The 132,048-nt window shown below is 42.9% G+C and overlaps 11 protein-coding genes and 1 long non-coding RNA gene across 15 annotated transcripts; 2 read left to right on the forward strand and 10 right to left on the reverse strand.

Annotated features, from left to right (window-relative positions):
• Nucleotides 1–28,245: 28,245 nt before the first annotated feature.
• hoxa1a (homeobox A1a) lies at nucleotides 28,246–29,694 on the reverse strand. The gene is made up of 2 exons (XM_073463356.1): nucleotides 29,088–29,694; nucleotides 28,246–28,628 (listed from the first exon to the last, which is right to left on the reverse strand). The coding sequence occupies exons 1-2, from the start codon at nucleotides 29,686–29,688 to the stop codon at nucleotides 28,246–28,248; spliced, it is 984 nt and encodes a 327-aa protein (XP_073319457.1). The 5' UTR covers nucleotides 29,689–29,694.
• Nucleotides 29,695–34,384: 4,690 nt separating this feature from the next.
• On the reverse strand, nucleotides 34,385–36,806 carry LOC140993635 (homeobox protein Hox-A2a). Its single transcript, XM_073463134.1, has 2 exons — nucleotides 36,038–36,806; nucleotides 34,385–35,455 (listed from the first exon to the last, which is right to left on the reverse strand). The coding sequence occupies exons 1-2, from the start codon at nucleotides 36,402–36,404 to the stop codon at nucleotides 34,731–34,733; spliced, it is 1,092 nt and encodes a 363-aa protein (XP_073319235.1). The 5' UTR covers nucleotides 36,405–36,806; the 3' UTR covers nucleotides 34,385–34,730.
• A 2,969-nt stretch (nucleotides 36,807–39,775) lies between these two features.
• hoxa3a (homeobox A3a) lies at nucleotides 39,776–58,880 on the reverse strand. Of its 3 annotated transcripts, XM_073463146.1 has the most exons (4): nucleotides 58,702–58,880; nucleotides 48,541–48,601; nucleotides 44,189–44,768; nucleotides 39,776–41,552 (listed from the first exon to the last, which is right to left on the reverse strand). In XM_073463146.1, exons 3-4 carry the CDS (start codon nucleotides 44,649–44,651, stop codon nucleotides 40,768–40,770), a joined length of 1,248 nt encoding a protein of 415 aa, XP_073319247.1. In that variant the 5' UTR covers nucleotides 44,652–44,768; nucleotides 48,541–48,601; nucleotides 58,702–58,880; the 3' UTR covers nucleotides 39,776–40,767. The 3 variants fall into 3 exon arrangements, with proteins under 3 accessions (XP_073319247.1, XP_073319248.1, XP_073319249.1); XM_073463147.1 differs by lacking the exons at nucleotides 48,541–48,601; nucleotides 58,702–58,880 and adding an exon at nucleotides 46,700–46,763; XM_073463148.1 differs by lacking the exons at nucleotides 48,541–48,601; nucleotides 58,702–58,880 and having other exon boundaries at nucleotides 44,189–44,783.
• Nucleotides 51,414–52,201, forward strand: LOC140994004 (uncharacterized). The gene is made up of 2 exons (XR_012178700.1): nucleotides 51,414–51,741; nucleotides 51,886–52,201. It is a non-coding gene; the product is annotated as an uncharacterized lncRNA (long non-coding RNA).
• hoxa4a (homeobox A4a) lies at nucleotides 55,203–57,277 on the reverse strand. Its single transcript, XM_073463157.1, has 2 exons — nucleotides 56,851–57,277; nucleotides 55,203–56,313 (listed from the first exon to the last, which is right to left on the reverse strand). The coding sequence occupies exons 1-2, from the start codon at nucleotides 57,266–57,268 to the stop codon at nucleotides 55,979–55,981; spliced, it is 753 nt and encodes a 250-aa protein (XP_073319258.1). The 5' UTR covers nucleotides 57,269–57,277; the 3' UTR covers nucleotides 55,203–55,978.
• Nucleotides 58,881–64,959: 6,079 nt separating the features above from the next.
• On the reverse strand, nucleotides 64,960–67,507 carry hoxa5a (homeobox A5a). Its single transcript, XM_073463226.1, has 2 exons — nucleotides 66,819–67,507; nucleotides 64,960–66,160 (listed from the first exon to the last, which is right to left on the reverse strand). Exons 1-2 carry the CDS (start codon nucleotides 67,414–67,416, stop codon nucleotides 65,910–65,912), a joined length of 849 nt encoding a protein of 282 aa, XP_073319327.1. The 5' UTR covers nucleotides 67,417–67,507; the 3' UTR covers nucleotides 64,960–65,909.
• A 5,334-nt stretch (nucleotides 67,508–72,841) lies between these two features.
• On the reverse strand, nucleotides 72,842–74,390 carry LOC140993879 (homeobox protein Hox-A7). Its single transcript, XM_073463434.1, has 2 exons — nucleotides 74,024–74,390; nucleotides 72,842–73,158 (listed from the first exon to the last, which is right to left on the reverse strand). Exons 1-2 carry the CDS (start codon nucleotides 74,388–74,390, stop codon nucleotides 72,842–72,844), a joined length of 684 nt encoding a protein of 227 aa, XP_073319535.1.
• A 4,223-nt stretch (nucleotides 74,391–78,613) lies between these two features.
• Nucleotides 78,614–79,824, reverse strand: hoxa9a (homeobox A9a). The gene is made up of 2 exons (XM_073463412.1): nucleotides 79,220–79,824; nucleotides 78,614–78,855 (listed from the first exon to the last, which is right to left on the reverse strand). The coding sequence occupies exons 1-2, from the start codon at nucleotides 79,773–79,775 to the stop codon at nucleotides 78,614–78,616; spliced, it is 798 nt and encodes a 265-aa protein (XP_073319513.1). The 5' UTR covers nucleotides 79,776–79,824.
• Nucleotides 79,825–84,021: 4,197 nt separating this feature from the next.
• Nucleotides 84,022–86,413, reverse strand: LOC140993742 (homeobox protein Hox-A10-like). The gene is given in 3 exon segments (XM_073463268.1): nucleotides 84,022–84,539; nucleotides 85,581–86,290; nucleotides 86,292–86,413. Coding segments are annotated over 3 exon segments (1,092 nt in total). The 5' UTR covers nucleotides 86,399–86,413; the 3' UTR covers nucleotides 84,022–84,264.
• Nucleotides 86,414–92,310: 5,897 nt separating this feature from the next.
• hoxa11a (homeobox A11a) lies at nucleotides 92,311–93,987 on the reverse strand. The gene is made up of 2 exons (XM_073463269.1): nucleotides 93,321–93,987; nucleotides 92,311–92,543 (listed from the first exon to the last, which is right to left on the reverse strand). The coding sequence occupies exons 1-2, from the start codon at nucleotides 93,985–93,987 to the stop codon at nucleotides 92,311–92,313; spliced, it is 900 nt and encodes a 299-aa protein (XP_073319370.1).
• A 10,453-nt stretch (nucleotides 93,988–104,440) lies between these two features.
• hoxa13a (homeobox A13a) lies at nucleotides 104,441–105,854 on the reverse strand. The gene is made up of 2 exons (XM_073463393.1): nucleotides 105,194–105,854; nucleotides 104,441–104,688 (listed from the first exon to the last, which is right to left on the reverse strand). Exons 1-2 carry the CDS (start codon nucleotides 105,852–105,854, stop codon nucleotides 104,441–104,443), a joined length of 909 nt encoding a protein of 302 aa, XP_073319494.1.
• Nucleotides 105,855–115,171: 9,317 nt separating this feature from the next.
• Nucleotides 115,172–117,627, forward strand: evx1 (even-skipped homeobox 1). Of its 2 annotated transcripts, none has more exons than XM_073463609.1 (3): nucleotides 115,172–115,535; nucleotides 116,432–116,670; nucleotides 117,100–117,627. In XM_073463609.1, the coding sequence occupies exons 1-3, from the start codon at nucleotides 115,172–115,174 to the stop codon at nucleotides 117,625–117,627; spliced, it is 1,131 nt and encodes a 376-aa protein (XP_073319710.1). The 2 variants fall into 2 exon arrangements, with proteins under 2 accessions (XP_073319710.1, XP_073319711.1); XM_073463610.1 differs by having other exon boundaries at nucleotides 116,525–116,670.
• Nucleotides 117,628–132,048: the final 14,421 nt, after the last annotated feature.

Genomic DNA, 132,048 nt, shown 5'->3' on the forward strand with positions numbered 1-132,048 from the left:
TTAAATTACTGTTTGCTTCATCAATATTCTGATGCTTATTATTCTCCATATTGCATACTTTTTTTCCATTTTTGCTCTTACAATAACAGGACTAACAATTATTTATATAAAACATGATGTGCACACAAAGTATACATGCAGAGAACTACAGAAGTGTTTAACAAATGGACCCTCATTAAAAAAAATTACAATTAAACTTAGCTCAAGCTGCTGTTGCACAAGTCCTCGTTAAAAAGAAAAAATCATAAATACAAATCCAGTTTTTTTAGTTGATGGTACCGTATACAAGGCACAAAAGGGCAGTCGCTTGGCCTCAAAGTTGCTTGCTTGTAGGATTAAGGGCTGCTTTGTGCCTCGGGGACCTGATTCACATGACCTTAACAGGCAGGTGGAGGGGGCTAAAGATCCTTTTAGATGCTGAAAATGGAGTACAGAGGAGGCTTTTGGTTTACAGAAAAGAATGTGTGAGTGTGTGTGCAGGTTTTGTATGTGCATGAGGGAGTTGAGATACATTTCGAGCGGAGCAGAATCAGATTAGGGGAAAGGGTTAGTATGGCTGGTTTATATAAAAGAAGGAATGGAGGGGTCATAGCTTGTGGGAAAGTGGAAAAAATGGCAAGGCTAAAGGTGATAAGATCAAAACAGCAAGGCTTTGGTTAATTCAAAGCTGTGGGTTGCACAGAATTGCTCGAAAAGGAAAGGTTAGGGGAGAGGAGCAAGATGAGGGAGTGCAGAGGTGGGGAGTGCGTAGTGGTAAAGACAAGATATACGGCTGTGCTGGAGGTGGGGGAGAGGGGGAATACAGTGGGAGGGTTGGGCTAAGATAAAACAGGAAATAGAGGAGTACAAGGGAGGCAAGGCTGGTGAGGAAAAGGTAAGGTGTGTGTTGTTGGAGGCGAGAGAAGGGCAGAAGGTAATGGAGTGCTGGAGAGGACGTGAGGGGAAGGCAGGGGGTACTTGGGTGCATGTGTGGGTGGGTGTATAGGGGTGCAGGCTGTATGGGGGTACGCTGGAGCAGGGCAGTGGGGCGAGGGGGGTGTGTCAGTACAGATGCTCTGTGACCGGGTGTCACAACTCGGGCCAGGAAGCTGAATCCGACGATTAATCACCGGGCCCCTCCGCTTGTAATCAAACGGGCTCTGGCCATGATGTATGAGCCATGTCACAATTACTGACTCACACTCGCAGGCTCGCGCACGCACACACTGCACTCAGAGTTCATCATGTGCACACATGCATTCACACATGAGGATGAATACGCACGCACGCACACGGTACGCTGAACAACCTCTGGCGACTCGCTAGGATTATGGCTGTCTTCCAAGAGGCCACTGGGGCAGACTTCAAAGACACAAACATAAACATCCTACAAAGCCAACACATTATAATCTTAGTCAGCAACACGGGGGTAACAGAGGAGAGAATGTCAGCGCGGGGAAAGACAAGATGAGAAAAAAGAGAGTGGAAGAAATAGAAAGTGAGTCAGTGGGAGTTCAAGACTAATGAGGAAGACAGATATACTGAATAATGGGAGTAGAAGAAAGACAGATGAAAAGATTGGAGAAGTAAGGAAGACTGGAAGTAGGAGTGAGGGCGAGAGAGGCTGCAAATGAACGAATCAGGGAAGAGATAATGAGAGAGAGAGAGAGAGAGAGAGAGAGAGAGAGAGAGGAGGAAGTGAGGCCTGAGGAGGGGATGAAGAGGTGAATCCGTAGGGATGGGGGGTAAAGCTCTTGGTCAGCGGTTTCCACGGCGATGGTGGACAGGCCAGCTGACAGGATGAATAATTTAGGACGAGGTGTGGACATCGATCCCACAATGCACTTCTGCCTGACCACATTGTCCCAAGCACATATTCTCAGACACACACACACACACACACACACACACTAATACACACACACACACAAATCATCCTCAGTAGTCCCTCAGATCAGAGCTGACCTCTATCAAGCCGACATCCAGACAAATGATTACTCTCACATGTCCGAAAACTTTGATTTATTTAAAAAAAAAAAAAAAAAGATTTGGATGAAAAATGTTTAAATCATTAAATCAAAAAGAAAAAGAAGATGAAGATATTTTTTGCTTGCGCACACTCACTCACACACACATGCACCATCTATTTTTTGGGCCCGTGCTGACAGACGCTGCTGGCTGCTGGCTTTCAGTAGCCTCCTCTGCTTAAAGTCCTTCCTGTTTGGTCCACTGACTTCCTGTCTACTGCAACCTGATACTTCCTGGTTGAGTCAGATGTCTTTGACCCCACCGGCCTGCCGTCCAAACCAAACACAGCCACTTCCCCCCTCCTCTCTCCTGTAGGAAAGACAAAACGAAGGGAACAGGGAGCAAATTTCGGATACTTCGTTTACTCTCTCCGAGAAAATCTGCACAATCAAATGGCTATTATCAATATTTTATTAGTTTATTACGTTGCCGAGCTTGATATTAAACATTGGATATGATGAACATCCACTTAAGTTTGCAGTCTTACATTTTTTTTAGTAACATTCCCTCAGCCTCTGGCACAACACAGGACCATTTTTAACCCCGTAGAACAATGTTTCTCCCAAATCTCTCCGGCTTTGCAGGCACCTCTCCTCTTCATTCATCACACAGCCTGAACGAGTGACCGGGGAATGACCTCGCTTGCACGCAGACACACACGCTGTAAACACACACAAGCTCACGCACACACAAATCCACAAACACGGTATCAACTCACACAAAAGCACGATTCATTTATCACAAACGATGGATACCTTGGAACACATGCTCGAACACTCGTGTGCCTACACACACACACACACACACACACACACACACACACCTAAATGCACGCACACTCACACATAGCGGTTCCTATCACATCCGTTACAGATGGGTTCTCCTCCTCCTCAGTCCTAAATGAATATAAATATGTCTGTTTGACATCATTCATCTGCCAGAGAGGAGCACATTTACCACGTCCAGCCAAAAGAGGCAGTGTTACTCTCTGCTCTGCTGGGGAGGGATGCATATGGAAAAGGGAAGCTGAGGAGAAAACAGAATGGGAGCAGGGATGAAAAGACTTGCAGAGATAAGGAGGATTCAAGGGCATCTAAAAAGGGTGGTGCAAAGCAGTAAATTTGGCTAAATATACTTGGTAAAGTTTCTTTTTCTTTTTTTCACAGACTGCACACAGGCATGCAGAAAGGCAAACAATACTCCCCCTCTTTTTAAATACGTTTTATTCTGCTGCTGTCGCCCCCTAATCAAATCCGATCCTATCTCTCCCCTCTTGACAGGTTGCATTCACAATAAAGCATTTGAAAGCCCATTAGCTCCACTTTCCAGCGCCGCAAAGCCAACAGCAATCTGATATCATCAGTAACAGTCCGCGAGAAGATGACGGCCAGACGACAAGTGAGATGTGGACGGACTGAAGGAGCTGAGAGGAGGAAGAGATATCGGTGATGGGAACAAATTGAAACAAAATGGCGGGTGATGTGCCGCCGGGAGATGCTTAGGGAGATGTCATACGGGCCAGTGGCGAGAATTTACAAAAGAAGGCATATCATCATGTGGTGTCTTAGATAATGATCGTCGGGAATTGAAAATGAAAGTATTGCACCTGTTGAGAGCTGTTTACACGTGTGAAGATGTTTCAGGTCATGGAAAGAGTTATCATCTGATAACCATTAAAGTTCACCACATATGACCTGTGTCCTCTTTATAATGTAGTGTTTGCGACGCCCTGAGGGAGGCGACAGTGGTTTCAAAGTGAGCCGGCTCCTGCTGCAATCTGTGCTCCATATGTCATTAAGCCCATTAGGGAAACACTAGGTTAACATTACAGAGAGTAGCAGCCGACATAAAAGCGGCGTCTCACTTTGTCTCCCTTCCTCGCTTTTTCTGGCTGCCTGTATTAACAAGCCATTGTCTTTTTCTCACCACTACGCTTTCTGAACTGCATCCTCCATTTCCTCGCCTTGAGTCATTTCTCTTTCACTCAGAGCTTTTTATGCTTCTCCCTGTTTCACCTACACTGGGCCGACAACCCGCCACTGGGGGCGGTAGAAGAAAAGATGTCGGCTTTTAGGAAAGCTTAGGCTGTCAGCGTGGAGTAATGACAGCCCATGTTAATGTCCTTCCTCTTGCATTAGCTAGGTCCCGTCACTATAAATGTGTATGATATTTTGAAAAGACACATTACAAGTGTGTTATGACAGAGGCAAACTTCAGAGGAGAGACGTTTAGATCTTGTCTTGGTTTCGTCGAAAATGACCAATCACAGTGTTCCTCTCCAGGAAAGCAGGAAACCAATGTTCACCTAGAGGTCAGGTGGAGGTCAGCGTGGACTGTCATGCCTCTGCTCAACTCCCCCTCCTCGCCTCCCTCCTCCTCCTCCTCCTTCCCCATTCCTGTGACAAAGAGAGCCAGTTTGGTTGCCAGGGAAACAGGCTTTTTCCGTGGCGATGTTGAAACACGTGGGAAGGGCAGGGCGGCTTTGTTTCGCCCCCGTGATGAAGGATTCTCCCCATGCATGTTTAATCGCCAGACTTATGGTCCCAAACCCAACAGCCGAGCCCATCCACCACAGCCTGATTATGTTCAATGGAGCTTCTGACACCGTCATTTTGCCAGTTTTATCACGCTGCGCAGCTCCCACCGCGGGCACCTTAGCTATTGTTGCACGGGGTTGCTGATGAGTACAGCTGAGACCACAGATAGTCAGACCAAACAGTGGAAGGCACACATGTGTCTCTGTAGCAGTAACTGAAACACGCCTGGACAAATAAACACACTTTACCGAAACATACATAAGACCCAGCACACAATCCTTTTTGTCTTTTCTCGTATCTCAGCACCCACCCACCACTGTTTGGCTTAGCACAGTGGGGGAAAAAATGGCTGATCACCATGGCAACGGTGTGTGCCGTTCTGCTACAGCTGTGATGTATGTGGTGACACTTTTGACCCTCTGGTGAACTCTGTAATGCAGGAGCTGTGCAGAGTCCGGATAGACCCTGGCTGCCCTGCCTATCCTGCCACTATAGTGGACCATATAGGCGCACTGTTAGCTTTATATGACCAGGGAGCCATGACAACAGATTCTCTGACACAGACAGGATCAGAGCTGCATACCTTAGTCATGGAAACAAAATAAAAATCTCAACAATGTCTTCGTCAGCACTAGTTTGCTGTGACAACAGGAATACCTGGGATTACAGGGATTATGTGTTTTGTAACGAGTGTACATGCTTTAATTCTTCGTTGGCTTTGTAGACTGGATTTTAATCACCCGTAGTAACATAATGCATCAAATTGCAAATCATTGGACAATCTTAATCACCTTTACCAGTCAGTGTGAACATTTCAAAGTGTTCTCTTATATAAAATGTCCGTTACAGTAGCAGAGAGGCGTCAAATGTTGATGTCAGATACAGACGGATATCTGCCACATGTCTTCACATTCATCTGCCTCGGAGCCTAAGAGGATTCAAGGTTTGTTTGGCCCTGACATGTTTGTTTCCGACTCCTCTCTCAGTTATGTATGTTCTTTATTGTCACACAACACTTCTTCAGAACCTCTGTTGGCATGCCATTTCCACTGACATTTATAAATCATACACACTGTCTCATACATAGAAAGGGTCAAACACACACAGCACCACAGATGCTTTTCCTGCAGTGATGCACTTACACACATTAGGAAACACAGCTTTTGTTGTGTGATGAGACAGAAAAGTCACGCATGCCCGTCTCTCTGCCACCATCATCTGCACACACAAACACGTGCCAGTGCAAAAACACAACACGCCAAAAACAAGCTAGTGCAATACTAATGCACTTGTCTCCTCCTGTCTACTTGGTATTGCAGAAATGTAGCACCACTTCCGTGTTCAACCACTAGGAGTGCTGCAGCTTTGCACAAAACCAGCGCTCCCAAATCACCCACAGCTGCTGCTGCCTCACACTGAGCCGCTGTGGAGCAGAAGAAGGGGAGCTGACACCCAGTAAACGCAGACAAGCGGACACCTTCTAAATCACTCACATTGGCTTTTTTTTATTAAGAATAAATTGGTTCCACATGGCACCAGACGCAGACCGAGCATATATAATCTGGGACTGTACAGATAAAGTGGCTGTGCTAACACCAAAAATATGTTCACAAAGAAAAAGTGCTGCTCCTAAAATAAATTACATTCTCAGTGGCTTTAGAAGACGACAGTCACAAAGAGAAAAGAAAGAATAATGCGTCTTCAGTTGCAACACAGAGCACTGCGTAAGCTTTTATAATTTTGTTACACTCACATAACGTTCTCTTATGTAAACCGCCTCATTAAATGCCAAGAAAATGTTTTCTTTTGCTCCGGCAAGTGCAGAGGGAGGCATATTCCACCTTTTCAACAAAAAAGTGAAACAAAACAAAAACAAGAAGGACATTCCATGTCCTGTTGCAGCTACTCGGTCCTGTTTGTCTAGGTCACAGTCTAGGTAGGTCATGACCCTCTGAGATACAAGATACAGTCAGACCTGCCATACCACTGAGAAGTCAACCTGCAGGTCTGGAGAGAGCAACAGAGGGAAAGAGAAGAAAAGTTGTATGAAATTTAAAATCATGTTTATGCACTTGCAGTAAATGAGGTTTAGATATCTTTGCATAGTCTGAGAACATCCACACTTGTATCTACCCAACTGTACATAATCTACTTATGCATGTGTTAAAGGATATTGCTGTTTTTGTCAACAAAAACTTCAAACATATGTTTTCTTGCTTGGCCATTGGTACAATAACTTATGACACTTTACTCAAGAATGTGGCGATATTGCTTATGTAACGTGAGGGTTCAGTGTGTGGTGGTTTGAGCACTCTTAATGATAAGAAAGAGCAGAATGAAGACGGATAATTTCCTTATGCAGCACTTTACTTTCTGTCCGCACTTCAGCTTTACAACCACAACAACAGCAACACTTCCTTGTTCTCACTCACAGGTGACTGAACCAACCAATCAGAAGCTAGAAGGACTTAACTGAGGTAAATGTACGGTAGCACAAAAGGTACATTAAACACATTATCGTAGCTGTGTTATCTGCGCTAGTGAAAAGATTTAAACATGAAAATATGTAAATAATAACTGTAAAAATAAATAAGTAAAAAGTTACTTGTGTAAACATTAACACATTTTTTAATAAATTAACTCAAGGATGAATTAAATATAAATAAACTTAACTTCTAAACGGGGGCAAATTGGTGACTTTAGGCTATTTAAGTAAAACTGATTTGATGAGTTGTCAAACTTTTTATCACTTTTTAAAAGAATTCTCTCATTTTAGCACCTCCTATAACACTGTGTGACTCAAGGAATCTTTGTCTGGATCTTATTTGCATATCTCAAGAACTGTTTATCCGATCCACTTCCCACTTGCAGGTTTGTTGCTGAGGATCCAAGGAAGTGCAGTGTCGGATTTGGTGCCATATGGACACGCAACACATTCAATATTGATACATTTTAACCATTCATGGCTCTGCAGACTGAAGCTGGGCTCACACATGATCCCTCTCAGGTGATCCCATGGGGAAGCAGACGTAAAGGAAATGGAGATTAGCGTGTTGCAAGAACTTGCTTTAGTAACGCGTTGCAGTGAGCAAAACACAAATGCAGAGGGTTAAACAAGTCTGGGTGAGTAGGGAGACGTGGTCAACACAGGTTTCCTATTCACCGAAAACTGGAGGTGAGATTTTAAGTTTCTGTCAACAGTAGTATGCTAGCTAACGTTAGCCTCAAGGGCTAGAACCATTGCTTGGCAGCGCCGTCAGCTGCTCCAGCGCTCTCATCGGTTGTTGTTGTCTGGCTAATAATCATTTGATACAGTCTGTGTCAAACTGAATGTTTTGAACGGGCACTGCAATAGTCATAAACAAATTTCCGGCTTTACTGCAGTTCTGCATGTGGTTCACGTGAGCCGCGTTGCTCACATGGTCTGTGTGGCTGCTTTTACCTGTTAACATGGGTGTCAAAATGAAAAACAAGATTAATGCATAATGCATTAATGCATAATGCAACTAGACCACCAACATTTTGCTCTGAAATTTGGGTACGGTATGCTAGCAGTGGCTAACGTGGCATTAAGCAGAGGTGAGGAGCGGGCTACAGAGGTCTGGTAAGCTTACGTTTAGCTAACAAATGTGTTATCTTCAGCCACATCCAACACAAGTGCAACTCTTTTCACATATGCAGTTGTTCTCCCCAAACCTGGAAACAGACTCTGTTTTGCAAAATCTGTGGAGTTTGCTTTCAAACAGCTCCCGTCAAACTTAATTTGAGGAGAAAATTAAGACAAACTGTGAAATCATGACCCAAACCGACATTTTGGTATAACTTTAAAGGACGTCACTTACTGTAGTTCTGTGCATACAGTTTTCCTGTGCGAAGGGAGAATTTTGTTGACATAATGGGTGAGCTCACTTTGGGTTTTACCTCCAAGTAAACTGGTTTTGACAGTTTTTCTAAAGTGCTGGCTTGTTAACAACTTGTCTGAACAATTAAGTTTCTTGCCCCATCAGATTTTGGATGTCACTGTGCTCCTATATCTCAACACTTACTTTGGCGAGCACAGTTTTATAACAACCAATAAAAATTCTAAAAATCACCTTTTAAATTATCACTTAATTTCTGCTTGTGTGCACCTATCTGTACGTACATGGCCCTGCCAATCACGGTCATCACGTTTGGGGACAGTCCCCTCCACCCGTCCACCCCTCCCTGTTGCTGTCCCTGCCTGTGGTCCTGCCACTGATGTTGAGCGGGTGACCTTTTCTCTCAGCTAATCCACACCAAAAAGCCCTAATTACTGCTGCCGCTCCACCAACCTCCCCTGGCCCAATAATCAATACAGCCGATTGGCCGGCGGATCACCCCGTCAGACACCAGCGCTTTACATATGACTCAGTGTATGTGTGTGTGTGTGTGTGTGTGTGTGTGTGTGTGTGTGAGGGATGTAGTGATATTTTTTTGATGGGAAGCTGCAAAACAGCAAAAAATAAAAACTATAAAGGATTAATAAAAATAAAATAAGAAAAAGGAACACCGCAGAAGCAACAGAGAGATGAACAGGATGGCTGCAAAGTAGCACATACACACGCTTGCACACACACACACATTCCTCCCTCCAGCCTGAATGTTGTGACACCAGTTGACCTTATTGAGCTGCTGTTCTGTAAAGAGTCCCTGATTAGAATATCTTCCCTTTAACCTTTAGCAAAGTGACGCGCCTCCCGAAAGCAAAGAAATAAGCCATCGGTTTATGCAGAGAGGTAAATGTATTCTGGCGTTATTTCATTAAGCTGTGGCATTTCACTAAACGTCCTGATTGCATTGGTTAAAATGTCGCTTTTCAACAATGATACATGTTACTCTTTTCTTTTTTTTTTGGAACATGCAGGTGTGCGCTTCTGGAGACACATGACGAGCTGACAGTCTAGAATGTACGCTGCCCAGAGCACTCATGCCTTTATCGCTACATTTTCTCACCTGTACCTGTGTGTATGGGACGCATCTGTGTGTGCAAAAAACGCCGGAGGACATTCGAGGAGTGACAAAAGGGCCAGACACAATGCTATCAGACAGAAAAAGGAAGTTTAATTTTAGATGCATGAACAGAGTCATATCTGTTAAAAGAAGGAGGCGATCTCTCTCTCCACTCCTTGTCTTCTCTTTCTTTCTCCTCCTGTCACTCCTGCTGACAGTCTTTGATTGTATTAGACAAGTTAATGAAAAGCAACACTGAAGAAGCGACTGGCAGCCTGCACCTGCCAAAGTGTATGTCTGTGTGCGCATACCTGCCAGTGCCTATGTCTGGCTGTCTTGTGTCCTCAGGCATGCCAGCCAGCCAGTCAACACGATGATGAGACAGTAAGAGAGTGATGAGAAGCTTGTCCATACCTTCGGGGCGAGGTCCGTTCTGCAGACGTGAAGTGGTTATGAATATAAACTATTCCCACATATATGCGGTTAGAAAGCTGAAGGGGAAAAATACTTAAATAAAAACATTTACTGTATTTTGAGACCCATTATCATAAGTCCAAGTGACAATATTTAATGTATTGTGTGTGATACTTGCTGAATTACATGCAGTGTGTCAAAACTTTGCAAACCAGTCCATCAAAAATGTTAAACTATGTGAGCTTCTGATAGAGCTGCGGGTACATTACATATCATTAGCTAATGGTCTTATTCAGCAAATTGAATTCACACAGGCTGCCTCAAAGGGATCTTACACATGAGCAGCCACAGTAATGCAAAGTAGATGGCTTCAATGTATATGTGTGCATGAATACCCTTAAGAAATAAGTCCTAAGTTCTGTGAAAGAAGAATTAAGCCCGTAATGGATGATTTTGCAGCTCACGATTCATGTCCAATGCCAAAGTTCAGTGCCAGTGCAGGAAGTACTGTGAATGTGGAGAGCAGCTGTGCGATGAGCATGTAAGAAATCTGACTTCCATGCAGGAGACTGGAGTTTATGGCCCATTACTAGACCTGCAATCTATTTTTTTGTAATCTTTCCCTAACCATGACCATGTATTATATTTGCCAAAATTCTAACCATGCCTTAACTATTGTTTATTTGCCACGGTGAAAATATTTAAGAAAGCAAAACATGTTGAAAATGTTGACAATGGATGCAAAAAAACCCAACTTTGTTATAGGGTTGCATGGCGTGGTCTACTGCACAGTAGTTTGAGGACCAGAATGAGTCACCTGAAAACTCATGGGCGTATGATGTCAAGTGGATACAGTGTTAGAGGCATGGCCACTATCATTCACCTATGAAAGCTGCTCAGTGGCACAAGAAGCCGAAAACGTTCGACTTCTTGGATATAAAATGACCCGTATCTTCCACTTTGTGCGGCCCATAGAGCGTGCACACTACAGACTACAGAATGGGGATAAATGCGGATTTGCAGCTCTTCTAGACTTTCCAAATGTTATTGGACACAATGGATCAAATCTGATTGTGAAATGAGTCATTCCACAGGGGTTCTGATGCTCTAAATTATTGTGACAATAATTGTGACAGCCATCCACCATCACAATATTGTCACTCATCAGACAAATCTTTACTTCAGAAAGAAAATGTATTTAACAATAGCAGCTATTTTTTTTGTTGGTTTTGTGGTTCATGAAAAGGTTATTATTCTATGTACCACTTTGCTACATGTAATCTCTGAAGATGTGTCTTTCTTCAGTGCAGACAAACAATTCTTATCTATCTCAATAACTATAGCCACATTTGTTCATCCATCACCAGAGGTTGATGAGGTGAAACAATCACTGTAACCTGCGGTCAGCTGTGGTTAATCTATCAGCTCTGGCTGGCGACCAGGTCAGAAGGAGTCAATAACTTATAAGTATCTCCTGTTATGACATTGTATATCATAATCTAAACGTATGTTGACATGTAAACATAGTTTCTCTGATGTGTAGCTGTAATTCTCTGTAATACAGTGTGCTTTAATTAGGAAAGAGTCGTGGATTATGAAATGGGAAGCTCAGTCCCTCCAATTTAATGGTAGGTATCAAGTCTACAATGCAATTCACAAGCAATAATAGGTATATTATATTAATGTAATGGATGCACCGAAAGATGGAAATGAGTACCATGTATGTGTTAAAGCTGCAATAAATAAATGTTTTACTGTCCCGAAGAACAAAATGACCATAATAAGTCTGTGCAGGTTAATAGAACCAATAGCAGTGACTCAACAATTGTTCTCTAGATACAAATTTCTGTCTAACATAGCATAGTTTCAATTAGACGATGTTACAGGTCAATTTCAACGTATTGGCATTAAGACGGAAACTCAATTTTTAGGAACATTGTGGCTCCCTCGCTTTGTAAGATTGCATAGTACAACAGTCCTGGAACTTGAAATAAAGATGCTCAGCAGTAGTACAGATCGGAAACTTTCTTCCACAGTCATGGTCATAGCCTTTGCCTAAAGTAGACGTCTTTGTCTAGTGGTGTCCACATTTTCAGGACAGTCTAAAAATGTAAGACCCAGAACGTAAAAACTCCTCTTAAACTCAAATGGTCTAAATGTTCCTGTCAGAACTGCAGCACACTTTAGGCTGTATGCCAACAACCTGTGTGCATATATGTGCACGTGTATGTTTCAGAGTGTGAATGTGAGCACATGATGGTGGACTGAAGACATGCAGCCCCACAGAGAGCTGCCCCAGTCAGCCCGGCCTGCTGAGTGAAACCCTGTGGTAATGTTTAGCTTAAGGGGTGAAAAAGAAGGTGAGTGGGGGGAAAGGAAGGAGGGAAGGACGAGAGGATGACAGGGTTGGGGTTCTGTGGGTAGACAGAGAGCGAGGAGAGCGGAGAGAGTTTGAAGGAAGGGAGGGATGGGTCACGGAGGAGTGACGGGGAGAGAGAGGGAAGGAAGGATGAAAGGTCGGAGCGGGACGGAGCGCAGGAGAGGTCCCGCTTGGTCTTGTCAGTCAGTCGTCTCTCTCTGACACCTGAACCTCCGCTGACCGGGTCGTGACTGCCTCTCTGGCTCAGGAGATATCACTAGGGGGGCTGACCTTTGACCTCTCACCTCCTCATCGCCAACACAGCCCCGCCTTCTCAACCACCCCCTTACTCGCTTCCCCGCCTTGATTTCTTTTCAGCTCTTTCTTATCCAACTCTTCGCTAGCAGTTTGGTAATCCAAAGCTCTAAGAACATTGTGTGGCTGAATCGTCAGTAACCGTACGACAACGTCACACTTTTGTTTCTATTGTTCAGTTTGATTCTGTCTTTTAAATTGAACACAAAAAACTTTCCAGTAAAATATTTAACAAAAATTGTAATCAATGGATTTTTTTTTTAGTTGATAAAATCATAGCACAAGAGCAAAGAGTGAAGCTTCTTTATACTCTTTTTCCGCTTGCCCGTATATTGCTTTCCACTCTTTCATTGATATTGCGGATATGTCTAAATATATGGAGATTTGATATCAACACAAAAACAGACATCATTATGGATGAGTCCTACTCCTCCTCCTGCATGCTCTACCCAAGTGCCACCCCTCCTAAACCAAACAGATTATCCCCAGTAGGTGGGAATGCATCTAACATGGACAAACTCCTGATGTGTGCTACATGCAGTGTTGGGCAGTAACACATTACTCAGTAATATATTACTGTAATATTCTTACTTTTGCCAGTAACGAGTAGTGGAAAGGATTACAATTTCAAAATCAGCAATAGTATTACAGTTACTGTATTAATTAAAGCTGCGTTACTGCGTCGCCAAAATGCGATTTGTATGATGATGTATATGTGCGGCAGGTCAGAGCAGGTCATGTCGCTTTATTAGCCAAAAAGCTGAACAAAGGATGGAGGATGAGGGAGAGAAGTATGACTCATGAGTCATACTGAGTTTGTCTCAGTCAAACATGCAATGAACACTGTGGTCTTTTGCAAACTTTGGCAAGCAGCAAAACGCTTCAACCGTGAAAAATAATTACCCTGTGGAGTTATTGGGAACTTGGGAAGTGCTATGGCGCAATGCTATTCCGTGACTGCTGCTTAGGTAACATTAGTCCCACATTGCCAGACTTAAATACACTGGAGAAAGATCAGGCTGCACCAATTCTCATTCTGTCATAGGGGAAAAAACTCTCAGGCTTGTTCGTATTTCTGTAAACCAATCACAATCATCTTGGGTGGCGCAAAGCACAGGATGCAGCGGTGTCCCTGCAAAATAGTGTTGGGTGCAACTTGTTTTGCACATGGGGTGGCAACCCCTGATATTAAAATGGCCAAAACAAAAGAAAATGTACCAGCTGCTATCTTGTTTAGGTTCCTACAACAATCAGGTTAGGTTTCAGCTAACTTGCCATTTTCAGTGTGTAGCTTGCTAGTACAGAGAGAGTTATTGTTGCTTCCCTTAAAGACATGGATTTTTGAAAAAGGGTAGATGCAGAAAGCTGAAGGGAGGAGATCATCAGCTAACATCAATGTAAACAATGAACGATCAGCTTTGTTCTTTGCATTATTCTTTGAAGAAGAAAATGCACTCAGTTCATTGCTAGATCTTGAAGATGCACAGCTATGGCAGGATGAGGTTAATATTCTAAAGTAAAATGACTTCAAAGATAAAATGTGAAGACACATTTTGACACATTAAACACACGTACACCAATTATACTGCCTGCACTGACCTCCTGTTCCAATGTGCAGTGAGCTCCAGAGACCTTACACAGTTTGAAAGGCAGCTTACACAGTTAGGACAACACACACACAAAGATGCACACACACATATATCCCTGGAGAGTCGGGCCTAATCCCGGGTTTACATTGTTAGGACAACAGGGATAATCCTGCTAACAGGGTGTTTATCTAGAAACTGCAACCGCTGAATACCCAACACACACAGTATTGACCCAGAGAGAAAAATAGCAAGCGGGTGAGAAAGCAAAGACAGAGAGGGAGAGAGTGTAAGACAACCAAGAAAGGTGAATAAAGAAAAGAGAAAAGTCAGCAGGAAATAAGAAGAAGTGAGTCAAACGCTGAACTGGAGGAAGCAGACAGAGAGAGAGAGAGAGAAAGGGGGGAGAGAGATGGAGGAAATGGGGGTTGGAAGAAGGAAGAAGAAGGTCTGTGCTGTCAGGTATGCAGATGAGAGTGTGATGGCATCAATGCAGGAGTGGACACAGCCAGTCCCTCAGGACCACACACACCAGCCAGGACACACACACTCCAAATGGCACACCAAATAGCATATAAGCCTCCATTAGAGATAGAAAACACGGACGCAACAACAGAACAAGCGTCAATACAATAAGATAACAGGGGTCGAGATAGAGACTTCCTATGGTCAAACACATATATGAACTCATTTAAATTAAAGTGATAATCTGTGAAAGCATTTCAAAGGCACCAACCTCACATGACCCTGAACAAGATAAGAAGATCTAGAAAATTAATGGACAGACGTATGGACCCTGCTGGAGTATCTCTTAAATCAAGTAATGCGCCGAGTCCAGTGACATCTTCCGTTTGGATTTAATGTAATGATACTTTTGTTTGTTTGGCTATGATCCCCATAATTGCTCATGCTTACGACTAAATTTTTCTTACCCCTCTGGTGTCAGTGGTAGAAAGTATTAAACATAAGAGATTAGTACTCTAGCATGAGTCACTCCCAATCCAAGAACCTACTCTCACTCCAGGAACTTTTATTGCACAAATGAATGCAGTTTTATTGGAAGAATAGCTCAGCTCCTGAAGTCGCTCCCTAATTACTAACATCAGCACAAGGGTTTCTGTGGGGAGTGCTGTAACAGCTACATGTAGCTAATGAAAGTGTAAGTAGCAGTGTTGTGAGACACTGTCAGATCTTTATGAGTGTGACTGGTTTTGACTGTTGACTGAAACTGATGCTGATTGTGTGTAGGGACTTAATTTTAGCCACTTCTGAACTGAATTATGAAGTAGAACTAAATAGGACAACAACCAAATCTTTTCACCTTGTTGTTAGCTAACATAGCTCCAATAAATGCTTTCTTTATTTCATGACGCTGCCATGGATTTATAAAGAAGAATGGCGCCAGAGGAGTGTGTTGCTTGTGACCAGATCTCCCTGATTACTGTACAAAAATATAACTTTTAAATTTATTTTGGGTGATTTGGGATTTGGATTTGGGTGATACTGGGTCATGTGTTTAACAAAGAAAACATTTGCTGGTTGTTCTACTGATGCCTTCGGGTTGCTCTGCCTTGATAGCCAGACAGCTTTACTTGTTGCTAAAGTAACTGATAATAAACAAACTGATAACCAGCAGCTTCTCAATATGACGTCCAGACCGATGCCGTGCGCAGCCCCTGAGAACGACAACAGAGGCCTCCTACAGTACCGAGGTGATTTATGGATTTTCCTGGCGGACAGATACCGATATCTTTGTGGCTAAAATAAGAGCTAACTGCTGCTAAATGTAGCTATCTGACGTTAGCTTGGTGAGCTGTCCTTGCTGACTCAGCCCCGGGTTGCCAGGAGCCAAACCTGGCACAAACCACCTCAGTTTTGTATTCACTTCATCAAATTGGCTTCTCTGAAACTTTGCTGTTCCGGCCCAGCCGTGTTAACTGGGAGCTGAGTGTCCGGGCAGAGTCAACGTCTGCAACTTGGCGGTTAAGGGGTAGGCCGTAAGGTACATTGGCTGCTGCCTGTTTTTACAGGAAACAAGTAACTATGCCGAAGCAAATAGCACTCGAGTTAGTCGTAGCATGTCGGGGTTACAGCAGGAGATACCAAGCGACTGGTCAGCATGGGCTGCCTACAAGCTTCTGATACTGGTGGATTGTTGGTCAGAATGAAGACAACATGAAGTAAGTAGATGAACGCTCACCCCTCTGCTCGCTGTATGCCATAAACTTAAACAGAATAGTATTGTAGAAGGAATTAAAAAGAGTTTGAGTTTGACTAGAGGCAGAGAAAATGGCTTTTCCTGCTCAAATAATGAGAGTAGGCCATGTTTGCCTGAATGCAAGTAACGTTCAGCCACTAATGACATCGAAATGGCTCTTTAATAACAAGTTCAAATGGATCCAAATGAGTTCTTGAAATTTAACTGATCACTGACACAAAAGACACACACTGCACCACACATTCATGCGTACACACTAACCATCTATACTTTTCCCTACAGGGGCTCGAACTTCAGTGGCTAACTGCCACTCCACTCTCTAATGCTGCCTGTCGCAGTATTGCGCTGTGTGGCGTTAAACTTCTGTTGGGGGAGGTAAGGCAGGCAGGGGGGATATTGGCAGAACAGCGGCAAGCTTTAGCATGCATGTCAGGGCCAGGGGACGCTCCCTGAGCCAAATGCCAGTCTATAGATCGCAGAGGGGACTAAAGATCACATCATCGTCCACCCGGACACGGGTGACACCGGACAGCAGACGTGGGAGAGAGGGAGGACCGAATGATCCCTGCCAGGACGAGCCGTTATAGACAGCCGCTGTCATTACAGGGCAAACATGCACCCGTACGAGTGCACAACCGCACACACACACACACAGGGAACAACACACACACGTACACGAGCCGTGACGACGAGGTTATAGACAAGCGCTGTCATTAGAAGAGTCTCTGCGGAGCTCAAATGATAACGAGCGAGGGGGAGTGAGAGGAGGGAGGTGTTGACGAGGGTGACTGTCCAGCTGTCTGCAGGTGAGCATGTGGTGTTGGAGAGGTCAGCTCACTTTAACACACAACCCTGATACAATGGACACATAGTACAAACTCAAAGCACATGTGTCTCTTTCACTGGTCTAGCTAAAGAATATTTTGATTTCCAGGGATTTTGTCAGTTTTTCTCCAGTATCAGGACCAGACAACCTTGGATTTAAGTCTGTAGCTGGAGTTTGAAGGTGTGTTAAGCTTAGCCTGGGTTAATTCAATTTATTGATATCTATCGGGTCGAGCAGCTCCTCCCAAAAACAGGAGAAAACAGGGATAAATCTCTCTAACAACTGAGACTACACATCATAAATTCTCTAATATTGGTTTCTTCAATCAGAGTATGAAAATGATGTATTGAATTCTGAATTATTACTGTTGTTAGGAGGAAATGAAAAATAGCAAATCAAATGTTCATGTTTCAAAATGGGACCTTGCAGGCAATCAGCTGACTTTGGAAAAAACTTTCAATACAATGCATTTGAATACAACACCCCTCTGATAGTATGTCAGCAAAACTCTGTAAAAATGTTTTATATCAAAAGGACATGAAAGACTTTCAACAACACACACTGAGTAAAATATAGTGAACAGTCAGAGCTTCGTATTTGCTGTAGTAGACACAGTTGCTTGGTGAAAGTGGAAATGGGTGAGAAAACCTTGTGCTTTGATCAGTTTCAATGCTACTTGACACAGACCCCTTAAGCCTTTAAGCCTTACCCTTAAGCACAAAGTAAGAACAAGATTCAGATTCAGTGGTGACAGATCACAGAAGCTGCCTTCAACAGGGTATTATCAACATTTTGTGCAGGTCTTGCCTCTGTCATCAGATTAACACTGTTAATATACACAATATGCCTTCCTATGTCAGGTACAACTCATACATAAACATTCTCAACCAGCTTAGAACTGCTGATCCAGTACAGGTTTCTGTTTCAGTTTCACGTTTCGCTTGCCTAGGTGTAAAATGTACACGCATGTATGACGTTGGACCTTCACCTAGGAGACTAGGGTTCATGTACTGTGTGAAACCAAAAGTCAACACTGACTTTTTTTAAATTACTTGCATAAATTAACTTACGTAACATACCTAACATACCACATAATCTCTTACATAACTAACATACTTGTTTTAACACAAATCACAAGCTTTTCCTAAACCTAATCAACTAGTTTTGTTGCCTAAACCTAACCAAAAGTGTTTCATCGCAAGCCTTATTTTGAAACTTTTAACCACAAATTGTATATTTATTATTGCTGCCTTGACTGCGGAATAAGAATGTATGCTTTTCACGCATGTGTGAAGCAAAACATTACACTGACATGGTAGACCACGGTCAAAGCGGGAGGCCTCATCACTTTAACAACATATGTGCTGCATTGAGAAAAGATATCATAACATTATTAAAGATAACTTTAATTAACAAAAACAGAAGCTTCCAGTGTGTCATGTAGTTTGATGGTCAGAGCATGTTTTTCTTGCAAATATAAGAAGCTGCATAAGATGGGTTTTATGATGACTGTATAGCTTTAAGGTGCTTTTGGAAAATGAATAACAGTGCAGAAACATGACTTGAATGCAAAAAGCAACCAAAACCTATAGGAAGACTTGCACTTTCACAGCTTCCTGGTTTACATAGGTTGATGTTTTCTGATGGCCACTGCTGCTCTGTCAGCGTCTCAACTCCTACAGTGTTATAAGAAGCTTTTATCTTGTATGTTTACACAGCCGTAAATATACAGTATCTTGCTGATTTTTCTCAGAATCAATTTGTCTCGCTAAAGCTTACTGTTCCGAGGGCTGGAGATTCAAATCTAGACTGCTTCTTGCCTAAAGGCAACAGGCAGCCTATCAGTGCATAGTTTCACTCTGCCTCTCAGACTCCCACAGTGTGATGCGCCTCGGGGCGTGTACAAACGAGAGGCTTAGAGTTACACCAAGCCTTACATCTGTCACTGAAACATCTCTGTCATTCTTTACAATAACAAGCTGCTGCATTAGCACTGACTGTTTTCACATCCATGCTGGCTTTACAGCTGTGTGTGTGTAATTTCTGGCATCAAGACACTAATAAAGTGCACTGAAGCAGTCAAGTAATTGGGATCAGTAAACTTGACTTTGCTTCTAAATGGTGCTGCTCATCTAATGGCTTTTGAGATATGTCCATTTCAAATTAGTGCTGTCAACATCAGGAATGCTCTAACATCTCAGGACTCAATCAAAAGACTTGAAAAAGAAGAAATCTACCGTATCACATTTCACTGAAAACTGTCTAAATATCTTAAATTTCGTGACCTGGTCTAATAACTGCTGTCAGTAACCATCAAAGAGGTTGAGCGCTCCATTTTGTGTCAGTTAACGCACAAATTGCTCCCTAATCCCTCCCATATTGTGCTTCCAGTGGTCTTCTGTCACAACGCACGTGAGCAACATTTCTCTTCTTATGTGGAGGACTGACAGGTAGGGTTCTCAGGTGAAACAGTGTCAGTTGAGCTCAAACGTCCTGACAATCGCTGCAAGTGGCCCCGGGCGGAGTCCAACGCTCACACATCTCCAAACTCTCCCTGACATGGAGACGTTTAATCTGAGGTGCTGAAACCTCCCTTCTGCCCTGCAGTTGTGTGTGAAAGTACCGACTGTGGTTGTGTGTTTCTCTCTGTGATATGTTAGCAATTATATCCTTGAGGCCGTTTTAACACGTGCTACTTCACCTGTCTGGTTATTCATGAGACCAAAGGCTCAGGGCTTTGATATCAAAGACTTGGCTCAGGCTGTACTTATTGACAAGTACTCAGGAAAGGCTGCTGGCTGTGCTGCTGGCTGTGCAGTTCAGGGTTTGGGATTATGTTTTAGCTTTGTGTGTTAATCTTACATCTTTGGCTGAATAAGAGAATTACAACAAGCATAACAAAAGCTACAACAGAGTATGAAAAACCACAAAGTGACTGCCTTGTTTTCGTTTTTGGCTTGACACGAAAAGTAAAAAAAAAAGAAATGTGTATATTATTGTGATTCACTGAGACAAATTACAGGATATAGAAAAAATAGTTGGATTTTTTTTTTGCCAAAGACAATTATTTTACACCTGCTAACTATTATACCCAATAATACAACCCGGGAGTTCACTATTTGTGTTCTAGGTTGACATGTGACATGTAAACAGGCCACCTGCATGCCTTGCATACCGTGGATCACTATAGGCAAGTAGTGTAAGAGAACAGAGTTTGGAAGTCCATAATTAAATTACAATTGTAACACTCAGTTACTTCCCCAATTTTGTGATCAACTTGTTTGATGTCTTAACTAATTTGATGGTCGGTTGTGGGATGTGTTAGCTTAGTGCAGAGTCAGGAAGGTGGTTAGTTTCTACAAAAAGAGGAGAAATGCAAATCCCAAAAACAAAAAAAGTTGTTTTATTTAAATGGTGTGTCTTCTTAGATGCTAGTCAGCGACCGTTAGCTAAGCCAACATTCAGTTGGTTAGCCCTATCCTTGGTTAGCCTATAGAACCAGACATCTTCTGATTGTCAGCTTTCTTTTTCTTGTGATTGCGCTGAGTACATCAGATATAGGATTGATATTAGATTAAGCTCGATTGAATTAAAGGGGAATGTTGTGCCATGGCTGAGGTGTGCACTCTGCTGAATATCAATCAGGTTGGTGTTTTAAGCCGTATGTCAGCCATTATTATACAGAAGACTTTTATTGTTATGATTACTGAATTCAGCTGTCAAAGAGAAAATGGTATAAATCGATTCAAAGTGCTTTTAAGTGTAAAATGAATTTCTTTTTTATGTCTGCTGAGACATCCAACCCTTTGTATTTGTAGATAAATCGCCCTCACATTGTTGTGGTGGTGCCATCTGTTTCCCTGCAAATCGAGGAACCACAACTATGTATTCTTCTAAATTAATTGTAGAAAATAGACATTTATTAGCATATGGTGTTTTAAGGCTGTGATTTGTGGAAAACATTGTGATTTTAAAGTTGTTGCACAGATATATTGATGGAAAACTAACCTGGAATTGGTTTTGTAACAATTTTAACATTTTTGTGGTGAAAACACACCTCATGCCTTTAAAAAAGTCCACATGTAGATAAAACACAGGTCTCCTGAACCCTTTAAATACTGCACAGTTTTGTTTTACAATCCAAATACTACTGACTCAAAAGCCTGAAAATCTTTTTTGGGCCTCTTGCTAACCTATTAATCCAGTTTATCCTCCTCTCTGGTTGATGCTATTAATGGAAAATGATAAAGATCAACTGGACGTGTTTCAGTTTCTTGATAAAGGATTCAGATTTTTACTGTTTGTTGCAGAATTTCCAAAAACTGCATTCAGTGTCTCTGATCCAGCTCTGTCTTATTCGTGTATAGCTATTCTAATCTACTCAGCTTTTAGCCAGGATGTTCCTAAGTGGTTATTCCTGTCTGAGGAGTATGTGTGTGTGTGTGTGTGTGTGTGTGTGTGCACGTGCGCGCGAGAGAGAGAGACTAGGATGAACAGCCTGTCTGTCAGGTGTTGGTACTCACATTAGTCATGTAAAAAACAAAGGATTCTGGGAAGCAACAATGGCCAAAACAAAGAGCATCCAGACTCCTCTCAGTGTCACCCGATCTCTTGTGTGTGTGTGTGTGTGTGTGTGTGTGTGTGTGTGTGTGTGTGTGTGTGTGTGTGTGCGTGGGTGGGTGGGTAGATAAGTGTGTGTGGGTGTCTATGTGTGTGTGGTTGGGGGGGGGAGGCTTTCTATAGGGGGTGAGGGCGCCTCATTGGCTGCCATGCTGGGGTCAAGCTGAGGTCAGGACATGTGTGATGGATGGACCTGTGTCTCTAGACCGCGGCTCTTCTCCCACTCCTCTCTCCTCCTCTGGGCCTCAGACTTGCTACGGTGGTCTGGCTGTGCTCTCGTCTGTTCGCATGTCTTTGTGTCTTTCCAGAGTAGGACTGCTTCTACAGAGAGAAGGAGCTTAAAGAAAACTGCAGACAACTCTTTGAGGTGAGTTCTGCTGTGGACGTACAGTCGGCCTCTAACCTACCACCCTAACCTCTGCCTTTCCTCGCTCGAAACACCGCCACACTTTACTGCTTCATCACATATATGCAGCCACTAACCACATGATGTCATCTCTCCTCTCCTTCCCCTCCTTTTCTTCCTCCATCATACTGTCAATCCTCTATCGGCTGTGTCCCTTTATCGGCACATGGAGATGCACATCTGTCGATGGAGGAATTCATTTTGGCTGCCAATCACAACAGGGGAGTGGTCAATGAGCGCAGACGTGCCAATACCTCGACGACCCTGATGACTGACTTCTGTCTGTCTGCCTCTCTCGGTCTCTCTGGGCTGCCAGCACTTTCTGTGTCTGTCTCACTCTCTCTGTTTTGATTTTTATTGCATGTCCAAACTGTGTGTGTTAGAGTACCATAGCTGACCATAAACAAACCACACCTAGGATCTGTGTGTAAAAGTACAGACCGTTCAGTGCAGGTGTCACTGCAAGCACATCCCTGCACCTCTCACATTCATAATGTCCCAGTACACCAAGAATTTCTCTATTACAACAGAGAAGTGAGCCTGAACCTCAAAAGCTTTGGTCAATAAGGTTTGATGGCAACGCCAAATGGAAATATTCTATAGGTGCTACAATGACCGGGGCCTTCTTTTATAAAGCATTCCAGTTTGCTCCCTTCTCTCTTTCTTTTTTGGTAATACACTCAGAACTTTATGATCCTTTCTACTATATTTTTCCGTGCACACACACATTTTTCACACCTAAGCATCCAAGAAACATGAGAAAATGAAATCAACAAGGTGAGAATTCAGAGGCAGAGGCACCAGTTTGACACCCCAGAGAGACATTTTTAAAACGTATTTCCTCTCTGTCTGCCTGCTTTTTGTGTGTGTGGGTGTGTGTGTTTGCATATGTGCATGCATGTAAAAACTTGTCATATCCTCTTGCGCCTGTATTTGTTTCCAAACAAACTAAGTAAAAATATCTTGTATATGTCACTGCATTCCTGTGTGTGTTTAAAGTGAGTGTGGTTTTGCAGTAAATACCTGTACACTCTCAGGTGGCAGCCTTAGAGACTTCTTGTCAACTCTGCATCTCTATATGTCCACTGATAGCTGTTGGAAAAAACACAGGCTTCACTGCGTAAAGTTTTAGTGTAAAGTCTTTGTCATTTAGTCACAGACAAGAACCTTTAGCTTTTAAAGATGCACTTTGTAGTTTTGGAGAAGAAATTCTAATCAGAAGCGTGATGATGATTCATTGACTGATTTTTTCATACCGAAACAAACTAAATAAACAAACTCTCTTTGATTTCATGCCCAAATAAACTGAATAAACAAACTGACTGCGAAGGACAAAGCAAGTTGATTTTGTTTAACTTTGTAGCTAGAAAGGTGGCAGGGTCCGCCAAATATAAACAAACAGTGTTTTCGTGGACCTTATTTTCATCTGAGAAAAGCTTGTTGATTCAGTTATGGATACAAATAAATATTTCTCAGCTTGTGTTATTACTTCATTGATATTGTAAATAGAACATTTGTGAGTTTGAATTTATTTTCCAAAACTACATAGTGCCCCTTTAACTAATTGCAACACCTTGTTAAGACTGTTTCCCTCACAGCATGGGATTCAGGTCGAGAGTATAAAGAGTTGAGGAGGTGAAATGGTCCCTTACACATCATCCTAAAAGGAAGTGCTACATTAAGATGTTATTATTAGTTATTTTTTAATTTAGTACTAGAATAGGAACCCATCATAAATATCCACGTGGAAGAGAAAAACGTAAAGATATGATGTAAAGAAATAGTCGGTTAAGGAGAGAATCTTATTTCTTTGTAATTAGTGTGATGCTTTGAAATGCTTCTAAATGTCAACCTTCATTTATACATTTATACATCGAAGAATATTTAAGAAATTAAAATTTAAACAAAACTTACTTTAGAATAAAAAAATCTTTTTTAGCCGAAACATATTTTCTTTTTGTGTTTTCTTTTTGATGTGTTTTACACATCTTTCTTTCTAAATGAGGTTATTTCTTGTCATTATAGTAGCTAACATCCAACATTATTTTTGTTAAATGTAATATATATATATCTTATGTTTCAGCTCGAATCTGCATTTGATTTCGATATTTAAACAGCTCAACACTTTGAAGTTTATGTGAAGTATTTGCATTAATGATATTTTAAATTTTTTGGTTGTGTGAAGTTTCAGAATAAGAATTTTCGGCGCGTATTTCCCCTAAAATTTCAAATTAAAATTAAAATGTAGATTAATAAATTTGATTCACAGACTGTGTGACCAGCCTGAAAATTCTCCCCGTTGCCAGTGCTGTTATAAGAGCTCATAGAATAAGTTCATTTGACCCATCAAAGTTAAAAAGTCATTTTTCTTAAGCTGTGTTCTGATCACTTCCATGGCACAAATGTGTGTTTGGCACAGGGCGCACGTCTATAATAGGCCGCATCAAGGACGCGCAAATGAACCCTGTGTTAATTTCTGCGTCACCTCCTTAAAGTCAGGAGCTTTAAACATCTTTTCCTCCTTTCACAAAGCCTTAATGGTTTTCGTCAAACATCTGTCATCGTCCATGTGTTTATCTGAAGGCCCTAATGGGAACCATCAGCCGCGCGGGGCCACATTGTGGAGGTCGGGCCGGAGAAAAACGTCCTGACTTTACGAGGCTGAGCTTCATTTTAAACATTCAGCGACGAGTCTGAAGGAGTTTGGGTCAAACAGGCCGTCGGAGCTGGACTGTGACTGTGTTGTTGAGGTGCTTGTTTGCGCAGTGTGGTCTGTAAACTGTTGTTTAGGTGTGGGTGCTGCTGTGACAACAAACTGTGACCGAGGATTGACCCCTTGTCTCTTTTGAGGATCAGCTGCGTTTCTAATCCACTCTGTGTGGCTGCTGCAGAGCGCAGAGGCCTGAGAAGAAAAGAACCGGAGAGTTTAGACTTTTTAAAAGTGCAGTTCGTAGAAGGGATTTATCTCCAGAAAAACAGTGATAGAATTTAATTTCACTCATTTTTTTTTATACCTAATAACAATCAAATGAGATTATAACTTTTTCAAATGTGTCAGACAACAACAACTTTCTCCCTCTTCCCACTCTCTACTATGACTCTACTAAGTTTACATTAATTAACAATCTAAATTCTCATCTGGTTTGGACACACACACACAGGAAAATTAATAAATTCAATTAAAATATGCGGCCAAATGAGTAGTATGTGCCAAAATGTTGTCGGTCCCTGTTGAACAGAGGTGGATTAGTAATTGCGGGCAAATAGAAGGACGCCAGATGTGTATATTTAGAGGGAGTGAGATTCATATTTTATCGAGGTCATAAACTTAATCAAAATGACTTTTATAACACTCATTGTGATCCATAAATATGCAGATTCGGGCAGTGAAATAAATATTTTTTATAAATCCAGTAATAATCTAAAATCTTGGTAGGTCTAAAAGATGATGAGAAATCATTTGTCAAGAAACATTTTTACGAGTTCTTGTTATGAAATAAGTTGTTTTAATTTGAACAAAATGTTTGTTTTTTTTAATTTACACCCTTTTTCTGACTGTTAAGTCAATCTAATGGCAGCATTATAAAATATGTGTTGTTCGAAATAATGATGGAGTAATAATGAAAACCATGAAAGAATTCAGTTATTTTGACAGCCTTGTAAATTTAATCCTTGTGGTTTCATCGGCCTGTCCCTCTGAACTCTCAACATCCCTGATATATATCTTGTTGAACATATTTTAAAATGTTCAACAAAATAGATAAGTATAATATTAAGGTTAATTCAGATACTTTTTCTTTATGCCTTATAACACTAATCTCCTATTAAAATGATTGAATTTATTACATTAACATTAATTTAAATTGCTACCAGTCTCTAGTTGAAAAAAAGATATTATATTTAATTATCTGCTAAAACAAAAGTAGTTTGTCAGACAGATAAATCAAATAAACATCCTCCTGATGGTTTTTCTTTCCTTCCTTCAGCCCATTCTCATTCACGTTGGCCTATCGACCACAAACACGCCCTTGATCAACAGGTCTGTGCGCACCATTCACTATTTATACCGAAACAGCTCCTCCAACAACAAACCAGGGCGTCTGCAGATACCAAACTAACCTTCACAGGTTTCAGACAGAACCTCCACTGTCTCCTGAATGTAGAAAACACCTGACACAACAATATCTAATATCCGAAAAGAATATACTAGGTGATATGAATAACCACACGACTTACTCTCCTTGTCCATGTTTGCTGTTGCTGAATGAGACCGAGCAGCAGCCTCAGCAGGTCTCCACAGCTCCAATAGAGCAGCTCGTGCAGGTGGATCCAAGGTAAAGGTGAACGTCGCTCATTAATCATGGCTCTTCTGGCGGTTTTTGCCCTTTTATGGTAAGATGGACTCGCAGGCTGCACACCAGGAATTAAAACAGTGAGAGAATCAGGAAGGCCCTTCTCTGAGTGTGGGAATTTGACAGAGGATATAGGCCACCTTGAAAAATTGTAGGTGAAATAAAACTAAACAAAACTTCAACTTTAGAGTCCAGTTTAGACACATTTGTTTTATCTGACAGATAAATATTAATACATATCAATCCACTTCTAATTTTAGTTAATTTTAAAGAAGAGATGGTCCTTATTCTTTTGAATTTACCAAATCTACCAATCAGGCGTAATTATAAGAGAACCTGATATAATGGCTCTTGCTGAATCAGAACTTTGACATGCAGTGCTGCAAGTTTTCACTGTCCGTCGTGTCATCAGGTGGGGATGATGACACCTCCATGCGACTTGGGGGAACCGCGGAGTTAACAGTGACAGCGCCAGTGAGGCCCCATCCTTGTCGATAGCCTAACCTCGATGTTTTAATCAATAGAGTTGCTTTTTTGTCCCCTCAATAAGCCGAGAGCTCGATAAGGTTGTCATCACAAATGACGCTGACGTCCGCGCTCTCATCTCCTCCGTGGATAAACATGCCTTTATTATGCCAATAACTCTTTACCCCAGGGATGGGAGCGCGCACGGCCGCATACATTGAGAGACTCTGCCACATGCGGCTTCTCAAACGATGGGGAAACGGACAGAGCTTCCTATCATGTCTGTAGGGCTTAAAATAAGATGTCTGATAGGCGGATTTAAGATTTAAGATTTGCTTTGAAATCAACCAATTCTGTCTCTCTCAAGACTTCCCTTCAACAATGACACAGAGGAATAGGTTTTTGAAGCAGTAAACGCAATTTAATACACATGATTGACCCGTAAACGTCTCTCTGGACAAAACATCTTGTATGTGGATTAAATAGAGAACAGATAAAAGCCTGGAACATACAACGACCGGCTCCCCAACTGATAAAACTCAGCGCCCCGCTAATAATACATGAAAGCATTACGCATCATGCAAACCTCACACAAAAGACATTCAGACAGTCGCGACACACAAACACACACAGGCCTCAAACACAGAGGTGACAGTGATTAAGGAGTTACTATAACAATGCACTCTATAACGATTAATAAACGAGGTCGTCTCGTTGATTGTGTGATGCCTAATTGACGACATCCAGTGCAATCAGCCTGACCGTAGCCATGACACACATCTTTGGCACATTTGAGGTATTTGTTTGTGTGTGCAGCTCTTTGGCTTTACATTGGCACATTCAGCAGCTCAGGTCAGGAGCAGGTGTAAAGAAGGTATTGGATATCTTGTGCGCCATCATGGCGCAGCGCGTACTTAACGCCAAAAGAAAGTGGACACATTTTAAACCATGGCCTACATTTGTCAACATTCTTGTGAACACAACACACAATATAAAACAAATCTATAACTCAGAAATTGTCCATGTTATGTCCAAAGCCCCAAATAGTGCATTAACTCATCTCAAATGTCCACATCCATCAACCAGGACTTTGGCTTCGATACACTGGGTAGGAACGTCGATATATACAGGCCGCCTGTGGCCCAAAGAGGTAAAGAGGCAGTAGGTTCTTAGTTGGAGGAGTAAGGATCAGCCCCCGTGGAAGACACCGTGGAGGATGTGGGTGACGGAGTAGATGGAGCTGAGACAGACTTCTCTGAGTCTGCATCGTCCATTTTCTCTTGAATCCTCTCCCCCGGGTCTGAGGAGGATGAAGCCTTGGCCGGCAGCAGCCCTTCTTTCTCCCTCTTCTTCTGCTTCATCCTCCGGTTCTGGAACCAGATTTTCACCTGAGTCTCATTCAGCTGCAGCGCGGCCGCGATCTCAACGCGCCGCGCACGGGTCAGGTACTTGTTGAAGTGGAACTCCTTTTCCAGCTCCGTCAGCTGCTTGGTGGTGAAGTTGGTCCGGACCGTGTTGGGCTGACCCCCGTAACCGTATTCCCCGGACCTACCTGAAGACAGAGAAACAAATCACAGTGAACTTCCAGAACAGTTATCACACATGTTCTCTGCTCACACGAGTTATGAGAAAATTACTTGTGCCTGGAAGCAACTTTTACGCATGAAGAAGCAACTTTTATGCAGCAGTCAATTCGTGTCATCTACTTTGAAACATGCTGTAATACATGTGTCTGAGGTTTACAGTTAAAGATTCTATCTGCTACTGTATACATTATAATACGCCCCAGCCTTCAGTTTAACAAACTATAAGAGTGGCACAATCAGACAGGAAGTGTCAAATTTCATGCGTAAAATTGATCTGAACAACTTGGCTTTAAATGTGTTTACATTCCTGTGTTTCCTACCCAGAAGACATCTACCAACATTGACTTTAAAGATCACTTATGAGCCAGTGTTGTTCACAGACATGTCACCCTGTGCCGTTGCCATAGCCACCACTTGGCACCCACCTGTTTTTGGTGGGTTCCTCTTGACTTTCATCCAGTCGAAGGTCTGTGCAGAAGACGCGCCCTCAGACAGAGGTGAACAGCAAGCCTCCAGGTGCGCCGCGTGCAGTGGTGACAGCGGGTTTGAGCACCCAGGAAACGCCTGCTCGTGCCCGCCGCCGTAAGCAGGGTGGGCATACTGAAGTTGACCCAGGGGGGCGGCGCTGTAACCTTGGCGATGCTGTGGCACCATGGAGGAGGAAATGTTACCCGAGTACATCAGAGGGCCGCACTGAGGGAATCCCGCTGAGGAGTCTACTTCCTGGTTGAGCGCGTAATGGTTATACGTCGTACAGAAACTTTGGGGTCCATAGCTGGAGCTGCAGGCCGGATGGGCCCCATAGGTGAGACCCAGCGAGCTCGCAGTAGACGGGTATGACCCCGGCTGGTGAGGGATGCCGTCAGGGGAAGCCCTGCTCGCCATGAAGCGGTCATCCGCACCGCAGTTGTTGACTGTAACCGCGCAGGACTGGAAAGTTGTAATCCCGTGGTCCGAATGAAAAGCCCTGACAGAGCACGAACCACCTTCACCGCTCATCACCGAGTAGTCTAAGAAGCTGCTCATTGTAGCATTGTTCTGCGGGGGCCGAGGGACCGTCCACTCTGCAGACACCCTCTGATCTCTCCCTCTCTCCCCTCTTTACCCTGAGTGACCGTGCCAACCTTTACCTATACTCAGTCCTCATCAGAGGAGGGAGGGGGGCGCACGGGCCGATATCAATGAACGGGTGCTGTCACGTGGGCCCGGGTCAGCCAGTGAGGCACTTGTCCTTATCCCCTTAGCTGGTGACAGATTGGTGTTTGAGTGGCTATTTAAATTCCAGGCGCTCGTCGATCAAGGTGACGCGCGTCGCCACTAATGTATTGGCCGAGCAAACAATGAGCTGGGAGGCAGACGGCGGCGGACAGCACCGGGGTCGCATGACGAGCGGGGGAATGTCAAACACGGCGTCTTCTAACCCCACGCTGTGCGCTCTCCAGCCCGAGGAAAAGATTAACGCTTCACCCTATGCAACCTCTCCACGAGGACGACCCAGCACCCTGACCTCAGGTACGGTATTTTTGGAATAGGTGTGCGTGCGTGTATGTGTTCGTGCGCGCGCGGTTGTGTGCTCTCATTGCGTGTCTGTCTTCGCCCGCGCATAACTGCCGTGATGTCATATATATAATGGTGTCATTCCCTCCTGGATGGATGGATGGTTCAGTGTGTTAATGTGTGTGTGCGCCACCGCCACAGGCTATAGAGGGCTATCAGTGTCCCATTCCAATGCGAAGTGTTTCACGCTTTAACACTGCGAGGGATCTGCTCAGCAAATATTGTCACAGTGTGACAGAGAGGGAGAGGCAGGAAGGGTTCACTCCTGACACAAGCAGAAAGTACTCCAGTTCAGTCGGAGCGAGCTGTTTCTTTATAACTTTGTTTCCCATCAAGGTCGCATTAGAAATGTTTGGCTGCTTCTCGGTGCTCGCTGGGAGGTCACAGGTGATGCAACGACAAGACAACACATTAAACATGAATCTGATGCGTTATTAATTTTTTCTCTCCCGGGGTCATAAGGTCTGCTATCTACTCTGATTTCACTCCCACATGTATTCATTATGCATGTATAGTGATCAAATGATCTGATAATGCGCGGCCCGTCGCGGAGCTAATGCGCCCGTATAGCCCGAGGTGCGAGTGTGGGCTGATTATCCTGTTAAGTTCATCAAATAAAGCTGTTGGAGAAATTAATGGCCACGGAAAGCTGCGCTGAAAAAAAGAAAAAAAGAGGGGAAAAAAGGAGGGGGGAGTGTGGGTGGGAGAGCTGCGGTATGGCGTTAGAGGAGAGTGCGGGGCCAACCTCTCACTGAGGAAGGAAAAGAAAGGGGAGGGGAGGAGGAAAGGAGGGAAGGAGGGAGGGAGGGAGGAAGAGAGGGTCACATGGAGGGATGAGCGCCCCCATTGGCCGTATGTGGCCAAATACCCATAGTGCACTTCACTGTGTTTATAAATGTATAGATAGAAAGTATCAAAATTATACATATATCTACATGTATGTACTGTATATTATGTGTCAACTGATTATCAGTCTGGCTGATTATCAGCATTTGTATCCAATTGCCAATAAAATACATTGATTAACTCAGTACCTTGACTCTGATGCAGCATGCAATCTCCAAAGTACTAACAAGAGTGATCAAATGAATGTAATGGAGTTAAAGTACTATATTTGTGGTATAAAGTAGCAGAAAATGGAGGTACTTAAGTAAAGTACCTCAAAATTATACTTTATGTATAGTTCTCAAGTAAATGTACTTAGTTGCATTCCATTACTGATAGATACATAGAGGTGAATATGGATTATATGGAAGTATATGTACATGTTTGAACATACTATGGGTCAACTGATAATCAGCCTGGCCGATTATCGGTTCCAATATTCAGCATTTTATCCACTCATCTGAGAGCTGCTTTGACATTTTCAGATTAAGAGTTTACAAAGACAACCTTTGTTAGGTGTAACCAACAGTGTGTAAGTGATTTAACGCCACCTCAACCAGCTGCATTATTAATATGCTGCCTCATGTTACTGGTAATGTTAAATCTGATAACTTAAGATGTGAGGAGCAAATCCAACACTGAAGGAGGCATTCTTCTGCCTCATGATTACTTCTGATACTTTCATGTTGTTGCTAATACTTAGACTTCTTTGGACTGTTCTGACACTGTGATACTGTCACTTTTACTCAGTGATAGAATGTAACTAAGTCCTCAGTGAAGTAACTACTTAAATACAATCTTTGAGGTACTTGTACTTTACTGGAATATTTCCATTTCCTGCTTCTTTATTCTTCCACTCCACACTGTAAATTGTAAAAGTTGACTTTACTTTCAAAGAGTCAGGAAACCGATTACCTCAGAATTAGAGAAGTAAAATAGACTATTAAGTTCAAGTTGTACGAGCTGAAAAGCTTTCACAACTTAAAAAAACATTAGTCTACTTTACTTGGTAATTTTAAGGTTATCGGTTTTGTTATTACCTTGTCAGATTTTACAGTGCGCTACACTTTGGAGGTAAAATATGTTGTACTTTTTACTTTTACTTTAGTTACTAGTTACTTTGCAGATTGCAGGGTGCGTCAGAGCCAAAGTAGTGCATTTTTAAATTAATTCATTTTATGTGCAATTGGATAATAATAATTTTAAAAAAACACACTGATTCTGATAATCAGACAAAATACTGAATATCAGATCCTACACTTGTTTATATATGTATTATTTACTTTTACTTGTACTTACAACTAGTCAGCACATTGAATATCAGATGTAAGGCTTTTATTTGAGTAGGCCTACTATTCCTTTGGTTGACTTTCACTTTCACCAAAGTGAGACTTTAACACAATATCTTTACTTTTACTAAAGTGTCACTTTGCACAGCACTGCTTTTACTTCATTAAAGGATCTGCGCCACTTCCTTCATTCATGTTAGGTTTAGGTGTAAATAAGACATGTAGCCTGCTAATATTGACAATAAAATCCAAAACGTCATCTAATTCAAGTTGATGGAATCTTGTAGAAAGTGAAGAGGTGATGAAAACTTCCCACCAGTGAAAAAAGCGCAGTGGGGTCAATACTACCCCCTCTCAGCCCCTCCTCTCTGCTCTCTTTCTTCCCAGCTGCCTCTGCAACAGTACACTGAACTGAGTGGGCGCAGCGGATCATTGCCTCGCCTGCCTGTGGAAACTCAGCCAGGCCTCGGAGCTTTCAGGGCTCTTTGTGTGAACACATGTGCGCAGAAAGGGCGCGCTGTCTCGGAATTATTTGGTTATCGTGGCCGTGTGGTTAGTCACCAGCCGCTGGAGTGTGGGAGTGCAGAGGATCTGGCCCCCCTCCCTAAACGCACACTGCTCACATTGACACACACACACACTCTAGTTAACCAGTAGGCTAATATTCAGCCAGTCGATGGGGCTGCTTATGGCTTCCAGATTATTCGATAAACCGCCGCTGAACTCTCGAGCTTATGAATTTCGAGTGCGCAGACGAGTTTGCGGATCGATCCGTCGCAACCGGTGGTTGTTGTCGCTGCTCCTGCACACAAAGCTGCTGCAGTGGAGCGACCATATTGAGTCCCGCTGTGAATGAGCTAATAACTGATTCCCATAAGTCAACTCAAGTGCAATACAATAGAGCAAGACCATTCATAATCCCCATATTGACCTCCAGCACTTTGCTCCAATAAAATCCACCTCAAAACGCACAAACCCCCCTTGATAAAATAAGCTAAATATTGCACAGCGATCCTCTCTGCAGCTATTTTTAGTAAATGTATGTTTGATGAGTCTGCTTTGAGTTTAGGCTACTTTTATAACACGCGAGGAAAAAGAGTGCAGCCTCACAACCCGAGCAGGCAGGCAACTACTGCGAGCAGCCGCTGTCGCCGAGCCAGAGCCAGAGTCGTGTTTAAACAAGCTATAAAAATGAATTATTACCAAACGCATGCAGAGACTCAGCCCCCTTTTAGCCCAGGAATTGGGGAGTCCCGTATGAAAATGTAAGTGGGGTTTTATTTGTGCACATTACGCTACAATTGGTCTCCTTAATGTCCGTCTCATTCATGCCACGGAGTGATTTATGAGCTCCTGAAGGCAAACATGGCTCGGGTGTTTGCCTGCAACATGCACACAATGTTAAGAGCCCCTGTCATGGCAGGATCCGTGCGGGCGTTATTTGCTTTTGCTCGGCAAAAGTATGAAGTTTGAAGGTGAGAATAAAAATAATCTGCGTTAGGGGTTTGTGCAGGCAGCACGAAATGGTGCTCACATGTGGGTGTAACTCTAAGAAAACAAAGTATTTTCAGCAAAACAAATTCAAATATGTAGCGTTAGTAATTTTGTTAATTATCTGTGAATTTGCAGAAATTTAAAAGTCATTTTGACTAAATTAAAAAGTTTTGTCGCTCAAGTTTTTTAATAAGGTAATAAACTCACTTTATAAAAGGGCGGACTTCTTCTGTGTCAGTAAACTGCTTCAATAAATAGACATAAATTATGTTGAAATTAAATCCTACAATATCAGTAAAATCCAAACATGTGTGTGCCTTCACAGCTCCACGCGGATCGGACTATTTATATTCATTGCCAACCTGTTGTTAAATTTGCATAACGTCTCTATCTTTCAGTGCCCTACTTCTTTTTATTTTGCATATTTTCAACATGAATAATTCAGGAAGGAAAAAAAATATATAAATAGATTTAAAAAACGACTCCAAACACCAGGGAAACAGGATTGTAGCAAGTTAATTGTATTCTAACAAAAATATCCAAGACATTGGAAGCTATACAAAAATAAAAATGACCAGGTTCCATAGGCCTAATATTGTATAATTATTCACACACACACTCATAATTTCCATTCCAGGAGATCAATTTGTTACGGTAATTACAAGCTGGAGCAGAGCTATTTCAGTGATTTCATTTCATCCTTACCTTGCGTTAATCGTCAAGTCAAATATCAACAGAATAAATGTGCCGAATATACAAATAACATCAGAGTTAATAGCATCGTTGCCTGATATTTATTGTCCCAAAAAAAAGAGAGAGAAAGGTTACTGTGATTGATTTCAGTTAATAGTTCAGATGCTGCAGATCGATTGTAGTTAGAGACTCCGAGAAAAAATAGAAACTGTCCGTAGAAATGTCCACGGGGCTGTCCAGAGACTCTGACAAGCTCGGCGAGGCTGCGTCGGAGAGCTGCAGGCAGGAATCCGAGGAGAAAGGTTGGAAATCGTGTATAGAAACATCCAGGGCCGGGGGACTGTCGCCATTGTCCGGGCCAGATGCCGAGCCTGGGCCCATTGTTGACATGCAGCCCGGAACAGTGGGTGACGGGTTGGGAAAATGTTTCAGATTTTTGTCATTGCTGTTCAGCGGCGCAGCAGCAAAGCCCATGGCCTCGCCATTGTGGAGCTGCTGTGTGGAGCTGAGCGAGTTGTTCTGAAAGGAGCAGGTATCTCTCTCCAGCAGGGCCCCGCTCCGCTCGTACAGGGGGGCCTCGTCCTCCTCGTCGCTCTGGATGCCGTCCTCGGCTCCCGGCCCTTTCCCCTCCCCGTTGTGGTTCTCCTTGCTCTGGGTCTGCCGCTTGTGCTTCATGCGCCGGTTCTGGAACCAGACTTTGACCTGTCTCTCGGTCAGATCCAGCAGGGCCGCTATTTCCACCCTCCTCGGCCGGCACAGATACTTGTTGAAGTGGAACTCCTTCTCCAGCTCCAGCAGCTGTGTGTTGGTGTACGCTGTCCTCAGCCGACGGGAGCCCCCTCCTCCCCCGGCGCTCTCCACAATCTCAGGCGAGCCTGGAAAATAAGCAGCACGGTAGCGTGGGATTAAAACGCAGGACACAACAGTTACATAACCCCGCAGCCCGTGAATGTATGGCCACTGGAGAGAGGCTGCAGCAAAATGGCCGCTGGAGCTACTGACCCAGCGCTTATAGCCTGTACTAAACCTTTTATCACGAGAATCATGACAGCAGAAAGATACTCATCAGATTGTTTTACACTTTAAATAACGTCCAGCGTGAAGCAAACACAGTGCACTATAAAAGCAGCGAGGTCCAGCCTGGTGTGGGATACTAATGAATGCTCCAGCTGCCCTCCTCGGCAACGGCACTCCATCACTCTTCATTACTGTCACACATCAAAACTCTGCTACGGCTCGGGGAATAAATCATCTTACATCACCAAACTTTACCCAAACTTTTTTTTTTCTTTTGCTTCTGGCTTCATACACAAGCACAGCAAAGCAATAACCATAAATCTATCAGAATAAATCCTCTCCAGCTTTCTCTTTTCCTTAGAGGAAAGGCCCCAGCTCTGAGCTCCAATTTTAGCAACAGATAGTAAACACTTCAGCAGTAAGTGTTTTAAATCACCCACCTTTCGGAGAGAAGCACACAGGTCCATTGGAGATGGCGGTGGTGGCGGTGGAGGTCGGCAGGTGGTTCCTCTTGGAGGCTTTCTTCTCCCGCATCCAGGGGTACTCCGGGGGTAAGGAGGCTGTGGGCAGCGGGCTGCATCCGTCGGGGCTGTGTCTGGGCCGGCCGTGGCGCGGATGGCTGCCCGGATTCAGGCTGGGAATGGTCTGCTCAAAGGGAGGAGGAATCAGTGTCGGGCGTGAAAGCGTCGAGCTCTTGATTGATGAACTTTGAAATGAATCAGCGACAGGGGGGAAAGATGTCAGGCACTCAGCAAGCGACGGCTGACTATTGATAAAACCGCTCTCTCGCTCGAATTCGTAATTCATCTCCGCTCCCTGAGAGCCGAGGAAAAGTTTGCACGCGTGATTTTATAAATGTTGCGGCTCAGCGAGGACGAGGAAGAAAAAATCATTAAAAAAAATCTCCTGGTGGTGTTTTTTCTATTTCACTGATTACGGCCGTGTGGGGACCGAGCTACTATTAAACTATTGAATTCATGGAGACAAGGTTGAAATTGGACCGAATTGCCTGTCACATGATTACCTCTGCCCAATGACAATTTGGGGTTTAATCAAAAGAAGCCACTGTCTGCCTGATTGATCCAAAAACTCAGACGAAGAACGCCTCGCTCAGCCGGGGCACGACTGTTTTTATTTACATCTTTGTCCGCTCAGTTTATCCTCCTCTTGGCCCCTCCAGTCCAGTCCACTAAGCTACAAAATGTGTGTTTTTAAGAATGGCTGACGCTCACTATTACAGGGAAGGAGCCCAGCCATAGGGCGCGCGGATTCGTGCACTCCTCTTTCTCGTATTGTTTGAGGATGTCAGTCGAGAACGCCCCCCACCACACAGACACACACACACACAGACACACACGCAGACACACACACATTTTTCACGCCAGTAGCTATTCATATAGGCAAAAAAAAACATACCTCAAAAAACTGATATTGAGACTTCTGGACAGAATCAACCCCAACAATCCAGCCTTGCTCAGCGAGTGTTGACTCCACAGTAGATGTGATTCTTCAAAGATACATAATAATGACATATGCAGTGCATCCATTGACATGTGTTGCAATAAAAAGACCATCCATTAAGTTAATACTGACGGATATGACACGTTAGGACCATTTCATCCCATAACAGCTGTGTGACATGTACAAGATTTATGGCGTCCAGAAACTTGTAAACAGAGGCATGCGCGCTCACAAACATTGTTTTATTTATTGGCTATTTATGTGACCTTTATAGAGATATTAAAGCTGATATTAAAGATGTTTCGTTTATTCCACTAAAGGTCGATTTTATGAGGAGGTCATGCGCGCCCATGTGCGTAAACATACCCACAAACACTTGCTTAAACACAGAGACACTCTTTCTTTTGTGATTTCTAGTCGTCATATTTTTCTGCCATTATTTTAAATATCATCCTAATATTTAGAAAGGTTTCATCCCCATGTTAGGAGTGATTTAGAACCAGGGTTTAGCCACAAACGCGCCTCGCTGTACATCCTGCATCAGTTCTACCTGAGATTGCAATGAAGCAAACACCAACACGTCCACAATCGACCATTTACAACGAATCCATTTGCAGCGTTATTATGTAGATGGAATTGTTATTGAATGGCTCTCCTCTCCGCAGTATTGCAGCGGTTTTTTTCACAGCCCTTCCAGAATCATCTGCGAAAGCCACATTCTGGATGTTTTTCGTCAGGCACTACATGTTGTATTTTCATTCAAAAAAGAAAAAGGAAAATTATGGCTTTGTGAGTGAAGAGAGAGGGAGAGAGAGAGAGGAGGAAAAGAGTAGAAGTGGTAAGGCCTCTCTCAGTTTGTTGCTTATATACCAAACAAAGAGTCCTGGAAGCCTGCGCGCGATCAATCTTACTCGCCAAAAGGTCTGACAGCTCGGTGCCCTCACAACACATTTAAGGCTTCTAACTCTCCCCCGGATCAAATGCAGCCAGGAAGCGGCGAGAAACACTGGCCACTCAGATTAGAACCAGTTTCTGCTCGCAGTTATAGCCGGGCTGTCGCTGGAGGGATGTTTTAGAAGATAAATAAGAAGCCAGCTTCAAGATGCGACCATTTCCTTTTGTGAGGAGGAGGAGGGCATGCCCATCGGTGAGTATAGGGCGAAGCAGCCTCTCCACCTGGCTTTTATGTTTGAATTGAGAATGCAATGTACACACAGCGTCCACGTATTGGGTCGTTTTTAGGTGGACATGCAGGTTTTGTGAGGGGAGCAGACCTACTGGTGAAGGACAGAGTTGCTAGGGGAAGAGATGGATGGCTTTTTTGGAATTACGCACAGGCTTTGTGTGCGAGGAAAGGAGTGGGTGGCGGCATTTAGTGGAGCCCAGCCTGTCCTACACACTTGTCTTTACAGCAGGATTGATTTAGGAGCACTTTCCCACGGATGGTATATGCAACGAGAGAAATACAAATCTTCTGTTTCAGTTAAAACGTTATTTATGCGCTACCTGTGTTATGGGCGCATATGGGTCAAATCAGTGTCTTGCTGTGCGTGCGTGTGCGCGTGTATCTCTCAGTGTTGGATGCAGAAATACTCAGTGCATCAGCTTTTTTTTTTTTTTTTTTTTTTTTACTGTGACACACCATGGTTCAATTGTTCTAGGCTTCCCTGCTAACCATATGTCAGGGCTACTAATGTTCATGCCCTCTTATATCAATCAGATCAGGCTGAAAATGATTTCTTGGTATAAATTCAGTGAGAAGAAATAAAAGCACAGATGCACAAAGGCATAACAAAACATAAAGAGTAAACATGAAACAAAAAGGTTCAGATAATATGAGGAGAAATGTAGAAAAGCGTTGAGAATGCTGGAAAAAAATCTCTGCATGTCTTCCTGGAATAAATTGTTAGCTCCATGTTGCATGTGTTGTATGTTGTTTTTTTAAAATCAAGCAATGATAAGAAATTAATGCAAACAATTAAAATAATTTAGAATTCTACCAAAATGGATAATCATTTCTATGCAGGCCCTTCATTTGAACAGGACGCACACACAGAAACACACTGCCTTCTTTTCGGCTTTCCACAACCATCCACATAACCGAGCTGGCATCTGCAAATCTGCAGAATAATGACACAAATAAGCCCCGTTACGATCCCAGCTCAGCCTGTATCCCTCCCTGACCGCATTTTGACTGACTGAACATATCGAGGAATTATTTTTCAAACGATTTCTCATTTAGCTTGTTGTCTTCTTGCAGAATCTCCATGAAGGACCCGGGTGACATTTTTTTTTATTATTATGGATGTACCCACGCAGATGAGAGGAGGGGAGGAAGGCCACCCGAGAGTTTTACTTCACGTCGAATCAGGAGGAAGGGAAGAAAAAAAATCTAGTGTTTATTCAATATTTGACCCTATCTGGGGCCATTTTCTTTTTTTAAAATTTTATATTAAATATGGCCTCTGGTTTCACATCATTTTGTGTAAGATTTACCAATTTCATGAATGCTTTATTTTGTTTAGCTACTTGACATTTTATTATTAACCTTCTCTTGTATTTCCAATTGTCAATTGTTTAAAAATGTGTTTGTATATTTTGTATGATCACCCCTACAATTCTGCACCGTCATGGAATATATGACAACAATAATAAAACGGAATAAATGCAAAACTAGAAATATATTTTGACATTTTTATTCAAGAAATTGTCCCGGGTTTAATTTCCGATGTGTCCAAATTAAAACTACGAGGTTTTGCTGCGTTTATATTTTCAATTCTTTTTATTTATTTCTTCGAACTGGAGCAGCATGGAATGTGTGACATCAAAAAAGAAAAAAAAAATGATGATGTCTGTTTTTTTTTATTTCTTCAATAAAGAAACTGCTAACGTGTGTCCTTCTTTCCACCCTTATTGCATGACTGATTGATTTTACATTCACTGAGAAAAAAAAAAGAAAAACACCTCCTCGAAGAAGTAAAAATGGAAACATAGCTTGTGAGAGCAACGTGCTGCTGCTGCTGCTGCTGAGGAGCTGCATGTATGGGCAAGAAAATGGCCGAGACGCTTATTTTCCACCAAACCTTCTCCCCACACAAAGATCGCAGAGGTGTCAAATAATACTAAAGGACTCTTTTATCTTTACACCGAACAAAATAAATAACATCAGAAAGTCCAATAGAACAACACAAGCAAGGGAGGCTGCTGTGTAAGCTCATGACCCTTGTTTCTGAAAATGTATTCCCCTCATAAATCCCAACTCGTGGCTCTTCTTGAAGGATCCTTTCACAAGTGCAACAAAATGCAATAAAAACAAAACAACAACAATTCTTCAACTGCGGATAAATAAAAGACGGACAAATTCACATTAAAATGAATAACATATGTTCATAATACCCTGTTTGAGTTTCAATTAAAAACAAGATTTAACAAAAAAAAAGATTAAATAGGCCTATGCATATACTGTGCCCCCCTCCCTCCCGCTCTACAGCCCAGATAAATGTCTTTGTGAGACAATGACACGAGCAAATAGAGAAAAAATTCAAGCAAGTCGTGATTATTTATCCTACGCTACTTCACACATCAAACTATAGAGAACATAAACAAAGGCAGAGAGAAGGTGGAAGCCGTGAGGAGGCGCGGAAACAAAGCAGTAATGTGTCTGGAGGTGGGTAAGACAATGGGCGGAGTGATCCGGGCTGCGCCACCGCTACAGATGAGTCAGTTTGGGCGCTTCCTGGATTCTTCCCTGAGAGTAGTGCGGCGTTAGGTCTGTGTACGTCGGTGTCGGATCACACACTCCGTGATGCTGACTGTTGCCCATTGTGATTGCTCCATTGTAGTCCATGTTTGTGGACGGCGGGTGCGGGAGGTGGGTCAGACCGAAAACGGAGGTCCCAGAATTGGGCATTGAGTCGATGTAACCTCCGCCGACATAAACAGGGCTGCCCTGCATATGCGTCCCGTAGTTGCCATTGCCTTGGAGAGGATGCGCGTCATACTCGGGCGTGGCCGAGTCGGTCCCGGGATACCTCTTCTGGGAGGGCGGGCAGTTGTTGAGGGAGCTGTTCAACGGAGGGGGATATGACGTGGCCATACCATATGCGTTTTGATGAGGTTTATTGTAAGACGTCGGCGACTGGGAGTCATAAGGTACACTGTTTACAAGAGAATGCATAGAGTTGAGGTATCCTCCGCCTCCACCGGAGGCCGGGCCCACAGGACTCCGAGGGGACTGTCCGCCAGGGGAAGGCATCATCCCGACGCCTTTCTGATCCTTCTTGTATTTCATCCTGCGGTTCTGGAACCAGATCTTGATCTGTCTCTCTGTGAGGTTGAGCAGGTTGGCCATCTCCACCCTCCGGGGTCTGCAGAGGTACCGGTTAAAGTGGAACTCCTTCTCCAGCTCCACTAGCTGTGCGCTGGTGTAAGCTGTCCGGGCCCTCTTCGATGCTGCTGACCCCGGAGGACTCTTGTCTCCGGGGCAACTCTCCACTGTCAGGGAGGAGGAGAGGAGGGTGTCAATCAGTAATCCATTACAGACACACACACACACACACACAGAGAGAGAGAGAGAGAGAGAGAGAGAGGTACAGAGGCAGAGACAGGAGAGTGAGAGTGAAACCCTGTGACAACAGCTGATAACAGAACTTTAAACCATCAAGAGGGGGTGGGGGTGGCGAGCAAACAGTTTACTAGATAAATATGTCCTGCTTCACTACTTAAATAGGGATTTTATCATCGACTCGTTCCCTCTCCCCCCTCTTAATGTACGCGCATGCACGTGCGCGCGTCCTGTTGCAAACATCACAACATTTTGATAAATCTGCTCCCATCTGCAAAGCACAGGGGTTATCATGAGGGCTCCATAAGACAATTAACAATCAATGTATGGACACTGCGCCTGTGCGCACGCTACACTGACTGCAAAGTGGGAAAAATATAAGTGGAGAATAGTAGGTCAATATCTGATAGGGAACCAGGTAACCTCAGATTTCCTACTAAAACATTTTGACCCTCATCTCCCCCCGTAGTCACAGAGTAGCACACGCGTAATGCAAACACAAGCATTATGTATTCCTCAGGGTGCATAAAGCAGCTCGCTTTGCCCTCAGTGATAAGCCTCCCCCCTTTTCTAAGAGGCTGGAGCTTGGCTGCAGAATAGCAAGGTGTTGGTCTACTTACCGCTATGGCAGGCGGCCAACACTTAATAAATTTCACTACCTGTCGCCCAAACGCTGGAGCAAAAGGAATGCAGCATGACATAACCTGACCCATTAGGTTATTACAGAGATGAAAGAGGAGTTAACACGAGGAGTAGGAGGAAGGCCCGTGTATGTAGGGCAGAGCCTTGTGATAACGATTATTATTGTGTGATTATTAATCCATGTTTGGAAGACTAGTTAGTTTGATGTATAAAGAAGATAGGGAAACACGTGTTTTAAGTGCAGGGTTATTGTGCATAAAACGTGCGTAAAAGGCTTTTCATAAAACCTTAACGTGTTGTTAGAATTAATGAAAACACCTTCCCAAACATAAATCACAATAAAGCGAGACACACTGCTTTGCATTTAAAACTCTTCCTGCAGAAGACTACACATAACTTAATTAGTAAATTACCCAAAGATTAAAAAATGAGAGCGCCTTGGGAAGGCAAGCATCTCTGAATTTTAAGATTAGAGTGTTTATTTACACAGAGCCAAACACAGAACCCCACCCTGACCCACAAAGTTTTCCTTTAATCAGAAAAGCAAGATCTGGCTTGCGTCTGTGCGTAAAGCGTGCGTAAAAGGGCAGCAGGCGCCATCAGCTCTGACTGTAGACGACTACCCATAACCTAATGAGAAAATTACTCTTTAATTTACAAATGCATCATTTTTAAGTTAACTGTATGCAAAGAAACACCCCAAACACAAATTCCGCACCGTGACCTACTGAGTTTCTTCACTTGAAACAGCAGGATTTGGCTTGCGTACGTGCGTAAAACGTGCGTAAAAGGGTTTCCATACATTTTAGCATATCAACGTGTAATTAAACACAAATAAAGACATCCTCCAAACAAAATTAGAATTAGAAAATCATCCACCTAATTTTCAACAAAAAAAGGTAATTTGAAGAGGAGCAAGAGGACCCACCAGGTTTTCCTCCCATCAAAACTGCAGGATCTGGCTGTGCGTAAAACGAGCCTAAAATATTATCACTTTTGTCAAAACACCTTAAAAACATAAATCAAACTGAAGCCACACATCTTTTGCATTGTCATTTCTCACTGTCGAATACTACTATACTTTCATTGAAATATCACCCTGAAAAATTTCAAAATAATACAGTCATGGGAAGATCTCTGAAATTTTAGTTTGGCTCTCTGTAAATAAACACCCTCCCCAAACACAACCCCCCACCCCACTCTGACCCACCAAGTTTCCCTCTAATCAGAACAGCAGGACAAACTGAAACAACTGTTGTGTGCGTGTTTGTTTGTTGTCTCTACGGGAACATTGTGTGATCAGTGGAGATGCATGTTTACAGTAGGGACAGGTCAGCTGCGGGGCACAGGGACAGCAAATGGTGGGATCTGCTTCTAATGTTGAGCCACATAATTCTCCTACAGTCTACAACCTCATAGTAGATTTTTAGTTTACAATGTTTGAAGTGTCATTTCTGAGAATTTTCATGAAGATGTGACTTGATTTGGATACAATAAAGGTTACACTTGAACATATACTCTGCCTGCGTCATTTTTTAAATTATAAATATATATATATTTGGCTGCAGTTCCTGAATAACTTCAGGCTCCCCCAGAGGAAACAATATGCACAAATAATGTAATATAATACCACAAACCACTGACTCAAATTAAAGAGTACTTGACCCTGACAAGGAAAAAAAACTGAACTTTATAACCTTCACAGGGGTATTTGTCCGGTTTAGGTTCGCCCCCTCCCTCTCTGCCTCACCTCTTACCATACCACCCCTCATGTATTGTGTCCTCCCTCAACAAAACTTATGTAAGTTTCTGGTCAGAGGCTATCGCTTTGTGTGTGTGTGTGTGTGTGTGTGTGTGTGCGTGTGCGTGTGTGCGTGTGAGTGAGTGAGTGTGTGTCAGCAGCAGCAGCAGCAGTGTTTAGTACCTGAACTGGAGCTACTGGCGGGTTTCTGCTTGGTGTTCTGACGGGATTCCTTCATCCAGGGGAAGATGTGTTTGCCGCGAGCAGCAGAGGTCGGGGAGCCGTTCTTGGCACTGGGCTGGCTGGACCCGTTGCTTGTGTTTTGGCTGATAGCACCGGGGGATTGCGAGGGAGGGGGTGGGCCTGACACCGGCACCTGCGGTTGATTGCTTTCGGGATGAACCTTAGACTGCGCCGCCTGAATGGCTGTGGTCCTGTCGCAGCTCTCCGCCATCTCCCCCGGCTTCTGCAGAGCCACGGAGCCGTCAGGAGACTGCAGGGAGCAGGCAGGTCGATGGTACTCACTTTCCACATGAGAGGCCCGGGGATATTGGACCTGATTGGCATCATAACTGAAGCCATTTGCGCTTTGATATGGGTAGCCACTGTAAATTGCGGAGCTGTCGTAGTAGGTTGCCTTTTGCATCTCGCCGTTTCCCAATATTTATTTCAGAAACTGACAGGGTCTTGACACCCTTGTAGAATAACATTGGCACCCCGTGGTCACGTGACGCCTCTCCGCCAATGGCCTCCTCGGGTGAACCTAGGGTTACAAGAAGCACTGTGAGGAGAAGAAATGGTGGCGATCCATCTTACTTTTCAATACAGGCCTGACACTGGAGACTATGGAAGCAAGATAGGGCCAACAGTTCTGTAGACTATTACCGTTTACCTTATGGCTTACACAGGGCACAAAGGCACGCACTAACCTTGTATTACCATCTGTGCCAAACCGCATAAAAAAAACAACCTTTTCAAAAGCTTTTCACATTTCCAAATACATTTTAGGAGCTAACAAGCAGACGCGTGACATTTTAGACCTCTGGGTCTTTAAACAATGAAACTAAATATAAGAAAAGAAAATGCGGTTAGGTTTCCTAGAGAAGCGTGCTATAGGAGAGGCTTATTAGCGGGTTACCACACAGGAAAATAATGTTTCTGTTACATTGTTATTTTACCAACAGGCCTGTCAACACTGTATCTAATTTCCTCTGTAGCTGGTGGGAATATGTCGTGTATCCCACAAAACTCTTAACCCATTTTTGTTTCTTCAAAAATAATCTCCCTTCACTAACAGGATAGAGCCCAGTGCGCTGTGCCTCCCCGGCCACCTGCGTAAAGCATAAACAACCGCATTCTCTTCTTTTTCTTTTGCATGCTGCAAGATGAATGGGGAGGGCCACGAGGAAACCTGAAAAACCGGGCGGGCGTCCGTGCATCTCTATGACCACGGTGTGAACTTTTCCTCGCAGGCCCATAATAATGACTGCTGTCGGTGCTGTCTGCGCGGCGGCGCGGCGCGGTGATATATGGGAGGTCAGCGGGCCGGGACGGCCTGCTCGGAATGAGCGGCCCGGTGAGCAGCCAAAGCCCGGTACTACTCAGGCGTACAGAAACCTGGGATGGCACAGCGAGAGCCTGCGCCATAATTCACGCAGGTAACCACGGGGGTCAGCCTCGAAGAGATTATTGGGGAAGCTATAAAGCATAATAGACACACGGGTCATCTTTTATAATGTGGTAATGAAATAGTGGAATATTTAATGAGGGCTCCTTGTAGTTAAAGCACTGCCAGTAGAGCCAGCAAAGCATAATAATAACAACAACAACAATAATAATAATAATAATAATAATAATAATAATAATTAGCATAAGCTTTAAATAAGAATAAAAAATACAAAACAATCTATAAATTGTCCTCGCGCCCTGTTCATTTGCTTCTACAATCACGCGCTTCTATTGTCTGCACCACATTTAATCACTACAGTCGGACCAATGAAGGGAGCGGATGATTTAGAGACTAAATAAAAACACTTTTATAGAAACTTTTTTAAAGAATCTAAATAATTTGATTTCAACCCTAACTTCTCAATTCTGACTGCTTAATCTAAAAGGCCCTGGTGTCACAGTACAAAGTGACCCCAGTAATAACCATTTTATCACTGGAGGCTGCACTGAAATGATCACCTATTTATTCCACAATCCATAGGTAAATCATAGTCCCGGAGCAGACACATTACTACGTAAATACATTTCCATTAAATGAGCACAAAGAAATGGAAATGAAAATGTCGAGCAGCTCTGGCTTTGTGCAGCCGTGCATAACAAGAAGCAAATCAGTCGAAAATGAGCCCTGAGCTTGCCCTCAACGCAGCTCAACCGCAGAATGAAAGAAGGTGTCTTCACTATATCTGCACTCACGATGACCTGGAAAAGATATCAGAAAGCTTTGTGGTCTATATCTCCAGGCGAGCCACTGCGATAGTCATAAATGGCAGAGAAAGAGAGACAAATGACAGACTGGAGCTCCTCTAACGCGGCGCAGCCTGCTCCACGTTAGAGAAATCTGGCTGCCTGACTCTGTTGTGTGAACTCTTCCTGAACCGAGATCTAAGTCATACGGTGATAAATCACCGCGCGACACACAAACTCCGCCATTTACAACCGAGGGGAGCCTATTTCTGGCCTGCTTACCTTATCCTCTGACGACGAATGCAGAGCACCGAGCGATATTTTCTCATTCAGCGACGAAATCGATCAAAGCAGTAATCCAGAGGAAAAAAGTTTAAAGGCAGGGCTGACTGTGTGAAGCAGCAGCAGGAGCAGCGGCAGACTGCGCCCTGCCATACAGCAGGCATTAGCAGCCACAACAAAAAAAAGAAAAGGGAAGAGCCGTAGAGAAACCCCTTTCCTTTCTTCCTTTTCTTTTTTTCCCCCTACTCGACGTGGATGGGTAAACCGAGATTACGAAAGCAGGCGTGAGCAGTCGGGTCAGCGAGATAAGACTTATCTGGTCTCAGGATTGAATTTAACGTCATGCTATAGAGCAAATGCCAGGGCTTCATAGCAATATTAAAGGCAGCCAAGGCAATGCTGGACTATGTGATCCTTCACCAGTACCATGCAGACACCAGTGAACTGCCCCGAACCAGAGCGTCACCATAGACAAAAAAAATTATGCAAATTAAGTAGCGCCTTGGAAAGCCAGTTCAAATCAAGTGGCTGCTTCTCCTCCTCCTCCCCCAACCAAATGAGGCAGCGCGTCTAGAAAAAATAACGCAGCGTTGGAAATAGCAACGCGAGGCCATCCTTTAAGAGTTTTAAAATCTGTTTTGTTATTATTTACTCCTGCAGTGGGAATTATGAGCCCGGTGGATGAGATGTTGGAGTGAGAGGGAGAATACAAAGGGATAATCAGCCGCTGAGCATGCTGCATTTCCATTTCCACGGGACATAAAGGGCTTCTATGCACGGGCTTAATCATTAACCCGCATTTTTTTGCACATGAGCCTCAATCTTTTGGCACAAGGACGCGCAATTCGTTTTCATCCCAGCGCCAAGGTATTCCACGTGCCTGCACGGGTTCCTCCATGAGAAAATACAACACCATATTTGTTTTTTTTAAGAGACTAGAAAACACATCAACTTCACATCAAAGCCGTAGTTCGGTGTATATCAAGGGAAAAACCCCACCGGGAGCAGGGTGTGAGAAAATGGGGAGAAGTTTCATCACCAAAAGGCGAAGCGGAGGACATGCAGCGAGGAGCAGGGGAGAGGAGAGCCGGCAGCTGGGGGGAATCCCTCTGGCTTCTGCAGCCAAAAGAGAGAATGGGAAAAATAGATTTATGTCCTCTCGAGCTGTAAACACGTCCACAGCTGCAGCTTCTGGGACAGAATTCAATGACACAATTTTTTTAAAAGGTGGAGCACACGGCCGGCGTGGGAGGGTGAGTGGGACAAAAATTCACGCGTGAGGATTTTTTTTAGCTAACTCTGCTTTTTTCTTTTCCAAACCAGAATAGTCTCCTTGTATAATTATTTACTTCTTTGTGTTAAAACGCTGATTCGTCTCTCTCTTGAATTCGGCCCTGTGCGGAGGGTTAAATGTCAGTGAAGGTGGTGTTGGTGCGTAAAAAAAAAAGAAGCCTTAAAACAATGCGAGGAGAAAACAAATCTGAAATGTTGCTAAAAGAAAAAAACATTTTTTTAAACTTCAGTGCAGCAAACTGTAGCAGCTACAAGCAGATGGCTTTCACAGAAAGTAGTTTTTGAAAGGAGCGAGGCACCGCTCCAAGAGCTGCGATTCCCCTCGTCACTTTTATAGTGACAAATTACACCACAAAGACAAGTGGAGGAGAAGGAATTATTGCTCTCGGGCTGGTCGTATTGCTGCTACGAGGAAATGTACAAGCCATAAGCTGCTGCTTCTTCCCTGCGAGTGCTTTGGTGGGCGTGTGTGGTACTTATTAGAAATTGAATAAGGATATCACCATCAAGCGTTCATAACACAAATCAATAAAGATATATGGACTTACCGGAGGCAGTTCAAGGTGTCTCGGAGACCGTGCGATGGCCTGAATTCACTCGGCTGGATTTCTGCAACGAGGAATACATGTTTTTAATTTCTCAGAGGAACATGCAACCTTTTAATGTTTCCTGTAAAATATATGAGTTTGTTGGTTAGTGGAATTTATTTTCCAGGCGCTCCTTGCATGGCTAGAATAATCAGTCTTTTGTTATTGTGCGTAATTGTGCAGGCCTTTTTATAAGATGGCGCTAAATAGAAAAACCTGGCAAATAGGTTAACTCCAATCTAGAATGTTTCGATTAAAGTATTTTCAAGATGGTTATTTAGGTCAAATTTTTAGATTTAACAGCAGGCTTCAAGTCTTTGTGGTAACGTATTAATATCGTTACAGCTTCACGCGAGACATAAAACGTAGATTCCTTTAAACATTTTGCAGCAAAATGTCAACCAAAAATAGGAATACTAATATTTTAAACACAAGACCATCAGACAATAATAAACAAACAGCAGAAATAAAAGCCAAAGTGTGAAGATTCTTCTCAAAAACAATAACAAAAACATGATATCCAAATATTCCTCTCCATCGGCCTAAAATCACTAACAACATAAAAACAGGCCTATGTAAATATCCTGTTTGTTCTCTCCCTGCTGCATTTTCTCCACACACGGATCGAACAGTCATTAGCTCTCGCGCACCATCTTCCCCAAGTCCCCGCGCCCATAAATCAAGCAGGAGCGCCGTGACCTCACCGCGGCCGCGCGGGTCCTGGATGGCACTCCGTCTTCCATTATATCCTCGTTTCCCTGGCGGAGCGACACAACCCCGCCGCTTTCCCCCCTGCTTTATATGGAGCCCATCTTTGATGTATCATTTACGCACAAAAATAAGAGAAACGTAAATACACGAGGTGTTTTTTTGTTGCACCTCGGAGCGGCCGCGCGCTCTGTTTGGGTTGTTTTTTTTTTCCTGGAAGGCGATATTTAAATGGCCGCTTTATTTACAAACGGTTGCGCGGGCCTGTTTATCCAAATGTCTGCTCGTGTTATTAAAATGTGATTGAAAGAGAAATATTTCACTCTCAGCTGCTCCATTCTGAGTTCTCACTGAAACTAATAACAGCTTTGATATGATGCTCAGCCTGGGAAGCATAAAATGGCACAATGGCTGAGTCCTAATGACCCAGATTGATCCTTAAATGCTAACCTACATGTGTTGTGTGTGGATTCTGTTGGCCTGTTTATGTATCGCTTGATTAGCGGTGATAAATATGAAATATTGTCCTTTAAGTGAATATCGATAGCTTCTTTGCTACCTGTCTGTTTCCTCGCCCTGCAAAAAAAAACCCAGGACCCCCTTTTTACTGACCTCTGGCTCGCGCAGCAATAACTCACGACAGTAATGAACAATCGGCGGAAATACCTCAAAATAAAATCCATCCTCCCAAAGCTCGCGCTCTGACTCTGTCCGCGTGGAAAAACATATCCGTCCGTGACAGCAGTATAATACATCCACAAACCCGGGATCGTCTCTCTGTCAGCCTGCCTCTGCTTTTCTTTTGCTCCCCTCGATAAACACAAACTACAAAGCCCGGACTCCCCTCACGGAAAGTGGGGGTAACCCGCATATAATCAGCATCATATGGCCAGACCAGGGCTCCGGTTTTCTTCCCCGTGCCATAACATCGCGCTAGTATTATGCGCCCTGCTCACGTGACGCAACGTCAACTTAAATCCCTTTTATTTGAGCCCGTGAATCATTAATGGAGGCAGTCATTGCCCCTGAGGAGAAACGGATCAGTTTGGAGGGAGAAAAAAGAGGGCTATGTGACACTGCAATGTATCTGGCAGAGGAGCAAGTCTCTCGCAGAGAAGCAGCTTTTCCACGTGTCGCCCATTCAGAGCGAAAGGCTGCTCTGTCAGTTTTAAAGTGCCATATATTTGGAGCCTGTTAGCGGCTGAAAGAGCTAATCCTGCCCTTATTATGCTGACTTTCAAGTGCAGCTCCGAGCCCGAGCAAGAAGCTGAATGTTTTGCACTGCGGCGTGATAATTCGCACTATGTGAGATGGAGAGGGCTTTCCCTACAAAACACCATTTAAGGCTGGCATAATGATTCCACATCACTCTCCTTTCTCTTTCACAAACCAGCCAGGGCTACACAGAGCTCTACTCAATATCGCCCCCCCGTCCTCAGGTCCCACAGTTTAGCTGTAGCACCACTTAGTCAGACTCTGGATCTCCATCAGCAAAAGCCTGCATGCTGTTGGCCAAATTGAGAGGAAAAAAGTCACACATTTACCTGTCCTACATAAGGAGGCTGTGCGTCCTGGTGGTCGAGAGGGGTGCTTGTCAGTCAGTGAGCGGAAAGTGGAGGTGAGGGAACCAAAGAGTGGCTGCTCGACCCCGCTGATCACTACATGGACCCCCATTCGACCTACAAGCGCTTACGCGTTTCCTATGACCAGCTGAGTAAAATTACAGGTTTGTGCACGGGGAGAGTGTTTGAGAGGGGGGGTGAGGAGGAGGGTAAAGGCGCCAACTAACCCATAATCCTGCTTTAGTTTGCCTAAACCTCTATTAAAATTAATGAATTCACATCCAAATGGTGAGACATCAGCCACTCCAGGTAGCTTTATTGCCAAAGTCCCACAGCCCGGAAGAGCTTCTCTCATCTCGGCACCGTTTGGCGCTTGTTTTCCGTCAACACCGAGCAGCGGGCGTGGAAAAATCCCCACCACAACTATTAATCATTCGGGGCGGACATAGACAGCATCCCACTCCCACACCACCAGCCTTTGTCCTCTCAAGCTACAAGTTGAGCGGTAAACTTTTTGAAGACAGGGGCAGAAGCAGAGCAGCTCTTATTAATTCACCTTCAACACTTGTTAAACTGAAGACAAGAGGAGGAATGTTAATGAGCAGGGCTGAACATGACGTTTTGCGCGCAGGTTTTCGTGAAAATTAGACTATTTCTCTTTTGTTAAAAAACAAACAAAACAGATGTGTGTAAATATTTTGCTCTTTTTTAATTTTCTTCAGTTACAGATGTGGAGCTGTCACCGGGATTTTATGGCTCGACATGACCGTGCACTAGAAGCTATAGTCCCTCGTCGCCTTTCGCCACCGCACCTGAACTCTTCCCTGACCCGGGCAGAGGCACAGAGAGAGTCGAGTGAGGAGTTATTTTGGAAAGCAAAGGCCCTCAGCTGGTAGCCTACTTTTACACTTTTTGTTGCACCTTTTTTTTCTTTTCTTTTTTTTTTTTTTACAAACTCTCCCTTGGCTAAAAAGTTATAGTTGATTGATTATATTTTAAATCTCAACAGTTTTTGCATTAAACAAATGTTTCACAGTTATGTACACAAATCAGGGCTCCTTATCGCTGTCAGCGAGGAGGAGTTAGAGAAGCAGACCTCTGGATGTTGGCCAGACGGCGGTCCATATCTTCCCACAATGTTGACACTCGGAGCTCTTAACAGCCAGGCTTGGGTTACCGATACACTCAGCCGAAGATAACTCTTTCTGCGAGGTTTACACCGGCCAACATCAAGGCTAATGCGAGAATCAACGCTTCAGCTGACTTGGAGCCATCTCTCATGGAGGCAGACGGACGAGGACGGCGTTGGTTGTTTGCGTTAAAGGTGGTTGTAATAAAGCTATTTGAATGTTCTTGTTGAACTTGCTGGCTCTTTATTACGACAGTTACCAGATCATACATGTTGTATTATATTATATTACATTGCTTCTGTGCAACAGCTCAGTTACATTGGGGAGGTAAGATAAAAACAGCCTAATAACACTGCTGCTGCTAAAATAATACTAATAATAATAATAATAATAATAATAATAATAATAATAATAATAATAATAGACACATTGTTGCATAATGACTTTGTTAATGTTTAACTTGAGTTTAAATAGACCATTGTGCCCCCCTCTCATTGAAAAGCTCTTTGAAGCAACAGATAAGCTGTTTGCACTGTTGCTGCTATTTAATTTCACTTTCTCTCATTTGTATATCGCCAGAATAAATGTTGGCAGTGTGCTTTTCTGCAAAACCACAGATAAGTTAAGACTTTACGCTTCTTAATGTTGCAACTTTACGTTTCTTTAGGTTAGATTTCCAGCGTTACTCCTGACACAACGCTGGATATATTCAGCAGTGAAACGAACCTACTCATTAAGTTGGAAAAATAGTCAAAATAGTCAAAATTCATACAAACAGCAGCTGTCTTTGAGATCATACAGTATTTTTGGAGGTTAACTTTCCAAACATGGAGGCAGAGTCTTGTTTCTGTATCTTATTCTTCATATCAGCTTTAAGTGACTGTGTTTCCTCATACCCCCCAAAAAAGTTTCCTACACTACATTTCCACCTCTGCAGACACATGTTTAATATCTAGTCATTTTACACACATTTGCAGAATTATTTAGCCTGATAAAACATATTTTAGCACAGTGAAGGGTGAATTTTATCATCCTAATTTGTCTGGTTTGCAGATTTAAGAAGTTATGAAAAACTACGCCTGCTGTCTTGCGTCATATTAACTTGAAGTCCTAATAAGATATAAGCTTCAAATATCGTTTATACATAATGTTTAAGCAACTGTTACATATTATATCATGTGATAAATGTATTATTGTAAAGTAATTTTAGAAAAAATTGCAATCAAATTCAGAAATTAGATTTCTAGGTTTTACAACAGGCAAAGTGCGATATTAATAAAGCTCAGGCGCTCTACAGCCACGTAGAGCTGGACAAGATAAGATTATATCACAATTTCCATGAATACGCGCCACAAGATCTTAACGCAAACTCCACATCCGGGATATTTTACACAGATTTTTTTTAAGATCTCCAAAAAATTTAAGACAAGAAACATCCAGATCTACTCACAGGTCATGACGGTCTGTGTCCAGCGGACAGAGTTCTGTCAGGGGAGAAGAGATCTGACTCGCACCCTGCAGAGGATCACTTCAAAATGAAAATAAGGCAGATTTTCAGATCTATTTCTGACCCCGGGGCATTCATTATTCAACAAGTCACGTGAACGGGCGAATTAAAATTTCAGTACATTGGAAGTGACCTCTATTCGCGAATCAAATGACTTGACATCTGTAATTTAACTAGTTGGACTTCTTGGAGTCTGCGCAAAACCGGTGCCAATCAGCCTCAACGCCATCTTCTGCACGGCTTCCATGTCTGCAGCGAGTGCTGCACAGACGGCTGCATGGCGCCTGCGAAGAGGGTTTCAACATTTCTGCAGGATTATTTTTTTCTCATGCAAACGAATTTGCCAATAAATGTGAATGAAATATGCAACAAAACGGACGAACAAGGATTTAAAACTTAATGCATAAAATGTGCGTAGATTCTGTCTTCTGTTGAAATTTTGCTGGATGTCAGTTTTATTTAATTTACGATTAAATGCATTGCAAACCCATTCATTATGATTATTATTGGCATATCCATTGGGCATAACCATCAGTGCCAAAACATACTGAACATCATATTAAATTATATGCACAATACCAGCATGTTTCAGCTCATATCTGCCCTCTCTACTCGGTCTGACAGCGGTGTTTCTGTGATGAATTGCAGAGGATCTGTCTCTAGGAATAATTTTGGGAAAATTCATGGCTCAGATTCACACCTAAACACCGTTTTTGTTTCCGCGCCGTCGCTGGGTAAATCTTAAAAATGGGAAGAAAAAGCTCGCGGAGGTCTCAGCGCTGATGTATGATCTGAACACTGTGTGTGTCGAAAGGTCAGGGGTCAGAAGAAGTGCTCTGAGGCGGTGATTGGCCAGAGCCGATCGTGTCCCCTGGTTGAACTCTCTATTGTTTGGATGTAGCAGGTAGTGACCAACACTCACACCCTGGTGCACTGAGGTTGGCTGCAGATCTCCTCATAATGGCGAGTGAGAACAATATGTGTGGCCGGATACATTTAACAATTCGGGGTTGGTTTGATTCCCGTGTCAGGAGCAAAGCCTGCAACACTTGAGCAGCTGATATCTGCCTCCCTAATATGAGCCACAGCTCGTCTTTATCCGCGAAAATACGCATGACGTTCATGCGCATTTTACGGATTAGAATTTCAGCCAGTTGAGCATTAAACGACTTGATGGAATCAGACATATAAACGCGTTTCAGGCTATTTGTTGGATACGGAACATACTTCACTTTGAATTGGTTACACATATGAAACACCTGGAAATGTTGGAACCGTTTCAATCTCTGTAAATCTAACTTTAAGGGAAACTTTACGCACTAGTTAACCCTCTCTGCAAATAACATTAAATATGGTACATTTAGTTTTATTCTCACTGATAAAATTAAAACGACATATAAGATATTATTCAAGTGTGGTGGAGTAAATTATCCAATGCTCGGACGCACGATCACCATTTTACGCACGCATCTCCAAACACTGGATAACAGATTTAAATGTTTTAAATTAAAGAAATCAAAAAAATAAATGAAATCAAATAGCATAAAAATACATTTTTTGAGTTTGACTTTACAATCCCCAATTTAGGAATCTATTTAAAAAATAGAGGCACATAAATGCATTTGGCACGTCAATACGCGCGGCTTCAAATAATACATTTTACGCACAAACCAAATCCATACTTGCGATGACAAAACATCCAAAGCCGAGTCAGCCTTATAAGTGAAGTACATATTTATTTCACAAGGACAGATTGAGCCTAGGCTAGCCTACATCACAACGGTCACTACTGAGACAACACATACAAATATTCACAGTTTAGAACACAGCACAACATGGGACGGACTAGCACAAATAAAACTAGACCTCATACGACACCGACGAACAGAATTCTACTTGACGAAAAAACCCTTTTGCTTATTTGTGCCTTCATTATGATTTTGCCTATGTACATTTAAATGTGAAAGTCACCTGGACTACATTCAACAGTAAACCAACCCACTCAAACACACAAACTACACTGTTACTCTGACTGATGCCTTACCTCTATAACAGCCGTCTAACAGGCATCTAGAGTCTCGCTAAATATCTTTCAAGTATATTAGAGCTTTCCATGAGCAATAATAGAAAAAAAATAAACAATAATCAAAGAGAACATAGAAAAATGAGTTCAAACTTACTTTTAACCTCACTCAATTTTAAACTGTAATGATACATTTTTGATCCAAGTCCTACGTTTGAATGTGCGTTATCCTTCTTTCATAATAATAAACAAATATATAAACACTTCAGTTGCCACCGTGGCAATTAAAGGTGAATTTCAAGCTTATATGAGGAGGGCGAGCGGAGAGGGAGAGGGTACAAAGGACGTGACAGGGGCCCAATGGCAGAGGGAACACCATGTGTGTAAAATACTGAGAATCGGTCCATCAAATTCCACTTGTGTTATTTGCCATCTCAGTCTGGATTGGGGTTTTTGTGGGGTTCAAGCACTATAGACCTGCGGTGCACGGCGTGGGGACAAGCTGCTGGCCTGTTTTGATCTGCTGCTGCTGCTGCTGGGCCCCCGAGGCTGAGGACGAGGCCGAGCTGGACGAGCGGATCTTGGTGTTGGGAAGCTTGTGCTCCTTCTTCCACTTCATCCTCCGGTTCTGAAACCAGATCTTGACCTGGCGCTCGGACAGACACATGGTGTGCGCAATCTCCACCCGCCTGCGCCGGGTCAGGTACCGGTTGAAGTGGAACTCCTTCTCCAGCTCCAGAGCCTGCTGGCGGGTGTAGGCAGTGCGGGACCTCTTGGGCACTCCTCCATTGTAACCGGGACTGACTGGAGGGGGGGAGAGAAGAGCCATACACAGGCAAAGCAAGCAGGTGTTACAGGGTGATAGCGGTTTTATTCCAAAGCTATTTAGTCCGTCCACTGGACACATTACATGCGAAAAAAAATCTATAAAACATGTCTGGGTTTGGTGGGAAATCACAGCCGCCCTGTTTATTTTACTATCTGCCCTGTTTCAGTTTACGGACATGACCTTAATGTGGAGATGCCGAGTGTACAAGCACTCGCATCCAGGGACAGATCAAGCTTAGAAATGATTAACAAAAACAGCGGGGTTGGATATTACAGTTTGGCTCGGCTCCAGTGGTGGAGGTAGTTTGGGTTAAAAAGCAACAAAGGCACATGGCCCCGACAGACGAACACAGGCAATAAAATTTACGAGGGTCCTTAATTACCGACCCTGCTGCTCGATAGTCGTAAATTGCTGTTGTAAGGGCTGCTACTAGTGCTGCCTCAATGGGCTCGCGTGTGTTCCAGTGGCTGTTTTCTCACTGGTTCTGCTGTTTAACCGTGACGATAACTCACCGTTGCTAACGTGGACCTTTTTCATCCAAGGATAGACCACCGGCTCCTTGCCCTTCGCTACGCCGGGATAAACCTCACCGGCGAGGCTGCAGTCTTTGCTGGCATTTGCCCCTGCGCCACCGTCTGGGGCCGCGGTGAGGCGAGGACCGTGGCTCTGTGGAACCGGCTGCGGCTGTGCGTGGTGTCCTTCGCCGAAATCATCGAGTCCGGTGGCGGGGACGTTACCGTAATCGTAGCCCGATTCTGTGTAGTTTGACCTCGGATAGGATGGCTCGTTGTGATGGGGGAAGCCCGTATCTTTTGGCCGCTCGTAGTAATCACCAGGGTTGGGGATGTATCCGCTCTGCTGATATTCGTCGCATGGAGGAAAGGACGGCTCGATATAGTTGGAGTTTATCAAGTAGGAACTCATGGTCATTAATTTGTGAAGTGCAACAATACTAATTTTTATCGCGCTGTCGTTTTTCTGATCTCCACAAAACCCTCCTACTCCCTGTCAAATGTACAAAGTTGCCTGGTCACGTGTGAAGCGCCACCAATCACCGCGTGTCCTGTGGGCATCATGTAAACAGGAACCAATGGAAAGCATGGCACTGGTACCACCAACACTGCTCGCGCTGGCTTACGTTGGTGTTTTCCTTATTAAATCACAGTATATAAAGCAAAACCAATCAACTAACTTGTTTACTGCGCGGGGCCAAAGTTATGTGGGTGAGGCTTTTCCTGCATGTGGGAAGAGGGAAAAAAATCCATCTCCTCTGATACAGAAAGTGGAAATTCAAGCCCTGAGAAAATAAAGGTTATCACAGACAAAAGGCTGTTTCTGATAGGGAGGAGAGTGTGTGTGTATGTGTGTGTGCGTGCGTGTGTGTTGTTGTTGTTGGAGTTGAAAATGTGTTAAATCTTAATGAAGAGGTGAACAGAGACAGAAAGCACACGCCAGCACGAGAATGCAAATCTTAATGTTTGGTGTGAGGCTATTCAAATGAGCGAAAGAGAAAACAGCGTTGGTGCACAGGCGTCCTGACGAGCCGCTGCTCTGTCTGCGGACATACAAGCCTCACAGACATGTGCATCAGAAAAACAAAATCAGCTTTTCATACCCGTTTGTGACACACACAAGCAGCAGAACACGCTCACCTCTCACGTTGCACAACATAAGACCCTGCTTCATTTTTCCTCTAATATTCCCAGAACATATCAATAATTTCAGCCATTTTTTCCTCTCTGTTTGTCCTTTAATACCACACGAAACTCATCTGGCTCAGACCGCACGGCCATCACATATTATCACATGTAAACCATCCTAACACTGAACACACACATGCAGGACAGAAATCTTGCTTTATAGCCAAAACAAAGCGTGAGTATTTGCAGGAAGAGATGCCAGAATTTCTCTGCACAACCTCACATCCAGCACAACTTTCCAATTCTGATGACATTTTGAAACGCCTGTTTTTTTAAATATAAAAAACCTTCTCCACAAAACAATTTGCCAACATTTTTGTACAAATCTGCAAAATGTTAAAGGAATCTCTCATGCGCCTCCTGCAGTAACACTGCACTGTCAACCAGCAAGGCTCAGAATATAATATTGTCATGTGTTGCAACAGTAGGAAAAGAGTATTAGAAGTTTAAAGATGGAAATATTCCAAGATAGAACAACAGCAATAATAATAACAAAAATAACCACGACTATAATTATAACCATAGCTTTTAATTGTGTTATTTTAGGGAAATAAATTCAGGATAATCTGTTCAGACTCATATACATTTAAATATAATAATAAAAAATTATAAAAAATGTTGAGACTTCATGTTTATAAGGTAGAAAAAATATCAGTGTCTTACCGTGCTCCTCGCCACCAGCCATCACGTCCAGCTCGTGTTCCCCCTCCATGTCCGAGGTGCCACACTGTACCCGCGTCCCTGGAAGATGCAGCAGCTCTTCACAAAGCTCATCCACACTGTCCACGTCAACAAGGCCTCTGCATGGAGAAACAAGAGGCCAAACTTCGGAAATATTGAAAGCTTTCTTTTCTCTCCTTTTTTTTTCTTTTCCTTTCTCCCTGGTCGCCCCCCTTTTTTTTTCTTTTCTTTTCTTTTCTATTCGCTCCTCTAAACAGAGATAACTTCTGCCTGACCCCCGAGTGACACCGTTTCCATTTTGTTTCTGATTAATCTTGCCCATTGACAGTCTTTGTTAAACAACAAGGCGTGCCCCTTCTTTCCAAAGAGGCGACATTTTCATATCTGTTAGACGCAGTGACCTGGGGTTCACCCCGGACTTGGACTTCAGTTTTGCAGGGGTCCGTTTCAGCTATGGGGAGCTTGAGGAGGGGGGGGGGGGAGCACTTAGCGTGGGTCAGCACCCAGGAAGGTCCCAAAGGATTTATAAAAATGTGCAAAAGAGCCTCCAACTATCTTTAGAGTAAGATTTGTGGAAGAAGGGGATCTAGAACTACACAGAGAGCAACATTTCTTTTTTCTCCATTATTAAACCTCTAGTTTTTACCTCTAGGTGAATTCTTCTGGGGGTTTTTTTTTCAGGCCACCTCAAAAGATTTTCTTCCATGATAGCACACTGTTGCAGTGAGGCAGAGCTGGTACTATCTTGTGTATCCAACAGGCTTCCTCGCACCTTAACTCATTGTAAATGGCAGCTGATGTTACTTTCCTCCATATATCCACTGTATCCGTGCGGCCAGGAGACCACCTGAGAGGCTATATGTCAACATAATGTCAGCGGTAAGACGACTTCACCTGATATCTAAATTTACAGTCTGCTGCCAGTCTATTATATATATGTCCTGTATAAATATGGGCCAGATCAGCTCGGCTATTATCCACTTACTCCAAGTTACCCTTGCGTGAATAACGGCTATCTGTTTTTACAGGTCACTCTACTTGTTGATATGGACCACTTTTTCTTTCTTTCTTCCTTTTTTCTCGCTGTGAAGAACTTTATTGAAGCGTCTGATTATCACGAAGCCTCAAGAATCCGATTCAGAGCAGCAAAAGAGGCATTTTAGATAACAGCCCTGGTAATACCTCCGTTATCTACCCGGGCCCTGCAAGGTGCTGCTGTGTGTCTGAATGCAATAAAGCGTCTGGAAATCACACAAAAATTTAAGAGGATGATGATCATCCAATTGACCATTGTATTTTTTAGGAACAGTCTTGCTTCCACTTTACACTATCTCAGTAATTTCCCGTCATATTTAAAGCGCCATTCTCCTCCTAATGTGTGAACAGGACCCGTTACAGCCTCGCGTTGGAGATTTTTATTTTAGGACAAAAAATAAGAAGAGCCAGATCACGGTGTTCCCTTTCAGAGCATATACTGTGAAGTGAAGGTCTATTTAACCATTATACATCATGCTGACAGTTTACTGTAAATTTAGATTATCAGAGAAGTGCTGTGACGATGGTGACAGATTGCAGATGGCTCTCACAAGGTCTCCTGTCTATACCGGAGCCCTGACGGCCGGAATAAAAAATCCTCCCTGCATTCAAGATGTGCCAAGAATCCGGGCTAGAAAACACCTTTCATACCTTTATGGAAATATTATGATAAAGGTAAACATTCATAATATTTTTTGTGCCTTTTTATTCAAAGTGTGTCATCAGTTGGTCTTTACAGGAGAGATAAAGGCGACAGATCGGACAGATCTTATCTACAGCTGCAAACTTAGATTATAGACCAATAACAGAATGACATTCAAGCTTTCAGCGATGGTTAAAAGAGGCGAATAAAAGCAGATTCATCCTTTGGAAAGTAGGTGGACAACTTCCTTAACCCTCCACAAGTAAAGAGGCTGTGATTCAGAGTACTGGAGCAGAATATTTTAGACAAAGACACAACTAATGTTCACAAGAATGAAGCTGAAGTCAGTCACAGATAGATGTCAGGAGGTTAAATAAGTTGGGATGTGCACTTTAAGGTGAGATCATGTTTGAATTAAACACATGAATTGATGCTTGATGTTGAAAATGGAAACTGTGCGTGAAATAATAACATTTAGCTGCAGCCGCCATTGAGGAACTTTTATTTTGAAATTCAATAAATTCAAAAGTGTGAAAGAACAAACGTGGTTTGTCGTCTTTTCTGCATTTTACTGAACATTACTGAGACGTGTCATAACGTGTGCGGTTCACAAAGAGCAACAAAATCTATTACGTCGCGCGCCGTGTGTGTTGTGTTTCTACAAATGTGTTCAATTTCCACAAAATAAAAGTGTGCTGCTTATGAAAATGTATCAGATTAAATGTTTTGTGTTTTAATTTCGTGTCAAGATGAAAATAAAAAGTTGATGAAATCGAAACGTGCCTGATTTTACTGGTTATTTTTATCAGAGGGATCCCCATGTGATGAGTTTTTCTTATTCTGATTTAAATGTGAATTTAAATTGTTCTTTTTTATTATTTTTTTAAACAGAAATGTTTTATAATTTTGTGTTTTGTGCTGTCGATTACATACAGTAAGTTACGTGATTCAGGCGAGACCCAGATTAACACTTTTTAAGCAATATAAATATAAATTATTTTGTTTTGGGGGGGTTCCTATTTGGGGGTTTCTCCTCACTTATTTCTTTTATTTTCCATTCGGCCTTTACGCCCACAACCAACGGCTCAACATAGCCCGCTTTAAAACATTTTTTTTTTTAAATGCTGCGTTCACTGTCTAAAAAGGCCCAAAATAAAATACACGTATGGCCAACAAAAAGAAAAAGATTTTAAAACTTTTTCTCCGAGGGTCACAAAAACATCTGTCCCGTTTCTGCTTTTCTTAAAAGGCTTCTATTCAGCTGATCAGGAAGAGAGGGGCTAAATGTTTTTTAAGGGGTCCGGGGGCTCAATTTGGGGGGCTGTGGGCCTTCCCATTACCCTGTGACCGGGTCGAGAGTATCAATCCTCAAAATGCAAATTCTGCCCTCGTCTCTAAACATATCAAATGCAATTTATTCAAAGGAAATTCACCAATCAACCGCCCTAATAAAACGCCAGCCACTCAATCTTGTTGCTGGGGACGGGTGGGGGGTCCCCTCCCCCGGTCCCAAACGCGGGGTCACCGCGCTTTCAGGGTTCACCTGGAGTGCACCGTGCAACATATGTAATTCAAAGCTATTCTGTCTTTTGTGTGGAGAGTCAAGATCGCTATTATAAGGCTGGCATCGAGCTCCGAGTGAACAGATGACGGAGACTTGCTCAGCGCGTAAACTTTTGACCCCAATTTTTCCTCCTCTTCTGCAGCTATCTCCCTCTCATCTGTCCCAGCCCGGTGAGATATCTGGCCCTCTTGAAACGAAAAAATTGATTTGAACAATGTGTATCTCTCTTGCCATCACGATGATCATTTTCCCAAATTTCATAATTAGAGAAGATGCCAGCGCAAAGACCTAAAATGCGATTGTGGCTTTATGATGTTTCCAACGAGGGAGTGAAAAGATAAATCCGATCGGCTTCCACTCAAGACTAATAGGGCTGTAAAATATGCAAATCATTCATTAGCGTTATAGAGCAAGCAAAGCAGCCAAAAGTCTTTGTTGGAGGCAACACTTGAAGTCATACTCCCCCTTTCTCTCCCTCTCTCACCCTCTCTCTCTGCACTGGTCTTTTCCTCCGGTGCAGGATGTTACCACCGGCTCCGTGTCCCCTCGGTAAATTCATTTATACGCATTATGCTTATAGGCAACGCCAAGCAAACGTGTCATTAACGTGAAGGCGTGTGTGTGTGTTTGTGTGTGTAGATGTGCGAGCGGTCTCCCTCTCTCTATGCAGCAGGGTGACAGTGAACTTGGCCTAAAGCGAGCTCTGCTGGTGGCTCTGAGAGGATGCAGATTTATCTTGGTGCTGTGGCTGACCTCCAGATGAACCTACAGCGCTCCTCTCTCTCTCTCTGTGTCTCTATGTCTCTCTCTCTCTCTCTCTGCCTGGCAGTATGCCGCACATGGGGCCCTGTCGACATTTCTCCTTTTGAATTATAGGCAGGGGTTTTAATTTCCAAATAGCCGCACTCTCGGTGCGTCCTGGTGTATTTTCTGTGCGCCTAAAATCAAAGTGGAAAGAGCGCAAATGTGTATTTTGTTAAAGCGGCAGCGTCTTTGCGTAACAATGAGCTAAATGTGTTGAGCAATAAAGGGAGGGATGTAGGCGGTGTGGTTTGGATCATTCTGGTGAATAATCTAGAAAATGTTGAATTTCTGTGCGATAAAAAAAGAGGAAAATAATTCCAGGTTTCACAGGTGACCGCTCAAGCGCTACCGGAAAATGATTTAATAAGTTATTTAAAGTTTAACACCGATTAAATGCGCTTATCTGTTTGAGAGAACGCTTCAGAAATAGCCTGTAATAGTTTTTGGCATTGTGGCGGAGGCCTCTGCTCCTAAAAATACAAACTTGGCACTAAATTTGTCGTGGGTGGCGGACAAGTAACGCAACTTCTGCAAACCCGCCCAGGCAACAACTTTAATGAAGCTTCCTGCTTGTTTTTCTGCCAAAAACTCACAAGACTCAAATAATAATATCAGATTTTTCCCCGCCCTGTGATGTTCTCGTGCATATTCGGCCTGGAAGAATTAAATTAGAAACAGGCGCATCGAGTCAAACACACCTTAATTGGGGAAAAAAGGAGAGAAAATGTGAAGGCCACGCGCCCCAAAAATATGCGAGAAACGATTTAATTTTTTCCCATTTTCACTCCTCGTTTTGTGGCTTCAGGGTCCACTGCCTGGTGGCCGGATCGGACAAGAGGTCACCACGAAGCGAGAGTGACTTTTCGAGAGGTCATCTGAACTTTTCAACCCCAAACACAAAACGACGTGGCAGACACAAAACGGAATTCCTTTCCAAAAGCCTCCCTGCTGCTGTTTGTTCCCATGTTGTGTTTACTTGACACTGTTTACAGCCTGTCCTGAATACGTGGTGACGACCAACATGTTGATCGCTCAGAAAAAAGGAAAGAAAAGAATAAAAGAAAACTTTTTCTTCCATGAACAACTTGTACAAAAAGTCTCCATCACGTAAAGAATCAAATCAAACCTGGCTTGCTGTGAATCTGCAGGCCTGCGTTAAAGCGTTAACTTTATCAAGGCAATCTACACACTCCACACTTCACACACACACACAGACACACACACACACACCCCTTTGGAAACTTTCTGGCTCACGGTCTGTGAATTCTCCAATGCAATAAAGCGACAACAACACGAAGTTTGAGGGGGTGGAAATGGACACAGAGATAATTATCCAACATGTAAAAATGGATTATGAGTTACACCACAGATGGAGGGAAACAAGTTACACGGGGAAGGAAGCAATTAAATAGCCATGAGCCGGACCCAACCCTGCGCAACATCTGCCGAGACCAGTATTCAGCGCTGCACCACTGACAAATTAGTGTAATGGTCTAATAGGGACGGATAGAGGGAGCGAATACAATAATAAGACTGTTTAACACAGGCTGGCTGTTCTCGGGCTACCGGATAGTCTGCAGAAACTTACCCAGAGACGCGGTCCTCATCCTGGAGAGCGTCCGGTCCATACTGAGGCACACTGAGCAAAAGAGACGCTCTGTACCGGTCAAGTAACACTTACAGCCTGCACAGGGAGAGTCAGACGAAGCCTCGCCGTCAGTGCGATTATATGTTATGTGCAATATACTGTCAACTCCCCAAAACCATAAAACTTACTTTAATGGCTACCACGTGACCGTTTATGGCCAGTGAGCCTATCTGGCCGCGCTCCGGATGATTTTTACGATCTAATTCATAGACAAAACCCCCCATTCATTTAGCACCCAAATGTCAGAAAGCCAGAATCGACCCTAATAAAGTTTACAGCTTGAAAAGTCGAGCTGATTCTCCGGGAATAGCCCAGGAGCCTGTGCGCAAAGGGGACGCTCGGCCCCTGGAGCCGATTAGGACCCCAAAAAAGCCCCCCAGCTCCACAGCAAGGTGAGTAAAACACACAGCTTTCATTCAGGGGGACCTGTTGAATTGAAGATTTAACATGAGGAAACTCTGACACGAGGATTTTTTAGACAGCTAACTGCGACTCTTGCAAAAGAATCTGGAATATTTTTACAAAGAAAGTACACTCACTGAAAAGTTGCCGTTCCAGTAGAAAGTTTATTATAATGGCCATCATCATCATCATCATCATTATTATTATTATCATTATTATAGTATATTCTTGACTTCCAGTCTTTGAAAAACATTTACAAAAAGCTAAATCACGATGGAGTTATACACATAGGCGATGGAGTTTACTGTGGGAGCCTCCACATAAAAACAGCGAGAGGAAACAAAGACAAAAAGCACGTTTTGTTTTTTTTGCTAAGGTGATTGCGCCCAAACAGAAGCTCCTGCAACATAAAAAAAACAAACAAAAAAACAAAGATGCTAGGCACAGCTACTGTACATACAAGACTGAGTCCGCACCTCTGCCCATACATGTGTTCACAACGCACACAATAACCACACAAGGCTTTTTTTTTTTTTTACTGCTGGCTCTACTTTTTGGAAGCAAGTTATCTGACAAGTTGGTACAATGACACCAAACAAATAAATACATACATATACAGTACATACATAGAAAAACGAGGGCTTGAACACAAAGGCAGCTCGACCTCCACCCTTTATTTAACAGGCTGTTGGTGTTCGGAGTGCATCACACAACTTTTACTGGATTTATTTGCGGTAGGTAGCGTTTCAAGCTTTGACGCTTTTATTTTGTTTTGTTTTTTTTTCGTCTGAACAAGAAATAATTTAAACAAACATTTATTTTGTTTCCTTTTTCCTCTAAATCTAGACAGAACTGTACAATATGCTTCTTCTTTTTCTTTTTTTTTACTCACATAAGCATTACCACGGTGGAAAATAAAAAGGAAAATAATATTAAGGAGTATAATGGGGACGGGAGTTGGACATACAGTGGGCTCAGGTGGGGGTGTCCCCTCGTCCCCGCACACAGCACCGTTCACAAAGTCTCTGCGCTCTTTTTGGAAACAGGAGGAGAAGTTGATATGACAATCTTTGTTTTAATTTTCATAGTGGATATCAAGGCCTGTAGCCTCCCCCGCCTGCTGCCGCCATGTTCATGCTCTTCAGCTTGTTGTCCTTCTTCCACTTCATCCTGCGGTTCTGAAACCAGATTTTGATCTGTCTCTCTGAGAGGCAGAGGGCATGGGCGATCTCGATCCGCCGCCTGCGGGTCAGGTACCGGTTGAAGTGGAACTCCTTCTCCAGCTCCAGGGTCTGGTACCGGGTGTACGCAGTCCTGGCCCTCTTCCCCTCTGGTCCTGCCAAATCTTGTACAGAAAAAGACGATGTAGATGTTAAAAATGCGTAAAAACTTCTCCTTTTTTTACTACATTTCGTGCAAATGTTTAATGTTTTCAATACAGTTCCTGTAGGTAAACGCCTGGTGTAGAAGTAAACAGAGTTTAGCTTTTCATTAGTAAGTTTTAAAGAACACATGAGCCTTAAATGCAACACAACATCTTTAAAAAACAACATGTACCAGAGTCAGACACACACCTTTTCAACTGCACCTTGCGGAAAGGAATTAATGCAGCAAAAGGACGTAAAATTGCGGATATCTGAGCACAAAATACAGAATAATAAACAAAAAACGCACATATTCTGTTTATACATTCAATACATTTCATCTAACTTAAACCTCATGTGTCATGTTATTAAATTAGCCCGTACCTGCTCTGTGTTGACACGAGTGAAAAGCAACAATACACCAAACAGGTGAGAGGCGCATATGGCGCCACATGCCCCTTTGGGAAGTAAATATATTTGTGCTTTTTAAACAGTCATATAACCCAGTTTGGAGCCGTGTTTCTTAACGTCATAAAGTCCCTAAATAAGATATAAACATGATCACACCTTCACCAAACAACAACACAGCGCCAGGTCTCTAAGATCAATACAAGACCAATAAAAATAAAACAACTTTACCATGATTTATGTGTAGTTTCCTCATCCACGGGTATATCTGAGGCTGTGTCGAGTCGGTGACATTTTGAGGAGTTGTTGGTGCGCTTCCCGCAGGCTTCTCCTCCTCGAGGGGGGAAGCTTTGGACACACAGTCCCGGCTGAGCAGCAGCGTGCCTCCGTTCGAGCTCGAGCACGGGGTTGAGCACGGGGTCGTTAGAGAGTTTTTCACGGCTCGGTGTTGGGACTGAGTCTCGGTGACCGGGGACGAGTTGGCGACCGAGGAGCACGGTAGTGGGTCAGGTGGTGCTGGAGATAGAGACGCTGTCCCGGTGCTGTTGGCGGACTGGTTGTACCTGACCGGCTCCACCGAGGGTGTTGTCGCCGCTGAGTGACTCGGGGAGTAGCCCCGCGTCCGCTCGTTGCCCACAAAGTGTCCGGTACCTTCCCGTCCGACTGTTAGGTCCATCCCGTTGTAGCCATAGCCGTACCTGCTGGAATGCATGGTTGTTGAGTCTCTGTATTGCTCGTTTCCCGAACTATGGTCTCCATAATTATGTAACTGGAAGTCCGCGCCATTGGGATAGCGACCGCAGAATGAGTTCACAAAATAGGAGCTCATTTGTTGACAATTCCACCGTTTGCTCGTTGCAGGTATTGTTGTTGTTTTTATTGTTTAGGGAGGTAAAATAGCATAAACCTGTGTGCGTGATTTGTGGCTCTTAAGCTTTAGCGCGTCCTATAGCACCCTTGCACAATTTATGATGAATTATGGAAATGAGTGGGACATGGACTTGATTCTCTCTTACGTAGGCACCCAAATATGGGGTACGGCGGAGAATCACGTGCTTTTGTTGACCAGTCGTAAATCCTGCTTGGTGACCTCCAGAGGTAAACTCGTGCACAGAGGAAATACTGGGTGGGATGTAACGGGGGCGCGCCTCCATGCGCTCGTGGCTCGGGCGAGCTCAGAGCCGGGGCTCGGCTGTTTTGGATTGTCGTGGTGCGCCATCCTCTGGCTCATGAGGCGCACTGCCCGTCTGCGGCGCTTTCCGAGGCGTGGGCTCCACACGGGGTCACTCGGAGGTTAACGAGCATTGCGGCAAAAACCAACGGGCTCCTAAACAATACAACAAGTGACACGCTGAGAGTGCAATCTCTGCGAGGAGAGTGTACAGAAATAATTCGATCAGGATCTGTTGTGCATGTTATGATAGGCGATGAGCGCAAATAGTCCGCGCAGTTAATAGAATAAAAGCCCATTCAAAGCAGGCGATGTGTTTTTTTTCCACACTTTTTTTCCTCTTTATAATCATAAAACAAGTGGAGAAGCACTCATGTGGGGGAAAGACTGAAGAATAAATGTTTTGGAGATAAAGACAAAACACCAAACCCCACATTTGTCGAATAACATGACAAAGAGTGACATTCAAGGCCTGCCAGTTGTGCCACATTGAGAATTAATAACTTTAAATATAGGCTGTATATGAAGACGCGTAAATACACGTTACTGTCTGTTGTGGGCTGCTTAAAATTGAACGATTCCAAACAATAAGCCCTCGGATGATGTTATAAGCTTTCTTTATGTGACGCGACTTTATTACGCGCTCCTTTAAAGGCGAGTCATCGTTCATTTGGACTTTTAAGCAGTCAATGTCTTATCAAAATGCTGTTTTTGTTATTTTCAAGTTCGTGACATATCAACGAAAGATCGAGAACAACACGAAATGTCATTTCTAGAAGCAGATGCACAGTACAGTCACTTTGCAATTTAAAGGAAGAAAAGAGGCAGCGAGAGAAATAAAAAGAAAATGATTGGAGGAGGAAATATTAGAAGCGATGAATCGATAAAATGAAGCCATAATGTTTTATGTAAAATGACCACAATATTCAGATCATAATTCGTATTTTTAGTTTCTGCATTGTGCCAAAGACTAATCGTGTTAAACATGAGGCTACAATAAGGAGGCGTGCTATGATTTTTTTGTTCCTTCTCTTCCAGTTATAAAAATAAATTTCTCAGCTATTTATTTTCTGTGATCCTGAAGGAGAAGTGTTTACAACTATCGTCTGATCGATCAGTTACAATGCAGCACGGACAGAAAGATGATTGATTAATATTATCATTATTAAAAGAATACAATAAAAGTCAGTTTTTGGAAAATTATTTTCGTCTTTAAAAAACAAAAAATCTGTCTAACCTTCTCCAGCTTTTATTGTGACCTGACCAATGCACTTATTAAAAAGTGTAAATCTACTATTCTCCATGTTTATTCAGAGCAGGACAACAAAAACTGGATGACCCGCACAGAGCCCGACACACACACGAAGCCTAAATAGAGGCTTGACGCCTCGCACTCTCCGTTTGGTTTTCTCTGTGTGGAATTTTTATGGCACCTTCGTCTCTCGAAGGAGCGACTTGTCCTCTGCTTCCCCCCTCAACATGCCATTTCCCTCGCAGCCCCTTCACCCAGCAGCACAAGCCCAATCATGCGTTTCTGACAAAAACACTGCGATATAGATTATTTATTCTGTCCCAGGTATGCGTTCCCTTTGCGGTAACAGACCCCCAGAAGGCACGATGTGAGGCAGGGTGAACACCGGGGCTTCGACATCCAGTGGGCCCACAGTATAGAAGACCTACGGTGTGTGTGTGTGTGTGTGTGTGTGTGTGTGTGTGTGTGTGTGTGTGTGTGTGTGTGTGTGTGTGTTGGCTAAACAGACATGCCCCAACAGCTGATTTATGGCTGGCCAATTGCAACAAAGTTCCCACGAAAATTATTTCCCCAAGTCGAGCCAGAGACACACCCAGGAACTAAAGAAAGGAGAGGGAAGAAGTGAGTGAGTGCGCGCTGGTGTCAAACATGTCGGGCAGGAGGGCGAGGGGGCCACTGCTGCAGGAAAAACAGGAGGGCAGTGCACTCTGCAGGCGGCCTCACACACCAGCACTCCAGACTCTGACAGTATACTAACGAAATGCCACAATATCTTCATTTGGTTTCTGATTAAATGTCATTACGCACGGCTGAAAAACGCTAACCTTCAGGATGGTGAGGACATTTTGTGGATCACGATGAGCGGAGCAATTATAAACAGCGGCGCAGACTCTTTAAAACACGAATAACTCTGCAAAAGCAGTCAAAACATATGAAGACAGCAACAATTTTATCCACAAAACAAGTATTTTTTGCACAAAAAAAAGCGCAAAAGAACAAATGTTTTCGACTGGGAACATGCAAAACAGAAAATGATCATTACATCGGATGAATTTAAATATAGATCCACTTTTGCACGATTTAAAAAGGCCATGTTTTCAATTTGAGATCTTCAGAACTTGGTTGCAGGGCTGACTCTTAATTTATGGCACGGAACAAATCACCGCAGTGTCACGTTACAGTATCAGGCACGCTGAGTGCATGTTAACAACAGGAAACAGCGCGAAAACGTCGATATGCGAACTAATTTGCGAATATAATGTTTCACAACTCAAATGGTCGACATTTTTAAATTCCATCGAAGGGGACATCCGTGTATGTCAATTAAAGGTCATTCAAACGGGAAAATAATCATGGAAATGTTCATATTAACCAAGTCAATGTACAGTGAGTCAGAGCCTGCATGCACACATGAAACACACAACTGTGAAGCATTACGCACGGACACACGTGTAGAAATAGAGGTCAACATGTCTGATGTCCATTTGCAGCACAAACAAGCAGAGCTGCAGCCACGACACCCCCAGCTCCTCCACAGGAGGGCGCCAAAGAGCGCATGCTTTGGCCACCATCCACCCAATGAATGTTGCAGCCGAAAGTAGATTCCCATTCAAATCCGACAACAAACAAATAAGGTCTTGGCAGCATGTCAAAGCCAACAGGAAGATCAAGAGAAAAGCGACAGCAGCATGACAGCTTACTAAAATCTGATTGATCAGATTTCCCTCCAGGCATCCAAATCATAATAAATTAAACTGTTACATGATAGCATCTTTCTTTCTTCCACAGGATTGTTTAACGGAACACAAACGAGGTGTGATATCCCAAACAAAACTATAATAGTATAAATAATTAGCTGAAGGTGTTAAAAAAAAAATATTTAAAAAACACAGTTGTCTTACCTTGTGACGGTTTCTTCTTGTAAACAGGGGAGGTGAGAAGGAGGAGGAGGAGGAGGAGGAGGAAGAGGAGGGAATTGGCAGGTGCAGACGGTGGGGAAGTATCCGGATAAGTCCCCGGACGGAAACTGGGGCTCCCAAAGGGGTCAGTGACGCACCGGGGCACCTTCCACTCATCCTGCCAAAAACGCGTCAGGACACCGACAGCGGGGCACCCAAATGATCCAGTCATGTCGTAATGTAAGCTCCTGCGCGTCGAGCCTCTGTGCTCTCTGCCTGGCGGAGAGAAAACTCCAAAGTCCATTTAAAAAAAAGAAGAAGAAGAAGAAGAAGAGGAAGAAGAGGGCGGCATGTGTGCGCGGGATGAAAACCTAGAAGGTCGCAGGTGAAACGAGACGCGTGGAAGCAGCCGGAGAGCGTTAAATGAAAGGCTGCTCTATTCCGCTATTGGAAATTATATATAAAAAGTTCATGTTCACGGCTCTGCCTGCGCCACGTGACGAGCCGCGGCCAATGGGAAGGCGAGCCGGGTCGTAAAGTTGTATTGCTATGTTGTAAATTTTCATAAACAACAACGGATTTATGACCCAGCGCTGGAAGGGAGGGGGGTGGGGGGGGGTGGGGGGAGGATGGGGGGAGGGAATGAGGGAGGGGGGGCAGGTCACCGTCAGGCGCCATCTTACAGAGGGAAGAGGGAACGCAGAGTTCAACAGTAATTTCCCTTCATCTGCAGCCTGCCCCATCTCGCATCCTCATAGCTCACATTCCCCAACTGCAGTGTTTACCTAACCTTCATAATGGACATGTTTCATTACAGGCAGCCTGATATTGACCACAGTGAACCGCACTGTGCGACAACATATTATTACTGCATCGTTGCGTAATTGCTGTGCTTTACTGTCATGACTGTTGTGGTTATGTGCGCAAATACTGAATGCAAAGAAATAGACAGATAAAATCTATTTTATTCAATTATTATACTGTCATTTACAGGTGAAAGACATCCCCAGAGGGGTTAAGACGTTTTATATTTATTTGTTCACATATTTGTTAGAATTCACAGTGGCTGAACCTAAATATATCACAGTATTTACTCCTTTTACACTAAGAAAAACTGAATCGTAATACCGTCTAAATAAAAGTGCATGCATTTACTTGTTTTTCCACAAACACGTATGAAAATTTGAGCCTTAAAAAAAATCTTAAATGAAATAAGAACATTTTTACAGTACATGGCTAAGAACTCAAAACATTTACGTCTGGGTTCTTTCTGGGAAATCTGAGGTAGGTTACAGAAGTTCATCCGAAACTAAACATGTATTTCTGTCAATCCGGGGACGTATAGTGAGCAAATGTGTGGCGGAAACAAGCAATTAACATTCTAAGTGATAAGCAGAGATCATTTAAGAAATAAAAGGAAACAGTGGTATATTAACTAGAAGCACCTAAATCACAGTTGGAGGCATTTAACTAACAAAACATTCACTTTTTATTCGCCTTTTTTTTCACAGTAAGGCACATTTGCGCAGGGAAATGTTTTCGCTCCCTTTGGATATAAATGATTCCAATAAGTAGAATATATGAATTAAATTCCTTGTGTCAGTGTTGTAATATTAGCAAGTAAATATTAGGTAGTTTTTTCGTAAATAAGGAATGTTGATTCAGTAGTACACACTCAGGTTAAATGACATGTGTTATTGCTTATATAAAAATAGAGTTTGGATAGGTAGTTAATGTCGCTGTTTCATGCGGAGCCTTGTTGTGCATTTTGTGGTTTAATACAGTTAAACTCTTACTGTTAAATGCTTATTATATAATTGCCTTCAGCTGTCATTCCATTAGCCTGCAAAGCTCTCAGTGCATGAATGGTATGTAAGACACACACACTTAATCTGTGTGTTTCTTTCATTTAATGCTCTGTCCGTCTCTCCCGTTACTTTGCAGCCGTTTCTGACTCCAACCCAGCGCTCCGGGTGCCTCCAGCTTCGGGCTCTCCTCCCTCTGACACCGCCTGGATATCACCGTCCTTTTCTCCCGTTGGAGTCGACACCGGTTCCTCCTTGTGGTCCTTCTTCCACTTCATCCTGCGGTTCTGAAACCAGATTTTGATCTGTCTCTCTGAGAGGCAGAGGGCATGCGCTATCTCGATCCTCCTCCTGCGGGTCAAGTACCGGTTGAAGTGGAACTCCTTCTCCAGCTCCAGGGTCTGGTACCGGGAGTAGGTCTGACGCCCCCGCTTTCTGGTTGGATCTGTGGAGGAAAAGATGCGCCAGCTCTGTATAATTTGCAAAAAATGTTTTTTCCCCTCTGCATGCGAAACATGACCCTACATGAAGCATTAATTAAAGTGTTGTTGGCAATAAAAAAAATCTGCTTGGAATAATTCTGGGAGTCATTCATTTATTTGTGATTGCTCAATTAATTGTGGCTGATATTTTCTACACACTCAAATCAGTATTTTTCCCCCCCTAAATTCTCTGCCTCTATTCAAAGTATCCTGCTGGGATATTTGGCCCATGTCTCCTTTGATACTCTGCATGCCTTTCCAATTAAAAGCCAGCGATGTTCTGCGCACCAAAGGGGCCATAAGTAATTAGATTACAGCCCTAACACCTTCTCCCCCCGAAATTATAACAAATGTTTCAAAATAGTTGCATTCTAAATCCACTTGACTTCTTTATGCAACCGACAATACTGGCGCGTATTGATCCAGCAATGTGTACCAACGAGTTTGAGAAAATAGCAGAGGCTCTGCAGTGCAGACCCAATTAGAAAAGGAGCTGTAGAGTGCAAGAGAACTGATTTACACAACATGCCGGTCTCTTTTTACAACCACAAAGGGGAGAAGAGGCTATAAGAGTAATAGGAGTGCAGAGAAAACCCCCAGCGGCAAGGTCTCTGCGCACTGAACACACAGGAGCGCCGGCCAAATGAATTTATGGCTGCAGAACTCATTAGTTGCGCAATAAAAGTTTTACGATTCTTTCCATGCAACACCAATGGCTTCACGAAATTAATTGAACCACTAACGGCCAGTGTAAGTATCCCAATGTTTTGTAAAAGCATTGGCCTGAGGGCTTTGAAACAGCACAGGAGAAACGCTATCAGCACATACCTGATGCTTTCATCCAGGGGTACATCCGGTACTCTTTGTCCGGCGGCGAGGTGAGGGGTCCCGGCTCCGGGTGGCAGCAGCTGTCGGTGAACAGGCGGCTCTGGTCAAACAGGCTGCAGTGCAGTGTGTGTGCCTCCTGGCCCTGGCTGTAGCCCGAGGTAAACATGGGGCGGCTCTGGTACACTGCATTATTGACGCTGTAAACTCCAGACAGGGACGGTGCGAAAGCGATGGCGGCGGCAGTCCGAGCCGAGCCATAGTCCTCTCCACTGGGTCCAATACTGCAAGACGCCCGCTCCACGTTTGGGAAGAGAGAACCAGCCGCCGTATATTTGCTAAGAAGACCGTCCACATAATAAGAACTCATATTTTTTCCCTCTGATTTGTTGGCCCAGAATCCTCAGTGTCGTTTTTACGAGGTAGTGTGATATATGACAGCAATACACCCTAGATTTACACCAAACCCCATTTTTACTCTGGACCAAAGAACTCACCCACGTGACTCGGGCCTGGCCGCTCTCGTCCAATCAGCAGGCAGACATGGATTTCATTATGGCGCAGGACTGCAGAGTGGGATTAACGCTTCACACGCATAAACACATACACACACGTAGAAACACACACGAGAGGAAAATCACACAATCCCGGTGATCAAGATTTAATTATGTAATTTAAGATCACAGTTTCACGTCACTTATTTTAAAAATGTTTCACAAAATAATCACCTAAAAGCTTTATTTTGTTTTAAATTGTATGCATCTTGGTGGAAAACATTTAACCTACTTAAAGGTTACAATGATAATCTACACTCACTCAATGAGAGGCTGCACCAGGAAACAGGTTGTAAAATCCATTATCCTAACAAATAAATAACTTCTTCAACAGAGGGGGGTTTGTTGATTTCCTCTGCGTTTGCAAACTATACTCGGACACACTCCAGTGTCATAAAATAAAATAAAAACAATGAGATAATATATATTTTATGTATGTAGGTATCAGCAGCGCAAATGATCTATTTCTCTAGAAACACCCCGTTAATTTTCCAAACTTTACTGTTCAGACCTTCAGTAAAATAATGTTCATTCACACTTTTTTACGAGGTGAGAATTTACCAGAAATATAACAGAAATGTGTTCTTGATTTCACATGATAGTAATAATAATAATAATAATAATAATAATAATAATAATAATAATAATAATAATAAATGATCTAAAAATAGTTTTTATTGGCATTACAATGTGAACAAAACGGTCCATAAATGCGCAATAAATGAGTAGAAACACAAATACTACAGTAAATAAATAATAATAAATACAATAAACACAAAGATGAGATAAAAAGCAAATGTTTTTAATTACTCTGAAAAAACTATTTTGTTATTACAACTATTACTGCTGCTGCTGCTAATAATAATAATAATAATAATAATAATAATTATAGCAATAATAATAATAATTGTGATGATAACAACACCCTAAATTCGTAAAGAAAAATTGCGAACATGTAAACAAAAATGTTCCATAATTGAAATAAAATCGTGCAGCTCATTCAGCCAAATGTGATGTGTGTGTTGTAGCTAAGTGAGAAACCTCTCAGTGGAAAGATAAAGCTTAGTTAGGACGTGAAAATCGACATAATCTGCATCTATAAATAACAGAAATTGTTCCATGTTAGTCCAAATAACCCTGCTCATCTAGTTTAAAACGGGTTGCCTCTGTAAAGCCACATCAAACAAACAAACAAGGGACACAAAGCGGCCGTGTGAGGGTGAAGAATCACTGGGTGCTGCTTGTTTGATTCCTCCCCGCAGAGCTGCAGGTCGGAGGAGCAGCTTCTCGCACCGAGACTGTAAAAAGGTGTGAAATTATTTTGCTGGTCTCTTAAAAATGTTACTACAGTTTGTTCCCCGGTGCAGGTTCATTAAGGGAGGAGTGTTAAATGTGGTGAGGGGATGTTGTGGAACAGTGTCGCCACCCCCTGGTTACTTGCAAGGACTGCAGGGAGGGGCGGCAGCAGTGCGCAGGCGTTCGTCTCCTCAGGCTGCATTTCGGGATAAAAATACAAGATAAAAGTAAGAGAGGTGACGCTCAAAGGTAACGTGATGTTTCTCCTCCTGTTGTGTTTTTACGCAAAGCGCTGGTGTCTTCTCCCAACAGACTGGTCCAGATGTATTCTGAAGAAAAGCATCCTCTAGGCCCACCACTGTGTTTGAAACTAGCCGCTGGCTTTATTGCTCCTGCTCCTTTAGGACGGGCCCAGCAGAGGAGCAGAGGGCGGAAGGTTCCCAGGTAGAAAACAAAGGATCGCTCCAAACGACCGTGAGTCCTGCGCGTCCCCGTCGGAGAGAGAATCCAATAAAGCTGATCATTTCCGCTCGGCCTTTTGTCCAGAGCGCAGTCTCACAGAATGAAGAAAAAAACAAATGGGTGCCATTTTGGAAACGGCCTAATTGTGTCTGGACGGCCATAAAGCCATTAAAAGTGGAATGCCAGACAGTATAGCAGACCAGGCGTTTTATTGCACTGTCTCTGGTCGAGCCTTTGAAGTTTGGGTCCATCTGCGTCCCCTAACGCGTCACAACAGCACTCAAGTTGGGCTAAAGTCCGACTTACCTTCTAACTACAATAATCTATATCCGTTTCTGTTCGACCTTTAATGAGTAGTGTGCTGCTGGTGTGTGTGTGTGTGTGTGTGTGGCTGGGTGGGTGTGTGTGGGTGACAGAGCTTTGCCTGGCCCTGATCCACCATCTGACTTAGCAGCTCTGCCGCTAGCTCACATTGGATTTTCTGCGTCTCCTATTTTCTATTCTGTCTTTGTGCCAAATATTTTCTCCAACATGCAGAGACTTGAACCCGCCTTAAAAACGCAGAGGCCATATTTTAAAACCAGACTTCTCCTCTAAAAACCTCCCTGATAAACTCCTAGAGGTCACGTAGCGCTTTAAACACCAAAAATCTGTCACATTTCACAATTTGCATTTGGAAACATCTCTGATCTCGTTGCAAATTGGTTTTGCGCAGATTGGCGTTAATGAGGGAGCTTCCAGGCTGAGCGGCCTCGTCATATCTGATCCGAACAGAAACACACCGGCTGCATTATTTTGGGCTTCAGCTGTCGAAGCCCTCGATGTCTTTTTTTGTTTTGTGTCCTCTCGCCTCGCAGCGCTTTGCACCCCATAAAAGGTTATAGCGGTAATTGTCTTTTATGGCTGTATACAGCTAACAACATCCTCTGCCAAGACGCTGCTCTGTCCCCAATCCAGAAACACACACATACACACACACACACACACACACACACACACACACCTATAGGTGAATATGTGTGTGTGTGTGTGTGTGTGTGTGTGTGTGTGTGTGTGTGTGTGTTTGGGTGCGTTAATTATGTGCGTGTGTGTGTCTGTGTGTGTGTTTGCGTGTGTGTGTGCGTGTGAAATTATTCACAAAAAGGTGAAAAAAAGTCTCCCTATGCTCATGTATCCAAATACATTTGCATATTTTCTTAATGTATTTCCGTGTGTGTGTGTGTGTGTGTGTGTGTGTGTGTGTGTGTGTGTGCGCGCGCGCGCGCGTTATCATCTTAGTTGACATCCTTCACATATTTTCCTTTTACTCCATCTAAGCCTTTCTGTGCATCCAGAATTCGTTATTCAGACATTTTAAAAATCCTAAATATAAGAAATAAGAAGGTCGCGTGCGTGTATTCGCAGATATAATTTGTTTTATTTAATAAATAAAGTACAAATTACATTTGTGAACCAAAAAGTCAGACGGTCAGCAGACCGTGAGGTATTCAATAAGTAGCCTACAGTGTTTTTATTTTATTTTCTCTCGCTAACAAACATCGTGTACTTTCAAAATGTTACTCCCTGAAATTCATAGTTCAGCATCTAATGCAAGCAAATCTACTATAATCCGCCATCAGAAGAAGAAGAAAAAAAAGGTTATTGTAGGTAGTTGAAAGACATAGGTAGTCCATCGTGTCGTGTAATATAGCTTCTATAACATCTCAAAAATTAGTTTTACAGCATTTCCAAGAGGTTTCTGAGGTTTACACGCCTCCTTCAAAATGCGATCAGTCTGGTTTTTTTTCTACGGATCCAATGTTAGATTCAAACTCATGGTCATCAGTCACAGTTCTAGCAGTATGAGGGAGAAACAACAATAAAAATTAATACTTTTTTTTGTTTTGTTTTTTACAAACTATACGCTCAAGTGACTCTGAGATAGACAACAAATATAGCTACAAACCAGGACACACACAGCTAGAAACATCCATACACAAACAAGCACAGGGACGAGGCCAACTAATACACAGAACGAGATATTATTCAACTCAATTTAAGAAAAACAACAAATAAAAAAAAAAAAGGAACGAGTGGGCACTGTTAAAATTGTGCAATATAAAGGTAGTCGCATCAAAGCCCAACATGCTTTTTTTTTTTTTTTACAAGACAAAGCCTAACATCTTCTGTTATAGAACAATAAGACAATGAAGTTTTTAAAAACAAGGTCCAGCAGAGTTAAGAGCTTCCACACACAAAGCTCGCTAACAGCCTAAAATACTGTTTATCTACACGGCTTCAGTCACTCGTCTTTCGGTGCGCCTTCTTTATTGAACTTCTTCATCTTCATCCTGCGGTTCTGGAACCAGATTTTAACCTGTCTCTCGGTGAGGTTTAACAGCCTCGCCACCTCGTACCTACGGTCCCTGGTCAGGTAGGTGTTAAAAAGGAACTCTTTCTCCAGCTCCAGGATCTGGTGCTTGGTGTACGGACAGCGTTTTTTTCTCGTGGCACTCGCGTGGAGCCAGTTGGACACTGGGTTATCTGGAAAGAGTAAAAGGGGGGTAGCGATACTGGTGTGAGGGCCCGGTACCGAGCGACCAAAATGTGAAAAACAATCAGAATAATTTGGCTGAATCCACAAAAAAATCCTCTTATTCTAATGGGAACACGTGTATAAACGCATCAAAACACAACCTCCTCTGTTTCTGTCTGTGCTCACGTTCACTTTAAAAGAGGTTATCTAATATAGCAATGGGAGCTGGGCCATTAACAGTCCCCATAAGGAAATGGCACGTTCAGAATGGCATCTGTTCAGACGCGCACCCCCATCACGCACCCCAGTCCTCGCAGCTTTATGCGGTATAAATAGTAGGCTATAAACATAAAGGGCTCTGCAGCCACTTACTTGGATCGAGGCCCGGTTTCTCCTCAGCTTCCCCGCTCATGTCTCCTGCCTGGCCGGACAGTGCGTCCTTTTCCACCGGGGATGCCGTCGCCACCGTCCCGTTGGCGTAATCGGAGAGCAGCAGCGCCGTGTGGGAGCCGGGCAGCGCGCCGTCAGCTCGCGTCCCCAGAACCTCCGGTTTGATTCCGTAGTGATGGCTCGTCGGTAATCCAGCCATGGGCAGGGAACCGGACATGGGCTCCAGCAGCCACGACTGATAGCGGCCGTCTGTCTCTGCACCGACCGAGCCTGGGGGATGCCCATAGTGGTGATGATACACAGAGGAGACGGTGCCTGGGAACTGAGCAGGAACGTGGCTCCATGACGGCCCGAACACCGGAGGTTTGGACGGGAAGGTGCAGGTCCCGAGCTCGCTGTGGTCGCTGCTGATGGAGGCGGACTGCCTGGCGTGCTGGAGCCCAGCACTGGAGGGGTATCTCGGCACAGAGAGCTCCTCGCTCTCGGGCAGAATGAGGGAATCGACGAAGTAACTAGCCAGTGTTCCGGATGTCGACATGGCAGAGAAATTAAACGTTCACATGTACGCAGTCATACAGCAGATACATGCAAAAGTAAAAACGCGCGCACACACACACCACACACACATACACATGCAGTAAACCCAGCCTCACAAAATAACAATGTGGAGAAATCAAGTAGCAACTTGGCCCCACAGAGAACTACAGTGGGTTAGTAATGGGGAGCCAGGCTGCCATGCCATTGGGTAGCAGACACACGTGATCATAAAGGCTGAACAATAAAGGATAAATCAATCCCTTTGGTCATTAAATACTCACCCGCTCTCCTATAACAACCTCCAGTTTTAAAGCTGAGAATTATCAAGATATGAGTTAGCTCTGTTATCTGTGAGACGGAAAATATGAGTGACTGACAAAAAGTCATCTTTTACAGAATGTAACCCCGCTGCTGCCGCTGCTGCTGCTGCTCCTGCTGCTGTTAAAGCCCCGTATTGGTTTTCCAAAACGATACAGTATGTTTTTTGGAAAGCTTATTTTACGAGGTACTTTATAGGACACGTAAGCACCCTACCATTGCTGCTAACCAAAACACATTTTAACCACCGCTGTATTTAAGAAACGTTCAGCCCAGAGCTGAAACAACGTGTGGACATTAAATCACGACTATACAGATAACACTCTTTCTTATTTGGCTCTTTTTCGGCTGAATCAGACATCTTCTACACCTTCTAATATTTTTCCTCTTTTTCGGTTTAAAGCATTAAACACATTTTACAGACAAAACTGACAATCACACCGAATTATCTTCTATTAGGCTGAAATAGCTATTTTCAGATTTGCATTTAGCCAGAGGAGATAGTGTTTGTGTGTCTATGCTGATTTAAAAACACTGAACATTATAGCAGAATTCTTTTTCTATGCACATTTGGTGATTTAGACAAACACACTTCATATACAGGCTTTATTCACTGACGTATGTGCTGGAGCTACATCTCTAACATCTAATAATCACGTCACATTGTATGTGTAGCTTTAACGGGGATAATGTAATACTATGTACATTTATTATAGCTGAAAAAGAAATAAATAAACATGCGGAAAATATCTTGAAAGTGGGAAAAAATTTTATTTTGAAATTTCAATCAGATTAACAAAACGGGGGATTATTTTCTTCCCACATTTGTCTTGTAAGTTTCAGTTACAGACTCTTATTTGTTCGGCTATAATTACGATATAAAACCCTCGAGATATTTAACCAATTAAACATTAATAACATTTACTGGACAGTCTATGGCTGCAAGTTGTAGAATATAAAGCAATAGGTGTGTTAGAAAATAATTTACAAAAAGGAAAATGAATTAAATAATAATAATAATAATGTAGATCAAGAGATTAAAACTGACCAAATGTGTTATAATTATGTTTCTGACCCATTTAATTGAAGCACGACGGCCGGATATGTATTAAATACTTTCAAAATAACACACTGATGGCGGATCCGCGGTGTCTCCTCGCTTAACCTCCCGTTCAAAGCGTGTAATATTTACACCGCCGTTATCACTTGTGCGGGCCTCTATATGTTGCTATCATCACCACTACTAACAAATTAACTCTAATGCCTGCTTACGGCCGGTGCCTCCGTCTAACGTTACACTTAAATAGAGCTAAAAGTATGCGTAATGTGGTGCTTGCGGTTTCCTCCTTTTAAAAATTAAATAGTGCGAGGAGTGGCTCAAACTAGGACGCAACAGCGCGTTTAAAATACATATGTAGTGGAGATTTAGAGTTAGAACATGTGAGAAATAAAATTAATTATGCGATAAACAGTCAGGAAATTGCAAGTTGGAGATGTTAGGATTTAAAGAAATTAATAAATAGCTAAACTTTAAATGTGGTTTTGCTGGAATTATTCATAAGATTAAAAAAAATGAAAATACATTAATGTAATACAAGAATTTATGTGTTACAGATATAAATAAATAACTTAAACCCAGTGTGGATGGTGCTAAGTGTGATAGTGTGCGTATCAGCGTCCATAATAAACCTAAATCCAACCCCAACGCCGCAGATCACGTCCACAAAGCAGCAACCTTGAGTTCTCGCACATTATACGCTGCGTGTTTTATTTATTACCAGCAAATAAACGCAGAGCTTGGCCAACACCCCACAAGGCCACAGGCAATTCAACACGCAGGAATTCTCTGCACTCTGCTGTTACTATTGCGTTTGGAAGAGGAGCACAGGAGGTAGGAGACAGACAGACAAAAAAAAAAAAGACCAAAAAAAAAAAGAAAGGAGAAAAAAAGCCACAAGCTGTCCATAATGTGCATTGTAGTTCCGAGCTATCACCTCGCTGGTACTTGCACGTTATTTGGCCAACAGACATCAAACAAGCCGAGGGGGGAAAGGAGCGGCTGTGCGCCTATTTGTGCACTAAAAGTTCGAATAGACAAACACCTTCAGAGCAGGAAAAGACGCCACTTTGCCAATGGCTCTCAGGCTGTAAACCTAAATCAGGGTGTTTTTTCACCCAGTTTACCGCGGGGGCTATTCACTTCTTTTGCCTCTGCAGATAACAGCCTGTCTGGCGGATCTAAATATCGCCATAAAGCCCTTCCCCTCCTTTTGTCTGAGCCACTATTGCGCAGCGGAAGCATCCGGTCTCATTGCCCACGGAGGTCGCTGTTGCCCCATTCACCTTCCCCTTCCCCTCCACTGCAGTGGTCGTAACCGAGGCCTTGTCTGGCGCGTCTGCGTCACTACTACTCACGGAAAACACTCGCGGCTTTACTCCCTTAATCCCCAAGTCCACGACGCATACTGCAGCTCAGCTTTGATCACGTTTAAATACAGCACACATGGCCCCTGCTCGGGTTTATTTTAACGGCGAAAAACAAGCGGGGAAGACTGAAGAAAACATTACAGGAGACAGGTTAAGAATACACACAACAGCCAGTCAGTCCCCGAGTTATACGCCAAATAGACTTTGGTGCATGCTTCCAAAACACCTCTCCACAATTTCCATCACATGCCAGCATCTTTATGTCCCTGCTTTGCTTTCCTTTTTCTGGGTTCGACGTGTGTAACTGGGGCAATTAAGACAGTTTCATGTTGCAGAGTTAAGAAATGGACCCCAACAACATGAAACTACCTAAACCACTCGACAGTCGATCCGGCCCTCATGTGAAACACAATCAGCCAATTCGTAACGCAGCGTGGTCGCCGCTGCCGTCATCAAGCGTCCCAGCAAAAAAAAAAAAAAAGTCGTCTGTATTGAGAAAGTACAAGCTGATTGTACACACTACAAGTGAAGCCGCTGCAACAAGGCGCAAAATGGACAAAATACTGCACAATGATAAACAGACTTACCTGATCCTGGACACGTTAATCCCTTGCAGTATTCCCAAACTAAAAACAGAAGGTTATGTTTTATCCTCAGTGTATCTGTACAGTGGAGATTTGTAGCTGAGTGCCGGGCCTCCTCTCCGTCTGAAAGGCTCTCCCACGACTGAAGCAGCTCTTAGAGGAGAGGGAGAAACCTCATATAGCAGCCAGTCATAAAACTCTACAATAGCCGGCTGGGCATGCAGCTAGACGGCTTATAGCCTAATATCTTAATTATTTCCGATGGCCATTACATTACCCCCTAGAAAGCTTAGATGCTTCACAAAAAACCTCAAGCGAGGGGGGGCCATGTTATTTTGAATTTCGAACAAAACCCTTTTTCATCCTCTTAAAGAAAACCCACAGTAGAAAAATACAAGCAGCTACTCCTCAATGCGAGCTGATAATTTATTAGGCATTACACAAAAACACAATGTCATATATACACAGAAATATACAATATAAACGTTCCTCCTTCACTTGGCACACCGTTGTCGCGTCCTCAGTGTGGATAAAGATTCAACGTATACATTTAGCTCATACATAGAAGAGGCCTATATCATGGGAGACTACATCTAATGGTCATAAGTGAATTATTCTTCCCTTGGTGATACATGGGCGTTATATTCCAGGGTGGTTTAATTTTTTTTTTTTTTTTTGGTAAAAATGTAACAAACTTTATATCATGCAATTCCAATTAAAGTAAAATAAATTCATATTTGTTTGATTAAATTTATAAAATAAGAAAATGTGCCAGCTGCGGGGAACAACCTGGACAATTTAAGCCCCATTTTCCAGAGCACAATGTGTTTTTTTTTCTCCTTTTTTTCAATTGTGAAAATTTAACTCCACTGACACTATCCAACCATACGACAGATGTGACAGAAACAGGTCGACATTACAAAAACACGACATCAGAAAAACAACCAAACAGAACCCATAACATTCAATATTTCCCCCCCTTTTCTCTTCTCAGTAGCTCACAGAGGACGATGACTTTAAAACCTGTCTGGAAATAAAAGAGAAGTTGTACCCCCACAGTGAAAAATGAGTCATTATGTGGACAAAGTGGTGGGGAAGGTTTGGGCGTCATTGATTCAGACAATTTTCTCTCTGTTTCAAAATGTGATCACCTTCCGTTTATCACGAAAATCCGTAGTTGGAGGTGAGCTCGCGGATACGGTTTTCCCGCGTCATTTTCTTCAGTTTCATCCTGCGGTTCTGGAACCAGATTTTGACCTGTCTGTCCGTCAGGTGGACGCTTTTACTGATCTCTAGGCGGCGCTCTCGGGTCAGGTACATGTTGAATAGGAACTCCTTCTCCAGCTCCAGTGTCTGGTGCTTGGTGTATGGACAGCGTTTCTTCCGGCCGCTTTTTGCTGTCAGCCAGTTGGCCGCGTTTTCACTTTTTGTGTCTCCTAAAGAAAATGGCAGATAGTAGAGAGTTTTACGCACTGCAACATGAGGGGCATTGGCGTGTGTGTGTGTGTGTGTGTGTGTGTGTGTGTGTGTGTGTGTGTGTGTGTGTGTGTGTGTGTGTTCTTGGACTGTGTGAGTGTGTGTTCTTGGAGTGAGTGTGTGTGTGTGTGTCTGTTTGTCTATGGTTGTATTATACATGGTTTTAGGCACTACAACAATAAGGCCTGTGGTGTAGCCCATACCTGTGTGTGTGTGTGTGTGTGTGTGTGTGTGTGTGTGTGTGTGTGTGTGTGTGTGTGTTTCTGGTTGCATTATACACACATTAAAGTGATGTGTGTGTGTGTGTGTGTGTGTGTGTGTGTGTGTGTGTGTGTGTGTGTGTGTGTGTGTGTTTTATGCGTAAAGTATGGCTTCTTTGTTGGAATCACCAGACTTGGAGTTGAAAACATTACACAATTTACAAAACACTGCACAAAAATAGTCTAGTGGAACAGTAGTAGTCTTTGTGACATACAGAGTTCATGAATACAAAGACATTATGGGATACACAATATATTACAGGCCTACAAACACAGACACACACACCGTACACATGTGACCTGTGTACAAGTATATTTTACGCAGCGCTCGAAATAAATACTGGCTAAGGCTATAGGTATTCAAATTGTATAATACTGTATGTAAGTATCTGAAAATAGCTCCTTTATTTTTCATATTACTGTAGAAATGTTTTAATTAAATCAAATCTAGCTTTGCCTTAAAAATCTTCACTCATTTTTCAGTTTTACGCATAATCTTCCAGGATCTATCCACGCACATATGCATCATTCTAATGGATTTATACAATAAAAACTGATATTATTCGACTTGAGAGGAAATAGGTAAATGCAAAGTTCTCACACCCGTGCATCTACTTGTCAGTGTGCAGTCTAGTAAGTCAAATAAAACCTGGCAGGTGTCAATAAAAAGCGCCACACTAACTGCGCTGCATGCAAATTTAACAACAATGCAGGACCACACCTATAACGAACTAAGTTTACCTTTAGTGGCTTTTGCTGGTCTCTCTTTGACATGGTCTTCTGTCTCGTCAGCTGAGGAGGCTTCTGCATCCGAGGACTCGTGCGCCTCCTCGCTCCCCGGTGCAGCGTGAGGCTGCAGGTCTGCTTTTCCCGAGGACACGGGCTCCTCGGTGTTCCTCCCTTCCTCCGCCGTGGCTGGAGCAGAAGTCGAGATTGGTGGCGTGTGGAAGCGAGCGGGAGCAGTGGGGTGTAGGCCAAAATGAGAATGGGAAGGGTTCGGCTGGGGGCCGTTGGTGTTGTAAAGTTTATGAGAATGTGCGTGCGTCTGAGACAAGCGGAAGTAGCCCGGCACAGGCACTGAGCCCCCGCCGCCTCCGCCGCCGCCATCGGTGACTGTACACGAACTCGAACCGAGGCCGGTTGTCGTTAACCTCGAATATGTGAGATCTTCAGCGGTGGAGGCTTTAGGGCACTTGGGCTGCTCATACAGGCAGTAGGTGCTCTCTTCCTTAATGTTCTGCGGGAACGAGCAGGGCGCGACCTGGGAGCCCACTGGGTGCTCTTGGTCCATTCGACATGACCTCTGCGCGTCCATCCACATCTCCATGCTGGACATGTACGCGCCTGAGGTGGCAACCATGTTCTGGGGACCCACATCGCTCCGCTTACCCATACCTGGGAAGTATCCATAGTTGTGTAGTCCGTAAGGCACTTCTGTGGCGGTGCTATGGCACGCACACCGCGCTCCCGGTGTAGTGACCTCCGCCGCTCTCGCTGCGGCCACTGATCAGAGAATCCACTAAAAACGCATTTCCTGACGGGGTGTCCGAACATGACATTATTGTGGTGTATTTTGGCGAGGGAAGAAGATAGCCCTTTCTGGCTGACATTTCTTGTGCAAAACATGCTGGATATGATTAGAGGCACCCCCCCTCTCCGCCGCGAGGACTGTAAAACCAATGGAAATGCTGGAAATCGGGTAGTCCCTCCCACTCCGCGGCTACGTAGCAGCCGGAGCGATATCCATCATGGAGCTGAGGCAGAGAAAGGAGACAGCACAGTAATCAGTGTGTTCCCTCACCTCGCCTTAATGCACCACTATTGCCCCGTAGAAGGGGCGAGGTCCAACACGATGCAAAGTTTAAAACACATATTTATAAGAAAGCAGTGAATTCTTCCAGACGCATGGATTCACCTCTCAACTGTGCCAACCAGCAAATAGTATCTGAAGCACTGATTCCTCCTTTGCTACAAATCAAATGCTACCACAAACCTCAGCAGCAGTTGTAATAGAGTTACAAGCATCAGATTTAGAAAAAGAATCAAACCTCTACACTGATAAAACGCTCAGGTGAAAGTCAGAGAATGAAAAATAAAACTATTTTACTACAAACACACTAAACATACTAAAACACTACATGTAGTCCACGTTAGAGGAAGATTTTGGACAATCAAGTTTAAAAGTATAGTGCTGCAGAAACCCACCAACAAAGACATACAATAACAAAGCCCTGGGACGTAGTGGCAGTAAAATGTTTAGGGAGAATTCGCCTTTGGCTAAATGACTTGGCAAGAAGCCGTTTTATATGGTGCATCCTTTAACCTCAAGACAGTCTGAACTCTTCCGCACTAAAAGCAAAGGTGTTAAGACTAATGCTGCCTGGGGATAGAAGGAGGAATATCAAACATTCGGCTTCTTTCTTTCCTTCTTTTTTTTTTCTTCTTCATTTCCGTTTATTTATTTTTCCACAGGGAAGGTCTCTGTAGTAGTTCAAATAGAGTCGTTGAAGTATCTTGGTGTGCTCTTAAAATTGACTTTATTACATCAAACACCTTTTTTTAACTTGAGGTTTTGGGCTAATATTGAATTATGTAAAACGCATTAAGATGAACTAAGATACCCCCGTGCGTAAACGACGGCGAACCAGTTCTCTGTCTCCAGCAATTAAAAACAATAAAAGTATTAGTCACGAAAAAAAGGCCCTTTTCCAACAAATACATGGATAGTATTGGACCAATTACTGCACCTTTCAAACAATCAAATATTAATATAACATATATAACAGGATGTGCAATAACTTCCTTTATTGGAGCTCACTAGGAGCTGGTTTTGATAAATGTGATATATAAAACTTGCGCGCATATAACTTCACATTTTACCTTCAAACATGAAAATATATTTAATAGAGCTCTATGAAATTAGGATCAGTGTTATTAATAGCTGTATTTACGTTTTTATTCATTAATGTAGGATGTGGAAATAAGTTCATTTGTGCCCGATTTGACATTACGCACAACACAAAAGAGCTTAAACCTGCTTCTACTTTCGTTAAAAACCTCTATGAACAAAAACATGGATTTTGTTTCACCTAACAATATATCCGTATTTCTATATAACATCAGAAAACCCAAACTGTGCTCAGTATAACAATTCAAATTCTTCCAACAGCTGCAAACAGGTATTGATCACGACTTTGTTGTGAGAGAATTCGCACAGCAGAGCGCTACACAGCACAGCAGACATAAAGGTTGCACATACAAGTCATCCTGTCGGTCCAATTTGGGGCAATAAGGGCCACAATAAAACTCTCCTTCCATCTCGTAGTGTCCTTGGCCATGTGCACTCTATTGCTCTCTCCAGGTTGAAGTTAATCTCGGCCAGCTTTGCCATTACCAGGCCCAGGTGGTGGCCGCTACAGCCCCCCGGGTTTGTTGTGCACCCCTGTTGCACTGAAAATGAGGGGAAATTTCGGGAGAAATTCATAAATTGAGCCCATTTAGGTTTCTAAACGCTGCAGTCATTGACAGCTCATTTATGTACACTGGCTTAAGATTTTTAGCGCGTCGACGGTGGACATTTGTCACTCCCTCCTGCTCAAAACGCACATATTTCAAATGGCTTAAATGACTGGAAATTGGTCGGAGGTTATTTATGTGTCTAAGAATAAAGTAAAATAGTCTGTTTTAAAAGAAAATTGATATATTAGAGAAATACATAAAATAAGGGCCTTTTTTCTGCGACGCGGGAGTTTTAAGGAGAAGGCCGCGCGCGCGCCCGCTTATTAAATCCACAAAAACATAAAATAATCCAGAAAACATGAAACTACTAAATACAGCCTAACTAACAGCATTAGTCCAAAGCATGTATACTTTCCCCCGCAGCGGCCTGTTCCTTATGGGACACATGAGCCCGTGAGGAAACTAAATACATCAATTAATTATGTGTGCCCAGTATTATATTGTTTTGGCCTGCACACTTCATGGTGTTGTCCTGGCACGGGGGCCTATCGATATCTCTGTGTTACAGTTATTAATTGTAGCTATTAAATCTTCATTTTCACAGCTGCCCGGCTATTATATCCTCAAAACAGTTTACTCTGACCACTGGCTTTGATCCGGCCCATATAACCGTGGCCGAAGAGGCCGTTTGAGTCGTATCATGTTCGTCCCGAGTGCAGTTATGAACAATAATGCCGCGTTTTATTACATCCAGCGGAAGCATTTATTTTTCACGAGAGACAAAGGAGAACGAGACTCGGCATTAAGGGTCCAGAATAGCCACTCGCCACTCGGACTGACACTGATAGCCGTGATAGTGCAGCAATGTGTCCATGACAGGAAGGAAAAGGGAGACGCTATTGCTGCCATATCACAATCACATCTCTCCAAATAAGAGCCTTTGTGCACTTGGCACGTACAGAGGAGGCTTTGGAAGGACGTCAAATGTCGTTAGTGAGCTTCTTTGAAGAAGAGGAAGAGGACCAAGAAGAATGAGCACACGAAGCCAGCTGCTGTGATTTAAGATGAGCCGCTTCAGCACGAGATCTGAGAAATGAAATCATTTGTTTTGTATCCAGCCCCCACTGCTTCGTGTTGCATTTCTAGACACTAACTGCTGTATCCCTTTTTTTTTGTGGTAAATAATTAAGACAGACTTTCCCCCAAATCCAAAACATTTGTGGCGAGACTGGACTGGTTGCTGATCTCTCCAGGTACAAGCCGGCCACGCTATACTTCAACCATTAAAAAGCTCTAGCTCAGCAAAATGAATAGCACATGCAGCATGAAGGCTTGGCACAGATGTGTTGCCTTATTAGGGCCCCCAGGAAGACTTTCTCCACCGCACGGCCCAGTGAGCACCACAGAGAAATGTGGAAACTAAACTCAAAGCGGCTACCATCTCAAAGTTACCACAGAAGCGTCTAAAGGCCGGGCACACGCAAGGTTTGAGCGAGCCATTTCAGCTCCGGGCTGTGTTGACAACTTTTACCTGCGTGCATTCGACGTGAGCTTGGAGACGAAAAGATCCACGGCCATGACATTGGTCCCAATAGCGCCGCCCGGTGGTAGAGGATGGTCTAATCCTGTGAGCAGCCGCTCTCCACTACACTGATTCGAGGTGGATAAACCATGCTAGGGGGAAAAGCCTTTCAAATGAAGTCGATGCAGCAAGCGAGCAGAAGCTTTTTCCTATCCGTCCTCTCCCTGTCGTTGCTCTCGCCTCCTTGGTAACACAGTTAATAACCTTGGGTCTCAGACGGTTTATTGCACTGCACTCCAATTGTACAAATGCCCCAGACTCTCAGACAGCTTTTATGGCCACGTTGCTGCGGCAACGGGGAGGATGTCCCGTAATTAGGGACGGAATTCCAGCGCGCAGTAAAGGATGCGCAAGGCAAGGCCGGACTATGGCAGAGAGAGGCAACCATAAACTTCAGCCTCTCTCCCCGCGTTTATGGCCCTTTTGACTGTCATATATGAACGCCAATGCGCTGCGGCTAGCTCCCATAAACACAGTGATAACAACAGCAAATATGGCGACCCTCGCCAAAGGAGACTGCTGTTGGAGCAGTGTTTCCAAAGCCAATCAGCGAAATGACAGCGTGCACGTATAGACTACATAGAGAGCGAGAGAGAGATAGAAAACAAAGTGTGCGTGCTGAAATGCTGAATGTTTGGAAACAATAAATGTTATAGGTATAGATAAAGGGGGACCTATATATGCTATCCAGCGTGGTTCAATAACAAAGATTTCCTTCAGATGGAATGCAAGAGTTGTAAAATAAAACATCTTATATGGCTCAAAATATTGAGAGACGTGATTCAAAATAATTGAAAAACAGAATTTGAGAGCACAACAATAACATTTCTGTTTAGTTTATATCTATATTTATTCTACTGAAGCGCACAACCACAGATTTAAGATTACCTGCTCAAATTTAACAAGAATCGACAGCTTTGTGATTCAATTTGTTGCTTTATTAACTTTTATTTTTAAAACTCAACATAAAATCACGTTTAATTTGCATTAGGTCGCCTCTTTCTGTTGTGTGTGTGCCTCCATTAGGTTGGACGGCTCATAATTTGTATGCGAGCGCTCAGATCTGCTGCACTTCAGTGTTTTTTAATTGTTTGCTATACACCATGGCACCAAACTGTGATTATTCCAAACCAGCGTGAGTTAAATGTCTGTATTTTGCGTGCGTAAAATGTCCCCAGTGTGCGTAATTCCATTCTCGAAATGTGTCAGAGCTATATTTTTAATAAAAAGAAGAAGCCTGTGAATTAAACCATAACAATGACCACACAGAAATAGATTTTTTTCAATAATCTTTTCATTTGTTTTTATTTGGAAATATAGTATAATACACAATAGTTTGGGCATACCAAGCAATTGATTCAATGCGTTTGACCCTGACCAGCCTTGCCCTGACAGCACACTTGAAAATGCATTTTGTTTAATCTTCTTGAGACAGCAATTACCAAAGGATCACGAGTCATGAGAAAAATATTCTGTTATGCGTATCAATATGAGACCGAAGAGGCCCGCTGCGTATACCTGTGTGAATATCTTGGGCGTGTACCTCAGTGCAACTCCACACGGATCCAGTAGACAAGCTTATCTCTCTGGTTTGGCCTGCATTATCAATACTCGACTGATAGTCTCCAAATAATCAAAAGGGACGACATTGATTTGTGAATTGAAAGATACGCAAAATATAAATAGTCATAGACCTCACTGAGCAGGCTACAGGAAAGACGACTAAATCTCGTGCTCGAGGTCACCCCAGACTGAACAATGAATCCCAACAGCCTGCATGTAATAATTGACTTAGTTAGCCGTGGCATTAAACAGAGATAGTAAACGAGTGGCTACAAAATAAATAAGCACACAAAACAGGAACACATTACATTCTCATCCGTTCGGACTCATTATTTGGTCACACCAATATAGATTCAGTTATTAAAGTCACATATTCGCCATCATCCTCAAACGCACCACTTTTCTGATTTTAAAACAAAACAAAAACGTAAAATAAATCTTTTGATTACAAAATACACTGAGTCAGTCAATTAGTGACTGCTAATTTTCTCGCCCGCACGAAAGGAAAATAAACAAGGCGCCCTGTGGGCCACAATAATATTAACATGGGCCTTCGAGAGCGCACAGACAAAAATGCTTTTTTTGAAAAAAATCCGTTTCTACATTTTCCCTCGAAAACAGAGTCTGAAGAGCGAAATCAAAGTCCACAGTCTGCCTTAATTCATGCTCTCTCTTTAGGTACTTCAGATCACAGGATACTGTTGTCCTCGAACTTGAAATTAACCATTGAGCAGTGTTGTTGCTGCTGCTGTCGCGGCCATTGTGGTACGCAGTGTACACACAGGGAGAGTCAGTCTGTCTGTAAACGCAGTCAGTCCACACAGCAGGAGGACTTTTTGAGAAGCTGTGTTGGGGCTGTTTTCACCCCTAAAGCAGAGGGTTAGACGTGTAATATTGTAATCTATCTCTGTTGAGTTTCTTCTCCTTCATGCGACGGTTCTGAAACCAGATCTTCACTTGTCGGTCGGTGAGGTTGAGCATCCGAGACAGTTGCATGCGTTTCTCCTTGTTAATGTACACACTGAAAAAGAATTCTCGTTCAAGTTCTCGGATCTGATATTTGGAATACGGGCACCTTTTCTTGCGGGTCCTCTGTCCATCTGGAAAGCAGAGAAAAGGAAAAGAAGAGCGGTCACAGAAAATATAAACACTTCAAATTAGCCATGACTATGTTAAAAAAAGAATTAAACGGTTTGGATTTAGCCAAGATTACGCACGGGCGGATTTCCTCTACATAAAGCTTATTTGCCATTACAATATTTCAAGTGTCATACACAGACTGGAAAGATGACAAAACCACTGGCTCGCTAGACAACACACTTGGGCTTTGACCTTTTATCACAAATGAAAACAACACGCTCACTTTCAAATATCAGCAGCTTACAGCAACAGGAGCCTGTTTCTATGAAATTATTGGTTTTATAGAACATATAAAAAGGGCAAAATGTACAAATGGGAACACAGGATCTCCATGATGGCTTTAACACAAGAGCTCGTGTGTGCTAAACCTTAAACCAGAGGCACCACCCTCATTACATGCAAAGCGCTCCTTTAAGTTAAGAAACCGTGAAACAAGCACGTTTATAATACAAGGAATGGACGCAGGTCTGTGTCGGAATCCGCATTCATAAACTGTGTGCCTTCTGGAAACGTCAGGGAGTGTTTTAGAAAAATCGCCGGCCTGATGTCTTTCACGGCCAATTTCAATTCCAAACACGTGATCCTGCAGTTTATAACAAAGTTTTGTTGGGGGGTGGGGGGTCTACAGGCCCTCTATAAACCTTATATGCTTATAAAACAGCATATAAAAATTTTAACAGCAGCGCGCAAGATTGCAAACTTTCTCTCATAACCAAGGCGCTGACTTTAATACGTACTGCTGCTGCTGGATTTCTCCTCATTGTTGCCGGAAGATAACTCCGGGCTGCTCGTCTCCTCCCGGGGCTCCTTCGCCTCGGTGTCCCTGCACGACTGTGCGTCCTCCGGCGCAGAGCTGGGCTGCTTGGTCGGGGTTTTGTCGCCTGAGTAGCCATTTGTGGAAGAGCTCTCCGACGCGTTCCCGTACGCCGTCTCGTAAAACTGGTCGAAGGCTTGTGGCAGCACGCCATTTCTGCCCACATTCCCGTAGAAATTGGTGGCAGCGGAGCCGGCGCTTGTATGGTGGTGGTGGTGGTGGTGGTGGTACGCTGCGGCAGCAGCAGCAGGGCTGTTTTTACCAAACATGTCCCCTACAACGGCGCTTTGCGCCGACAGACAGTCCCGGTGCACCATGTCCTCCGCGCTGGGGTAGCACTGGGGCAAGTTCCCCCGGTGTGGCCATTTACCGGACGCGTCAATAGCAGCATAGTCCCTGAACGTCACCTCTCTGACGGGTTGGACCTGCGGCAGGTTAGAGGAGTAGGAGTATGTCATGGGGCGGGTGGACGGGGTCTGGGACAAAAACGAGGGAAGACCGGAGAAATCAGCCCCCGCCGAGACGTAATAAGTGCAACTGGGCAAGTACATGTTTGATCCGACGGGGACCCTTTCGTCAAAATCCATCATCGTAGTTCACCCTCTACTATAACTCTATGTTGGGGTTTGATTCCTCTATAACCGCCCTGAACATGGCTCTGAAGCGCCGTGCCTCCTGCCTCTTTGAAGCAGGTTCGCTGAGCAGAAATTTGGAGACGTAAGCTGACGTGGAGAGCCATCTCCATCCACTACTCCACGGAGGAGGAGGTCACGTGACCACGCGGCAGAAATTGACAGATTTTCAGGCTGTGCGTGTGTGTGTGTGTGTGTGTGTGTGTGTGTGTGTGTGTGTGTGTGTGTGTGTGTGTGTGTGTGTAGGAAAGAGAAAGAGAGTGTGTGTGTAGGAGTGTAAGAGTCATGACTGCTGTGTGTCCTAAAGCTTGACATTGGTGGTTTATCGCCATGGCGGCTTGAAAAAAATGAATTCCTGAACATGCAACAAAGTCAGGGGAAGAGAAAAAAAATATTATGCTGGCTTTTAAAAGAGAAAAGAGGGATTTCAATGGAAGCTTTAACCAAAATATCAATATTAATTTCACAGATGTTCTTTTCCTATTACGCACTAATCTATCCTGGGAAAATATCTGTGCGTAATTTGAGCTTTTCTACTTTTCCTTGCTTTTAAATTCTTTATGCAAATGTGTGGAAAATAAAAAGGATTCTGGAAGCTAACTTGTCCGGGCCCTATCTGACAATAACATTAACTAAACCAGCATTACTGTGCGCAGATAACATGGACCTGAATTGGAGGAAGGAGACAACCACCTTATCTCTGAAGACTGCTTTTAGAAATGTCTTAGTCATCATCGTTTGGTGGTTTTACAACGTAGCATTTGGCCTAGTGGGCATTTGGTTATCAGGGTCATGTTCAAAGTAGCGGCTAATGTTTCAACTGGCTACAGCCTTGTGTGAGTGCCACTATAGGCAAGACTAAACTGAAATTTGGACGAAATAAACACAGGATACGGTCTTACAATTTATAGAGAAGAGAATAGAAATTTAAGGCAACACCCAGACAATGAAGTTTGGTGGTCTGTGATAATTTACTCTACTTTAAATTCTAAAGTTTAGATTAATAAAAACATTTTATTGTTGTCATATTTTTTTTTCTTTCAAGTTGCTAGTTAGAACAATATAAACCTGCATATACTTTTCAGAAAAGACCGGAGAATTGCTCAGGAAAAAAGCGCAAGAATTGATCTTCTGTCGCCTGTAATCATGAAAAACACTCTGCTTCAATAGTCAAACCTTACAACCTCTTTAAAATCACAAACTTATTCTGTTCCTGAATGATCCTCGTCTTGCGGCTCTGTTTCGCCTCATATTAAACATTTATTGGATCCACTAACAGCTCCAAAAGTCGCAACATTCTAGCCCGCTCCACTTTTACGCACGACTATTTCTTTAGTTTTCTTGCAAATATTTATTCACATGTGCGTCGTTGAGTAAGAGGACAGCTTCCAGAAATTTACAAGACACTTTTATGTTTTGATGGGGAATAATTTCCAACATATCCTCGTTTTTTCCTGTTTATTCCCACTACGCAAATATACACACATTTGCGCGAATCCCTTCAACAAACACAAAGGACAGGAAATGTTTCTAAACGCAGATATTTTAAATACCTCTGGTTGTATTTCACAATTTAGCTCGAAATATACAAAACTACATTTTCCTCGGGAATCCGTTTTTAAAACCTGCTTGTGAATAAGCTAAATATCTTGAGGCCAAATGCGGCAATAATTTTGGATTAAAGCTTTACTTTTTACTGAAGTTACAGTAAAATAAGACAACGTATACCCATTATCTTCTGAAATGCAGAAATGTCTTCTATTTGATTTGGTAAACATGTCACAGAGCACATTCCCTAGTTCTCTGCTTTGAGGCCACCGTGCAGCTTGTTTTGGAGAGGCTGCAACCTGACTCTAATGTGCTGTGAATGAGCGACCTGAGCTCGGATTAAGACCGCCGCGGCTGGCCTGGCCCCACAGCCCGATGTGCACATGGTGATCCAAGGGTCTCCTGATGGCACATGTGAAACACAACCTTAAAATATCACACACACTAAGTCGGTGCAAGCACCAACTAACGCCCTGTGAGCGTACCAAAACAGGAAAAAACATGCAGTCTGAGATATCTACCGTCCTGCTCGCAGGCCATTTTATTTGGATAAATTGCAGGGACACAAACAACTCGAGTGTCTTTGCGACCACACGCTCCGCCTCTCAGTCAATCCAGACAAATTCTACGAGTTGTGCTGAAGCTTTTAAGCTGTAATTGAGCACAGGATGCCCAGGAAAACCAAAGCCAGCTCTGCACAGACCTGCGTTTTTATAGCTGCTATAGTATTCTGCTGAGCGTTTTTTTCTCCCCGGCCAGACAGACACCACAAAACTGGCCAAGCGTGATGGGAAGTCGCCACCCGGACTCAAAGTCAGCAGCTGAGGATTTTCAGTGACACAGAAACACATCATATCTCTGCATAACTAAGGTAAGATTTCTACTCGCAATAACTAAGCCTATCTCTAATAATTTGCCTGAAAAAATAAAAGAATTGTCTTTAAAAAATTGGATTTCAACAAACAAGCACTGAAAAACAAATGCCAAGGTTATGTCAAATGTGTTTTATATTAAAAGGAAGTCGTTGTGTTGAGCCTCTGACCATCCTTCTGTGGTTTTTGGTCATCAAACTGCAGTCTGGCGCTGCGTAAAAGCTCTCAAAGCCAAAGCTTTGTCTGTACGGTCGACTTCAAGTTCGGGGGAGGGAGAGGGTCCTTCACAGAGAGCAAAGGGCCCACTGTGCCCCGGATGGAGTTCCTTTAATTGCTTTTGCATTCACGCAGGCTTTAGGTTACAAGATTGGTCGATAATGTGAGCCTGTAAGTCTGAGCTGAAGAGAAGTCAAACGAACTTCACCTTCGCACTAATAGTGTATCATTAAAGTAGTACGGCATTAATATAGTGTCTGGTGTAGGTTTGAAATTAACTTGAAACAGCTGATGCTAACTCGTGATTTTATTGAGGAGAATTGTTCCATCAGGCCCTGAGGTTGATAATAGCATCATTTTATGCGCTTTACGCAAAGAAAAACAGTCAGTTTATATCAGATTTGAGACAAAAATGGAAACATGAAGCATTAAAAGATAAACATTAACTCACTGACTTTTGAAAATAAACCACAATGACTGACTATGGAGGAGGAGTGACCGTCTAGACAGATAGAATCAGTGTTTTTACTCAGGCATGCTGTTTTCATTGCCTTTACTTAATTCTTTCGCTATGTTATCGGACCTTGGCACGCACGCACACAGACATACACATACAAACACACACAAACAAACACACACACAAATGGCTAACATTAAATGGATTAAATCAAACACTAAAAACAGTAATTATATAAATACACAGATAATAAAACTGCATATTTAACTTGTATTTAAGTGCAACTCCTGAGGCGACAGGAGCGCGGTGGATTTTGTCAGGAAGAGAAAGCGACGCACAGATAGCCTCAATCTGCATACCATAAAACCTCGCCAGACAACAAGTAAACAATCGAGTGTGGGGAGGATCTGAAAGTACAGTTTAACGCCACGTCAGGTAGGCCTGTGGGCTGTAAAGTGGGCTAAATAGGCGCATTCAGTGTCTTGCAAAGAAGCCTCCTGTAGTTTAAGTCTTCAGGCGAAATGAAAGGCGCACAGAGCTTTAAGTGCAGGCCTGTTGTGTTGTTTTCATTTGGTGGAAAAATGAGCCACCACACCTGCGCCTCAAAGCATCCATTGATACTTCAGCTCGGAATGAAAACAACGTATTTAGTGGAGAGTGTGCAGAGCAGAAGGCCGAAAAGATACAGACTGACTACAATAAGAAGACGGGTGCCAAAAGTAAGCTTTACATGCATTTACACTTATACATTCACATGAAATGATCTGGAAATACAACTTAACTAAACATAGAAGTTTTAAATGCGCACAACCCGTGGTGGCACAACCAAAACAAAACCAGGCTGAGCGCATTAATAAATGTATCATTTTCAGCCAAAACAGCCATTAAAAATATACATTTACGCGTTGATTTCCTGTGTATATTTACAGATTAAGATATTGTTTTTAAAAAAGTGTTTTTGAACTTGAATGGTCTCGTCTAAGCCGCTATCATGTTGCGGGCTCCACTGATACGAGCCTACAGTTGCGGGGGGGGGGGATTATAAAACCATCAGACTGAAACATGAAACAATCAGAGCTCGCTCTTACATTTGGCACACAAATGAACGAGCAGAGAAAATATCAGTAAATTTGAACCTGATTGGGCCAACAAACTGTTGATTTATCCACAGGTGACAGAGATGTGGGCCGACGGATATGGCGACGACAGAGGGGCCAGGCGGACCACACAGGGGCCATACCAGGGAAACTGATCAACTCCACGGTCAACGGGAGCACCTCTGACTCACCAGTGGAGACTCACAATGCAGCCGCCGGATCAGCCTGGGTATCCTGGGAAACAAGGAGCTGACCTGGACAAAAGGACATAAACTGGACTTAAATTGGGGGAATAAATGTTTTTTTTTTTCTTTTTTTCAAAAGAAAAAAGATAGAAGGAAAACACAGACAGAAAGAAAATTCAAGCTAGTGTTAAGATTGGAAAATGAACTCACAATGTAAAAATGAGGGTTATTGCGTCAGAAAACACTCTTGCGCATCTAATTGCGCGCTTGTTTTTGTGGGATTGTGCAACAAAAACAAATTCAGATGATTAGAAATTGAATTTAAACTTTCATTCCAGTCCTGCTATTGTATGCGCATGCTCAAACAAGGACAAATATAATATTTTAGATAAAGGAAAGAGTCGGATTGAGTCTCGTGAACAGTAAAGCTTGTTCTAATTAAAGGGTGTCTTCCTCTGATTAAAAACATCGTCCAGATGTGTGGCTGTTTGAGCATCTGTCCTTTATGTGACTTGAACATAATCTTCCACAATGTGCTAAAATAGAATATTTTAAAGTAACAGAAGCTAACATGGGAAATGTTGGAACATCTCCAGTCAAACCACCGCGACACTTCAGTTTAATTTAATATTTTTATTTTTAAAAATTAGATAATATCGCTTGTGTTTTGCCCGCATGTGTAAATGTCGGTTAACGGTCACATACACAACATAAAGTCTTGGATCAAAGATATTCTAATTCAAAAAAAGAAGGTTTATTCTATTTATTAGTATGAAACGAAAACGTCGCGTCTGGATTAAATTTCTCACCACAAAATTATCTTATTTCACTTCTGTGTCGCATTTTTCCATCGAAGCTCAAAATACTGATGAATAATGAACGAATCACACGACGGATATTAGTTTCATTCACAGATATTGATTAAGTCAAGCTCCTTTAAATGGCGGCGATCAGATTATACAATAGGTTACTTGTTTTTACTAACAGTTTGACGATTCCCATCGATTGTAGTTCAATCAATAATGGATTTTAGGTGAAAAACAGACCAAAACAGGGTCAAATCATTGCCGTCTTATTGGCCCTTGCATTCATTTATTCTGAGCAGAAATATAGCAGACCATTGTCTGGACAGGATACGAATATGAAGCATCTTGCAGCGGTTTATAAAAGCATTCAAAGACACGTATGTGGCGTTTCGATCAGTAATCTCAAGGATTTTCAAGAAAAACACGTTTCAGTGTATTGACCAAAAGGTTTGCTGCACAAAATGGCCTCACAGCTTAATATCTTGTGCAGATCAATGTTTATTCTTTGACTTTCAATCAACACCAAACATGTATTTTATGTTCGGGGAAATAACTAATCTGCGTTCAGGAAAACAAAAGCCACACGAACCAAACAGACCCTCTGCTGTCTCTGTACGCATTCGTCCTCGCTGTTCATCTTTCTTTTAAAAACGTGCCTATACATCCTTCATAAACACGCACTGTAAATTATCTGGCATTTATATATCAAACCAAATGAGATCAGGACATGAAAAGCCCCTCTGCAGAGGAATCAGGCGCCGACAGGGACATGGAGGAGGCTTTCACATAATCTCGGTCAAGTGCTTCTATTTGACCGCTGTCACGGTCTCGGATAAGCTTATGTCTGCTCTGGTCTTTGAGCTGTATTACGAGATTATCTTCCAAACTCACGCTCTCAAGCTTGACCAGAGCTATATTGTTGACTGACTGAAGGTTGCAGGCCTCGCCTCCATTACGCGCAGAGACAGCGAAGGTCAATGTAAAGAGCAATGCCTGGCGTTGGCCCTGTCTGTGCTCAGCCATGTCTGACAGGCAGGGGAGAGACACACCGGGCTGCCTGCTGGATATGTGCTCCATTAGAGTTATTTACTGATCTGAACTGAAACCTCTCAGGATATTAATATATTACGGATATAATAGTACAGGGACTCCGTCTATGAGGGTTCAAAATAGTCTGTTTGATTAATTTGATGACCAGAAACCATGATCTTATTTATTTATTTATTTTTAAAAGAGGCCATTTTCATTGTTAGTGTAACATGAGATTGGCAAATCTATAAAATGGCTCAGACTTTAAAATAGATGTTTGAAGTAAGAGTGAAATAATCATGGTTCACTTTTACTTTCTTTACTTGTTTGTGATTAAAGTAGCCTGGATTTAATAGAACTCCATTAATAGCTTTTTTTTAATAAAGAGTAGGTGGATTGAGCCCATTTTGAGTGCAGAAATATAAACTGTAATTCACTCTTTCGCCTTAGTGTGGCAGCAGAGCTCAACTCTTCCTCCTGTGTTTCCTGCCACAGCCGGTGGGCGGGCCAATCAAAGATGGCTCGTGTGAGGACAGACGGATAGGCGGCGCACTGAGCGTCGAGCTTTGGACTGTCACGTTACAGGAGGCGGGACTTGTCGGCTTTGTTTTGGTTCTCAGCGGGCCAATAAGACGCTGCCGTGCTCCCTCGCAGCCAATGAGCTGCCGCGCTTGCGCACGTCACTGCAGCAAACTTCCGCTCTAAAGCGTCAACACTTCCGGCTCCTCTGTGTTTTTTTGGACTACAGCAGTCAGACATCTCTCTTCTTTTTTTGCCCCATCTCTGAGCTTCTTGTGTAACACGTGCGCGCCCCGCCGTGCCTACGTCAGAGGACGTGAGACATGGCCACGCCGCATTCCGTGCTCGCGGACGCACTGTCTCACATTTCTGTGGTGTTTGTGTGAGTCAGCCAGCTGGCCATGTGCAAGTCATAAGCACGAGATATCAGACTGCTTAACATTTAAAAATACTGCACGACACAGCCTTTAGCTGGCTGCGAGCACAGTCCAGATTTAATGTTTGTTTAGACTACTGAATATCTGTGGTTTTTATATAAGTGTCAACAAATAAGCTTCAACAAATAAACTTTTATTTTAATACGGATACATTAAGTGTGATCTGTTGAAGAAGTAGATATTAGACGAGATTTTGTCGGTAAAAAAAAATCAAATCCAGCAAATAAAAGCAAAAGTTTAATCGGACTTTAATGGATTATATAGCTACAGCCTTAACATTGTTATTAATTATCACTTACTCTATGACTAAAACCACTAACAATGATGGGCGTAATATAATAATAATAATAATAATAATAATAATAATAATAATAATAATAATAATAATAATAATAATAACATTTTGCACCCGGGTTGTGGATGAGAATCAATAGAAACATTTTGAATGATGCAAGTCGTTTATTTTTCTATATCAGTGAGTGTAAACAAAGAGCGTAAAGCGCTTTCAATTACCGGGAGAAGTGTAAAGAGGATTTATGTAGAACCATATGTACGATAATCTACAGTACACGCGTACGTGCTTGAAATTAATGGGAGAAGACAAAATGCATTACGCTTTTACATTCCGCAAAATGGCCTAAAACAATTATATCAGCACGTAAATCAACCTAACAGGTGGAGAAGCCAGTCAGAGGAGCTGGAGCTGTGAAGAAGGTGGGGGTTTGGGTTACACGCCTGATATTTCACTGCCAGTAAGACTGAATCATATTCAGTAATGCAGCCAACACAAGCATGCTGAGATGTCTGGTTTCTGGCGGAAGCTGTGTTTTAAAAAAAAAAAAAACTACACTTAGTTTATTTGTATGACATGTGACTATTGCTCTAAAAGATCTTCTTTAAAAGACTACCAGGTTATCATTGACAGTGAACGATGAGCAATGCGAGTGAGGACGCACCGGACGGGGCTTCGTTTCCAGTACACGCACTGATGTTACAAAACCAGGCAGCGAAGGAAAGAATGAATCCAGATTCATCATTTCATGAATTAAACCTACAGTTCAGCTCATATTTACAGAACCGAGAACCCATATTCTACTATTTTTTTATTTTCAAAAAGTGACGCTCTTCCACGCAACAGTCTCCCCGTGAACGCTCGAGACGCACACATCAAACCAATTTCAAAATTACATTCAAAATATTTTTAAATGATTTTTATTTCCTTTCATCACATCAATTCTCGGTCATTTTTGCTTGGCTTTCTATTTCTGATTAATCCTGTAATAACAGAGAGCCAACAGAAATGATCAAACTACACTAAAATGAGACAAAAGAGGATTCGCTTTAGATTACCGGGATTCTGGATTTACATTTAAATAACCTCATATAAAAAATATTCAAAGAGTAAACAAACAAAACGGCGGTAGGAGCCTTTAGTTTCTACAAAACAGACTGAACCCCGGCCGCCTGCGCCCTTTGTTACCTTTCGGCTGAATATATAAAAGTAATCCACATTTAGTGACTGAATTTAAACAGATTTCTAATTCTTTTCTTTTCTAATATCGGAATATATTTATACTCATATAGCAACATTTAGTGTATATAATAGCTGCATTTCAGTAAACGCAACATAAAGGAAATGTGAATATCAGAGCAATTCATTTAGAAGGTGACGCGTATTCAAAACGTCATCTAAAAGTGTGGATTTTACTGTTTAAAATGTCATTATGAGTAAAATAAAACCGCTGAGAAATTAATACGGACAGGAAAAACACACACGTTTACCTCAAAGCCCTTGAACATTGAATGTTCTTGCAATCATTTTTGATATTTACAGTCAAACACACTCAGAACAGAGAGTAAGGAGGTAAATTACGCAGCGTTTTAAAAGAGCCTGTGTTTAATAATAATTTAAAATAAAGGAGATTCTCCTGCGCTTTCCACCTGCGTCTGTTTATTATCTTCTCTGTCAAAGTCAAAGACAAAATCTGAAGACTGAAAAAAATGAAATTATCATTATTTTATTATCTTTGTTGTTTTTATTTTGTTATCAAATGTATTGACTCATATATTATATTGTTACTATCTTCATTATTAAGTAGGCCTTAGTTCTGCCTGTGATGTTTGACCACCAACCCAGATGAGAATATATCACAAAGCCGTCGCCAGATGGCGATGTCAGCCCACATTTCAGCCCACACTGGCCTCAACTGACTTATTCCCTATCCTCTCAGAGCCAAACACAACTCCACTTCACATTCCACATAATGGAATTTCTTAATAGACTTTGTATGTAGTTTTTCTGGATAAATAAAGCTGCTACAAACACAAGCAGAGCCACTACGAGAGATCTTCACTTTGTCACATGCAGCCCGGGGCCTGTAGGTATTTTAAAGTGAACCTTGAGGCCTGGTGGAAGAGGAAAAAGATGAAGCGGTTGGATGTAAAAACAAACTAAAATATAAACAAGTCCATGTTTTATTGGGACGGACTTAAACACCGACATACTGGGACTCACACACACAAATAACCTGGATATCATGCCGGACTTTACTTTATATACAACCACATGAATAACGCACACATTATAAAAGCTATGATTGATATGAACACATATCCCGAACGATTATCTAAGCATTATAATAAGAAGGATTGCACCATGGATTGGATATGAATGAGAGCACGGGTTCATATGATGGGACTACGAGCTAAGCATGTGAGTTTTTTTTTTTTTTTCCTTTCTTTTTTTTTTTTTTAAAAAGGAAGCCAGGAGAGATTAATATTTAACATTCCCAAGGTCCAAATCCGTCACTTCCTGTGAATCTTCGCATTTTATCACTCTCGTAAAAGAAAAAACCTTGCAGATAAAGGCGTAGCTCGGTGGCGCACACCTTTCTGAGCTGGGGTCAGTTTGTTCCTGTGTTGAGAGTGAGCATGCCAAAAAGAAAAAAAAAAAAAAAGAAGAAGAAGTCACAAATACAGTCAGCTATATATTTTCTCTCGACTCCTTAAACAATATTTAACAACAAGTGGCAGGAAGCGGGGGCTCCAGGACTCAGGCCTCCGAGAAGTTTTTGTTCCATACAAATAAATCATGTTCAGTCAGGAAGGGGTTCTGCTGATCCAATCCATGAGTCCAAACGTGTGTGTGTGTGTGTGTGTGTGTGTGTGTGTGTGTGTGTGCGTGTGTGTGTGTGTGTGGGCCTGGTAGTTTATCTCCCACTGATACTTGTCCCGTGATGAAAAAACTAGCTGATGGTTTTCAATTTGTTGACAACTTTCTTCTCCTTTACGCGTCTGTTCTGAAACCATATCGTGACCTGCCTCTCGGACAGGTTGGTCTGGGCTGATATCCTCCTCCTTTTGTCTTTCGTGATAAATTTATTGGCACCGTACTCGCGCTCGAGTTCCTTCAGCTGCACCTTGGTGTATGGCACGCGCTTCTTTCTTCCGCGTCGATAAGAGCCCGAGTCTCCTCCGGCGTGGGACACCGCGTCTGAGAGGAGACAAAGGAAACTGTCATGAGCTGCTTCTCAACAAGTGGACTCAGCCCACTCTCAATAGTGGCATTTTCATCCAATAAATTAAATGTATTAATAACTGAGCCACTTGATTTCAAATAAAAATCAAATTATTCAAGATTTACTGTAAAGATTGTGTAAAAATAAAGACAAATGTGGATTACTGTGTGATAATAACATTGTATTAATAAAAATAAAAATGCTAGCATTATTTATGAGAGGGAAACAAAAAATATAATCTCAGCGCATCACTTTTCTTTCATTTCCTCTCATAAATAGACTAAACATGTGCCCTTCCTCACATTATTTCAGTCATTTTCTTGTAATCAAATTATCACAGTGGTGTGCTGTTTGTTCTGCAGGTTGACACACAATTTCATGCACCACCTATTCTTTACAATGTGACTCCTGTTTGGTAACACACTAATATGTCGAACAGCTCCGTCCTGTAAAAGCTGGACTCTGAGGGACGCTTCCTACCTGGTATGGAGGACTTCCACATGTGTCCGGGCTGGGGCTGCTCCTTGGCGCAGTAAACCTGCCCGTTCCAGCCGTTCGCGGCGAGAGTCCACGGCTGGTAGCTCTCCATGGGCAGCAGGGACTCGTGTCTGGCCTCTGACGGCGCACTGATAGTTGGCACCACGGGAACGTCCAGGTAGCTGGGCACAGGTTGGTATGGGCCTGAAGGGTAGGTCGGATAAAAAGCAAATTCCTTTGCCCGAGAGGTGAAGTCGTCGCCCGAGGCGGACGTGTCCATGTATTTCTCTCCATACGCAGAGGGGGGCTGCGCTCCGCACGACTTTATGCTGCTGTGATGCGACATTCTGCACGGATAATAGCCGCTACCGAAGTACCCATACGGCAGGGAAGCGCTGGATGAATTCTGAGCTGCAGAGCAGGGGCTGCACTGCTTCACTGGCTCGCCCATGCCGGAGGTAGGCACGTCGCTTGACGAGTAAGCAGTGCTGGGTGCCAGGGACGCGGGGTGCGCCATCAGATTCCTACACTGGTTCGCAGCAAAGTTGCCACCAGCAAAACCCTCCATGTTCTTGCTCACTTCATCGGAACCGCCGCCGTTGTCGTAGAGGAACATCACCGACGGGTCGACCCAGCGAGGACGGAGGAGCAGTGACGTTGTCATAGCACGGCATCCAACATTGAAGCTTCTGGCTCTTTTTTAAAAAGCCCAGAGACTGAAAAAAGGAGATACTGGTTCCCAGAGAGTATGCCACTCTGACGCGCACAAGAGCGCCGAGGTTGCGCAGCCATTGGCCCAGATGTTGTCACGTGACCAGGCTATGCAAAGAGGACGGTAAACATCAGCGAGTACAGATAATTAAATGGAGAAAAATGCGGCGAAGTAAGGTGACCGTACCTATGAAGGGATTTCTCTTTTGTCGCTTCTGTTTGAAATCAGATGGATTTTGTGCCTTATTTTTTTAAAGTAAGACACTTACATCAAGAGTAACCTACTTTTTATTCATATCAGGGTATATTTCATGATCCTAAATGCTTTTATTGGACATTATTGTCTTGAAAATGCGTATTATTTAGTGTGAGGTTGAAATAAAAGTCGATTATTTCAACATTTTTTAGAACCATGACTGAACCATCTACATATGACAAATATGCACAGCCTTGTGGCCTTTACGCACGCACACTGACCAGCCTTTGTCTGCATTGCTTTGGGACGTGGGTGTCTCTTCACAACCATTCAACAAAGAGGAGTCCAATTTATAACAACATAACGCTAAAGTATATTATATTCCAATGTTGCACATGATTTACAAGGAAATAAACAGACTTCTGTCGCCCGCTGATGCATAGAAACGATCTGTAGTGTGTTATACCTGTCCGTGCGGACTCTGTACCAAACTGCGCATTCAGTGTGGGATGTAGAAATGCTTTGGCGAAGTATAAGACTCGACATATGTCAAGTTATTTCATGTATGTGTGCACATATTTGTAGAAACGCAGTCAGAAACACCCCCCTCTAAATATCCACACACAAATTTTAGGTAGAAATAAAGAAATTCGGATGTAACGTCATGATTTCATGTAAATATTCCAGCACTCCACTTCCGACATGTTTACAATACGCAAAGACAGAAAACAGCGCCGTACTTGGCAGTCCGTGCGTGTTTTTACATAGGAGGTAGACGCGGCTGGAGGCCAAGGTCAAGTTGAAAGTTGCTGTCTAGCCATCCAGCCTGTCGGGCTATTCACGCTTTGAAGGGACCGTCTGAGCTCTTGAAAAGAGCGGAAGAGGGGTGAGAATTCCTGTCCCAATGAAAGCTATTGGAGGACATTAACTTTTACTATCATTTTGTTTTCTCCACCGTTTATTCTCACGAACTAGTCTGTGCCCGCTTCACTTGGGTGGTGCGTGTGCTGTTGTGTGTCCCAGGAGTTGGGGATTTAAAAGGAATGTCGTTGTTTTTTTTTATTTGCAGATCTTTTGGAGGTGTTTTTGGCACATACGTGTGAAAATGATGTTGATCCCTGAGAAGAGGGGACGGGATAGAGGTGTCGCGAGTGTGTGCGTGTGTACGTATGTATGTGTGTGTGTCTGAGTGTGTGTGTGTGTGTCTGGTCTGCTGGTTTGTGTTTACGACCAGTGGCTCTCCGTCTATTCTGTGTTGGGGGAAATGGAGCTTTCACTGGATTTGTTAGCAGAGTTGCAAATCCAGCATGAGTTTTTGGCCTGATTGAGTCGAGAAATTGTGCCGGCGCGTAATCTGCTGCTAGATGATAAATAAAATCAAACGGAAGCTGCCATTCAAGTGCGTAAAACACGGACGCAGACGTCTGGTTTCCAGCCTATAGACGTGTAATGTTTATGTAAATTATAAAAACGCTTCTTTGGTCTCATCTGCTTCCTTTGATATACCAAAAGCTGAACTTCCGCGCAGTAAACCCCAATATAAAATGAACTCAAATAACCTATCAAATCATTTTTTAATATACAAAAAATAAAATTCCTAAAAAATATATAACATAACATGTGAAAAACTACACGATTTAAATAATATACTCTATTCACACTTCAATCTTCAATCTTGGGGTTGTGTGGCCTACCTGCACTGAAAATAGCAAAACAAAACTGCGGAACCTAAAACAAAATATGCCGAACAGAGCAAGAAATGATGCACAAAGATTGTTTAACTTCACAACAAACATGATTGAAAGGTGGAAGGCGGTGTGTGTTGCAGCAACAAAAAATGTTGGATTGTACTATAAGTTTTGTTCATGCGGGAGGTGCATGTCTGCTGGAGATAGTGGAACCACGTGGGACTGCATTATTTTTGATTTTCGTTTAGCATTTAAAGTCATTTGATGGAGGAAATGCGCCAACTCTAATACAAATAAGAGAAGAAATGCAAGAATTAAAGTCAGGTCGTGTGTTTGAATACACTTATTCAAAAGAATATCTTATTATTACAAGGCCTTTTCAATTTCACATTCATTAAAAACAGGATTAAACCACTCGTTATAGTTAGTTATTAAAATAGGTGAGTGTATATCAGGATTAGAAGGCTACTGTTCGTCTTCTGGGTTCAAAATGCGACAAATCTTCCCCCCTGCATCGCAAAAACTCGTTCAGAAAATATATTTGTATTAAACGATTTAAAGAATTTTACACGCACCATTTTTCTGAAATTCAAATTTTCAAATGCAGCGTGATTGCACGCACTTTTCTTCACAAACTAACCTTGAATGTTCGCATAGTCTTCACAATTTGGCGAGAAACTCCAGCTATAATAAATGATGTGATTCAAACTATGGTCATGGAAGCCTGGAAGCGTCACGCAGAAAAAATGATAAGCGATGAAATCATTCAGTAACAACATGCAGCAACAACTGATTCATAGAGTCACTGTGCAAGGCCTAGCCTGTTGCGCATTGCCCTGTGGCACTTTCTTCCTCAATGTAGGCAAAACCAGGCTTCAAAATAAACACAAACGCGTTAATCATTAACCGTTCCTCCTGATGCTGTAGCTGTCATGTTACACCATCTATCGGTATTACAGCCCACCATATCAGGCGCTTTGGTTTTTTATTATCTGCTGCTGAGAGGCGTTCAAGGGATCATATATGCGTTTTATCCACGTTTAGATCATTTTATTCTTTCGTGCTGCAGTCACAACAATGTTATGCACTCTCCAAGGTGGCCGCCGGCGCGCACATGTGGTCAGTCCAGACAGGAGACATCCCAAACTACAATGAACACACACACACACACACACACACACACACACACACACACACACACAATGAGGCGGCGCACACATTGTCCCGCCAAATAGACGAACATCTCACCATGGAGTTATTTTGTTCCAGGGACACTTGTCAGAAACACTTATTCACAGATGATTTGGCACTTAATTCTTATTCACTAGTGTGCAGAAATTTAATGGAAAATAGCATTAATCGCACTGAATTATGATGAAATAGTATTTCACGCAAGTTTCAAGTGCATTTAAAGTATTCTTGAATTTGATATGGAACCACTTACTGATCTATTTGAAGGATCCCTGGAGCTTTCCAAGACTCTGAGACTTGGCAACACGGCCTAAAGGCTTTTCTCTGAGGTCATTATCAAGGTCCCCCCCCCCCCCCCCCCCCCCCCCCTTGTTTGTACTGGCATCCCAAATTACGCACTGAAAGAGGGCATTTATTCCACGGCCTCAGCGCCTCAAGCCTGCACGAGTAAAGCTGGGAAAGGTCTATATAAAGTTATGCTCTGCAATAAATTTTTATCTTTAATAGCACAAATTGTGTTATAAAACGAGGCTGCTAAGAAGAGCTACATGCAACCCAGTGTCAGTAGCTTTGGTGACACGTGTATAAAGCAGACGGCCTGTCAAAAAGTTGTCAAAACATAACAACCAATATGTTTCTGTGGTCAGGGCAGTGAACCACAGGGCGGTCACACACTTGACTTTTCCATATTTTCTGGACGGTGGCCTGCGGTGTGATTATGAAGGATTGCGTAAAAATAACAAGAAAGACTGACCCACTACAGTCTCGGACCCACACACAGGAAGCCACCCAAAGGTGTACTTTGGTTAACTGGGAAGGTTTCAATCCCAAGGTGATGTTGTGCCTTTGACTGACGTGTTCAGTCTGTTTCTGTTCCTGCAGCAGAACTCTTAAATGTTGCGTTAACAGCCTGCTAAAGCTGCGGCCCGTGAGCTGCATGTGAAATCATTTATTGGCATGGAGGAATCTCCGCAAATATGAAGGTCTGCAGTTTGTTTCACTCAAAGTTCAGCCGGTACTTGGTTACACATCTGTTGCATTTTTGATGGGCATTGCAACTGCATGTATGCAGGCTGTGATGGAGGGGATTTGCAGGGAGGAAAATAGGAGCTACTTTAAACATTTCATGGCAGAAGTCTGTAAACCAGAGAACTTAGAGGGGAAAAAAGAAAAGATATAATTTATGTGCTTTTATTATTTGTTCTCTGGAGAAAGTGTACATCAAATTATTATTATTGTTATTATTATTATTATTATTATTATTAAATATGATGTTTTCCTTTGTTGTTGATTATTTCCTTTACAGTCATCAGGACATGATGTAATGTACAGAATCTGCCATGTTGGCCTTTTATTTATTACATCCAGCATAAAGGCCGACATTAAGGAACATATTTTCTGAGTCCAGCTTTAGCAGCCATTAGCATCACGAATATGAGCTACTATTAAGTTATATTAAATATAAACTCAACGTAGCTTAAGTTTCACGCCGCTTTATGCGCCAAACCCGCATGTATTAAACACGCACACCTGTTATATTTCAAAGGTTTTGTTGTTTTCTTATTGCAGATTTTTTTTTTTTAAATGATGCGTGTACAGTGAACGCACGGCGCCGATTGCAGGTTTTTAAATGTGTTCAACTGAGTTTAATTTAGCTCCAATTTTTGCTCTTTTTAAAGAATTAGCCGAGAAAAAACGAAAATAGTCGCGAAGGCTCATTAGCAGCTGTTCAACGTGTCATAACTGATCTAAAAATGAAAAACAGTGTCAGAAAATAATCGACCTGAGGACGATTTAATTTATTTTGAAATTGCAGTAGATTAAAAACAAGATATCTATCTAAAATGTCTCCTTAATGTGGTGATTTTTCCGTGATTAGTTTAATTTAATTTCTAAAAAAAAAAAAAAAAAAGAATAATAATAATCCACTTCTTGGAAATGTAGCTTATTGTTTTCACAGGATCCTAATAAAAATAAGCTGTCCGTTTTGTGATTGATGATTTTAAAAAAAACGTTGTCTATTAACTTAACTTACTACTGTGCTTTAATTCATTAGTAATATGACTGATCACAGACGGCGGGGACAAACTATTCTGTGTTCAATATGCAAACTTATCCAACAATACAATCGCCTCAGTTATCTCTTTTCCCCGCATGCTCCATGAGTCAAACACTGGATCTTATCACTCGATATGAAAGAAAAGAAAGCTATGATTCACTTCAGCCCTCTGTCAGTGCTATCTGTAACACCCCGTCAATCACATTTGGATGCCTGATCGTTGCATTACACCCACACGACACGCAGCACCTCAGCTGCACTCGTCGCGAAACGAGTAAAGAAACTGGAGGATTGTTCTCGACATACGAATAGAAAATCCGCCTCTAGCCCGACAGTCCCGTTATTAGCAGCTCAATCTCGCTGAGACGAGATGTAAAGAAAACAGTGGGACACACACTGGCGATGGATCTGATGACAGACACACTCTCTAAAAATAAAAAACCCATTTGCAACCAGACAGACTTGTAAATATCACCTCTCAGAGATGCCGGGGACGCACAGACCAGCCTAAAGAATCACATGCACTCTTGTGAAACGTCAGGGCTTTGCACCTGGTGTGTTGCCTTGCTACTGCTGAATTGGTGGTAAGCCATACCCCCATGATGTTTCTCCCCTTTAATGGGGTACTACAAGCCTGATCTCAGTGGCTTGCTAAGCCCTTCGTGTAATAGGGTTTGCAGGATGGAGCGGGGAAGAGCGATAAAAGCGGGTCTTACAGCGCGGAGATTTCCAGCTGTATAGTCATCAGGACATGTTTGGCTCTCCAAGGTCAGCGAGTTAACTCTCTGGTAGCTGCGTCATCCTGCTTCAAGGCCAAGTTGAAGCAGCGGAGGCGGGAGGGGCCATGATAATGAAGGAGAGGCTAGATGTTATTTTCTTAAAGGTTCTGACTCCTCGTGTGAGACGGCTGCGCCTCAGCCAGCGGCACACTGAACCTCCACCAAACCCCATTCATGCGCCATTCTAAAACACGCTCAAACACTTTTTGTGCCAAAAGCAAATATTCTGGCAGGTCTGCGCGGCCAGGGCCGAGGATTGGATTACATGGGCACTACTGCGCAGGCTCCATGGTCAAGTTCAAGTTGGGCTGGCTAGTAAAACTGAGGGGCGCATTCTGCAGTGTCTGCCGCGGGGGGCGCTCCCCCTCTTTGATCTCCCCCTGCAAAACTAGACACTGAAGCAGAGCCGTGACCGCAGTCCACTTCTCTGCACTTCTGCCACCAAGAATGTGCAGGATCTGGACCAACTGTGTTTCAAAAAAAATAGCTGCGCTGCATATTCCTTCACATTTATCAGGTACAAATGGTTCCATAATCAGCAACCTCTCCAAACCCACTCGCTGTCCTTCGCTATCTAAAACACACACAATATAAGTGGCACTACTGTAAACCCACAAGGTCATTGTCGTGTTGCGCAAAAGCCGTTTCTAAGCGTTATCTCCGGATGATCACAAGATCCCATCTGCCCTGGCCAAGACCTATTGCATCACTCCTGGTAATAACAAAACAATTGGACCTTTGCCATCACAGGACACTGTATGGTAACCCATCTTTATGATTTTGAAAGCAAAGTAAAACCACTGTCAAAACAAGGGAGCTTTTGAATCAGCAGTCTCGGATGTGGTCTGATATGGCACAAAAAATATCAATATGAAAGAAAATATGTTGTCAAGATGAACCACTATTTATCAGATTACGTGTCCCTCATTTTTAACAGGCCCATTACTGGAAATATAAGCCCAAATCAGTCCTGAAATAGCTGACGCCGACTAACTTTCGCCTCTGTGCCAAGAGTGGAATGACACAAATTCAATTTGCCTTCTCCCTTCTGGCGCAACACGATATTTATGGTTCGGCTGAGAAATGCCTTCAGTCCTTCAGCTCATTTCATATTATTTTCCATCAGTTTGTGGTTCTTCATTGACAATTAGCAGACTGATTTGTGAGTGTTTTGAGCGCTCTTGGTTTGATCTCCAAAAATCATAGCCAATCAATTATTTAAATAACACCAGAATGCATTGATTCAATATAGCATTGACAGATATAAACTCCTAAAGGCAGCAACATCAAATCGTCAGAGGGCGAAGGGGAGAGAGACAGAGAAAGAAAGGGGGTGGAGGGGGGTACTTTTTTTCCTTTGCTGGCCAGATGAAAGAGTCGAGGGAGAAAAGCCAAAGGAATTTCCCTCACTCCTCCTCAGCTGCCGGGGCTGGGGGAGGGGGCAGCCGCCGCCGCTGCTGCTGCTGCTGCTGCAGCGGATCGGGGCCTTTTCCCTCATTCGGACAGGCGAGGGCGCACAAGGACAGCGGAGGTTGCTGCTGCTGCTGGAGCTCCACAGTCTGTCTGCCTCCCTCTCCTCTCTTTTGAGACCACATGACTCCACCTCTCTCCTCTCTACACAACATCATGGCCGTCCAAGTATACCACTATAAACCTACAGATGCAGATCTCGACTCTGATTAAAACAATAGAGAAAAGGCTGCTGGTATGACCAGATCCCTGTGATGCACGGTCATTTTTGGTTGTTTTAATGACAGAGAGGAGCTACATGCCTGATTATATATTAGGCTATTAAAAAAATCATATGCTAAGGTAAGTTATAAGGTGCATGTCGTTATTAAAATATTACCACTAAAGTACACTGATAATGAGTGCTGACCTAATGTCCTTCTTCGTTATATCCCCCAGTACACTTTTTATTGCATATAGTAACTAAGCATATAGGATTAAATCTAGACTCAAGAAGCTGAAAGAACTGAAGACTTGTTAGAGTCTAGTGGCACCCATATTTTCCAGCAAAGGCTGGAAGTTGGAGCAAAGGCTGGGTGGATTTGGTCACAGCCTTAACCTACAGGAAACATTAGTGGACAGTCTGTGCACTGCATCACAGTTAAACATCAAACACATGATGGGATTGTATTTGCTACAGCTATTAAATCCACATCAGGTCTGTGATTCCTGGATGAGTAGATGTCTTCTTTTCTCTAAAGACACAGGATGTTAATATGTGGTGAGCTCAGCCTGCCTGATCACAGCCCTTAAAAGGAATACAAGCTCTATAATGTAACTCCTGTATCGTCGTTCAGTGATTTTTACTGAATACTTGTGACAAACTCATCAATCGCTGCTCGTTGTTCGAGCACAGTCACTTCAGTACAAATGGTGTTATATATTTTTACTGTTTAAATGCGTGCGGGTGAGTCAGACAAAGGCATAGTACTTATTTCTTTGCGAATGATAAAATAATTTTAAATATATCCCAATCATACACCAATGTGATGAGAGCAGGCTGTTCAGAAACAAATAATGAATGGTTCCACTCCACGCTGTTGACTTTAAAGACTCTGACCCCTGAAGACTTGACCTCTGAGGACTTTACTTGACTCCACTTTAGGGGGAGATGAGAGATGGAGAGGAGATGAGGCACTAAAGACGAGAGAGAGGGGAGAGTGGAGATAGGGAGGGAAGGGGGACAACTAAAATGCAAGTAAATTATTATTTTATTTTGATAAAACTAAATACATTTACATATTCAAATATAATAAAACTGTTCTGGAGTAATTACAATCACTGAGGATTTTAAAGGTTAATATAAAATTGTGAATGATTATTTGATTTATTTTGTATTTTTCATAGATAGATAGATAGATAGATAGATAGATAGATAGATAGATAGATAGATAGATAGATAGATTCTGTTTTCCCCCTTGTGCCCCCTGACGCCCCCCCTCCACCTCCACCTCCATCTCGACGCTGCCATTTCTCCGTCTGTTTACCCATATCCAATCAATGCGTGTCGTCATCAGGGGGGGGACCGTCATGACGACTGGCCTATTAAGAATGACAGCTCTGGAGAAAGAGAGAGAGAGAGGGTAAATGGTGATCCCTCCCAGAGCTCCCTCTGCGCACTCTGGAGCGCTCTTCTCTCAGGGTCACACCGGATTGCATCCCCTCATTTTTTCCAGAAGCCTCTCCTTCTCTTTGGGACTCATTCAGCATCCCCCCACCCACCTCCACCTCCACCTCCACCATCACTACACACACACACACCCCTCCAACCTGAGAATCATCGCCTTGGTTTTTGACGGCTCGCACTCTCCCGCGAAGTCGAGGTTTTTTTTTTAACTCGTGCTCGTGATGGAAAGCAGAGAGGAGATGGTGATGCTGCCGGAGGGAGGTCAGCTTGGCAAGAGCGCCTCTAATTTGACGGAAGCCATCGGGAGCCCCGCGCGAGAACCGCAGGGGAAGCCGGGCCACAGGAGCTGTCTGAGCCCCGGCGCTGCGCCCTACTCCCGGGACAGGACGGAGCTGGTGATGGAGGAGAGCGCAAGGAGGAATATGTGCGCCGATATGAGGCCAGTCGGCACGTCTTCCTCCGGAGAGAGGCACCGGATTGATCATCACCACAAAGACGGCAGCAGCTCAGACACCGAGTCGGACTTCTACGAGGAAATTGATGTCAGCTGCACGCCTGAAAGCATGGACTACCCCACAGCTAAAGGTAGGTGTAGGAGCTGCATGCCAATGCGGCTTTTTGCGACTGCATGGTGCTGCTAATGAAGTTGAGTGAATGCCAACGTGTTTATGCCAATCAGAGATGTTAATATCCACCTTCTCTTAAAAATAAAGCATGCCTCATGTATATAAATGTGCAATTACAACGATTTTTATGTGTCTAATTGATAACAGTTTAGCCTTAATAACATGAATATGAGTAAAGTCAGTGCTGCACAGCTGTTCTGTCAAGTGACCAGTGTGGCAGGAGACACGCTGAGGTGACACCCACAATCTAACCAGGCATTTTCCCCTCTGAGTTTGACAATGAGTCACTCGTGCAGCAACTCAGCCTATAGCATGAGGAAGAATGCAGGATTTTATGTAAACCACAAGCAAAAACGTGAAGGGAAGGCCAAAAAACATTGGGAATTGTGGAGTGCAAACACATAAAACTGTTTGCTGTAAATGTGGTATATATAAAAAATAACATATAAATATTAATAGAAATAGAAATATGAACAATTTGTGGTCGCTGTTTGCATCAAACAATGAGACAGGAAGGAAATAAACGAATGACAACAACAGAACCTCATATTCATCGTTTTAGTCAACTGAAATTATAGCTGAACATCAACATAGTCTGAGAAATAATATTATATATAATATAAAAATATTTGCAGGCAGTTGTCAAGAGCCTAAGCTTTATGTCAGAAAGACATTTAATAAAAAAATCATAAACAGTGCAGTTAAAATAATGAAATAAGCCAACTAGCCGTAAAATATGAAATATGAAACGAATGAAAGAAATTAAATATTTTGTATCAATTAAATTATTCTGCTGAATGTTGTTTTAAACTCTTTGATAATAATATGTGATGAATTATTCTGCGTCCCACTCAGGTCGAAATGTGGATTCTCCGGGTCATCATCCAAATGAGACCGGTTCTGACCCGGGCTCGACTGTCCCGGGTCAAGGCTCTCTGTCCTACTCAGCGGATCAGATTCGCCGGTACCGGACTGCGTTCACCCGGGAGCAGATCGCACGGCTGGAGAAGGAGTTCTACCGGGAGAACTACGTGTCCAGGCCGCGGAGATGCGAGCTGGCGGCCGCCTTAAATCTACCTGAGACCACAATCAAGGTGAGCAGAGAAGAATCAGGCCTTCATCTGCGAATACAGGCTCAAATTTCGGTCTGTCAAAATATAATGCTGCAGAAGTTTTTCCTCGTTAAATAAATGATTCTGAAATGACTTGAAAATAGTGAAGAAGAAAAAAACAATATAAATTGAGCCAATGCCAAATGTAGAGCCTGTACTTTGCAGCATTTTGGGGCAGAGGCCTGCTTATTTATTTCTTCAATAATTTGAATTTATTTTTTTCATTTGGCTCGAGAAAATCATCCCCAACACACAATCAAACAATTGCAAGAACTCGCTGCAACCCTACTTCAAATTCGTGCGTAAAAGCGGAACTAACATACGCTTCATATCTTTTGTTATTGTGGCTTCTATCTGAACCTGACGGGACTGTGGTTAATATTTGACTCGGTGTGTCTCTCTCTGTCCCAGGTGTGGTTTCAGAACCGCAGGATGAAAGACAAGCGCCAGCGTCTGGCCATGACGTGGCCTCACCCCGCCGACCCGGCCTTCTACACCTACATGATGAGCCACGCGGCGGCCACGGGCAACCTGCCCTACCCCTTCCCGTCACACCTGCCGCTGCCTTACTACTCCCACCTGGGTGTCGGAGCCAGCTCGGCTCCGGCCGCCTCCCCTTTCCCCAATCCCCTGCGCTCCCTCGACAGCTTCCGGATGCTGTCTCACCCCTACCAGAGGCCGGAGCTCCTGTGCGCCTTCAGACACCCCTCCCTGTACCCGGGTCCGACCCACGGCCTCGGTCCAGGTGGAAGCCCCTGCTCCTGCTTGGCCTGTCACTCCAGTCAATCCAATGGGATCTCAACCAGGCCCTCCGCCTCGGACTTCGCTTGCTCCCCAACTAGCAGGACTGACGCTTTTGTCACTTTCACGCCTTCAGTTCTCAGCAAATCCTCATCTGTGACATTAGACCAGAGGGAAGAAGTGCCTCTGACCAGATAAAACCAAAACAACTCTCCTTCTATATAAGCCTTTAACTAAGCTTTTTAACATATTATATGACCAGGACTGAAACAGCATGAAGAGGTAGCCTGTGAGCAGTGAAAGCAAGCTTAAACTTGGGGCAAGATAATTAGCCAGATCTTCAGCTATGTGACGCACAACGGATCTCCCATTACTGCAAAAATAATAATCCCACAGCAGAGCCAGGACAGTGGGCTGAAATATGACGGCATGGACACAAAAGCAGATTTGATTTTTAGAAGAATAATTTGTTGTGTGTGTGCGAGAGAGGAAGAGAGAGAGGGGAGGGGAAACGTTTAAATCTCCCATGATGGATGGCGCAAAGGTTTTTATCATTACTTGTCGTCTCTTTACGCGTCCAAATGGACCTCCATGTATTGTTAGTTACGCGAGAATGATGCTTTCCATCTCTCTTTTTTAACAAGGGGATTTGTTAACAGACTGCGGGGCCGTCCTCATTATAAAGCAGCTCTCCACACGCGGGGCCCTCCTCCACCTCCTCCTCCTGCGCGGCGGCCCAGGCCGAAATGTGCAGATGCTAGTGAAAATTAGTAAGTGATGTATATGTACGACCCGGTGAATTTTGAGTGTTGAATTAATGATAAAACCAGGAAGGGATCGTTACTGCCAAAAGGTAACAAGGCGTCAGGGGAACGGATTACTACAGCCCGCACGGTTTGACGAGGAGGGGGGAGAGAAGAGGAAGAAGAAGGACCCAGAAGAGGATGGAGAGACAGGGAGGACAATCAGAATGAAAGAAAAAAACATAAAATTCAAACACTTTTTGTTCTCTCCCTCTATGATCAGAGAGCCACTTCTTAATTCTGATGAAAATGTGATTAATATATGACTCTAGGCTTCTTTTTTGGAGAAAAAAAATATTTCCTCTCGCTTTGCACTGCTGCAGTGGCACCGGTTTAGTGGGATTTTATGGAGAAGGTGGACAAACAAGTGACTGATTATGTTTTATGTTGTTGTTTATTTTATTTTATTATATTTTGGCTGGGTTGTCCTCAACATCTAATTTGCAATAAACACTGTCAAAGAATCAATGGAGCAATGGAGTGTGTGTCTTCTAGAAAAAAAACAGCTTTATGATTTATTCAAATAGCAAAGAGAAAATCCGAGAATAAAAGACTCAGACTCAAACAAGTTTTCCCCCTTTCAGGTTATTTTTTCGCCTGTTAAGGATTTTCTCTGCCCATCACCGCCCCCTCCAATAATAACACTAATTTTGTTCTCAAGTGGTCGGTGTCAAAAACACCAGCGTGCCCTCATATCTCCTGATGGGACCCGCTAGATTGACCGTGACAGTTAAGTGGTCCCCGGGCTCCGCTAACGGTCCTCATATTTTCCCCTCCGACCACTTAATAGACACGACAGAATTAGTTGTCTGGAGATATTGGAAATGCAAAGAGATCGATGATTTGAGAGAGGCCCGCCACCAATCAGCGGGATCCTTTAATTGGCCGCATTTGACCGGAGACTGCGCAAATTAAAAGCGTTTTCTGAGCGTAATAGGATTGTGGCCCGTAGAGAGAGACGCACAAATCACACTTTTAAAAAAAAAAAAAAAAAAAAAAAGGATGGAGAGATCAGAAGTTATTGCAGCAATGTGCGGAGACATGGCGTTTAGTGTCCACCTGGCAGAAATATTGGCCGATTGCGCTTTTGTCGCCAATCGAACACCCGAGGATCGAAAAATACTAATTATTCAAGTGAAACACTCTCATCCAGCCTTTATGCTAACGAATAATTAGCCAAGCACATTCATTCCAATTATTATATTCCAATATTTTCAAGTTTTCTCCTCCATCAACACGGTTTCTGAGCCCCAAATCGAAAAAACACACCAGCAATGGCGTCTAAAGTCACCAGATGCTCATCCACCTCTGATTCTTTCTGATATAAAAGGTTCATACTAATCAGACAGTACTGCAGCCACACACACCGCACCGATGAGCCCCTCCTCTCTCCCCCCCCTCCCTCCCGCACACGCGTTTGATTGATGGCCTTATTAACTGGAGTTCTTGTAAGTGTGACCGAGCTGATTAAAATGCATATGTTTGGAATAATACACCGTTTAAGCCGCCCGGGTCGAGGCTAAACCACAAGGCAGATTTATGTAAACTATCAGCCGGTGTCTTTAAGCCTGATAGGGACACGGGTCATGCGGGAAAATGGCTTTGGCTTGCGCATAATAAAACCGCACTATAAAATAAAGACGAACGGATCAGGGGAGCTGAATATTCAAAAGGCGCAGTCTCTCCAAAAAACTCTGGGTTATTTTTCACGGCGTGGAAAGAAAGCTTGGAGCTGATTTTCATTTGGTAGCACAGGAGCGGCGGCAGCACTATACGATCATCTTCTAAACCCGCGTCACACTGTGCCAGAATGACACATTAAAGTGAGGCAAATTACAACCACATTTACCCAGCCGCGCATATGGATCCCCATCTCTCCTCACTGCGTAAAACTACACGGCTGCATCCTCAGCGGCCTAATCCAGCATCAACATGCCATTTAATCGCTGAAAGATTGCGTCTGACTGAGCTTCAAGATATGATGAGCTCATAGATTGCGCTCAAAACACCAATTACACCGGCCTTATAAGATCCTATTTGTGCGAATTGGCTCAGGGCTCCCCAGCTCCCACAACTAGCACAAAGCATTTTGATAGGGGCGGTGCAGTGCAGCTGTCCACCGACAGCAAATTCAAAAAAACACACCAAATGGATCCGTGGCTGCTGCTGCCGCTGTTTAAATTGGATTACATCCTAATTTACAGGCCCTTGTCGTAACGCAAGGGGCTGGCGGAGGCGTGGACGGACCAATCACACAGTAATGATGATGAATGGGAGATTAATGCGCATACAAGCAAGACAATTTAAGCCTTCATCTGTTTAAATAGGCTTCCAATATCATTTGGAAACGGGGGTCACGTTAAATCAATCGGGGGACGCGTGAAAGTCGTTTTCGGCGGCGTCTTTATCAACCTTATTTACGGCGCACCGGAGACAGCTATATGCAGCTGGAAAATGGGCCGGCTGCTACGTGCTTGTGTGACACACACGAGCAGGAAAAACAGAGCAGGACGGATTCAGGGTTTTAAAAACAGACCCTCTTAAATCCTCTCGTTTTAGTTGTTCAGAGGAGCCGAAGATGTTTGTCTGGGTTTCTGTGCACATTCATGCTAAAATTCCCCTTTCTGGACCGCAAATTAACATCTTTAATCCAGATAAATTCGCAATGTTGGGTTTTTGTAGTAGGAGTGTTGCGTAGCACGATAGAGCTCATCGAAGAGAGGGCAGGGTTGTGAAGAAATAAAGACAAAACCTTCGGGATTAGACGCATATTTGTGTTGTGTCAACAAATCTTGTTCCTGGAAAACCGATTAGCCTAATTTATCCGACCAAACCAGGCCTGCAGCCTATGAACGCAAAACAGATACAGTGCACCATGTTTAACATGTCTTTTTTGCTTCATGATCATCTTCTGCATCAGCGCAAAAACGCTAATTGTCACTGTTTGAACAAAACCATTAACCTCCTTCGTAATTGTCCACTTTATGTGAACTGTGTGATGGGCCATTTGGCGACTCTTTCACAAGTTGGGATTTCACCTGGCTCATGTCAGTGCACTGATGTAAAGTGGGAATTCAAACAGAAAGGAAAAAGAAGATAACTAAAGTAGACTTGCAGATGCGTCCACATGCAGATGAACACTGACGGTCGATACTTCACATCTGAAATGTTCCCACTTGGACATTTTAGACAAACCGAGACTTTAGAAAGCCCAGTGGAGCAGCTAGCAGCGTTCCCTAGCTTCAGGTAAGAAGTTGGACAATACCATGTTGGCGGAACACAGACAGTAAAAGAATAAATATTTAGAAACAACAACAACCAATTTATATATATATATTTTTTAATATTAAAATGAATATGTACAGAAGCACACATTCATATTAGAGAAGCAGTGACAAACTGTAACAATATAATAACAGGAATCGATGCTGTCTCATTTAGACCCCCCTCCTTATTATTATGGTCTGCTCCTGGAGACTTTAAGCAGGTGTGCGGACCTTTAAAACGGATATCCGCACGAAGAAGTTTACAATCATGTCTGTCTTTCTCTGTAAGGTGACTATTTCTCACAAAGAATGTTAAACATTTTACATTCAGTTCTCAAAACCCCCCCCCCACCCAAAAAATTTTTTGAAAAAACTGAAAATCATTAACTCTGTACAATTAATCCTTTGTGCATACAATGACTCAGGTTTGGCAATTCAATCAGTTGGCTATCAATTATAAATCTTAGGTAATACAACCACTAGTCGCCATTGTATAAATGAAAAACATTTAGCATGAATTCATAGTTTATATTCATATCAAAATGTTTAGATTTCTTATTATTTCCAAGATGGAGATATTCAGTTACCAACAAATGAAGCTATGAACCTGCCTTTTGCAAGAGGAGTAGTGTCCTTTGTCATCTTGAAGCTAAAGATGTGACAAACAATCTTTTACATTGATTTTTAATGTGCAAATTTTGAAGGTTGATGTCAGTTTGAACAGATGGGTTGCTGGAGGATGAATGGCCTTAAATGAAAGTGTTGCAATAATTCTATTCTAAAGAAAAATATCTGAATGTTCATAATTTCTTTTGCATTCAATTGAACCCAGAGGCCCACATCTGAATGCAATTTACTGTACTTTTCCTTTACAAAATGAGCAATGAGCTGTGGCTTTTCAAAACTGCTATTATGATACATTTTTAATAGTTGCTGTAACTAATTCAGCACAGTGTGGGTGGATGATTCAGGTTGTCATGATGCATCTTGACCCACACACTTTTCTAATATTCTCAGGATCTGAGACATGATTTCAGCTTCCCAATCTGTTTTATTCTCCCTCTGCTTTAAGTTGAAATAGAGCTTTTAAGGTGACATATTCCAGATTCTGGTTTTGGTGTTTGCAACTGAACAAAAATGTCCGCGTTGTGATGGGCACTAAAGTGGTGTACAAAGAAAACACAGAGTACAGTGAGATTTCTTATGTAAGTTCTAAACAAAACATCCCTTTTTAAGGCTAAAACATGCAAGTAACACAAAGTTGTGAATATATCGTACAAAGCATTCTGAGTATCTATTAATTGTATTGAAATTAAAGTGCATGGACAGGGTTGGTTAGAGTGTCACCTCTTGTCAAACAGCTTTTGGGGTGACGGGTGGTGAACCTGAACCATCTCCTTGGGGAACCTTATGTGGTGTTGATCCCTCCTCATTTTTATCCTCTTTGCCATCATTAGAGTTTTTGGAATCGAGAGGATTTGATTATTGATTTTAAAACCAGCACAAGGAGACTTCTTTATGTGCAACAGAAAGGGTGTCATTTCAAAAGATTTATGTGTGCTTCTCCTTTTGTATCTTGGCTCATTGGTGATGGGGAGCACCAGTGGGTGTAAAGGATGACAAAGACTCCACATTTCTGTGTTTTTGTGCATCACGGGCATGATCCAAGTTATTGCAATTTTCCAAAAGTGTTGTGAGGCTGAGGATTATGGATTATAGATGGCATGATAGTGTGGAATCAGACCCAAAGTATTGCATGCAAGAAAAACAACCATAGCAATGTACAGGAGCAAAGAGCATGCAGGTATTTAGCATCATGTTCTATGGATTATGACCCTTAGGCAAGATGTTGATTTATGGATTGGGTGTGTAAGCCAGCACATTATATTTCTTCCCTTTTTGTAAAATTGGACATCTTCATATTTCACTCTGCAGGCACTCTGTGAAGTGGCCCCAATCCAGGTGGAAGCATTTCCTCTGCCGTGATTGATGGAGCAGGAAATGTCAGGAACGCTTGACACTCTGTGCTGTTTGTTACTGTGATCATTCACTCTAAAATTCACAGGTGAGGAAACTGAATTATTCTCATTTCTGGACATATCAGAACACAATCATTAACTTTGGAAGTGGAATAGAAAAACCATGAAATGAGAAAGGAGCACAAAAAAAACTAAATTATTTTATTTCAAAGGATGTATTGTCTTTACTGGCCACAAAAAAGGAAGCATAGAGACATATAGGGGAAGTGTGCAACAAAGGTTTCATACAAAAGCAAATTTAAAGAAACTATATGATGCTGATTTCATAATAAGTAGCAGTCGTGAGGACAGCAACTGCACCTCAACCTAACATCCTGATATCTTATCACCTGATGCCTTTGTTTTGTTTAGCCTCCATTTTGAGTAATAGTCCTCTGAAGATAGTCATCCCCTCTGCAAAGTATGAAGTATTATTTGACCACTTGCTGCATATTTGTTAAATATATTTCCTAATCTGAGCATGGCAGCAGAGTGACACTTTGAACAGGAGGTCAGTCAATGAAAGGAATTACAAATTTGCATCTTAAAAATACTATAAGCGTTCGCTTTTGGCCTGTAGCCCACCATTAACTTTCTGACTCTGCAAGGGAAAGAGTTTGGGCACCCCTGGTTTAGAGCAACTGTCAGTCATAAATACAGCTTGGCATTCAGAGGCATTGCGTGTAATATAACACATGGATGATCTTTTAGGAGGCTTTGTTATTGGAGTGATTTGATAGATGTGCAAGAAATGAATTGTTGCATGGCCAAGGTAAGAGGGCAGGCAAGCAGGATATGCATTTTTTTTCTGAACTGATTCTGAGATGATAATGTTGTCTGGTCGTGAGATAAGTATACACTTCAGCTGTATTTAATTACATTCATTTAGCAAATGCTTTTGTGCATACTGACTAAGTACACTCAAGCTCTACAGTTGATCATGGTCATTTCCCAGCTCATGTTTTCTCTCTTCCTTTTCTCTACATCCTCATTACTTGTACTGATGCACAAATCCATATGGACTCCATCAAGGTCCCACTCCTTTATCAGCCCTCCGTTGCACTAGTAGTGGTAGAAATCTGTTCGCTTCAAGATCAATGCGGCAAGAGTTTTAGTTCACCAGCCAGCGAGTGTGAAAGAACGTCTACAGACAGTGAAGGCGCCAACCAGGAGAAAAGTTTCATCACTTCAAGTTGAAAAATCCAATCTATGACATGCTACTGTGTAATATAGGGCTACATGTTGTGTACACATGCATGAGCACATGTATTCTTTATGTGTTTCCCACCACCACACAGAAAGAAATAAGCACAGGCTTAGTTTAGTAACACAGGGGAGGCTGCTCTCCTCTGCTCCTCTGATGCACATTGTCACTTAAAGCCCAAGTAATGGCCACATAATGGCCAAGTGTCACTTTATTGATAGTGCTGGGATGAGCTCAGCCACCAAGGTCTCCCAAAAGTCTTACTCAGCGTTGTGATGATGATCAACTTATTAAATTTCATTTGGTTGTTCAGCTGCTTTCCCCATGAGAGCTCTATCTTTTTTGTTTTGTGCTCACAGAGCACACCACATCGTGCGATATTGTTTAAAATGATTTAATAAGCACTTTGTTTTATGACGGAGTGTTATTATTTTACGACCCTCTCGGCAGCCAATGGCTTTGCAGATCAGTCCAATTCTCTCCACACCTCATTTTATTTTACTGCACGCTGGCCGCTTTACTGCTCGGCAACGGCGGTGGCTGAAGGCGACAGGAAAAAGTTTTGCCCCTTCTTTCCCAGAGAATCATCAAACAGACTCCGGAGCAAGAAAAACCCTGTTCCCACAGTCACACTGAGCTGACATCAGTCGAAATGCAGCAGGCCGTGTTTAACAGTGACGTTGAGGCTTATTTGACATCCTCTGACATGATCAGCTCAGAGGTTTGATAGTAATTTGATGTGTGTGTGGCCCAGTGGGAATGTGGGTACACAGTCGGAGTGTATTTACTTGTGTATGCCTGCCTGTTGGTGTGTGTGCCTGTGATAGAGCACCTCATTGCTGCAGTGATGTATCCTCATTATGCCTCCGTCCCATGACCGTCACACCCAGCCTACTGGTCCTCTCCTGGGGGATAGGGGTGTCTGGGCTTCCCCTTCGCTCCATCTTCCAACCCCCTGCCCTTCTTACTGCAACCCCTCCATCCCCCAACCTGCACTGAGAGTGAATCGCTAAGTCGTCCTGCTGACCTCTGACTGCTGCTGACCAATGGCTGCGGTTTGGTGATGTTAACTGGACATGAAAAGCTTATTTCAAAAGTACTGCAGGCTAAATTGAGGGTCAACAAATGTTTTCTGTAAAGAAAGCCTAATAGGACAAGGACTTGAACTGGCTAAGCCTCATAACAGCAATTTAACAATCATACCTTTTCTTCTGAAACAGCGGCCCTGTATAGCTAGTAAGAGCAAAGTAAAACAAAAAACGAAAGGAATCATGTCCGCCATCGCACAACAAAAACAGGAAGAGGCACTGTTTTCCCCAGTTGCTATCCCCAGGTAATGGTGGAACAACTGGAATAACTATGGACACTCGACACTACAAGCAAAAGGAACCCCCTAATAGAGGAGGCAAAGAAGGTGAAGAGGAAGAGTGATAGAAATCGAGGTGAAACAAGAGTGAACGGACGGGCACAAGCACTGGTGTTGTGTCAAAGTCTGTTCCCACGCTGTTATGTGTTTTTCCCCTTACAACAGGAACTTGAGACGGTTCAAAACCAGATCTAGAACATCTGTAAGTAACAGAACCTGCCTACCTATTAATACAACTGGGGATTGCGGTTTCTTGGTCAAATTAGGTCTTACGTTTGTTTTTTGCTTTGGACATTAGCCAGGCTGCCAGCAGAAGCCATGTAGCTAACGCTGTCCTTGCAACAATGGTAATACCACAGGGCAACATTAGGAGGGGGAAGCTGAAAGATCGTCTGCTTCCACTTTATGCTGTAATTGTTAGCATGTCTGGATACCAAGCTCACAATAGGAACCAGCCTCTTCCAAGAGCTAGGAGCACATGATTAACGAACTACATTTTTTCAAACAGGGTACATATAAAAAAAAAAAGCCCTGACTCTGTGCAATATTTTTTAAGGCTGACTTGACCCGCCCTACTCTGCCAGTGATGGCTTACCCTGAGTCTTACCCAAACCCTACCTAGTCTTTCACCTCATGCCTTAACCTAACCAACCCCAACCTATAGAGGCAACAACTACTTGACAGTAAGAAGCAGAATACAGAGAAAAAAAAGTTGCCTGCTGTTTGGAATCTGGTCCTGGATGCTATCAAAGTCTGGGCTAACGTTAATATATAATATATGTAAGACCAAGTAGTCAAGCAAGATTGCTTTAAAGAATAAAATAAAGGGGCAGCTGAAAACATTTGAAAGTCAGCCATGGACAACATTTTGCATTAGCCATTAGCTAGCAATGAGAGACCTATTTTGTGTACCTCTGTTTGAAATCTAGGAGCCATTGTTTCAAAAATTACAAAGAGTTTCATGTGGTAAATATGCTCCCGTTATCCTAAACTGTATGTATTTGTACACTGAGTGAATGGAAAACTTGACAGGCATAGCAGCAGTAACTAAGGAGCCACTGATTAGCAAATGGTCATGTCAGCTCATACCAAAGACGTGCGTTTTGATACAAGTACCTACCAAGCAGGAACAGCTTGTTGAGTGTGAGCATGTGTCCTGAGGCAAAAAAAAAAAAAAGGTTGGGAGGTAAGGTTACGCCATGGGAAAGAGAGCAGCAGAGATAGTGGTACCAGATAGCGAGGGCATCAGAAGAGAAGCTAAAAGCCTGTGCTTAGTGTTTTAATGGATGATTTGAAAGAACACTCATACTGTTTGGCTAGGAGCAGACCTCCCCAAAACTATAAAACTGTTGTGATTGACAAGGTAGAGGTGGGGTCAGCGCTGTGTGTCTGTATTTAGTGCTCAAAATCTCTATAAATAACCTTACCTGGATTATTTCAGAAAGGATGAGTTAACAAACACGGTTATCTGTAGGATTAAAGGAAGGTTGACGATGGTATACGATTACATGTCTGGCTGCAGGATTCGGGTTTAATTGGCAATCCCGATTCTTCCCTAGAAACATGATTATTAATCTTGATGATGTGATGTATGATATATTTATATTTTACTGCATCTTTTTTTCATGTTAAAATATTATATAAATATCATCTTACAATTCATTTTAATAACAGCAGATAAAACCATTTACATTCAATGTATTTGAGTTTTTCAGCATTCTTTTTAGATATTAGTTGGTGCATATTAAATTGTTGGACATAGTTCCTGTTATCGGTAATATTCCATTTAATAGTAGTTGATTAGTGTGATGATGATTGTTCTGTATAAAGTCTCTTTTGCTAAAGTGAATGTTGATCTCAATGAGACTTCCTTAGTAAGTATAGCTTAAATTGAGAAATGTGATTACTTTATGATTGTATTAGAAATTGTACAGCATTTAAATTTACAATTTGTAACATTTTGTATAACCCTCATTAATAAATGGTAAATTTATAGTTAAATAATGTTAGTTAATAGTAATTTCACTATTAACAAACAATGAAATGCCATATAAAACATTTATTAAGCCATTGTAAAGGTTTGTAACCATTATAGTGACCATCCAAATGATGTTTGTAGATGAACACAGTATTAATTAACCATTTACAAAGTATAATAAGCATCAGTCGCAAAATTAACAATAAATAATTGATTAATAAATTGTTTATTAAGCATTTCATTGTTTGTTAAAAGTGAAATAACTATTAACTAAAGTTGAAATGTACAATATTTACCATTTATTTACCTCATAATTTAGTGAAGATTAGAAATCATTGTTTAAATTAATGACTGAATTTGTATCAAACAGTTGGTACTTATTATATTTAACCATGTACTGATTGATATACTCTTATGTTTCAGCTCATATTCTGTTGAGGAAAACTTTAACATTTACTTTTCTAAAAAGGCTGTGTCACTTGGGTCTCCCCCCTGCCGAACAGGAAATGATGTCTTCTGTTTCTGGCAGAAGCCTCAGGGGTTTGTGGGGAATCAATCAAAGAAGAGCTGCTCAGTTTGCACAGGGCAACAATAGAAAGTAGGACTAAGAGAACAAGAAAATGAGTGGATTCACAATGAACGGTCAGACGAACTGACCAAAGAGGGACCAAGAAGAACAAATAAAATTAAAACAATGCAATATCAGATTACCTCTGAAGTCCACCAAATGTCCTCCCAGTGTGTGTGTTCATGCTTAAACTTTTTTATTTTTTTACTTAAACAGCATACGCAGTTAAAATATCATCTGTACAATCTGAGGATGTATGTACTCTATAAAAAAAAGACTACAATCACGTTTTTCTGCAAATTTGTCTTTAAAGCAGATCAACATGAAAGCGGTTGGTGAACAGACACAGATGAATGGCGAGCCGCTTTAACAAGACAGACAGACTGACGCTGACAGACCTGTGGCGTCTTCAGGTTGTGACTCACAGACCAGGAACCCAGATTAAGGGGGGAGAGGGCGTAAGGAGGGAGTCCTGTTTTGGTCAGCTGAGGGGGGGAGGAAGAAGGAGCGGAGGCTACAGGGAGTCACTTGTTTTATAGATGTTTGTCCATTGTTTCTTAGGAAGGAAGAAATGAGTGAAATATTAAAAAGCAAGAAAGAAGAGGACAAGAAAATGAAAGAAAGGCTGAAGGAGAAGAAGACAAAGAGCCTGTGTGAGCGAGGGCTGCAGAGATCAAGAGAAAGATGGAGGTTAGGAAGGAGGATACGGTTTATGGTGATGCTCTGTTTGTGACGGCTGTCTGCTGGATGAAAACAGGGCCTCTTTAACTCCTCGTGGGTTAATGGAACTTTTATGAGTTTGTCCTGCAATCATGTAACCCCTGGTGTCTCCTTTCCTCTGTGTTTCGCTCTGTCCTTCTCTCTCTCTTTTTTCTTCTTCCCCATATCGCAGGGCAGATCAGAGGTGAGCCGCTCCTGTGTTTCTGTAAACACTGCTCTCTCTCTGCACTGGGTTTATGAGGACAGGACCAGTTAGGAGGAGGTCTAAAATGTTAGATGACTCACTGGTCGTGCTTAGTTTACATTAGGTAAAGACTTGTTTAGCCAGTGGTTAGTATAGTCAGGTGGAGAGGATAGACAGCAGCAGTATAATGTCTGCACAGATCTTTTTTTGAGCAACCAGTGTGAGAAATAATTGGTCCCAAGATCCAGAGAAGGGCGATGGGTGTCTAATTAAAAATAAAAAGAAGTAGCTCGTTTTGGTTTATTACAACAACCGCATTCGCAACCCCAGACACCAAGACTTCTATGACACCACTCGCCCAAACCCCACAACTAAAAAGTCCACACCACTTGGATAAAAGCGGTTAGATGTCTGACAACACTAGGTGCATTAAAGTATAAGAGAGGCTGGGGTGTCTGTAGGTGTGGTGGATTGATGGAGATTGGCGCGAAAAGGCGATGGGAACCTGACCAGGCCCCCCCATCATAAAGCACGGCTGAAGGATGAGCGGCCGCGGGCCAGACGCAACTTTTAATGTCCTGCCATGACTCACGCTGACTGTCAGTAATGAGTTTTATTCACTTCCATCATTTGAGTGTCGATTGCGATCATGGGGCTATCTGAGAGGCATGATTGACGGAGTGGAGTCGGATTTGTGGGGTGGGAGAGTGGAATAAAGAGAAAGGGAGCTGGACACTGATGCTAATATGGCCTCCCGATGAGTTCAGTACGGGGGCAACAACATTTCAGAAAATTTCCAAAACATTATGGAATGGGTAGGATAACTCTTCTTGTTTGTGATTGGACTGTGTGTCATGGACAAATGTTGCTGTGTTTTGTTAAATCAACAAATGTTGTTGTGTTGTGACCCTCAGGGCCACCGTAGCCGTAACAGAAAATACACAAACGTGGTGATTTAAGGCTCATATCCCAAACAAGAAAACTCATCGACAGGACTAAATTTGCCTCTCATATCCATAACTCACCATCTCCCTTATATTCTTCTTAATTTCATTTCCCCTGCTCCATTTTCACTTCCACTCTGAGTCACAAAATCCCAAAATGGTAAACCAAAACAGAAGTCAGCCATGTGTTTCCTACAAACCTACACAAAACCTTCAGGGTACAGCAGCTCCTGAAGCACATGGTCAAAGACAGGCAGTTTAAAGATGATAATCAATATTGATCCGTTATAGAGTGAGTGTGGAGCGTATAAGGGGGAGAGGGGAGGCCCTCTTACTCTGTCTGGATGTTGATAGGATCAATGAGCTTTAGAGGATCGAGAATGGATGGTTCCTTGTGCAGTGGTGACAAGGCCAGAGAGATTACACAACCTGGGCTCCACATCTCTCTCATCATCTCTCTATTTTAACCCTTGTTGCTCCATTTGCCCATAATCTCTTTGCATTTCAACCCTATTATGAACATGGAAACGCATGCATTAACAGCGTATATGCGTGAGTGTGTGTGCAGGGCAGATGCTGAGGTGACTTGAGATGAAACAAGCCTGATTTTTCACCCACTCCAGGGTATTGATTTGGAGGCAATAAGGCGGTAATCTGCTGGACAGTTACATTAGGAAGACATGACATACACACCTTCTCCTTTTTTATAGACTGAGAACATTAGTAGTAAATTACAGAGGGTGCACAAAGAAATTCGCACACCAAACTCCAGATTTGTCCTTTTTTAAAATGTAGAATAATTAAAACAGAAAAACTACATGGCCTTGTGAGACGTTTCTTCTTTAAGGAATGGTACAGAAAAGGTACAACCAAGAGGCTTCTCGGAATAGCTGAGGATGACTGTTGGACTCTGGGCGTGGAGGTGAAGATCTGTCCCAATCGGTCATGCTTACCTGTGACAGTAACAGAGCTTTTTCTATTCTAATAAAGCCTGTCCTCGCTATATTTATCTGCTTAGCACAGTCCAGTGCTCTGGGGCCACTGTGACCTGCCTCCCCCCGTCCTCCGTATGTGTGTGTGTTGGAGGGAGACATAATGGTGACTTAGCACCTGGACACGTCAACGATATGTAGATTCAGCGATGTTGATACAGCATCTGAATTGGCAGTGAATGCAAATTTATTTGTGGCCCAGAGTGTGGGGAGAAAGTTCGCCGAGTGTGTGTGGACGTGCACAGCATGAGAGAGTGAGGGAGATGAAGATTCAGCTGTGTGGGTGAGAGTGTCGGATTAGAGATGACAGCCAAGAGCGAGGAATCCCATCATTCCACGTCCAGGGAGCGCTCCATTCAGCCAGTGACACGGCCCTCTGGGGTGGGGCAGGAGGTGGTGGCGCCGGTTACGCCATGTCAGGGGTTCTTATGACCTGATGGATGTGACGCTACGGGATGCAGGGAACACCCTGAATGTTGCCTCTGGCACACACACAGTGATAGGCTCACTGACATCAGTGCTGCAGCAACAACTGTCTCATTTGGTCTTTTTCTTTCCCGCATTTGTGTTTTATTG

This window comes from Pagrus major, chromosome 3 (genome assembly GCF_040436345.1).
Source record: "Pagrus major chromosome 3, Pma_NU_1.0".
In the NCBI taxonomy this organism is placed as follows: domain Eukaryota; kingdom Metazoa; phylum Chordata; class Actinopteri; order Spariformes; family Sparidae; genus Pagrus; species Pagrus major.

Bases quoted from the DNA above. Each gene is read 5' to 3' on its own strand.
- hoxa11a (XM_073463269.1), bottom strand. From the start codon at position 93,987: ATGATGGATTTTGACGAAAGGGTCCCCGTCGGATCAAACATGTACTTG. The intron at 92,544-93,320 runs GTACGTATTAAA...TCTGCTTTCCAG, and splicing joins GGAGAAATCCAGCAGCAGCA to ATGGACAGAGGACCCGCAAG.
- hoxa3a (XM_073463146.1), bottom strand. From the start codon at position 44,651: ATGCAAAAGGCAACCTACTACGACAGCTCCGCAATTTACAGTGGCTAC. The intron at 41,553-44,188 runs GTACTAAACACT...CCTCCCTGACAG, and splicing joins CGCCAGTAGCTCCAGTTCAG to TGGAGAGTTGCCCCGGAGAC.
- hoxa9a (XM_073463412.1), bottom strand. From the start codon at position 79,775: ATGTCGACATCCGGAACACTGGCTAGTTACTTCGTCGATTCCCTCATT. The intron at 78,856-79,219 runs GTAAGTGGCTGC...TACTCTTTCCAG, and splicing joins GAAACCGGGCCTCGATCCAA to ATAACCCAGTGTCCAACTGG.
- LOC140993635 (XM_073463134.1), bottom strand. From the start codon at position 36,404: ATGAATTACGAATTCGAGCGAGAGAGCGGTTTTATCAATAGTCAGCCG. The intron at 35,456-36,037 runs GTGGGTGATTTA...CTTATTTTCCAG, and splicing joins TGTGTGCTTCTCTCCGAAAG to GCTCGCCTGAGATTGTGGAG.
- LOC140993879 (XM_073463434.1), bottom strand. From the start codon at position 74,390: ATGAGTTCTTATTATGTGGACGGTCTTCTTAGCAAATATACGGCGGCT. The intron at 73,159-74,023 runs GTATGTGCTGAT...TTTCCTCCACAG, and splicing joins CCCCTGGATGAAAGCATCAG to ATCCAACCAGAAAGCGGGGG.
- hoxa4a (XM_073463157.1), bottom strand. From the start codon at position 57,268: ATGACCATGAGTTCCTACTTGATAAACTCCAACTATATCGAGCCGTCC. The intron at 56,314-56,850 runs GTGAGTTATCGT...CCCCCCCTCCAG, and splicing joins AAAGGTCCACGTTAGCAACG to TCAGTCCCGGTTACAATGGA.
- hoxa5a (XM_073463226.1), bottom strand. From the start codon at position 67,416: ATGAGCTCCTATTTTGTGAACTCATTCTGCGGTCGCTATCCCAATGGC. The intron at 66,161-66,818 runs GTAAAGTTGTTT...TTTCTGTACAAG, and splicing joins GAAACTACACATAAATCATG to ATTTGGCAGGACCAGAGGGG.
- hoxa1a (XM_073463356.1), bottom strand. From the start codon at position 29,688: ATGAGCAGCTTCTTAGACTACTCGGTGATGAGCGGTGAAGGTGGTTCG. The intron at 28,629-29,087 runs GTGGGTGCCAAG...CTCTGTCTTCAG, and splicing joins GAGGAACCCACCAAAAACAG to GTAGGTCCGGGGAATACGGT.
- evx1 (XM_073463609.1), top strand. From the start codon at position 115,172: ATGGAAAGCAGAGAGGAGATGGTGATGCTGCCGGAGGGAGGTCAGCTT. The intron at 115,536-116,431 runs GTAGGTGTAGGA...CGTCCCACTCAG, and splicing joins GGACTACCCCACAGCTAAAG to GTCGAAATGTGGATTCTCCG. The intron at 116,671-117,099 runs GTGAGCAGAGAA...TCTCTGTCCCAG, and splicing joins TACCTGAGACCACAATCAAG to GTGTGGTTTCAGAACCGCAG.
- hoxa13a (XM_073463393.1), bottom strand. From the start codon at position 105,854: ATGACAACGTCACTGCTCCTCCGTCCTCGCTGGGTCGACCCGTCGGTG. The intron at 104,689-105,193 runs GTAGGAAGCGTC...GTCTCCTCTCAG, and splicing joins GTGGAAGTCCTCCATACCAG to ACGCGGTGTCCCACGCCGGA.